This window comes from Parasteatoda tepidariorum, chromosome 1 (assembly GCF_982258835.1).
Source record: "Parasteatoda tepidariorum strain Cologne lab strain chromosome 1, Ptep-v5.0, whole genome shotgun sequence".
In the NCBI taxonomy this organism is placed as follows: domain Eukaryota; kingdom Metazoa; phylum Arthropoda; class Arachnida; order Araneae; family Theridiidae; genus Parasteatoda; species Parasteatoda tepidariorum.
In genome coordinates, this window is record NC_141755.1 from 73,614,983 (window position 1) to 73,759,161 (window position 144,179).

Genomic DNA, 144,179 nt, shown 5'->3' on the forward strand with positions numbered 1-144,179 from the left:
TACAAGTAACAAACATATTGATTATATTGTCTCGAAGGCTAGGAAGCGCCTAAATATTATTAAGTGTATCGCTGGTAGGGATTGGGGAGCAGATGCAACTACTCTTAGGACTTCCTACCAGGCTCTTGTTAGACCAATTCTTGAATATGGCTATCCTGTCTACTGCTGTGCTTCTCAATCTAACTTAAACAAATTGGAAAAGGTTCAACTGAGCGCCGCTCGCATCATCACTGGACTGAAACGTAGCTGCCCTTCAGAGATCGTTCTTTACGAAGCAGATCTGCAACCTCTAAATTTCAGAAGGCAAGCTAATTTAGTGAAATATTACAATAAACTTTCCAGTTTAGACCAAGGCAATTTAACAGCTATTTACCTAAATAATTGGACCTGCAATCAAAGGCTAAAGAAAAACAGTCCTTTTAGTCATGTTAAATCACAACTGTTAATCGCTGAAAATATTGAACCTCTTTATCTTCATAGCAATCTTAGTACTTGCTTGGATCTTTCCAATGTTAGTTTCCATGAAAGCCTCCCTACCATGCCGCATGACAAGAAAGACTGTGTGCCTGACTTCCTCAGACAGTTGTCCCTGGAAATCATCAATAAAATCCCTCCAAACGACATCAAAATATTCTCTGATGGCAGTAAAATGGATAGACAGACTGGCAGTGGGGTATTTATTGAAACACCTCGAGAGAACTACACTCTTCATCAACGAAACCCCGATTTTTGCTCCGTCTTTCGAAGCGAACTAATTGCAATCAACAGGGGACTAGAGAAAATCTTGAGTGAAGGGCACCTTGGAAATACTTGGATACTATCTGACAGCCGTAGTTCAATTCAACACCTCAAAAATTGGGCCCTCATTGGAGATAAAACCAGTTTTTCGATCCTACAAAAAGTAAAGCTCATTTCCCAACAGCATGAGGTCCACTTTCAATGGATCCCGTCCCACGTCGATATCCACGGCAACGAGTTGGCTGACACTCTTGCAAAGAAGGGACTAGACCATCCAGTTCCCTCCACCTCAGAGCTTACATACCTTGAACTTTTTGCAAGGCAAAAGGCCCAGAACAAACAAAAGTGGATGCTTCCACCTATTCACTACTGGTATAAAGCAGAAAGACCAGGACTCTCTCTATCTCTCCCTGGTGATAGGCAAACCAACACCTGCTTATCCCGACTGGCCAGTGGACACCTAAAAAGTCTCACATTTTCTGCAAATCAAAAAATCTTTCCTCTTTGCCCTAAATGCCAACAAAACCAGGCATCACCTGAGCACATCTTGAACTGTTTAGGGCTGGACTGGAATGACATTCATTCCTCTCCCATTCTGGTTTCGGATTTTCTGAATGTCAACGGATTCATTGATCTGGTCTGACCCCGTCAGACCAGATGGGAATTAGCAACAACAACAACAACAACCATTTAACAGAATAACTTCAATAAAAAAAATATTTCTATGAAAAAAAATTATTAATTTTAAGAATGAATCGGTGAAATTGATTTCTTAAGTTTATATTGCAATGCTTAGTTTTGCACAGTTTCATTATTTAAAAAGAAAATCTTATAAGTCTTATAGTCTTATAATCTAATCTTATAATCTATATTAGTCTTCGTAAACTTTAAATGTCATTTTTTCAAAAAAAAGTGTTCATTTACTAGGAAACAAAATAATTTCTTCAATTTTAAGGCTTGATATTTTAACAGCCTTTATTAACCTTCTTAAAGTAATGTATTTTCTGATAGAAAAGAATTTTATTTTCATCTTCACTTATGGTTTTCAATACATTTAAAGATAAACCCTGAAGTTTATGATATTTTTTTAATACGTTTTGCTACTATGTCAGAAAACTAAAAAAAATGCCATAGGTATGTATTTTTAAAAAAAAACAAACAGTTTAATCACTTAATTTTATCGGAGCTTAAATTTGTATAAATTCGTATGTATTAAAAGGAATTGGGATAGAGAGTAAAATAAATAACTAAGCAACAAATACGAGTATATAAATACATTTATTTCACAGGTAGAATTTAGTTTTCCAGAACTCTAGAAAATCTGAGGAAAAAAAGTCATTTACAAACTCAAAATGTGTGATAAAACATCTAAAACTCTATTTTTTATTGTGAAAATGCATTTTAAATTTCTTCTCTTTGATCTTTAAAGACCCTTTCTTGAATTATTTCAACAACTAACATCTTCCACTTCATCTAATTCAAAGGGTTCAAAACACCTAATTATTATGATGAATTAGTTATTGCGTCTGATTTTCTTTTTCACTCGATATGACGTATGTTTAGTCTAATAAGACTTACAACCGAAGTACCCGAAGTGTCACTCGACAATCACATTAATTTTTCTTAAATAAATACAAGGAAAAAGTGAAAAAAATATTTCGTATTGACATTGACCCTTACTATAGATCATTTGATTCTCAACCGGACTGGTGTTGAACCACGGATTAATATTTAGAATTTATATAAATTTTATTTATATTAAAGTAGGTTTGGGCTCAAAATACTTTTTATTATAGAGAGTAAATGAATAGCAAGAAACAAATTGGTCAAAAAAAAAAAACTTTTATTGTCACAATTTCGTATTGGTAAAAATTATGTAAATTGTCCAAATTATTTACCCGGTTCTTCGAATAAATAGGGTTAGAAACTATTCTTAAAATTATTGGCTATAGAATATATACTACAGAGTATAGGGTATAGATTTCCTTTTAACTTAACTACTTTTGCAGTAATTAGAATATTAAGTCAATGGGTATGGGCTCGAGCATCGTTTCAGACATGGGTATTTTTTTTTTCTTCGTTGGAATTTACCTTTTCTTTCGCCCGTCAGTGTGTGAGTGTGGCCTGATGTATACGACGTGATTGTTTTCGAATTTCTCAATGTAATATGCAAAGTGCTGCTCTACTGTCTTGTAGTCACGAGATGAACCCCCGACGCTGGACGTGTTTGAAGCGGTCGCTAAGGTAACAGACTGAACTGTTTATTTTTATGTAAAAATAGCGATTCGGATTTGGTGGTCGCTTCGAACTATCAATTTTCCATTTGGCAGTTGGTCTTTAGCTAATAAATCAGCAAAGTACCCAGACACTAGTTCAGCCGTCACAGGACGACTAAACTCACAAAAAAAGAGTGCACGAAATTGTTATTCTTGATGTTCGGATACAACAGATGAAACAATTAAAAATTAAAATTCCAATTTTGTCGCAAAAAAAGAATAAGAAATTAAATGCACTAAGCTTAAGTTTTCCACAAAAACGATTTAATTTTGCCTCTTGAAAACATAAAAAATCTTTTGAATCAGCTTCAAAATATTTTCGCGAACATCTCTCATTTGGCGAGATTCAATTTTTCATTTAGCGATCCTCAAATTCTTTTGACGAACAGCTTCAAATTTTTTGCCAAGAACTCGATTTTGAATAGTTGGTACTCTCGCAGACACTAACAACACTTTAAGTAATCAGTCGTTAATTAACCAGAAATCTTTTAATACGTTTGTCCTGTGTTTCTTAATTTTAGTAATTAGAAGCAATAAATGATTAAGCAAAATTGGACAGAAAGAAAAAAAACTGCACCAATGCACAGTGTTTATGAAAGAAAGTATTTACATACAAAAAATCACCTGAATATACGAGTGACACTTTGGGTAGCCATCTATTAATTATTTTTAAGGAAAAATAAATAAACAAACCATCAACAGGAATTTATAAATAAAACATTTCATATCGAACAAATTCAATTACTCTTTAAAAATCTGTTCACATTTACATATTAAAATAAGAAATAAACCGGTTTTAAAAATCTGTTCAAGTTTTCTTGAACTAGTGGATCGATCTGGCAAGTTTTCTGAAAGGCAAGAGTTCATTGTGCCTATCAATGTAGGGTTTGTTATGCCAGTTTCGGTACTTTTAAAGTACGGCGACCCATGCCTCAAAGGGACTAGAAGAATTATTTGAGTTTTTATTTTTGCACTGGTTGAAGGAAGGGGTGTTGAGCTTAGTCTTTGCCATTCTCTTCACCCATTTCTTCTTCTTCTTCCTCGTCTTCTACTTCCGGGGTGCAGGAATGAGAACAAGAAGAAGAAGATTCGGGTTGGGATGACGATCCATTAGCCTTGCCTTCCTTGTCTTTGGATTTCCGGTTGGGGCAATCGGCGATCAAATGATCGGTAGATTTGCAGTGGTGGCAACGTTTCGGCTGAGGACCCAGGCTGCATTTGGCTGCAATGTGGTTGGCGAATTCTCCGCAATTGTAACATCTGAAACAAATTTAAAATCGAAATTTAATCTTTCTACAAGTCATCGAACAATAGAAAGCACAAAATTTAATATTAACACAGTAAAACGATTGAAAATTTAATATTACCGCAGACTAACATATGAATAATTGCACATAGAGAGCACCGTGTATAACTTTTAATTTTCTGATTGAATTTTTACTTTTTCTGTCAATGGCTCGATCTGGATAATTCGAGGGCCTAACCTTAAATATGCAAATTAATTACCGCAGACGATAATTTAAAGAAATCAGAAATAAAAACGTACTTTCTTTGAAAAAACGTACCTTTTTTTCGACGTATTTGGATTTTTGACCCTCGAAATATGACTTACAAGGAAGGGGTAGCCGATATCTGAAAAATAAGGCTTTAATTGTTTTAGTAGGGGATCAACCGCAAATTTGAACCCCTTAATGTTAATTTCACTTTTTGAGTACTTCGCTATAACTTGAGTGCGTCCTAAGTCAACCGAAAAATTCTTACACAGGCTTGTAAAATTCGTTTATACTAAAATAATTCCATTAAAAAAAATTTTTAATAAATATTTATTATTATTTTATTTAATTATAGTAAAATAAAATGTGTTAGTAAGGTTTACAAATATTACAGGAAGTAATTTTATGTGACAACATGCAAAATTTGATCAACATCGATCTAATAGTTCTTGAGAAATCAAATATGATATATATATATATATATATATATATATATATATATATATATATATATATATATATATATATATATATATATATATATATATATATATATATATATATATATTAAATTGGGTAACTCAGAAACTCTTCATATAGTTAAAATAGTTATATAGTTAAAATAGACCGATATAGTTGAAATTTTGTATTTTGTTATTTAAGATTACAAAATACTTTAAAATGATGTAACCGTAAACCATTTAGATTGAGTTTTCGTACGTCAAAATCTGATCTCTTGATCAAAAGTAACTCAAGAAGTTCACTTTTTTCCCCACTGTTTGATAATTAATTCTAATGCACCTGTTGCACCCGAAACAATTGAAAATTTAATATCATCACAATTGTAACTCATGAAACGATTATAAATTGAAAATTTAATCTCAGCCCAGAATGCCTGAAACAATCGAAAATTTAATGTCATCATAGATGCAGCGCATGAAATGATTGTAAAAGGAAAATTTGCAGACCCAAATTGGAACAGCAAAGTATTGCAACAGCAAAATTTAATATAACAGCAAAGTAAATAATTGTATTGACCTCGTTACTACTAAATTTGTAAAACAATAGATATATTTGCAAATTATAGAAATTCACATTTTTGCAAAACAGACTAATTATTTAAGAATGATTTTTTTTTATTGTTTGAAATACAAATGAAGATAGTAGGAAAAAAAATTTCAGATAAAATGAAATTAAATTCAGATTAATGAATTCAAGATTAGTGATTGATTAATGAATTCAGATAAATGAATTTAAGATTAAGTTGCTGCTGCGTTTGTTTGGAATGTTTATGTATTTTTAGTAATGCATGATCTAAATCTTTCGTACAGGGTATAATCTTTCGTAATAACGTCACACATTCGTAACATTTGTAATAACGTCGCACATTCGTAACATTTGTAATAACGTCACACATTCGTAGCATTTGATAATAACGTCACACATTCGTAACATTTGTAATAACGTCACACATTCGTAGCATTTGTAATAACGTCACACATCCGTAACATTTTCAATAATGTCACACATTCGTAACATTTGTAATAACGTCACACATTCTTAACATTTTTAATAACGTCACGCATTCGTAACATTTGTAATAACGTCACATAATAGTCTTTAAAAAATAGTCCACGAAATAGTGTACCTGATTTTTCTGAATCTTTTTTTAGACATCGGCCTTCTGTGTGATCCTTTGCAGTCCTGTTTTTCAGGTCCGGTGACAATGGTGGCCTCGAGTCCTTTATCTGATACTTTGCAGTCGAATTCCACTTCTTCCTCATCACCCAGACTGCGGAAACCCGGCATCTGAATGACAGACTTCAAAGGAAAACAAAACATTACGATTAATTGAGCTTATTCAATTGCTTCCATCGATATAAATTATTAGGACTTATATAAAAAATAGACACAAATTATAGACATTGATACACACTAAGAAAAAAGTATGGTCAAAGCTATAAGAATATAGTAAAGTTTACCGTATTTTCGGCTCTATCAGAACACCAAAACGCACGGTATTTTTTTTTTTTTTTTTTTTTTTTTGCGAAAACTATAAAACAAAGTTTTACATTGTAGGATAAAATGAGGTAAGAGTTGTAATATTTGGTAAATTTTTCATATTTTAGAGCATGGCATAAAAATGATTTATTCGGTTAAATTTACTTTGCAGTTTTGTATTTTAACTAACTGTTATGTAATAAGGACGGATTTTCAGTAAACTGTTCCATAATAACGGAAAAATTACCAAACGAATGGTTTAAATACCGTATATTTTAGTTTTTATTAGCCAGAATTATGTCATGTTTTTTTTTATTTTATCAGAAATGTCATTACCATACAGTACGGTAGTGAGCGCGTATTTTAATATCAGTTAGCTTATGAGAATGTTCAGGAGTTTTGTCACTTTCTTTACTAATTTAGGAAAAAAAAGCAAATTCTTATTTACCATGCTTGGAAGCTTTTCTTTCTGACATGCATAAAGAAAATTATTTCTCGAAATGTCTTTCTGAGATGCATAAAGACATTTCGAGAAATAATTTTGAGAAAATTAAGCTCTTTATGGGTTTTGATGAGCATAAAAATTGTTTTTATTAACTTTCTGTGTATTTACTTGATTCGTAACATGTGAAACCGGAATGTATTCTCGTAATATGTAATATACATATTCAAAATTCCTCTGTACTATTTCTTCGCGTGCTTTGCAAAATTTTTTGTCGCATTTTGCCCAAGTTCAGAAGCGGAAATTAAATTTAAAAAAATTTAAATTATGTGAAAGCCATTCATGTAAAACTGAAAATATAAACTTTTTCACAGCAAGTCATTATCCTCATTTTTTTAATAATTCATATAATTCAATATTCAGATTTTTCCAATTACAAATTTTGAACCACACAAAAAATGAAAGCATGCTTTTGTTTGTTAAGATAAATAATCTTACATTCTTGTGTGCATTTTTTGTGCATTTTTTTAGACGTCAAGATAACGAGAGAAAAGCAACTTTTTCAACAAAAATGTAAGATTTTATTTATTTATTTTATCGTTGCCTTAATGTTAAGGTATATCTTCACTTTTATCTGCAATAAACAAGCAAATATAGTTTTATACGATACGCATTCAATGAATTACAAGTACGCAATGCAATATTTAAGCAAATCACAAGATTATAAATTAATATATTTTATACGGCATTTTACTTTTACAAATTGTGTCTATTATGTATTTTGGTAAATATTCTACGAATGCACCGTCAGTATTGAGAACAAGTACAATTTAACCAAATAATTTTTGGATGCTTAACTTCGTAAAAAATTATTTCATTAACACGAATCTTATTTTTAATGTGCGTAATTTGATAATTAATTTCTCATTAAAAATATTCTAAGATACTTTTTCAAGTATGTGATTCAATAATATTTTATTTTACTGAAACATATTTTGTGTACTAGAATGATATGCATATTATACTATATTTATTCATTTAAAATAACCACAAACAAACAAATTAACCACAAATAAATGAATATAAAGCTAGTAAAAAGCTGTCATTGTGGTGAAAAACAAAATTTAGTAAAATTGAAAAAAAAAATTCTAAGTATCCCGAAATGTACCTAAAGTTCCCTTTTTTTTAGGGGATAACAAAGAAGTTAATTTAAAATTTTTTTAAATAATATAAATCAAATTTTAGTTTTCGAGTTAAAGAAAATTTGCAGAATTTAGAGTACACGGGGAAAAAATTCTGTTAAAATTACTGTTCTGTATAACAATAACATTTCTGATATAAAAAAAAATTAAAAATCAAAAAATAAATAAATAAAAGATAATTCTAGTTTAAAAATGAATCGAAATATGCGGTTTTTAAAGTATTTATATTTTTCCGTTAATTACATGAAATTCTGACTTTATTTTCAATTATTTGAAATTTGATAATTAATTTCTCTTTAAAAATATTCTGAGATAGCTTTTTTAAGTATGCGATTCAATAATATTTTATTTCACTAACACATATTATTTTTTGTATTAAAATGATATATTATACGATATATGTGCATTTAAAATAACATAAATTGTCTCCAATTGTTTTATGACTTTTTTTGTTGAAACAAACAGTTATGAAGTTATCACAACGGATTCTTCTTTGCTGAAATGACAAAAGGGTGGAGTTGCATATGAGCTCCGCCCAGTTGCTATGGAAACACATCCACCCACGCGCTTGAAATAGGTAAACAATGGAGACATTGTATGTGGAATATATTATGTGATCGAGGTATAAAAAAATAAATCGCTTCCATAATACAACTGTCACGTTTGCTTTCCGTAAATTTGACATATTGGATGTGTCATTTCTGCCACAAAATGAACAATTTATTGCAGCAATTTATATATAAGTTCTCGAGAAATATAATTTATTGATTGAGTATGTAATGTATGAATTATGCTTTTCGTCTCTGAATAAATTTTAAAATGTTGAGAGACATTATTCTTTCGAAGGGAGGGATTTGTGAATTTTTAGAATTTTCATATTGCTTCACTTCCTTCGAAATTATGACCCGACTGGAGATTTCAGAAAAAATTATTTGTTATTTTCTTAAAAATTTAAAAAAGTTGAGTTTAATTTTATCACATTTATTTTCAACTAAAAAAGATAATATTGATTAGAAAATCTTAAATAATTGAAGGTTAATGAATAAGGCAATATACGAGATTAATGTTGTTAAATAAATAGAACGCGAGAATGGAAGTTAATACTGATAAAATAATATTTAGATTAAAATTTTGCATAAGAAATATTGCATAAGAACAGAATTTACACAACTTAAAAACAATTATTTTTACAATAATTAACTGCCATGTATTCTCGAGTAAATTTGAAACCGTAAAAGTACTTTTAAACAGTCTCGAGTACTTTTAAACAGTAATTTTAAAGTATTCTAATGTATTTCAGTTTAGTAAAAAATTAAAACAAAAAAATTAGGCGAACTAATTGACAAAATGCTTATATTAAAAACAATGCTTTAGTTGAATACTTTATTATGAGTAATATTTCATACATCAAAATACAATTGCTTTAAATAAATTATCTTACAGCAATAATGCATAAATTGTATAATAAATGAAATTTTGTCTTAATAACGTTCATATTTTATTTTGCTAACTCAATTCAAACTAGTTTCTTTACTTTATTAAAATTAGTTACTTTACCTTTTTCTTTGCTTTATCAAAATTAGTTGCTTTAACTTTAATTTCGTTATTTAAATAAAATTACTTTAGTTTCAATTCCTTGACGTTATTAAAATTATAGTACAGTTTCCTTACTTCAATAAAACTACTTACTTTACCTGAATTACTTTATTTTTATTGCAGTACTTAACTTTAATACTAAACTTTTAATTATAACCATAGCTAATAATGACAAAAAAAGATAACTTTGCGAAAAACTATTCTATAAATAATTTATTTCCAAACCATTTTCTAATTTTTGACTGGAAACTTTTATTTCGTTTAAAAAAATTTTTACCAAAATGTAATTTTAATAAACGAGCAATTTAACACCAATAGTGTAACTTGAAGGAAATAAGAATAGATTATTTCCGTGCTTTGACTTTCATTTTGTTTAAAATATGGCGTCCTCACTCAAATTTTTCTAATTTTAATAGTTAAGAATTGTGAGAATTTAAAGTTAAACAAATGAAATTTAGCTTAAAAGTTCTTCACTTCTACTTTTTAAGTAATTATTTTTGTACTATTTATACAGAATTTTGAAATCTACTTATATTATTTAAAAGTTGCTTTTTGTATTCTTTCTTAACAGTATTATTTGTTACGCTATTTGTAGTTGTGGATGTAACATTTGTTTTCTAATTGTAATTATAAATAATATTTCATTTTTTTCATTTAATTATGTTTGTAAAATTTAATTATAATATGACATTTTAATTGCGATGGTAAAACTAGTTACAACTATATTTTTTTGCGTAAATCAATGAACGTTTTGTTTTAAATTCTAAATTAAATTCCTTAAATTTATTTTTCTTTCTAATTGTAAACTTGTTTAAATATTACGTTTTATATACCTTAGAAATTATTAATATTATTTAGAGTAGACTTTATTATGAACTTTTTAGCATTTGATATTTCTTTTTTGAAAAAGAGTTGTTTCCATTGAAATATGAATTGTCCATTGATATATAAATTAATCGTTATCATTAATGTAATCATTAATTTTATTTAAATTCGATTTCACTTTTAAAAATATTGAAACTCCTTTTTACAAAAATAGTTTCTTCCATTTTATTTACATTATTTAAGCAAAAATAAAATTATTTTTAAAATAATAGCCTGAAAACATTTTTCAGTTTTGATGAAATTTAAATTTTTCCAAAAAATATTTTCATTTTTTGAACAGAACAGAACGGAACAAAATATTCTAATATTATGAATATTGCAATTTTTATATTCTAATATTATGATCATTATATTAGTCATATTAGAATAATTTTAATATAGCTATTATAACTATTATAATATTATGATTATTATATTAGTAATATTAGAATAATTTTAATATAATTATTATAACTATTATAATACTATGATTATTATATTAGAATAATTTTAATATAATTATTTTAACTATTATAATTGTTCTAATATTATGATTATTGTAATTATTCTAATATTAAAAGAATATTCTAATACTATGAGCCACTCAAAATGAATATTACAACATTCCAGACCAACTAAAACGTATTTTATAATATTTTGAACTTAACATAATTAAACTTTTTAAAATTATTTTCTAAAACAATCACCAACTTATATATTACGAACTTATTTTATTTTAAACTAAATTGCTCCCAAATATATGCTTTGCATAAATGCGTTAGATAATCTTTTAAAAAAGTTATTTCAGTTTGCAGAACGTAAAAAAATCTCATTCGAAATTTGAATGAAGACAGTCCTCTCACTAACAATTCATAATTTATTATCCAACCATATGTTTTCACTTAAATCCACAAACAGCAGTTTCTGGCTTATTACAGTGATTAGTATCCACTTCTACACGATGTTAAGTGATTATAAATCGTTCTTTCACACGATTCCTTATTATTTTTTACACCATCTGTGTTTTATTTCCATCTTCCCCCACCTGTAATTTTATTCGTTTCGCGTAATGATAGCTTTTTCTGTAATTGACTCCCATCATAATATATCATGTTTTCTTTTATATTTTCGAATACAATCAACGTTACTGCCTGACGTAGATCGAACTTCTGGAACGCGTATTGATAAATGGCAATATTTTTACACTGAAAAAAAAAAGTATGGTCAAAACTACCCGAATAGAGTAAAATTTAAAGTGTTTCTGGCTCTATGGGAACACTGAAACGCTTGATAAATTTTACAGAAGTGATTTGGTAATGATTTTATTTTATTTTATAACCGTCGTTGAACAGCAGACCTAATTTTTGGGTTTACTGCTACTAATGTTCAACTCCATAGCCTTGTAATTTTGAGCCCAATCCAGAAGACAAGGAAACTCCTGCATCAGGTATTGGAAGAAATTTGTCATCGTGGAGGACTTATAGATGGAAATAACTCGCGTTTTCGTTACTTGGAGAGGAAGACCACAAGAACCTTCCACAGTTAGTATTTATATCTTATGTCAGTCGCTGAACAGCCGACCCGATTTTTTTGGTTTTGCGACTGCAAATGCTCAACTTCGTGGCCTTGTAATTCTGAATCCAATCCAGAAGACAAGGTAACTCCTGGATCAAATATTGGGAGAAATTTGCCTTCGTGGACTCTTTGATGGAACAACCCCCCTCCCCATTTGCGTTATATGGAAAGAAAAACCCCAAAAGCCTCCTACGGTTAGCCAAGGGTACTCTAACCCATGATCCGTCTTTCACTGTGGATCTTTCGCGTCAGCACCGGATGCGGAATTCGTATCGACCAGCCATCACCAGGATCGAACCCGGTTCACCTCATTGGAAGGGGAACGCTCTATCCCCTGAGCCATTGAGGCTCTGGTAATAATTTTAGTAAAATTAACAATAGACTATAGCTTTATAATACGTGATAAAATTACCACAATGCTCAATTTAAATTTAAAAAGTAAATTTATGCTAAAAAGTAAATTTAACCAAATAAATTACCATTTATTTGGTTAAATTTACTTTTTTGCATTGTATTTCTTACTAAATGAGTAGTAATAAGAACTATAAATTTGAAAACCAGAATTTCACAGTTACGATATAAACAGAAAAAATAACAATTGAATGGTTTAAGTACCGTATATTTTGGTTTTTAATATCAGTGTTATGGTTTTCTTATGCCAGAAATTTCATTACTATACGAAACCAAAAGATTTTACCAAAAAATTTCTTCAGTGCGCCACTGTCATTTGTGTGGTGCGTGGCGATTTTCTGATTTTTAATTTTGTCATGTCATCTAGCTGCGAAAAATTCATATCCTTGCTGACATTTGGGTAGAATTCAGCTAAATTTTAGCAATTACGATGGCTCACTTAAGCCAATCAGGAGCCTGTATTTTTGTAAAATATCATATTTTGCGATATGTAAAAATACAGGCTTTTGATTGGCCAAATTTGTCCATCAATTGATGGCCGAATTTGATTGGACAAATTTGATCAATTTTCCATTAATTGATGGAAAATTGATGGCCATTTTTGATTGGCCAAATTTGCAAAAATTCAGCTGAATTCCGCACTAGAAAGCCATGGATTTACGAAACATAGATTTCTTGTGTTCATACGATAGATTAATGAAGAAGTTAACATAAAACAGGCGGATTTTACACTATATTGATATCTTGTTTAAAAAAAGTTCATTAAAGAAGGAAACCTAAAATAAACTTTTAATTTGATTTGGAGATTCCTTCTGATGTGGGGTCCGGGGCAACTGCCCCTGCTTTTGTCAGGCTCTGAAACGGTAATCTTTATTCCATTCTAATTGGTCTTTGATTCTAAGCAACTCACTATGCAGCTCATTTGCAAACTCAAAGTTATTGGTGCAAAGTTTGGCGAATTAATTTCATAGCTTCAGTTGAGTAGTAACACAAGCTCTAAATGCATTCTTATTGTTTAGCATGGTTTGCGGCGAGGTAGTTTGAAATCAAATTCGCATTTCATAGTAATAATATTCTGGCCATTTCATTCTGACAAAATAATTTTTTTAAATTTTTTAAATATTTTTTGGAGATTACCATGAATTTTTTAAGCAGGTAAGATGTGTAAGCAGGCAGGCATGCAAGATTCTAAAAAACGAAGAAGAAAAAATACTCTAGTAAAAGATTCTGATGTCAAAATTTGCCACGTTACTTACTACGAATTTCCTCTTTACGATTTAATATTTTCAGCCAAAACAGCTTGTTTTCAATAAAGAATCAAAATTAATAATATATGTCTTTAGTCAACGACATTTTTAATAGTAAAAATTTTAAGAATATGGAAATTGATTGTTTCTAATGTACAGAGCAAAAAATATATATAAAGAAGATTTTCACTTAATAAGTTGAAATGTAATGGTTTTAAAGTCTTACCTTCAATACATTAATTCTTTTGTGCAAACAATCGATTCAAAATTAAACACTAAAAAGTACTTTCTCTAATTTTAGTTTAACTTTTTTAAGATTACTTCATATTTTTGTCTTTTAAAATGTACAGTGATAAATATTGTCCAAATAATTCAGTTATAAGAGGGGTCGGAAGTTGGATCTATTTAAAGATAAATTTAATTTTGGTATATTTAGTTAGATATCTACAATTTACTAAATGGTATAATGGTAGCCATATTTAAGCAAATCACAGAACTTACAGTCATTTATTGAAAGATAATTTCATGTAAAATAAAACTTACGATTATTCATTATTTAATGACATTTAATTTAATATTAGTCGAAAAAATGTGAACTGTTACATTTTGAAAGCATTTTAAAGTGAGCAACTCTTAACTACAAAATCCAAATTTTGAACAGAACTGGTTTAATAGGCTATAATCCACCGATTTTATTTAAATTTTAGGTTTTGCTATTTATAACTACATTGCTTAAAATGATATAAAATTGTGTATAAGTTACAATCCATAAAAACTTTTAGCAGTTATTCAATTACTCTATCATATTTATTCCTTGTATGAAATTTTCTATGAATAATCGAGTGTTTATTACTGTGTGCTAAAGTCTTTTGATTCACTTAAGTAATGCAGGAAATATGACGGAAATGTTTGAAATTTACGTATAATACTGTGCTAACATCCGACCTTCATCTTTGTGTATAAACTATTTGGAATTTCATTAAAAACAATAATTGAAATCACAAACGGCAAAATTTTATTAAAAAGCCTGTCGGACTTCTATTTAACGAACTTTCATTTTGCGAATTTCTCTATTTTGTGAATTTTTTCGAGGAACCAAGAACATTTTGGAAATTTCTTTTTAAAATAACTTCCAAATAGTGAATTTTCTATTTAACGAACTTTTCTTTGAGATCGACTTTCCCTATTTCCCAAAATATTTCAGAACATATTAAACTTGTTAACGCATTTTATGGGGAAAATTACCTTGAATTGATTTTTGAAGACACTTAACTTTTAGAGAAAGCAGTGAAATCCCTTTCCCTTTTTGTTTGCATTTCAAACGAAAATCAAACGTTTGAATTTTCAAACTTCAGCAAAATTTACTCAAACTTCAAACAAAATTAACAGATTTTATCCGTAGCAATTAAACTTATGAACGCATGTGGTAATGTATGTTTAAAATTACTTCTTTAATAAATGCAGCTATAATTTTATCCATAAATTTAGTTTTTTTTAGTTGAAAATGTAGCTAGCATGATAGTGTAACACTGGATGATGTTTTGCTCTATTCTTGCTTTTCATGCAGATTTCTTTCATGGTTAAGATTTATAAAATAAATAGTGGATACTAGTTTACAAGATAAAGGTGTATCAATTGCTATTTTAATTATGTCTAGTGTTTATGAATTTAAAACCTGTTTAGTGTCGTTTAAGTAGTTCAAAAGATGACTTTCTATTTAATGAATTTTCCATATAACGAAGCTATTATCGGGATATAGCGACTTCGTTAAATAGAGGTCTGACTGCACTTGTATCATTGTTACGATGGTACATCTTCATTAGCAGGATAAATACTGGGAGGGTAAAAACACAGATGAATTAATTTTATATGAATATGAAGAGATGAATAGGAAAAACATCTCAGTTTTAATCATCCCTTTAACCTACTGTTGGATGTGCATGAATAAGAAGATGATTAAGTGAATATGAAGATGATTAAATGGATATGACGAGATGAATGGTAAAAACCTCTTGATATTCTATCCGACTTATGAAGGTGTATCATTGTAATTGAAATGATTATAGGTTTTTAATATCATTGTAATTGAAATGATTATAGGTTTTTAATAAAATTTTAAACGTTGTTTTTAATAATGTTTAATTTCATCACAAATAATTACTCTCCTGATTTTATATTATGGCGATATTTCTCAGACCCCAAATTTTTAAGTTTGCAAATCGGAATTCTTTGAAAAAGTAAGTATGTTTATTCAAAGAAATTACGGTATTGGTTCAATTTTGCATTTTAAAATATTATGCATAAAAATTATTTAGAATATTTAAATTAGACACTTAAACCAATAAGACTTTTTTCATATACTTCGGCATTTCATTTTAAGCAACATTAAAAATAATACACACGGAAAAAAATTTCTGGTAAAGTTACAGTACTACATGGTAATAACCTTTCTAAAAAAATTCTGTTTAACAAAACCAAAATGTAATGTATTTGAACCATTCGTTTGGTAATTTATCCGTTCATTGGTAACGGTTTACTTAAATTCTGGTTTCCAAAATTATAGTTCTTATTACCACGCATTTAGTAAAAAACACAAAACTAAATAAATGGTTTAAAATTATCCAAATAATTGGTTTTTATGCCATTCTCTAAGGTATCATGCTAAAATTACCAAATTTTGATAGTTTTGACCATATTTTTTTTCTCAGCTCAAAAATAATTTCGATATTTATTTATTTAATTATTTATTTATTATGTGTTCTAATGGAGCACACATTTAAAATGTAAAACTCAAGTTTTGACGTAATCAAAGCGTCAATATATTATCGCCAATACGGTAAAAAATACACTGTTAGAAATTTCTAGGTATGGAACCAATTGCTGCTACCTTAATATATTGCAAATTTGAACCATATTACAGTATTTTTTTATTTTTTTAAATGACACAAATATTCAATTTGGATAGATGTTTGTACCAAATTATGTTTCAGGGTACCACCATGGGGATTTAATGCTGTATTAATCTTTCTGAGAGTACACTAAAAAAAATTCCGAATAAAATTACAGTAAAAAGTACTGACACCCTGAGTATATATATCCCAAAAATCTATTTTATTGTAAAATGAACCTTAATCCATTAACCTTAAAACTTTTTACAGTAATTTTTCCAGTAATATTTATTTAACTGCAGTGATACTGAGATTTTACAGTAAATTATTATTGACACTCAAGCTGCCAGTATTTTTTACAGAAATCTTATCCGGTATTTCTTACAGTGTACATACTCATGGACTTTATATCTTCCATAAGAAACTTGCAATTTATAAATACTATATCTATTCTTGCGTAAAGATTTATTTTTTTTTGCTAGGAATTTCATTAAGCTCAATTAATAAAGTAATAAATTTGCGCAAATTGAAAGCACGTTATTAGCCCTTTTTTAACTTATAAGAAATAAACAGCTTAATTTCAAAGAATGAGAGCAAATTTCAGCACCACATAACCAAAGTATTTTTGTCATTGCTAAATTGAAGCTGAGATATTTAAAATCAGATTCTTTACATTCCGAACTCAAGTTTTGTATATTTTAAAACCATTCTGGTATATTTCTTTAAATAATTACGGAAAATGAGAGTGCTTTTTCGATAAGCTCTCTTTGCTTGTAAGGGGTAATAGATTGTATTTTATGATTTAATCGATCTTTCTCAAAACCTTTGTTTTACTTATGTCTGGCATTCTTGTACACTGCGTTTAAAAAATCTTAGGCGAAATTTGCAAAAAAGAAACTCAAACCGTGCTTCTTGTTCGAAATAAATTCATAAAAATATAAGAAAGTCATTATACACTCATTTAATTAACGTTTTATGTATTTAATAAGCTTTTGAGATTTTGAAAAATTACTGGGTAAAATTTAAATTTAGTGTTAATTGATCTCTAGCACCAGTTTTCCAAATGTTAGGAGTTATAAAAAAAAGACAAAATAACACTCATTATTTTATTCTTATAGATGCATTTATCAAGTAATGCGTCAAAAAACAGAAAAAGAAACGGAAGTTAAATAAACCTCATGCGCTAATTTAGTGCAATAATTCAGGGATTATACAATGAATATTATTGTAAAAATTAAGGTAAGCCAAACTGTTTCTTTCGTGAAATATTTTACCGTAATTTGATCCGGGATTCTTTATAGTGTATAACTCACTATCAGGTTTGAGCAGAAGTTTCTTGAATATAAGTGCATCAGAAAAAAATAAAAATAAAAATTTGAAAATAAATAAATAAATAAATGTAAAACTAGTAAAAAGCTGTCATTGTGGTGAAAAATGAAAAACAAAATTTATTAAAATTTAAAAAAAAGTTGTTAGTATCTCAAAATGTACCTAAAGTTACCTTTTTTTGTGGGGGATGACAAAGACGTTGATTTTAAATTTTTTTTCATATTATAAATGTAAAACGAATTCTGGTTTTCAAGTTAAACACAATTTGCAGAACAATTTATCATGACTTTGATAAATAAAATGAGAAAAAATAAATAAACGATAAGCTGTCTTCAAAGTTTAAGCACAAGAGCTAAAATGACAACATTTAGCAATCTTAAAATAACCTTACTTGGATATTGACCCCCCCCCCCGCCTCTTATTCTTAATAGCATCGAATCTATATTTTTTTATTGAATTAATAAGCTAATATGTTTCTCTAAAAAAGAATATCGTGCTTTCCTTATAATCTATTAAAGTTCGTCAACAATGCGAAATTGCATACCATTTCTATATACTTGTCGGACAAAAAGGCCACAAGCGTTCTCAATCGGATTTAGGTCTGGACTCAGAGTGGCCAATCTAGTACCTGAATATTTTGCTGAGAAAGCCAATTTTTTATAGAGCGTGAACAATGTCTGATTAAAATATGCAATTAGTTTCTCCCTGGAAGTCCTGAAAAGCTCGTTCCTCGCTTTAAAAGTTCCTCGCTTTAATAAAATTATTAATATGATTTATTTTCTCTTGGTGATATTTATTTTGCACTTAGTGTGGTTTATTTTGAATTTTTAAAATTTATAAACACAGAGCTTTTTTTTCTGATATCAAATAATTTCTCACCAAACCATTTAGGTTTCTTACCAGATTAAAAACTTTATTCGCTTCAAAAATATATAATTAGGAAATAATAATCGAACAGTTTCAAGCACTCCAGAAATAGGCACCCATTTTCAAGACTCGCCAGACGGGAATGAGAACAAACAAGCGTTATTTTTATGTATAAAATGTTTCATATTTCGAATCACTTTTTCTTCTCATTCACATCTGGAAAGTCTGAAAATAGGCTTCTAATTTTTTGGAGTGCTGGAAACATGTCGACTGTCATTTCCTATTTATATATTTTAATGTGAATGAAGTTTTTAATCAGGTTCAGTTTCTTTGGATGATTTATTTAATTTATAATTCCATTTTTTCTCTTGAATGAAGGAATACAGATTGAATTTTTGAGGAGACACGCTGGATTGCTTTAAACATCACTATCATAATTAAAATAGTTTCCATATTTCACGATTAGCTTATATTTCCAATCAATTGAATTAAATCTGTCGATATAAGATGCTTTTTAATTACAAATATTCCTTTTAAACTTTACGACATTCGAAAAAAAACTCTTTTTTTCCTATTACGTTATATTTTGAATTTAGTTATTCGAGCTGATAAAAATTAGAAAGTAATTCTAGTTGATACATAACTTTTTTTTCTAACACTAACTTCAGTTATTTTATTTTATTTTAAAACCGTCGTTGAACAGCCAACCCAATTTTATGGGTTTACAACTACTAATGTTCAACTCCGTTGCCTTGTAATTTTGAACCCAATCCAGAAGACAAAGGAACTCCTGAATCAAGTATTGGGATAAATTTGCCTTCGTGGAGGACTTTTTGATGGAGCTAACCCGCATTTGCGTTACATGGAGAGGAAGACCACGAGAACCTTCCACGGTTGGCCTAACGGCAAGGGAACTCTAACACATGATCCCTCTACTACTGAGGATATTTTAAGTCAGCAGTGTGGTCGGTGTAAGCCAGATGTGGAATTCATATCGACCAGCCATCACCGGGATCGAACCCCGGTTCACCTCATTGGAAGGCGAACGCTCTATCCCCTGAGCCATCGCGGCTCTGACTTCAGTTATTACTTGTATTATAAAGCTTCATTCTCCTCAAAAATATACAAATTGTAAATAACAGTCGACATGGTTTAAGCGCTCGAAAATAGGCGCCCATTTTTAGCACTTGCCAGACGTGAATGAGAAGAGGCAAAAGTAATTTAACATATGAAACGTGAAGTTGCCATCGAAAAAAATGGAAAAATAAAGTTGAGAAAGAAAAGAAGAAGAAGAAGAAGGGGAAAAAAAAGAAAAAAAACAGTAAGCGAGATAGAAAAAAGATGAAAAACAGACCAGGAAAAACCACAGTGGCTGATCGGGGCAAATCAGGACAAAATGCATTTCCACGTACTAGTGAGGAATTGATGTCTTTAACAAGGGACTCTCAGCCACTGAGGTTTTTCGTGTTCTGTTTATCATCTTCTTTCTCTCTCGGCTGCTGTGGTTTTTCTAGTTTTGTTTCTCGCCTCTATTTTTCCATTTTTAGTTGGCAACTTTACGTTTTATATTTCAAATTAATTTTGTTCCTTCTCAATCACGTCTGGCAAGTCTTTCAAATGGGCGCCTATTTTTGGGCGCTTGAAACATGTCCAATGTCGACAATGTGAAACATATCGACAGTAATTTCCAATTTGTATATTTTAGAAACAAATTCAGATTTTAATATCTTACCTCTTCAGTTTTTTAGGATTATTTATTTAATACTAACTTACACTACATATATTATATTTAGCTGCAAGCTGAAGTTAGATATATAATACTTGAAGCTATAAACATTTTTCTCATTCATAAACTCAATTTCATTGCATTTAACTAAATAGAATTTGAAATAAGTAAGCATCGTAGAAGTAGAGCTGGCAGACGACTTTCAAACTTTGCTAAAAAGAATTCCAAAGTGTTGAAAACTATTTACGCGGGCATTCGAGAATTCTTCCTGTCTTCTTTCTTTTCCCATCAGGTATTATCGAAAAATAAATCTTTTCTAGAGCGAAGTCAATACTGCAGAATGTGTAGTGGAGGATTTTAAAATTTGTTAGAACGCATTGCAGTTTGACAATTGGAAACGAAATGGAGGAAGATATGTGTGACGTTTTCTGAGACACGTGACTTGGAGAAGACCTTGTTATCGGATCGATCCGGAGCAACAAGAGCCGGAATTCCACATTTTTGAAGATAAGAGAGAGAGAACGCGTGCCTGAAAGGATGAAAGGGGAATACTGATGCAGTATTTGGAATTCTCTGACGCATATTTAATTGGAAATATTGAGCTACAAGCGTTTAATATTTAAGCTGGAAAATTTATATCGATTTTTTTCCAGTTTTCTCGCTTGATCGTTCGGAAATTAGAATTCAATTTTGATACGAGACTCAATAAAATATACTTATTATTTTTTTAAATAATAAAAAATAGTAGCTTTTATTTTATAAATTATCTGGGACATAAGCTATAAATTAAAAACAAAAAATAAAATTTGTTGATGCAAAAATTTGCATTTCATGTTACAAACTTATATTTTGCTTTAACATTATATTTAGTCCATCATTTTAAAATCTTTATTTCTGCACTATGATATATTTTGTTCATCATATTTTTTAAAAATTTGTAATACAATATTATTTCATTAAGCATAATAATACTAAGCATAGTATTAATAAAAACAAAACTGATGGTCCTCTTGTAATTCAAATTAATTTAGATTTACTAAAAATATCAGCTGACAAACAATCAACAATCTTCTCTTCAAAATCATTAATTTAAAGAAAATAATAATAGATAATGGGCTTATAGAAACTAAACTTTTATTAAAATAAAACTAAAATAAATAGAACCCTTCTGATTCAGTTAAAATTTCTGTTTTTCTTTTGAATTTATTAAATTTAAAACATCAAAATTAATAATGGGATCATTAAACAACCTAGAATAAACTAAAATTAAAGCGCATTTCCCTCTATGATTTAGAATCAGTTTCAATTTTCTCTTTCAATTCAATAATTTTTAAATATTTAAAACTAGATAAAAGACTCAGTAATAAAACTTTGTTAATAATAAAATTTGAAAAAATTGCGCACTTCTGATTAAATAGCAATTTCAAATTTCTCTTTAAATTTTAAAATATCAAAATTAAATAAGGATACTAATAAAAAATTTTGACGGAACTAATACTTAAATGAATTACACACTTCTGATTCAGTATCAGTTTCTTATTTCCCTTTCAAATTTATTAATTTTAAAATATCAAAACTAAGTTTTTCCTTTAATAACCAACATTAATTGTACTAAAACTGGAATTAATTTCAATCTTTTGGTTCAGTACCAATTTCAGTTTCATTTATTTTAAAATAAAAATTTAGATGATGGGCTCAATAACCAACTGTGAATTTAGGAATGAAATAAATTTTACTCTTCTGTTTTAGTATCTATTTCAAGTGCATTCTAATTCATTAATTTTAAAAAATAAAAATTAGATTATGGTTTCGATAGCTTAATAAAGTTAAAATTCAGCTTGATAAAGTTAAAATTATAATAATTTTTTTTTCTTTTGATTTAATATAAATTTACTTTTCTCTCAAATTCATCAATTTTAAATCAAAAGGTAATGATTTCGACCAGCCAGGATTGCTCATAACTTAGAATAAATTGCACCCTTTTGATTTAATGTCAGTAAGTTTTACAAAATAAGAAATATGAAAAATTCAAATAAATGCCAGAGTTCAAATTTTGTAAAAAAAAATTTTTTTTTCATGACTCGTAAGATATTAATGAACAATCTGAGAAAGAACTAATTTTGAAAAATCCTCAAGTATCGCTAATTTTATTCAAAAACTTAAAATACTTAAAGCAAGTGGCATTGAATAATTCATTACCATTATCTTCTACATTTTCTACCAGCTATTCTAAATCAAGGGATAAAGTCAACTCTTATTTAGCAGAGAGATACACCCCGAGAAAAACGAGCGAGACAAAAAATCGTTTAGGTCGTTCGTAAATCAAGATTAAGCGTTCGCAAATAAGGTTTATGCGTGTTATTCTGTCAAATAACCTTAATGAGGCGCTAGAAGACAAAAACAGGTGTAAACCAGGAGAAAAACTGTAACACCTTTTTAAGTTTCAGCTAGTATTTTTAGCCTGGAAGAATGTTGGTTTTTTTTTTTTTTGGATTTAAAAAGTATTAAAAAAAAACTATTTCCTTCTATTACTGTAAAATGTTTCATATTTATTTTGAAAAAAATATTATATAATAACAAACGGAAAATCATACCCGTGCATCTAAGCTATTTTTCAATGACAATTCGTTTTATAACAGTTTAAGTTTTTAAGAAATTACTATTTTTTTCACTTTAAGTGCACGGAGAAAAAAATTCTGGCAAAATTACATAGTAATGAAGTTTCAGGTAAAAATAAATAGAATAAAAAAAATGAAAAAATTCAATTATTCTGATAATAAAATCTAACACTACGGTATTTAAATCACTCATTTGGTAATTTTTTCGTTCATAAGCTAACAGTTTGCCGGAAATTCGAGTATTCAAAATTTTAGTTTTATTGCAACACATTTATTAAAAAATACAAAACCGAAAAATAAAATTTTCCCAAGTAAATGGTTTTTATACCATGCTCTAAAGTATCATGATAAAATTACCAAACTTTACCACACTTAAAAAAATTTTATCACTAAATATTGTTGATTATACCAAAATCATAAACAAAGAGCTTCGTTAAAACTACCGAGCTTTTTGGTGTTCCCATGCAGCCTGAAACATGATAAATTTTACCATATTCTGGTAATTTTGACCAGGCTTTTTTTCGTCAGTGTGCAGTCAACTTCTTTCATAAAAATTATTTTATCGCATTGAATTTCACATCACTTAGCTAATTTTTTAAACATGCTTTGTTCTTTTAAATGAAAAGTATTTAACAATTCTGAATACTGTGCAGCATGTTTCTTGCATCAGTTTTAAGTTAAAAACTAAAAACAACAACTTTTATTTTATATGCATTCATAAGAATTTTTTTTAACTATTTTTTCATATTTAATTTAAAAAGTTAAAATTTCCTTTCCCTCTTTATTTTTAATAAAAGATATATTAAGTCCAAAAGAAGGTAAAACGTGTCAAATACCTGTATATTGAATCAACTTTGTTGAAAATTATCGCACATCTATTTCATAAAAGAAAATAATAATAAAAAAATGTTGCTCTTCTTACTGTCAACAGGAATTCGTAAAAATCATTCCATCGCAAGTAATCAAAAATTTTTAATTCTGCAAAAATAATAAATTGAAAAACAAATTATGAGTCTAAAGATAAAAATGCACAAAATAAATGCTTGAAATAATTCATAGGTAGGCCCTGAGGTAAAACATTTTACTTTTAATATTTATAATTTGAGAAAAATATGGTCAAAACGACAGGAATATAGTAAAATTTAACGTGTTTCTGGCTGTAAATGAACACCAAAAAGCTCGCTAATTTTCACTAAAGTGCATTGATAATGGTTTTAGCAAAATTAAACATAAAATTTAGTATTTTAACATGTGATGAAATTTGGTAAATGTGGTAAAAATTGGTAAATTTATCATGATATCTAAGAGCACGTCATAAAAACCATTTATTCGGTTAAATTTTTCTTTTTTCATTTTATTTTTAATAATTGTGTGGCAAGTTTTTATTACAGGAATTATGTTTTTTTCTTCCTCCAAAATTTTATTACCTTATAGTACGGTAATTTTAACACAAAATTTTTTTCCGTGTATGAACGGAATTTTTAAGGCATAATGTGGGAGAGAGAGTTTCATTCTGTTTATCTTTGTCGCTCGCTACTGGGTCGGTCATGAAATTTCAGCACTAAATAAACCTTTATCTATAAGAGACCTAAAAATTTCCTTGTTTTTTAGCTAAGGATTTTTTCGAAATAGTTAAAGCTGTAGCGAAACTTAAGCTTTAAAATTTATTTTAAAATATTTTTTACTACTATAAAGTCTAAAAATATTAAAAAAATAATTGGCTAGCAAAAGCATGAATGAAAGTAAAAATATTAAAAAATAACGGGCTAGCAAAAGCATGAATAAAATAAAATAATCACATAAAAAGATAAACAATAAAATAAAAGCAGACGATAAAATTAGAAGACTTTTTTGGTAGAATAACAAAGAGTTGTTGGTTTCTTTTTAGGGATAAGTTTGTTTTGGAATTTGATTTTTCTTATAACCCGCTACTGGTTCTAGTTCGTTTTATAAGATTTAACTATCCCGTTATGGGTACTTTATATTTATTGTGGTGTGAAATAAATGTTTTTTTAATAAAACAAAGAACTGTTTCTTATAGCTTGATACGTTACATTACCGTGACATATATATAATTTATGCAACAGCCTTATATAATAAGTATGCTGTATTAAGTGCCAGTAAGACTCTAAGACCATGTTTTACTTATTATGGTTGCTTTACTGCCATTATAGGTATTCTAGAACAGTAGAACTACCAAGTTGGCAATTAAATTATAGCCTGAATAAGACCAAAAATGTATTTGTTTACTTACAAAAAGAAATATGGGAAATAACCATTTTAATTTCTGCGTTTCTGCGTTAAAAACTGCTTGGCCAGTTTTTATTCAATAAATGTGCTGCATAAATAATAAAAGCTTTCGATCTCAAAATATTTGAATCAATTAAAACTAAAATCCAAGTCATAAATTGGAAAGCAATTTTTCTAAAAAAAAAATTAAAATCTATGTCAGATACATTCTTTTAATATAAAAAAATCTAAAATGTTTACCTTAGTTCTTCTATCTGAAAGAAATTTCAAAGTTCTTATGAATTAAGCGCTTAGGTTCTTGTCTCGATTAATGCCTTATTTAATATTATATAAACTGAGGGAATATATTTAATATTGAATATTCCTCAGTTTAAGAATTACAATAATTTCTTCACAAAATAGCACCCTTGTTTATACAACTTCAATTAGTTTTTTGGTAAAATTTTTAAATTTTAAATGTTTCTGCAACATTACTATTTTTTTCTAAATTTATTTGTTAAAAACCTGTTGTTTGAAACTCTAATGTAGATTTTAAATAAACATGTTCTACAGAGGAAAAATGTTGTCACAATTTTCCCTTTTTCAATTTACGACACATTTTTCCTGTAACCTTTTCAAATACCTATTCTTTCCTTTTCTGAGATTTTTTTACTAAAGAAGCGATTTTCAGGACCATGGAACCAGGGGAAGGATTTAGCCCTATAAATTGTATTAATGAAAGGATTTGGCCCTTTATAAAATATCAATTTTTATACAATTTTTCTACATGCTTATACATTTTTTTTCTCCTTTTTTACATTCTCAAATTTGTTCCTTTATCAGTCATTTCTGATAATTTTTATCACTTTTCTTAGGTTATTAAAAGAAAAAAAATTTATACGTTTATTTTAAATAAATAATGTAAGTGATAAATTCGTCAAACTTCAAAACTTAAAACTTCCGTCCTTTAAAACATCTTTGATGAAATTTTTGGAAGAAAAAAAATTTGAATCAAACAACATTTACCTTTTGGATAATATCGCAGCTGAAATATCAAATAAGTGATAAAAACAAAAAACCATTATACTTGTATTAATGGAGAACAAAGACTCAACAGTGTAATATATACAATGTATGTTACTTCACACCAAACACGTAACATTTAATACAAGTATCGCAGGTAAATCAATCAATCATGCGCTGTACAGAATTTTCTAAAGCAGAATCCAAATAATTCCGATAACAACATCAGTCCAACTGTGACAAAAGCCATCATCATTAAAAGTGAAATATGAAAAGACACTATTTCCGAATGTTTTATCACCCAGTCTAATTCATACCATGTTGGCGTTGGAATGAAAAACAATACGGCTAAGCTTGGCGGTTCTTTTTGTGTCATTTTCCACTTGAATGGTGATGAATGTAGCCACGCCTATTTTTTTCACTCTCCAACTACAAAACGGAAATCATTTTCTATAGATTCGTCCAATAATAACGATATATGATCCATTCATCAAAACTGTCACACGATTCAGAGCACAAATGACCTCTGTTGGTCAGAAATGGTGTCGTATTGAATATAACCCCCAGACAAAAAGTAATATAAATGGACAGTTAGTACTGGACACCAGTTGTACTTATGCAACTGTGAAAGCTGTAATTAGAAAAACAAAACTATTGGAGTGCGTCTTATACTGAAAGTCTTTTTACATTGTACTAATGGTGAAATGCGTTTATTCTTATTGATTTTAGAGATTTTCAATTTTGTATTCAGTAAAAATTTGCTGTTAAAAATGTTCACATTGAAATATCACATTAAATCTCTCAAAATTTAGAAAAAAAATACTTTTTAACTGTAATAAAAATTAAAAATTACGTAATTATTTGAAATACTTCGTAAAAATACGCAATACTCCAAAACAGATAGATTAAAATTCAATTTATATTTTCGGCACGAGGCTGCAATCAATTTTTCAATGAGATAATTATCTTTCAGTTTGATAATAAATAGTTTGTTGAAATTTATGAGACCACTTTTTAGTCTTCGGATGCTCCCAACCCCCTAAAAGCCTCTAAGGGAGAGAAGCAAGCTTTGATTGAATATTTTCTGATACTCCACTAAAAAAAGAAAAAGTAACAGGTGTTTTTTTAAACGTTTATGTCAAATTTAAACAGACCTTCAATATGTAATGGATATTGTGTTAAAATATTGAAAATAAAACATCATCTGGAATCGTTGGTGGCAAAAAATAACCGGATAAAATATGCCTTTTTTGTGACTTTTAATAAATATGACTTAATGACTTAGATAAAACATGACTTTTTTTAACTGTTTAAAAACTCTGGAAAGGGATTTTTTCTCCGTCAAACATTATTCTGAAACACTTTTCATATGACGTGTAAGCATTATCCGCCCAAACATCCACACTCTGAAAAATTCTGGATCAAATTACGGTAGGTACCCGAATATCCATTTTTACCGGAACATGTTACGGAACAAAAAATCTGATATACCACATTTTTTACAGGTGTAATCACAATAATATAACGGAATATGATAGCAGTTTGAAATGAAAAAATTTGAACTTATTTACGGAAATTTAAGCTGTCTATAAATATAAATATAAACAATTAGAAATTATAATTAAAAATCTACGATTAGAAATTCAAATGTTAATGAAGATTAATTTTCTTAAAAGTGACTGTAATTGAAAATTTAAGAATTTTAATATAACAATAGAAATTTAAATACAGATGCAGCCAGAAATTTAACAGTCAATGAAAATTTAAATACGGTTCCTGTTTGAAATTTAAAGGCTTAAATCATTTAATATAATTTTAATATTCATCTAGATTTCTATAACTAATAATTTCAATACTGCGCCAGTTCAAAATTTAAAAATATAAACCAGTTTCGGAAATACAAAATAAGATCCATTAAAAATATAAATCAGTTTCAGAAATATAAATAAAGTTTTTTTTTAAAATAATACCTACAACTATGTAATAAGATAAATGCGATTATTGTTTGAAATTTAAAACTGTAAATCCATATCAAAATGTTGAATATAAATTCAATTAGAAATTTGAATAAGCTTGCACTGAAAATCTTACAATAGCTACAGTTAACAATTAATTCATTTATCCAGTAAAAATATAAATCAGTTTCAGAAATATAAATAGAGATTTCTTTTAAAAAAATACCTACAACTGTGTAATAAGATAAATGCGATTGTTGCTTGAAATTTAAAACTGTAAATCCATTGCAGAAATTTGAATATAAATTCAATCAGAAATTCGAATAATCTTACACTGAAAATCTTACAATAACTACAGTTAACAATTAATTTATTTATCCTTTTAAATAATTTAAATACATCTGTGACTGGAAATTTAAGAATGTTAATACGGTGGTAAAAACTTAAATGTAGCTACAATTAAAATATTTATATTTATGAATTTAAATGAGTTAATTCTTAAAGATACAGGGATGTAAGATGAAGAAGATTACTTGGTGCACAAAGACGTCAGGTCCCCCGTCCACAGGCGTAATGAAACCCCATCCTTTGGCCACATTGAACCACTTGCATCTACCTCTCCTACGGGATGCCAACGCCCCTTCCGAAGACACTCCTGTACAATAAACAAATACATTTAACAGGTAACTTTAGTTACTTTTTGGTAACACTGATATACAGAAATGTTTCAATCAAGCAAATAATAATGATCAATAAGTATGAATACATTGTAAAAAAGAATGTTTGTGTATCTCAACACCAAAAATAGTGGCAACTAATCTGCACGAAAGTGGAGTGGTGAAACGTCATTACTTTAAAACATTTGGTGTAAAGTAGTTGCACTATTTATTGGTGTTCGGGTAAACTTAATTTTTTTAAAGTGTATGTAGTTTCATTTTTTATTTAATTTTACACTCTTATAGTTTTTATTTATTTATATTTTGTGTTTGTTTATCTGTAACACGTATTGCATGTGGATTAAAAATTTTATTTAAAAAAACTAGCACATTATTACTCGTTACTTTTCTGTAAATGTACTTTCTCATGTAATTTTTTGTTCGTTACCTTTCTTCTTTGTAAGTTACTTTCACATGTATTTTTTTTACCAATCCTCTTTTTCTTTAATTCTGTTTTTGTGCATACATTTTATTTATTGCTTTTTCTTCTTTGTAAATATACTTTTGTATGTACCCTTTACTTGTTACTTTTAAAGTTTTTTTTCTTTTATTTAAAAAACTCTTCTTCAACTTAAATATCTCTACTTGTTACTTCTGCGCATATGGACGCACTGTGTTTTTCATTTTAAATTTCTTTCCCTATAAACAACTTTTAAAAAAAATTTTATCAATACCCAGCTAGAATTTTAATTCAAGCTGAATGTTTCAAGTCAACTTTATTTTTACAAGGAAAAAAATAATCGTATAAATCCTAGTTTCGCTTTCTTTTAACTAAAAAGTAGAGAAGCTTATCAATCTTGCATCATAGATCTTTTTGAGATAGGAAATTTTAACGGGGAAAAAATAGAAAATTTGATTCAAAGAAAAAATTTCTTCTTTAAAATCTTAAAAATATATTTCCGATTCAAAACAAGAGGGCAAACGTGGAATGAATAGTTCACTAAAAATGGAAGTTTCTTAGAAATGTTTTACTTGTCTTTTTAGGAATATAAAAATTAAAATAGTTGGAAAAGAAATGTTACATTTTTATTATAAAAATATATCAGGGCTTGAAATTTATATTACCCAACGTGTTTGTTTAAATATCAGTCGGGGATGAAATTTTTATCTTCCCACAGCCCAGTCGAGCACGAAATTTATAATCTTAAATACACTAAAATAGTTATTAAGCACATGCCTCAAGTTTTGATCATAAATAAAGAGTTTTTAAAACAAACTTAGGGTCTACTTATTTGTCCCTACACTGAGAAAAAAAGTATGGTCAAAACAACCAGGCTATGGTTAAATTAACCATGTTTTTGGCTCCATGGGAACACCTAGAAGCTCTGTAATTTGTACCGAAGCTCTGAAATTATGATTTGGATAAAATTAACAATAAAATATTGTTTCATAATACGTGATAAAATTTGGAAAACGTGGTAAAATTTGGTAATTTTATCATGATACCTTAGAGCATGGTTTATAAGCCATTTATTCGGTAAACTTTACATTTACGATTTGTATTTTTTACGAATTATGTGGTAATAGAAATTATTATTTTGAAAACCGAAATTTCCGTTAAATCATTACTATATGAAAGTAAAAATTAACAATGTGTGGTTTAAATACCGTATATTTTGGTTTTATGAACCAGAATTATGGTTATTTTTTCCAGAAGTGTCATTACCATGCAATACGGTAATTTTACCAGAATTTTTTTACGTGTATTTTGATTAATTTTATTTTAAAAAAGAATATTACTTTTATTTTAAAAAAGTCTGCTCTAATTATTTCGAATAAAAAAAATACATAAAATTTTTAATTTAAATGTAGAAGCAAAAGCAAGAGCGATATCATTTAAATAATTTAACTTCTTTAAAAAAATTGATAGTGCAAGAGCAGGTTATTTTTTTCTCATCTATAAGACTGACTCGAAATCCGGTTTTATTTGATATTCGTATTTCTACAGTTATTTTTTTTCTCTATTAGGTGAAAGGGATTACGTAGTAAAAATATTTTTTATACTGGATATTCATTCATTCTATGAAAAATGTTTTAAGACACGTTAACTTTACATTCTGGCATGTTCTTTGTAGATTAACATACCTGACCGGGCATTTAAAAATTTTGAGTCCTGCCATATATATTAAGACCTAATCTCAAGTGCTTACATAAAATAAACATGCTTCATATCTTTAGTTTTCTAACAGGCATGTATGAAATATTAAAATAATCAACAATTACCATAATTTGGAACATTCAATTTATAATTTCTTTTAAAGTGAAATTCATCTTAATAATTATTGTATTCAATATTATTGTTTTTTCCCTGAAAAGGTGAAAAGGTGATCCCTGAGAAGGTTTTAAGATTACTTAGAAGAAAAAACCTGTAATAACAGTGTTTTTTTTTCCTAAGTAATGAATTTTACTATGATAAAAATTAATAAGTTACGAATTTAAAAATTTCAGTTTCTTTATATTTACTAGACCACCCCATTCAATTTCAAAAATTAATTTTAAAAAAACTAATTCTGAAATCTTTTTAATGCATTTTCTTTTCTTTTAACAAATTTTTAAATCCTTCAGAGAATTTTCAATTTTCATAGTTATTTTTTTAATGTAAGGAATCTTGAAAGATTCTTTCAAAAAGTAAATTCGGGGGATAAATTATTTAAATTCAAGTAAAAAATTGGATAATTAAAAATTAAAAGATCATTTTTGAAATAGATTGCAAAATTTTGATAAAAATTTATAAATCCAAGGCCAACGATGATTGTTTTATCGCTGTAGAAAATTCCCGTTGATTTTCGGAATTTCTCCGTATATTCAACGGTTTAAACCCGTTTTGTTAACAAAACGGTTTTCTCCGTGTTTCAAGCTAATCACAAGCGGATTAAAAGTGTCAGCCGAAATTTTAATTTTAGTCATGCAGTTTCGCTTTTCGTATTATAATTTTTCCTTTCTTTCAATCATTTTACAATTATTTTCTATACTTGGTCTTTTTTTTTTTCGATAATTGTTTTATGTTTTTAGACATCGTATAAATGAAATTGAGATTCAACTTTATTGTCAAATTAATGCGAAACGAGATTCTCACTATCACAGTTTTTTCCTAAAAAAACAGTGCCTCAGGGGACGAAGCGTGCACCTCTCCATGAAGGGACCGAGTTCGAATCCCAGCAACGACTGGTCGATGCCAATGCTGCTGATATAAAAAATTCACATCTGGTGCGAGTACAGATTTACTTCGTAACTTTCACAGAGAAAACTTGCTCCCATATGATAATAAACTGTTGAGATGTCAAATTTATTTTTGTTTTAAAAACTTGTTTTTTCCGGTGGAAAAAAAACCAATCTGATTACTCTTTTTCTACGGAATTTTTGAGAAAAAACTTGTTCTTATATGGTACTAAAAGCATTGAGGCTACGAATTTACTTCATAAATTTCACGGTTCTGCCCAACCAACACAGCGGCTGGTTTAAAACCGTAAAGTTTACGGTTTCTTTTTACAGTGGTTACAATTTTTATTAGTTATTGTTCTTATTAAACGGAGAAAAAAAACAAGGATTAGAACAAAAAATTTAGAAGCATGCAACAATGCATACATTATTTGAATAAACTATCATCATTTGACACTTCTATACAAAAAAAGAGGAAATCTTTAACACCCGCGAATTCTTAGTTCAAGCTCACCTCGAATTGAAGGTTTTATCCTAAGTACATGGGGGGAGTATGGTTAGTTGGGGGAATAGAATAAAAGGAGGCCCTCCTTTACGGCACGAGTCTATTCTATTTCCATTTTCATTTTTTTGAATATTCATTTTCACTTTCATTTTTCAGCTGCTTTTTACTTCCTTAAAAACGTCAGAATCGACCTTTACTTTTTTATATATGTATACATAAACTTACTTTCAATGTTTTTACGAAACTTACTGATTTTATTCTGATTTATTTTAAACATAGATTAGGGATTTGAATAATTTTTCTTTGAAACTATGTGTTTGCTTCAGGGCTAAAAAAAATGGGGGTATTTATGAAAGATTAAGTTTTTCCTGTTATATTTAACGCCAAATAAATTAATTTACTTTCTTTGATACATATAAATATATATATTCATGATTTTTTTTTTTTAGTAGAACGAAATTATATCCTTCTTTCTTAATTCATTTAAAAGCATTAATTCATTAAAAGCATTAATTCATTTAATATGAAAATGGAGATTTTTTTCGCTTCTATGATAGTTTGTTTTTACGAAAACAGTTTTTAAATTTATTCAGAGGTTATTTTTTTTTTGTTTTTTTTTTTTTGTTTTTTTTTTTTTATGGAAATTATTTTTTTAAGATTGTTCAAATTATATTTTAGGAATAGATTTCACTGTCTTCGCGATTGAAGCCATTTTCACGGACGATATTCTATGCGTAGATGATTCTTTATATAGCGAGTGTATAAAGAAAAGAAATAATGGCAAAAAAGAGAAGAGAATGCAGAAATCAAAAAATTGATATATCAGTTAATCTAATCGCTATTATAAACTTATATTAAACCAATTATTAAACTTATATTACAAACCAACTATTAATTCAACTAATATGATGCGAAATTGAACCGCATATTATAGTTAAAATAATGGTTCAACTAAGCCCCATATAAATATTGCAACAAATTTGAATGATGTTGTGGCTCCCTACACGCGAAAATTTATAAGTGTGTAAACATTAAAAATCATCACTTTATGATACAGACTGAAATTATAGTCAGTGGCATATAAAATATTTTAAATCTGGTCAACATACTTGTGACATAGCCATTTTAAATCATTTTATTAAATTATTATTTACAGTATAAAGTTATTGGAAAAAAATGAACAATAGCCAATAAAATGATATTTCTTCAAAACATATTATTATTATTTTTAAAAATTTAAATTGTTTCGATATAGACGAATAATCAAAATCAGACAACGTTAAAAATATACTCGTTCTATTTCTTACAAAGTAAAGCAATTCAATATTAATTCTTCATTTAGAAATCCGTTGATTTAGTTTAGTAATTGAAATCAGCAATGTTAAAAAATGTACTCGTTCTTTTTTTTCTTTTTTTTTTTACAAAGGAAAAGAATTTAACAATTATAAATCCTTTGGTTTAGATTAAACAATCGAAATCAGTTAAAGTTAAAAATATATATTTGTTACTTTTTTTCACATTTTTAAGAAAAACAATTCCATGTTTCTTAACAATTAGAAAACCTTTGATTTAGTTTAATGATTGAAATCAGACAACGTTAAAAAATATACTCATTACTTATATACTCGTATACATTATTAATCCTATGCATTATAAATATACTCGTTATACATTTTTAAGGAAAACATTTTGATACTTTCTTAACAATTAGATAACCTTTGATTTAGTATAATATTCAAAATCAGACAACGTTAAAAAACATACTCGTTCCTTTTCTTTTACAAAGTAAAGCAATTCATTACTTCTTCTACAACTATAAATCCTTTAATTTTAGATTAACAATCGAAATCAAACAACGTTAAAAATATATATTCATTACTTTTTTAAATTTTTAAGGAAAACAATTTCGTATCCTTAACGTATTTTAACAATAACGTTTAACAATAACGTATTTTTCAGCAATTAAAAAACTTTAGATTTAGTTGAATAATCAAAATCAAACAAAGCTAAAAAATATACTTGTTATTTTTTTTAACAAAATTAAACAATTCAATATTTCTTCCACAATTAGAAATCCTTTTATTTAGATTAACAATAAAAAAATACATGCTCTTTTTTTTACGTTTTTAAGGAAAACCATTCAATTTTTTTTTCAACAATTAGAAAACTTTGATTTTTTTTTAGTGATCAACCTTTGAAAAAGTAAAAATAAACAAATTATTTTTTTCATATTTTAAAATAAAACAATTCAAAAAATTTTTACCAATCAGATATTACCCGATTTAAATAACAATCGAAATCAAAGAACTTTCAAAAAAATTCTCTCTTTCTTCTGCATTTTAAAATAAAATGTTTTAATATTTTTTTTTCTAAAATTAGAAATCATTTGATTAAAGTTAACAATCGGAATCAACGTAAAAAATATATTCGTTCTTTTTTGTGTTTTGAAATAAAACAAATTATTGTTCAGCTTAAAATGTAGAAATCATTTGATTTATTTTAATAATCGAAATCAGCCAGAGTTAAAAAAGTACTCCTTTTTTATATTTTTGGTAAAGCTATTTGAAATTTTTTCAACAATTAGAAATTATTTGATTTGAATTAATATGCCGACATTAAACATTGTAAAAAAATTTATTCACCATTTGTGTATAGTTTGAAGTAAAACAATTTATTATTTAGTTAAATTATTAATTTTCTGATTTGAATTAATAATATAAAGTAAAAGACTTCTAATTGTTAGAATAAATAACGAATTGTTTTACAAACAAATTTTTTTTAAAAAAAAAACTAGTTCGTAAATAGCTTCAAGTCAGATTTTCACCAATCTCTTCTAGGTCTTAGGTTTAAATATTATTGATCAATAACTTCATGCTGAATATTTTCAATACGTGTGTAAACTTTTTTTTAACTCTCTACTGTCTGGGGTTTTTTTTTTTTTTTAATATTTTGTGTGTTAAGGCACCCGATTGTCTTCGAAACCGAATTTTGAAAGTTTCACTTTAGAATATATGGGTTAAGTACTAAAACATACTAATACATTGAAATTTTAAAATAAATAAATAAATAAAAAATAATAAGAAAATGCATATATAAAGAGGTTGAATAGTAGTCGAAACTTATCAAGAAACTACCCTTTTCATAACTCACATAACTTAGTCATAAATCATTATTTTTTAAGTTCATTTGCTCTACAGTGTTTATAAATACTGAACTCTGGCAATAGTCGATGCCTTAGGCGTAGTATTATTTTTTTAGTAGTTTATAGAAAACATCACCAAAAATTTGGTAAAAACAAGAAAAAAACAAGTTTTTTTAAAATTTAACCATAACGTAGTAATAATTCAAAGATCAGTAATGATTAGTAATAATAGATTATACTAAGATCAGAGATTAGTAATAATTCAAAAAAATATTTTCAAAAATTTATTTATAATTTTGCATTAATTATGAATGCACGTGTTGACTGCACATAAATATAACATAACAGTAACATAAGCTTTTAATAATAATAGAACTTACTTATTAAAAAACTTACTTATAAAACTTACTTAAATAATTGCAAAACAGTTGATAAATTTAGCCTTAAATTCGAAATAAAAATCTAACTTAAATTTAAATATCTTTAAATTAGTGATACAGGGAAGCATTGCGTTTTTTTTTAAACATTTTTCTTCTTGCAATTGCAAAACACTGCTTTCGAATCTAACTTAAAAACAAAAAAAGGCTGCAACATCATATGAATTACATATGAATCATCATATGAATACCTGAGACATGCTGTTCTTTATTCAAATTTAAAATAAATGAATTACTAAAAAATAATTTATTTCTTATTTATTCCGAGAAAAAATTAAAAGCTTTTTGCAAGCGTTTCTAAAAAGAGCTTAGCAATAAAAGAGTTATGATAAATTTTCAAAACATCTTTGTAACTAATAAAATTAGTTTGAAACAAATTACCTATTTCTTTAATTCTTTTTATTAATTATTCTTTTTATTCTTTATTCATTTTATTCTTTATTCATTTTATTCTTTATTCTTTTTATTCTTTATTTTTTTATTATTTATTCTTTTTATTCTTTATTCTTCGTATTCTTTATTCTTCGCATTCTTTATTCTTTTTATTCCTGATTCTTTTTATTCCTTTTTCTTGCTAATACATATTAATTGAATTAACTCTGTTACAGTATCTAGTAAATTTAAATATACACAAACCTGATGCGTAAGATACATATTTAGTTGTACAAACATACGTCAAATAACCAATACTATTATATTTTTCTATTCTTACTTGTTTTTAAGTAAATACATAGGTTAAGTATTGTAATTAAACATATCTATATTTTATTCTGTGTAACTTTTATTAAAAAAGATACTTCGATTAACTCTTTATTATATTACAAATCTTACAATTATAAACGGTTTTAACCCTTTTTACCGCAATGGTACCGATTGGTACAGTTGCCTTCTTAATGATCACCCACTTTAATTTCATGCTGTCCAAAAAAATCCTCCCAACGGATTCAGAATTATTTTATGAAAATGTAAACCGTATCATGAAAACTTGAAGTAAAAAATTTTCTACAAGGAGAAAAACATTCTAGTAAAATTACCGTACTGTATAGTTAAGATATTTCAAGTAAAACAATAATAATAATACTAACCTATTCTGGTTATTAAAACCAAAATATACAGTATTTAAACCATTCATTTGATAATTTTTCCGTTCTTACGGTAACGGTTTATCGGAAATTTTGTTTTTCAGAATTACAGTACCTATTAGTTCCATTTAGTAACAAACACAAACTTAAAAGTATATTTAATCAAATAAATGATTTTTATGCCATGCTCTCTAAGGTATCATGATAAAATTACCAAATTTTAACAACCATAATTAAACTATATTTTTTTGTTAATTACCAAAATCCTTACCAAAGCGCTTCAGTAAAATTAACCATGATTTTTGGTGTTCTCAGAAAGCCAGAATAACGGTAAATTTTACTACATTCAGGTAGTTTTGACCATACTTTTTTTCTCAGTGTGCAGAATTAATATTAACTGCTGAAGAAAACAAGATTTTTAAAGGAGTTAAGGTGTGTAAAATATTTTCTATTTAGAATCGTTAAATAGAAAAGTTTAAATACTTCTATTTAGATGTGTATTTATTGTTTTAAAACACACACACACACACATATATATATATATATATATATATATATATATATATATATATATATATATATATATATATATATATATATATATATATATATATATATATATATATATATATATATATATATATATATATATATATATATATATATATATATATATATATATATATATATATATATATATATATATATATATATATATATATATATATATATATATATATATATATATATATATATATATATATATATATATATATATATATATATATATATATATATATATATATATATATATATATATATATATATATATATACATTTTGTCTTAAAACGACGTAGAAAAACTGGCCCATAAAATTGTGTTGGGATAATGTGCCTGAATCGGAACTTAAAATATGCAAATTTTTAAAACCTATTTTTCTCAAAAACATGATTTTAATGTAAAATTGGATTGGAAAAAAAAACATTTCTTTCATAATTTCATATGTAAACAGTCCTACATACAGAGGCAAAATTTTATAAATTCTTTGGCAACACTAGTATTAAACTAATTACTGAAACAAATACTTTTAAAAAATTGTTATTGAAAGCAAATGAAAAGATTATTATGAAGAAAAGTTCAAAAGTTCAAATTACAGATTTTTCGAAAAGTACGTCTTTTAATGGAAATAAAGCTTTGAAAAGCAGGCAACTCATGTAATGATTTGGTCACGTGTAGTTTAGAAAACGAAAAATTCAGTATTTTTTAAAGTTCAAAAACTAAATAATATTAAACAATAAAAATAATGGAAAATTGAAAAATAAGAAATCCAAAATAATATAAACCCAAACATTTGTTTTCTGCACCTGTACTGGAGTAAATTATTTAAAAAAAATATTTAGATTAAAGATTGGACACATTCCTAAATTTTTTATTAAATTCATTTCAACAGAAATTAAAATAAATAAATCCTATAAATTGAATCATTAAACTTAATTTTTCTCATTAAATAGTTTAAATAAAATCAAAGTTTGCTTAGAGCACTGAAAAATAAAGTATAATCAAAACTAACAGAATTTGGTAAAATGCACCCTGTTTCGGGGGCAATATGCACACTATAAAACTCGGTAATTCTTACCCAAAAATTTTTTGGTAATAATTTTTAAAAATTTGATAATAAAAAGAGGTTTTATACTACATGATGAACTTTAAGTCATTTTAACTTGATACCTTAGAGAATGGAATTTAAACGTATAAAAACATTTATTCGTTTAAATTTACTTTTCAGTTTTGTATTTTTTTTCTACTAAATCTGTGATAATACGAGCCAGAATTTCCGAATGCTTAGTTTTTACATTATTTAGTGGGTTCTGTGTTCTATTATAATAAATTTTTAATGTGTGTATTGTATTAATAAAAGCATAATCACGTATTGTATTAATAAAAGCATAATAAAAGAATATTCACACGATCAAATTACAATGTTAGGTGATTTCTTCTTTATTTCCTTACCTTGTAGTTCAAAAAATATTTTTTTTTAGTTTTGTCTGACAAATTTCTCATTTTGAAGTTAATTTACTTTTAAACTCCATAATAAGCATCGAATTTTTTTTCCGCAAATTTATGAAAAAAATTAAAAACTAAAAACATTTTTTTTAAAAAATTGTAACATGAAAAAAGGAAAAAATATATGTAGAACGAATGAGTAACTATTATTATTTGCAAATCCTTATTACGTATACTTTATATAATACTTTATATAAATCCATTTGATGAATTTGTATTTTCTAATTTTAGAATACTCTTGACAATTTCTGGTTTTTATTGGGGAATATCTTAATAAATGCACAATTTATGCTTTCACAAATTTGAAAAATTTTTGCAAAACAGATATTTTAGTATTTTTTTTCTTCCTTTTTCTGATTTTAATTGTATCCAAAGAGAGAGAAAAGTTTTTGGGGAACGACTGGTTAGTTTAAAAAGATAGAAAACAGAGATGGGTTGCAAAAACTCACGGTGGGGTAGGGGTCCCGAATCAAGCAGATTCCCTATTGTCACTCCCCCACAACGTCTGCCATCTTTTTGCACGTGCTCTAGAGTTGAACGACCTACCAATGGGTCCAATGAACCTACACCCCACCCCCGAAACAGCCAGAAAAAAAAATCCACTGTCCGCGTTTACACCACAAAAAATTTTACAACGCGACAAGTTCTCAGGGTTCAATACTGCACTAGCGGCTTTAAATTTCAAGTGCTAACAACTGTTCAGTGTAGAAAACACGTGTACACGTCACAAGAGGCGAGTTATAGTTAAATTTAATAAACTTAGAAGGGAAATAAAATTTAAGTTATGAATGAGATATGGTTACCGTAAGCTTTATTTTATAAGAAAAAGTTGCAAACGACGAGTTTTGTTATTAATTTATTTGCAATAATATATATTGCGAAAATATTCCTTAAATAACTTTTGATTTAATGATCGTGTCCAAGTACCAAATTTCTACCTTCATGACTTGCAAAACCCATCAAAGATATGCTAATTAATAAGTGTTCATCAGATCTGACTCAGAGGATAGAGCGCTCTTTTTTCAATGAGGTGTCCCTGGTTCGAATCCCAACGAATTCTACATCCGACTCGCACTGACCACATTGTTGAAAAATATCGTCAGTGGTATCCAGATGAGAAGTTGGAGTGCACTTGCGGTCGGAATAACCAGGAGAGTTTTTCGTGGTTTTCTTCTTCATGTTACTCAAATGCTAATTAGTTCCATCAATAAAAGCCCTGCAGTAAGGCAAATTTTTCCCAATACTTGATCCACGAGTTTTCTTGTCTTCTGAATTAGGTTCGAAATTACAGGGCTACAGAGTTGAACATTGGCAGACGTAAATTCAGATTTGGGTCGGCTATTCAACGATGGGTATAAAAAAAAATTTATAAGTGTTCTAGACTATTTAAATTCAAACATAAAAACGCTCTTTATCTGAATAAACATATTCTTCTCGTTCTTTATTTACTCTTGAAGACATAACTCCAATAGTTTAGCTAGAAAACAAGAAAAATTAATAAAGAAAGCGATTACGAATCGCACTGTGGAACTGAATCAGAGTCAAATTTATCTGGATATTTATTCAAATGAAATTAGATATTTTTTTAATTTGTTTGTAGACTAGAGAACTTTGCATTTACCGGAAAGGAATTTTTACTTTTTAATTAAATGATTAGGACTCCAAAGAATCTCTAAAAATGGTCTGATTTTAAATAATTACATTTAATTAATGTACTATAATAATTATTCGCATGTAAATAATAGTTTTTCAACTTGAGGATCTTTCTTTGATTGTGTTGAAATAAACATTTAATTTATTATACACTATTACTCGCTTACTTAAAGATATTTTGATGCAAAAAAATTATTAAATTGCTCGAATCTAAGAAATCTTTGAAAATTTAGGACTTGTTTATCCGGTTGTACCTAGCTATAAATAAATAGGCGTAGCCCTCTAAAATTGATAATAATATTACATATTAGTAATAAGATAATTATAAATTATAAATTTCCTTTATTTTAACAGCTGTACAACTACTTGTTCATAGATATCGATGAAATTTAAAAAAAGTTAAAAATACGCCAAAAGTGAATTATATTTATATTAATTGTCATATTTTAAGTAGTAACTTTTTTTAGATATTTTTTTTACTTTATTTGAAAAAAATTTATACTTAGAAATATATTTCCAAATTTTTTTACTGGTTAGATTTCAATTTTAATAATATGTATTTCAAAGTTTTATATTAGTTTTGATTTCCTATTTGTGTACTCTAAATAATTTAAATATATTTTTAAATAGATGACATTCAAAATAATTTTCAGTATTTTTCTAAATAAATAAATGTTTTAAATAGTTTTCAATATTCTTCAAAATATATATATATTCCAAATAGCTCCAGTATTTTTATAGATAAAATTGAACATATCAAAAATAATAATTTTCTATGAGAAAAAAAATCACTAAAATTAATATCTTAAGGCAGTGATAATTTATTTAAACTTTGGTATTGTAACTGGATACATCTTATTTAGTTTGTATGCCAATTTTCAAGAGGAATAAACTCATTTCACATTGGTAACTTACATTGCATGCATGTCAGTAACTTACGTTACGCATATTGAATGGGGCACAAAACAATTAATAAGTAATATTTGAAAAGAAAACTATTCCTACTTATTTAGTGTTAGCCTCTAAGGAAGAAAAAATATTATTCTTACTTTTGTATCACTTCTTCTTTTTTACACACAAAAACTTTTTCTAGTTTTTGGTAACTTACGTTACATGCATTAATGTTCAGTTGAAATTTATATAATTATGTGAATTTAACAACAAAACTTATTTTAACACTGCACAATATTTCTATTAAGTGTAATAAACAATATTTATTCTTTGGAACATTTTGAAATTAAAATAATGTTAACTTACTGATTTTCAAAAACTGACCATGTTTTTCACCCAAATCAGAACAAGTAAATGCCAATGTTCAATGGGTTACCAACACTAAAAAACTAAATTCTCAAAAAAAATAACTATAAATTATCAAACTTCAAACCTTTTTAATTCAGAAAACATCCAAAATGATAACATTATTCTTATTTGAATTTTCCAATGCTTTTCCCCTTTTTCATGGAATTGCCCATAAATATTACTAGATATTTAAAAACTACGGTACATAATATTTTTGCTTCGTAACATTTTAGAGTACAAAAGTACTATTCACCTGGGTGTTGGTACTTTTTACCGTTATTTAATCCGTAATGAAAAAGTGGTTTTATGGTGCAACGTAAGGGGTAACATAGTACAGCTGGACACCTTAATATTGTTGCCTCAAATTAAATTTGCATAAAAACATCGCTCAAAGCACGTATTTTATCACTAAACCTTGAACTAATTTTAATGAGGGAGAAATCTTCTTATATCTTTCATAGGTATATACATATATGTATATATACTATATATATATATATATATATATATATATATATATATATATATATATATAAAAGGGGATAAGTACTGTAAAGGTACTGTTTTTTTTATTTGTTTATTTATTTTTTTGAAGAGGAGAATCGAATGTAAAAACTTATTCAAATTTCAAAGTAAATTCATTATGCAATATATATTATTCGATAATAAAATAGCAAGAATATAGATTACTAATGCAGATGCATCGCTTTTCCTTTTCTAAAGTTCACTTCACGCGGACATTAAAACAATGCTTTTTTTAAAAATACGAGTTATGTTCTGACACATTTTTGTGAAATATATGAAAGATTTTCTTCATAAAATTTGTGTTTTTAACTCAAAAAAAGTTATAAGACTTACTTAAAGTGTTTTAAAAATATAAGTACAATTAAAAAATAATTTCATGCACGATTCTTTAAACTTAGTAATTAAAATTCTGAAGAGCTATCGAATTGTCTACACATCAATACAAAATAACTAATCTTCACGTTCTTATACAATTTTACCTATGAACGCCATTCAGATCATTGTATATGGATTTTGTATAGGAAGTTTAGCGCTCTGATTTTGATTTTAAAAAATACATTGTTGTATATATATAATTGTCTATAATTTGCTAATGCAAAACTAGCTAATTGTATGCATGTTGTATATACATTAATAATTGTTGTTGCATATTTCTGTTTTCTGAAATTTTTTTCCACATTAATTGCAAAACTTTAATTTTGTTTCTAATTATTGAAACTAAATTTAAGAATTAATAAAAATTTCAAATAAAATTCGAAGGCCCCACTTAAAAATTTAATGTTTAAAAAAATCAATTAAGCATGAATTACTTATTAAATAATTATCTTATCATTTACAATATTATTGTAACAGTATTATTAATACCTGTAAATAATTTCAAATGTATAAGTGTACTTTATTTTTTAAAAATAACCATAAGGAGCATTTCATAATAAGTAAGGTCATTGAGAAACAATAGAAAGCTAAATTGTGTTTCTTATTTCACTAATTTTAGTAACATGTATAGAATATTTCACACTTTTAAAATACAATCAAAAATAAGCTTTAAATAGTTTTAATTGTTTTATCTTCTTTTTGTATTATGAAATCCAAATTGTTACAATAATTAAAAAAAAAATGAAAAAAAAAAGGCTCAAAGAGCATGTACTGAATTTTATAGGTTTTATTTAAAACCCTTGAATGACAATTTTTTGTAAATATTTTTTTCATTGATTCTCATTGTTCATATTTGGTTCTAAGACATCTCTTCGTTTGGTTTATGATAACATTATTTAACATTTATTTTATCACTTCAGTTGTTTTTTTTTTCTGAATTAGTTAACGAAATTACTTATCAAATTCATTCAAGTTCATTTTAATAAAAATGTACTAATCACTGCATAAATTAAGATAATCATAAATTTTTAATAATAAATTAATAATAAATTTAATAATAAATATTTTTTATTATAAATTAATAATTTTCAGCTCTATATTGCACATTACTTCAATGATGTAAAAGAGAAACAATGAAATAATATAACACATTTTTTAATTGCAAGCAAAAACTACTTTAATTTTATTGCAAAGATCAGAACTGTTAATATCTTGTATTTTAAAATTAATCTTTTTGAAAATTAAGAAAGAACTCAAGAACTTTAATGTAGAAACTCACCATTCTCATTTATTCTTCTTATTTATAAACATGAATAAATCTGATGTTTAGTTTGTAAATTTTTTTATGTGAACAAAGTATTTAGCGAATATATACATGCTTAACAACAAGTTTGGTGTATTAAAATACTTGAAAAAAGGAATAGATGTTCTTACTTTGATTCTAACTTTAATAACTAACTATATTTTATTTAAATGGATAACTGTCATACTCTCACATACTCAGAACAAATATACTATTTAAAACTTTTGATACTAAAACTTTTACCCAACATTTATAAGTACTAAAAAAATTACATAAATGTTTAATTTTAATATATTTCTTTTACCGAGACGTTTATCTACTTCGACAAAGTTTTGATCTATCTATATGTATTTGATAAACGTTCATCTCTTATGTATGTTAATAGAATTATACATTAGATCAATGCGTCTGAAATTTTGTCACATTACATCGTAAAATTTCAATCGTAAAATTCACGTAACATCATAAAATTAAGGAAAAAAAAGAACATTTTTCAAACTATTACTGTTATGTCTTGAAAGCACGCAAAAAAATGCTTGGTTTTATCGCATATTTGAAAAATATTATATCGTATTTTTTTTAATAGATATAATTTGAAAAAGGGAAAAGGGCAATAGAAATCATGGGGTGGGGTTTTTCTTTAAAATTTCCTATTAACTTTAAATTTTTGTCTAACAAATTTAGAAATAGAAATATGGTAAAATAATCACATTGATATCAAATATGTTTTTATGTAAAAAAAATAATATGTGATAGAGAATGCGAATTGTGTTAATTGAATTAAATTGTGTCAATTTTTCATCTTGCTTAATTTTTCTTTATGTATTTTCTTCATATTATTGTGATGAAAAATTTCAAACGTTTTCATTTTTATAATAAGTTAGAATTTATTTGTTTGTGTTTTTAAAATCGGTAGTAAAATGTATGCTTTTCCAAGAATATTTTACCAATTTTTGCAATAAAATTGTTCTGAATGACTACAAGTAATTAGTTAGAAAAAAATATAACGGTACCAGAATACTTTTCCAAAAAGTAATGCAAAAGATAAATGAATTACATAATAAATCATTAAAGAATGCTTATAAATTTTTCGTAAATAATAATTTCAGAAAAGTAAATTATTTAGTAATGTGAATAAAAATGTTTAAGAATTTTTTAAAGATGAATTTTTCTGAAAAAGTAATACAGTAAAAATACGTGTTGTTTAACATCTGCGAATTTAAAATTTTTTAATACAAATATTTGTGTTATAAATATTTCTTAATTCAAAAATATTTAAAAGAATAATCAGATACTTTTGAATTTTAAGTGTTTATAAAAAATGAACAATGCTAAAATGAGAAAAAAAATTTAAGAATTTTTGAAATTAAATTAAATTAAATCACAATTTTTTGAAATATTAAAAGCTTTTCAGAAAGTTTTGAACATTTTTGTGATACAAATGGCAAGAATAAATGAATAATATACTCTTAGTGAAAAACGATTAAATATTTATGAAATTCAAATCTTAGTATAACTAAGTTCTGTTTAAATGCGTAAGTGTGATTAAAGTCATTTGAAATTCAAACTTTTATAACAAAAGAAACTAGTGGGATATTGTTCAAAATCTTTTTACACACTTTTGTGATGTAAATGTTTGAATTACATGATTAATGTGTAAATGTATTCAAAAATGATGACAAAAATGATGAATTCAAATGTTTTGGGATAAATTACAAATGTATAAGCATGCATAACACTTATTAAAACCTTTGAAATTCATATATAAAAAATTAATAGTAGGGTAGAAATGCTTGCAAAATTTTTATACTTAATGCAAATCTTTATGATGAAAAAATTAGATATAAAATGATTGTGAAGATTTTACTTAATTTAACTCAGTTTGTAAAGTTTTAAGTTACACACTCATAGAAAACAATTAATAAATATTATTTCGCAAAATATGTTGTAAAACTGAATACATTATAAAATACTTAAAGCTCTTCTAAAGTTGTTTACAATACTTTAAAGTATAAATCTGATTTAGTATTTTTGTAATGAAATAAAAATTGTATGTTACTTTTTAGTAATGTAAATTAAAAAAAATTGTTATAATATGCTTGAATAACAGTTATTCTTAATACAGAAATATACGCAAAATCAGTTACTTTTTTACCAGTTACTACTAATTATTTCACCACTAGTTAGTTTCCTCTAGTTCAAGGATTTTAGTAATAAAAATCAAAGATACAAAGCTAACTCTATGCAAAATATTTCTCATTACAGTGATTTTAATATTAAGTTACAAAAGTTAAAGTTCAAATTTTTGTTCTAAAAAGTGATATTTCAAAAAGGCTTCAGTGAAAATCTTTTAGAAAAAACGTGCACCGAGTTGATCACCTAAACGCAATAGTCAAAGTTTAAGTACATACAAAATCAAGAAAAATTTAAATTATTTCTAATAGCTAATTCTTATTTAAATAATTAAAATACTGTGCGCATAGTTCATATAAGGAAAAAAGTAGTTTTAATATAAACTGTTTAAAAAATTAGAGAAAAATACGTGTTTGTTTGAATTTTATAACAGTAAAAAAAATTTTAAGTTGTTATTAAAATTCTTCAAAATCTTATTGAAATTAAATTTTGAAATATATTTACATGGTTTGTGGTGTAAATAACTTTAAAAGTATTATTAGAATATATACAACTTTGACAGAAAACTACTTACAAACTGTAATACAAACTTATACACATTTAAAACTATTGAAATCATGGTTCTTTAGTTAATTTAGGAAAATATATATTTCATTTATAATTATAATCTAAAGTTGGCACATTTTGCTCGTATTTGTACATGTGTATAGATGTTGTTGATATACTTGTGTTGCTAAGCTGGTGCAAAAAGGAGTGATATTCTCACAACTTATAAACATATTTTGAAGACTTTCTGAAAATAAACTAAAACATTTTGAAAAAGTAATAAACATTTCTCTTGGAAAAAATTTATGTGTTTTTGTTTTTCTTTCAAACAAAAAACTTGAAATATGTACTTAATGTACTAACAAAAATAAACTTGTTTTATGGAATTACTAAATTTGTTTTAAGAAAGTATAAATCTGATTTAGTATTGTTGTAATGAAACAAAAATCATATGTTACTTTTTAGAAATGCAAATTAAAAAAAATTGTTATCATATACTTGAATAACAGTTATTCTTAGTACAGAAATATACACAAAATCAGTTACTTTCTTACCAGTTACTACTAGTTACTTTACCTCTAGTTAGTTTCCACTAGTTTTAGAACTTTTGCAAAATAGAGCAATTTTTGTGCAAAGTTTTTAGTGATAAAAAATCAACGATACAAAGCTAACTCTATGCAAAATATTTCTCATTACAGTGATTTAAATATTAAGTTACAAAAGTTAAAGTTTAATTTTTTTTAAAGTGATATTTTAAAAAGGCTTCAGTGAAAATCTTTTTAAAAAAATGTGCACCGAGTTGATCATCTAAGCGCATTAGTCAAAGTTTAAGTACATAAAAAATCAGGAAAATTTTAAATTATTTCTAATAGTTAATTCTTATTTAAATAATTAAAATACTGTGCGTATAGTTCATATAAGGAAAAAAGTAGTTTTAATATAAACTGTTTAAGAAATTAGAGAAAAATACGGGTTTGTTTGAATCTTATAAAAATAAAATAAATTTAAGTTGTTATTAAAATTTTTCAAAATCAATACTTATTGAAATTAAACTTTGAAATACATCTACATGGTTTGTGGTGTAAGTAACTTTAAAAATGTTTTTAGAATATAAACAACTTTGACAGAAAACTACTTACAAACTGTTATATAAACTTATACACATTTAACACTATTGATATCATAGTTCTTTAGTTAATTTAAGAAAATATATAATTCATTTATAATTATAATCTAAAGTTGACACATTTTGCTCGTATTTGTACATGTGTATAGATGTTGTTGATATACTTGTGTTGCTAAGTTGGTGCAAAAAGGAGTGATATTCTTACAACTTATAAACTTATTTTGAAGACTTTCTAAAAATAAACTAAAACATTTTGAAAAAGTAATAAACATTTCTCTTTGAAAAAATTTATGTGTTTTTGTTTTTCTTTTAAACAAAAAACTTGAAATATGTACTTAATGTACTAACAAAAATAAACTTGTTTTATAGAATTACTAAAACTGTTTTAAGAAAAACTGTATAAATAATACAAAACAGTATTTGGAAATAATAAGAAGATTTTCATGTTCCAAAAAAATATATATATATTTAGAATAATTAAATCACTATAATATTTTTTAATAAACTTTTCTTTGAAAATAATCGAATGAAGCTAGAGTTTCTTATGTATGCACCAACGTGTTTACAGATTATTAAATAAATAAAATTGAATTATTTTTATAAATAAACTAAGTATAATATTTAGTTAAAAAATCTAAATCTTTTTATCTTAAATTTTAAAATAATATTAGTTGAGTTGAAATGGTATTGACTATCAAATAAAGTTGAGTGTTCAAAAATTTTAATTTGAGTAAGTGTTAAATTATAATGAGTAACAGAATTAATTTTTTTTTTCTCCAGATAATATATGAAAGTTTCGCCAAAAATATCATATCCCCATTCCATAACACTTTTGTGTTTTAATTATAAATTACGCGCTTATAAATACTGACAATAACTATCTTATACATTTTTTCCTAGTTAGTGCAAACTGTTAAAATACATATTTGCGAACAACGTTAAGAAATACATTTCAGAATGTCAGGTAATTACTCTAAACAAGTTTCTAAATGAATCATTGATTGGTATAAACACATGGCACTAAGATGTAAACAAAACATCGAACCGTAACTGTAATCTTAAGCCTACCTGGTATCAAGACACCGGCTGCATGCGGAGATCTATCAGATTCTTCGAAGACGCGGTTTTCATCTGAGACTTGATCACATGTATCGAGTCCAGGCCGCTCCAGTGTGTACAACCATTCACATTAATCCTTAATTTCAATGAACATCGCGAGCATTTGATCATGATTCCTTCATCCCAAGCATCTTGATGCTCGGCAGGAAAAACAACACTCGATTGTTGGGAGCGCGTGTTACATTGCGGGTGATAGCTGACAGAACTGCACCCAACTGGCGCGCTTTGGCGGCAACGTGCAAATCGCCAAGAGGAGTGGAGGGGGAGTTAGAGGGATGCAGTGGGTGTAATGAGCCAGCTTTTTTTTTTTTTCAAATAAAAGGGGTTAAAAAAAAGGGTTTGATAAAAGGGCAATGATCTGTGATGTTAGTGTAAAATGTAATCTGTACAGTATAGGGCATTTTTCACACAAATGCAGAGTTTAGAAATAAAAAGGGGGATAAAATACCCGAGTTTGATGACCTCCGATCACAAACTAATATCCAAATCTCGTACTCTATGTGCTGTATAAAATGATATACATTACATTTTTGTGTGTCTATAGCTTTATATTATGCATTATTACATTTGGCATATAACGTATACTATTACATAGAGCATAGCCACATATTATACATTATTCAATATAGTATATTAATCGTTAAATATTTTAAAAAAATTTAATTTCTTCAATAAAATGACTGACTTAATAATAATACAATTATTAAAAAAATACATTTTTGTAATTAAAAAAGATAATACTTATTTTTCTTTTTCGAATTAAATATTTCAATATTTAAAATTAAGAGTACCATTATTTACCGTGCTTGATGCTGCCAAAATTAATTACATTTCATAATTTTCAGCTCTTAAAAGGTATGAAAAAAAAATTTTACAGAAATTATATTTATTGAAAACATGTAAAAAAAAGTACAAAATATGTGTATTAAATTTAAATATTAAAAATTAAGCACATTTATTTTACTTCTCTTGATAATTCTTTAAAATTTGGTGAATAATTAGTGACAGCACTTCTCAGTAATTCTTTGAGATGCTGGTTAGTTAATACTGATCGGTGTTTGGATTTCACGAATTTTAAAGAGGAATAAAATGATTCACATAAGAACGTTGTTCCGAATATTGAAATAATTCGACAAGCAGCCTTTTTTAATTCAGGATACTTCAACTCTGGTACAAATTCCCAAAATTCAGTAATCGACGTCGACTTATATTTTAATTGTGGAGCTTGATTTTCCTGCATCTCAATTAATTCTAATTCTCCAGATACTTTTTGGGTCATAATTATATTGGAAATGGAAAACACTCACATTGAACTATGTTTATTTCAAATGGATTCAGAAAAAAAATCAAGAGATGATTTAAAATATTTCAAGTCTTGAGATCTATTTTAGAATTGCATCAATATTCCTTCTAGTTTTTTTATGTACTCGTTGAGTTTCTCTTGTTTAATATTGGAATAAATTTTTTTAATTCGAGGAAAATGACAAAATGTTTTATTTTTAATGTCCTTTTGAAAAAGTTGTAATTCAGTTTGAAAACTAAATATACACTGTGAGAGGTCAAATATTATTTTATCTTTCCCATGCAATTGCAAATTCAGTGTTTGCAAATGTTCCATGACATCAGTTAAAAACATCAAGTCTTGTAACCACTCGTCATCGTCGAATTCTGAATAGGTTATTTCCTTTTCTTTTAGAAATGCAGTTATCGAATCAAACAAATCGACAAAGCAATTTAATACGTTGTAGCTAAATAACCATCTAACAATGCAAAAGAAATTAATGTCATTTGGAAATTCCTCGTCCTTTAATTCTTTAAGGAAATTTTTGAACTGTCGATAATTTTTTGCATTGGTGCAAATGTAATTCACAAAGGCGTAACACAGTTCTCATAACATCAGGATATTTTTTATATTTTGTAACGATTGTTCTCGGGGAATTATGCAGTGAATCGGTACGAATTGTGAAATTTGAGAATCATCTCTTAAAATCCTAATAAGACCAATTCTTTTTTACCCAGCATTGCCGGAGCTCCATCAGTTGCAATGCTTACAAGTTTATTAAGAAGCACATCAAAAGTTTTCATTATGGAATGTAATGGATTTTTAATATCGACACTGCGGTTGACTCTTGAAGTGCTACTAAATCTAATAATTCTTCTTTAACAACGAAGTCGGGTAAAACAAAACGAATGAAAATTGCCAACTGCGGAAGATCTATGACATCTGTAGATTCGTTAAGGAACGATTATAATTTGTTTCAAACATAATAGCACAAAAATTAAAAGGGAACTCGGATACATTTATAGAGAGCCACAAATAATCTTTCAAAGAGCCGCATGTGGTTCGTGAGCCGCAGGTTGGCCACCCCTGCTATATTAGAATAAATGGCTTTAAAATATCAAGTTTTTGTGTCTTTTAAAAGACTTTGTTGGAAAATTGTAAAGAATAAAATATGGCCAATGACGATAAAAAATATGTTTTGTGAACATAAAAAAATGAGTGAAATTAAAAGATATGATAAAGATGAATAAAATAAAAGCTCTTCAATTTTTGAAGAAAAGTACACTGTAAAAAATTCCGGTAAAAATTAAGTAAAAAGTCCTGACACTCTGGGTACCGGTACTTTTAACCACAAAATCCATTTTCATCCAAACGTGTTATTGAACAAATTATCTAATAAACCGTAATTTTATAGTTATAATTACCGTAAAATCACCGAATCACTTTAATTAAATGAATATTGCTGCACAATTTATGGTATAATATTTTACAGTAAAAGTGGATTTTACGGTAAAATGGATTTTAAGGATAATGCACCCAAAAGTCCGGTACTTTATACCGTAATTTGATCCGGAATTTTTTACAGTGAAGTATCTTAACATATATGTATAAAATATGTATTTAAAATGTATTAAAATTTATAGAACTTAGTAAAAATAGTACAGGAATACATTTTAAATTTAAAATATATATATATATATATAAATTGCTCAAAAGATTTGACTGGCGAGAAAAATATTATTATTTAATAGGACCTCTTTCAAATTTGTGTATGTATAACCTTTTCGAAAGACATTTGAAAAATAAACACGTTTCTAGTGCCAAAAGTAAGTAAAAATGAAATATTTTAAAGCCGAGCACCAGTGCCAATTACTGTAAAAAGCCGATACCAATCTCTCTCAGGATTTCGCCAAGTGTGAAGCGATTGTTAAGCCCAATCAAGTTTGCAATACATTACATTTTTAACGAGCATTCAAGTTGTGAGAGAAAAACCTTGAATTCCCTCTTGTCAGCCAAGTCACGGTTTTAACGTGATTTTTTTTTTCATAAAAAATGCATTAGATGTTTTATAAATTAGGTAAACTGAAATAACAGAGGAATTATTTGCGCGTAATTCTAAATATTTTTGTCGTTTCCTAGAAAGAAGATGATAACGAGCATGAATATTTATGAATTGTGGCAAAAGTTTAATATTTAATGAGTCGGGAAGCGATATTTAAACACCGAATACACAGATTTATCTTTAAAAATAAAACTATTTAAAAAAGCATAAAAAAAATTTTGGAAGGGAAGGGAATTGAATTGAATTATATAGTTGAATTATACTTTATTTTTTATATTATCTAAACTAATTGGTAAATTATTTAATAGTTTCTGCACAGTAAAAAAATTCCGTATCAAATTACGATATGGAGTACCGGAACTTTCAGTCCATCATCCGTAAAATCCATTTCATCTAAAATCCATTTTTTTGCAATAAAAGTGGATTTTAGAATCCATTTTAATTGCAAAATATTATACCGCAATTTTTACAGTAATATTTATTTAATTAGAGAGATTCAGTGATTTTACGGTAGTTACGGTCTATCAGATTTTTTTTTATTCCGTAACTTGTTTGTTCCGTAACTTGTGTTTCGTAATACTAGCACTTTGAGGTGCGAGTACTATTAAAATTGTAATTTGGTTCAGAATTTTTTATTGCAAATTGTTCACTTCATATAAATTTGCGAGTTAGACTTATATTTCTTTATATAACTTCAAATTTATTGCACTAAAATCCCAATGGTTATATATATATGAATGGTATTATATCCCAATGGTATTATATATATATATATATATATATATATATATATATATATATATATATATATATATATATATATATATATATATATATATATATATATATATATATATATATATATATATATATATATATATATATATATATATATATATATATATATATATATATATATATATATATATATATATATATATATATATATATATATATATATATATATATGTATATATTTACAAATATTTATTATTTAGTAGTGAGAGGAATTCAAAATTATGGGATTCAAAAATCTCCTAAAACTTTTATTACAAAAAATGGATAAGACTTTTGCTGTGATAAAGCAAAATGTTTCTTCAAATAAAAAAATTTTAAAATTTGTTTTCTCAAAAAAAATAATATTTTTATTTAATATAATTTAATATCAAATCAAAAATATGCTTTATTTTTTAGTAATTTTTTATACAAATATGAAATTTCTTAAAAACCATTTAAGTTTATAGTTACATTATTAGTAAATATCATTGAATTACCATTTAATTATTTTCACGAGCAATATTTTAATATATAATAAATTTGATTAAAAAACACCAAAGTTAAATTTGTCATCTAAAATATAAAACAATCACTAAAATTTATTTATGTTTCTAAGCTCTACTGTTAACAAAAAAAAATTTGACAATAGAGAAGCTTTTTATTTATTTTTAAGCATCATTTAATAAATAAAATTTTGATGCATATTGGGTAAGTTAATCGGAAAATTTGCATGATATATAAAATATACAAGTCAGTCATTTAAATTAAAATAATTTATCTTTATTACTAATTAAAATAATTTAACTGATAATAAGATTGCTTAAAAATATGTAATAAACTAATTTAAAATAGATTCATCAATATGCATTTGATTTATGCAAAAGATAATAACTTTATATTTAAATGAAAGCCAAAGTCAAAAGAGAGAAAACTATTATAAATCACATAAGAAAGTCATGAATTAGTATAAATACGTGAATTTATGAAAGTTAAAAATCATTAAGAGAAAGAAAGAAGGAAGAAATGAATGGAATATATTCATATTGAAATAGTGTAAAAAATATATACTGATATGCTTAATCATTTATTTGTTTTTAAATATGTAGTTATTATATTTTGCTTTATCTTTCACTTAAATTATAACTTTGTATCAGTTTCCCAGAAATAATTCTGCTTTTAGCCCTACTGATGATAAGCAAAAATAATGACATACTTTCTTTATAAGGCTTATCTTTTAAAAAAAAAATTTTTAATTAAAAACCTTTCCAGTTTCTATTAATTAAAATAAATGTCCTAAAACATAGTAAAAAAAAATTCCATACATTTTTTTAAAAAAATTAATATCCTAAATTACATCTTATATTCTAACCGAAGTTTTATGGAAGAGTTTGAAAAGTTTAAATAAAATTTTATTTTAAAAAAAAATTAATGATCCCTGAAAAATCACCTCAAAGTTCGATGACCTCCTACGTGTGACGTAACAAATGATATCATCGTGTCGCGTGCTATGGGGGGTATTGCACTAGGTCTAATCCTAGTGGGGGTGTATGGAACTTTAGTCAAGTAGGGGTCCCACAGATACTTACAGGGACTTGCCTCGCGTGTGGTGCAACTTAGGGGTGCAAGGGGAAACGCGAATCCTAAAAACTACTTTCCCTGAATTTCCCTCCCCAGAAAAAAAACCATTTTTTTTTCACTTTCAATTCGAATCGAGTCTTTTATTCTATTTTCCCCCATTTGATACAATTTGTCGCAAAAATAGTGCCCTGTTCGAAAACTGATTTATTGGGCTGTAGAGAGGGTATATAAGAGTATTGCACTGCAAAGTGGATTTTTTTTTCCATCTCTCTCTCACATTCACATATGCCACTTGTTCGGTATAGGCTATATATTTTTATATTTTTTGTCCTTTACTTTTTTTTTTTAAATTATAAAAAGAGTGAGAAAAAATCTAACAATGATTTCTCAGTGGTATATATAAACAATCAATAATACCATTAATTATTAAATTTATTAAATATATATATATATATATATATATATATATATATATATATATATATATATATATATATATATATATATATATATATATATATATATATATATATATATATATATATATATATATATATATATATATATATATATATATATATATATATATATATATATATATATATATATATATATATATATATATATATATATATATAAAATAATAAAATATGAAATTATTGAAATTATTTTTAAAATATGTTTTCAATTTAAATTGCTTAGTTAAATAATATGAAGTCTCTAACTGAAAAACTCGCTAACGCTTTTAATTATTTATCAAAGAGCATCTGACGTAAGACTGTGTCAGATACCTTTGTTTTCACTTTTAATATAGTTTCATGTATTTTAGGTCTTATATATATTATGATTATAGTTTTATGTTTGCCCTTTTAATATATTTTTTGCATTTTTTAAAGACATTTAAAAATTAAGGATTGAATTTCTTAATAAGACTTTCAATAATGAAGTATATGAGCATTATAGCAACATATAAAAAACAGACCATTTTTAGTTTGTTATTCAATAACTACTGTATTTTATCTAATTAACTCCCTGAATTATAGAGTGACAGAAATAAGAAATATTTCAGTTTCTTAAAATACTAAACAACGTTGTTCTTCTTCTTCTAAAAATTTTGCTTCGTTAATTAAGAAAACTGAAAAGATGGTCATTGGATTCATATTTACTCAACGAAATCGATATAATATATAGATATCCTCTAAATTACTTTCAACAAGTTAGATGGTCAATACAATGTACATTCCAGAGGGAGTTTTTAACTTGTTATACGAGGAATAAAGTATATACTAACAAGATCTTTAAACTAGCTGTATTATTAATATACAAAATATTCTTCATCTATACCAACGGTAACTTTTAAATACTTTCAATATCAATCAAGTATTATACAACATATGCTTTTAACCAGGGCAGTATCGTCCCTTCCAAGAGATTGTTCTTGTTTTCCAGTGGCGCCATCTATGGTCGAGAATTTTACTTCTGCCACACCCATACGTCACACCCGTTTATAGGGCAGACCCATTCATACATCCATTCATCCACAGATTGTAATTTTGACCTGAATCAGGGAGATACCCCTAGAGTCCTACCGACCAAGTCATCCTGGCCCTCCTAGTGAGTGGGGAATGCTTTTAAATGGTGATTGCGTAAATTTTAAGCTAAGGATTCATTTTAAGCTAAGGATTCATTTTAAGCTAAGGATTTTCATATAGCTGTTAAAATAATTTAGGAAATGAACACTGAGTACTCATTAAAATTCCTAAATTTTTAAGTATTCACGGAGAAAAAGTTTCTGGTAAAGTTACCGATACTATATGGTAAGGACATTTTAGTTTAAAAGAAAAAAGAAAAGAAAAAAGAAAAAAAATACCTAATTCCAATTAATAAAGCCAAAATATATAGTATTAAAACCATTATTTTGGTAAATTTTTTGGTTCATGTGGAAACGGGTTTTGGGAAATTCTGGTTTTCAGAATTATGGTTCTTATTACAGCACTTTTAATAAAAAATGTAAAACTGAAAAGGGAATTTAACCAAATAAGTAGCTTTTATGCCATGCTCTAAGCTAAGGTACCATGCCCGCAATAACCAAATTTTATCGCATACTATAAAACCATATTTTATTTTTATTTTACCAAAATTATTATCAAAGCGCTTCGATAAAAGGTATTTATTTACTTTTATTATTATTTATTTCATTTTGTTATTTATTTACTTTTTTTGTGAAGCACCTTTGGAAATGTTTTATTTTATAATGTGGGAGGTGATTCAAAAATGGTTGGGAGCTTATGTACAGTGCGCAAAAAAATACAAGGACTACCCTGAATACCTTTTGATGTAATGATCAGATCTTCACGTTCTAGGACTCAATCCTAAAGGTTCGAGAAGGTGAGCTAAAATATGATAATTAATAAGTGCATGTGATATTTCAAATGACGAAATCAAACACAAAAACTCACTTTCTCTGAATAAATATATCTTTTTTTCAACGGATTCAGATTTCTGTTCTCCAAAATATAGGGAGTAGCCGCATTCTGGAAAATATTGCCAAAAATTTGATCAGGAGAGAGGTTCAAAGTTTAGACCCCAATGTTAATTTTACTTCTTGCGTATTTCCATGCAAAAAGCAAATTTTAGTGAGTATTTATTATTTTCTACAATGTTTTATTATTTTATTTAACATTATTTGAAAAAATTTCAATTACAAGTTTTTTGCATTATTTTAAAGAAGATGCTTTTAAAAAAAATACAAAAAAATACGAAATTTGAGCAAAAATGATCAAATAAATCCTGAGATATAGAATTTTAAAAATACGACTTTTTCAAAAATTCGATTTCCCGAGAAACTGTTCAACAGATTTCGTCAAATTTTGTATTTTGCCAGTTAAAATTAATGAAGTAAAAAAGTCTTAGAACTTACAATTCAAGAGTTTTTTTTACTGTTATTAAATATATATAATAATATAATTTTTCAGATTGCTAATGATTTAAAGCGATTTTTTAAAATTATTGTAATATTTCAAAGCAATCATCATGACAATTTAGAAGGACAATAATAGCGATAAAATTACCCAAACGTTTTAAAGAATGATGAAGAATCAATAATCCATAAATTATTATTAACATTAGTCGCAGTAATATTAGTATAAAACTAATGCAGTAATTCCCTTTCAAATTATGAGAAAATTATGTTTTACTGAAATCAGATTGAGATATATTAAATTCTGATTTCTTTTCTCTGCATTGAATTACAAATAATACTCAAGTCTTAAATATTTTTTTCTATCGTGAGCTTTTTCTTCTTCTTCAGATTTAAAACAATATATCTTCTTAATCAAAACAAAAAAAAATTGCAAAATTTGAAATATTTTATACATATTTTTTCAATTTGTCAATGAAAAGTTTAAAAAAGTAAACGAATTTATTGCATTAATATGTTAAAAATTATTAAAAATGTAAAATAAGGAATTTTAACTTAAGAATTTTTATAATTCCATTAAAAATAGTAATAATTTAGTTACAATAATTGTATTTAAACAATTTAAAATATTTGCATTAAAATTCTGTTTTATTTTATACATTAATTTTGAAATAAAAATTAAACATACACGTTACATGTTATATTTCAAGCTAAGTAAATCTAGCACACTTTCTAACACACTAAGTAGATCTAACACACTTAACTAACTTTTCCGACCATTTGCAACTGGCATGGTTTCAAAACCGTAAAAAGAAAATTTAGCTAGACATAAGAGTTAGTTTAGCAGCTTTATGGTGCTGCCATCTATGTGTGAATGAAGGTATCGTATTCCAATAGCCCAGGGTCACAAATTAGGGAGTGCAGGGCACTGAAATCTCTTCATGTGCTGAAGGGAATGGATGAAATATTGTAGTGTCAACGTCGGAACTCGAACCCCTGTACTGTCGGTCATGAGATTGACAGACTTGCCCTCTCTGCTATAATCTGTTGCTTCTGCAAAAAACTAAGCGTCATCATTAGGTGTGTCTAATTGATGCAATAAAATTCCGGCTGTTTAACTGTATTGGGGGAAAGCAGTTATTAAGTGGTTTTTCTTACAGTTAACAGTTTGAATAGCATTTTATTTCTGATTATTCCACTGTTTTACTTGAATATGATAAAATAAAAATGAAATAAATTGTAATTTAAAAAAATTTTTCCGAGAAATTTTTAACAGCGTAATATTTATTTAATTAGAGTAATTCAGTGTTTCTACGGTAATTATTACTGTAAAAATTGCGGTATATTATATTAATTTTCCGTAACATGTTCAGGTAAAAAAGGATTTTGTGGTAAAAAGCGCCGGCGCCCTTAGTACCGGTACTTTTTACCATTATTTGATCCGAAATTTTTTACACTGTAAACTTTACCTGTCGGACTGAACATGTAAATATTTGATTAGAGATACCCTAATATACCAATTAAAAGCTCCGTAATTTTGATTGTAAAATGAAATTTATAAAAGAAAATTATCTTTTTATTCCTTATGTCGTGTTTGTTTTATTTTTAAAAAAATCCAACCTGATTGCTGTGCTTAAAAAAAAAAATATATAAAACTTGAAGTTTGAAAACAATCTGCAATCTTTGAAAACTATCTTTCTTTTTTGAAAAACAATCTGATGTAAATCTTTGAAGAGGATTACAGCAGATTAGATTTTTTTAATAAGTAAAGTATGCTTAAAATTTTTTTTTTTAAGATACATTTTTCTCTTTGAGTTTCGTTTTGCCTTTTTGGTAAGTCTTTGCGAGGTTAGCTTTCTTTAAATGAGTATTTACGTTCATATAGGTACATTCCATCTATTTTTATCAATATACATTCGTAAAAAAAATTTTCATCATGCAAAAATATAATTCGGACACGTAATTTGCTGACTAACACGTTTTCACCATGCAGGTAAAGTTTTAAAGAATTTTCAAGTTATGTACTAAGTGATGCTCCCAATTTATTATAATTTGCATTTTTACGAATTATTTTTGTCGTTATTACAATTTTAGGTTTTTGTAAGACCCTATTGGTTAAAACTTTAAAAGAAATCCTCATTATTTATTATATTTATTATATTTTGAAGAACTTTTAAATTAGTTAAAGTTTTCATTTTCCAACATAAGTAATCTGAAAAAGTAATCGTTTTAATATTTAATTCCAAACAACTGTACCATTTAGAGGAAATAGTTGTTTTGGATAACTTACTCAAATATTACACCTGATGTAATAGTTCATAACCTTACTGCAAACGTAACGCCATGAAAATCAAACAACATACTTTTTTTTTATAAAACACTAAATAACAAATAATAATTTACAATTTAATTTTAGAAATCATAAATTTAAATACAAAGCCTATATTTACATTTAAATAAATTGCTTTAAGATAAACTTAAAAAAGCAGACTCATTACGTCTGGATTTTATACAATTAACGTTTAAAGACGTTAAAAATTGTTAAAGGTTTGAAAAGAATGTATAATTCTCAAACATTGAAAAGTATTGAAAATTTCACGCTGCATATAAGTAATGAAAGATTTTCTTGAATATTTAAGTTATAAGTTTTTGTAATTTATAAAAATACTATAGTTTTATTCATTTCTATATAAAAATATAGTAATATTTTTTAAATTTTAATTACATTTTTTTACAAAAAGAGAAAATTTCTAACTTTTCCTTCGATTTTTAAATTAAAAATTAAGATATGGCATAAAATTTTTTTTTTAAATTTCCCAATATCTTTTTTTTTTCATTGAGGAATCATCAAACTTGCACCGAATTTAAGAATTTATGAAAGCACCCAGTTGTAAAAAAATGATAAATAGTTCCTATTGTGTTTTCGATTTTTTTTTCTTTTTTTTTTTTACAATGAAAACTACGTAATGTAATATTGAACTGCTATATTTTAAAGTGAATCGTTTGAAATTTACTGACAATCATTTTATAGATACTAAATGATTAATTGAATTATGCTTAAAATTAGACTATATGTCATTAATATAATTCGTTCTTTTCTTCATTTCGTTTTATTCATTTACGTATCCATTTATTTATTTGCTTTTTTTTTTTCAGTGATGACTTAATGATGCCTATTTACTTGTTTACCGAAGATCGAAAACTATATCACCTGACATGCCTAAGACAAACATAAATTCTTTGCATTTTAACGAGATTCGTCAAGATGACAATACCAAAGAAGGAGGGGAAAAAAATCACAAAAGATAACAATACTTCCTTGTTAAAAATAATGCTGTGTATCATTAATGCATTTCTTCCATCAATGCTTAGCCGTGCTTAATACTTCTATGTAATAATACACTTATACTTGAGGTAATTTTGTCGTTTCTTGACGGATTAATAATAGTGTAATACATATTAATAATACATGTTTTCATTAATTTGCATTTTAAAATTATTTTTTGACGATTAAAAGTTTTAATCAAAGGTATTAAAACGTTTTAAATTTCAAAATAAATAAGTTTGAGATTTAACGTATTAAAATAAAATCAATTTTGGTTATAAGGCTGAATAAAATTGATATTTTTCCACTAACAAATTTAAGTTCTCAAATGTCTTAGAAAAAAAATTAAAATAAAAAAATATTAAAAATTACATGAAGTGGTTTTCATAAATTATAATATATTTATTCCCAAATTAATAATACAGCTAATAATTAATTTCAAATGTAAAAGGAAATTTTAAATTTAAAAAAAAAAAATTCTTTTAGGTAACTAATAAATGAAAAAGGATTCGAAGCGATGGTAAAAAACAAAACAAATTTATTGTATAAATAATTTATATTAGTTCGCTTCAAGTGTTGAAAGCTAAATTACGAAAACTTTAAAATAAAGAAATAAGTTTCAGATTTTGAATGATTTAAGTTTCCAGTATAAGTAATAATGTCAAATTAACAAAAAAGAATTATAAAACACTTGACTTTTCCATTTTTCAGGACAATAAGAACAATCTTTCCAAATACATAACTTTGTAGAATTAGATTATATACACCTAACAATTAGATTATATACACCATCAAAAAAACATATTCAATTGAATAGGAAGTTATTAGTGCTATGGTATTATCATTATTATTTTTGGAAATTCAAAATAATCTTTGCAAATTTTAAAAGTTATTTTCGTGTACAGATGGCGCTACCACCGATTAGATAAATTGCTGAAAACTTTATCAGTAGTTCATTTAATATTTTTAGTTTACTAATTTTTTTTATTAATTATTGTTTTTCTTCCAAATTTTTTAAACAAATTAATTAGCATTTATTTAAAAGAGGTTGAAATGTGTGCAAAACATTTTCCAGTACTTTTTTCATTTTTATGTAAAATCTAAGAAAAAAATAACAATAATATAATTCATAAATATATTGCAATTTAGGTTAACTAACTTAAATATTTTAACATTTAAGGTTTGCTATACTCGATATTAAAAAAACACATTGTATTTTCGGAGGAATATATTTCAATTTTACATTAAAATCTAGTGTTTCTGTACGAATTTGCGCAAATTATCATGGTTGTAGCCACAAAAATTGAATGATTGTTTTAAAAATAATAATACTGCATTTTTATGTTGCTTATAATTAATCAAACTAATACAAAATTTAATTTCCCAAAATCATTTAAATTAATATTTGTTTATATTAGAAAATCGTAAATTAACAATTTGTTAAATTTTATGAAAGTTAAATTTCAAAAATATAACAATAACACTATGCAATTGTGATTTTTTTTAATCGTAAATTATTAATAAAATTATCGTTTCACATAATAAATTATGTGAGCAAAATATAAATGAAGGTATTAACATATGTTTCATACCAAAATATTAAGATCTTTAAAAATAATTTTACCCGAAAATGACTTTATTTGATTTTTTATGCATTACACATCATGTAAAACTTATTGTTATTATTTTTCAAAATTTAGATAATCAAGCAAAATTTTTGATATTTAAGAAAATCTCACTTCTCTAAAATTATTATATGAGTAACAAAAATGTTTTTTTGCAAATAAATAATCAGAAACTTTCTAACAATATGAAATAATCGTTTAGTTGAATTCAATTGTATGATTTAAAATAAAATAAATACTATATATAGTTTTATATTTATCTGGTATTGTTCTATTAAACTGGAAGCAATTTTTAAAAATATTTAAGTCACAAATTATATGAAATTGTAATTTTTCGGTAAAAAATAATCTTTTAATAAATTTAATGTTTTTTTACGTTTCATCAATTTATAAATAGAGGGCAGCACTGAATTTTTAAAATATTTTTTCTAAAATATTTTCATATAAACTATAATATGATTTTGAATTTAACATTTTCATATTTTAAAAGTTTGTCTAATTTAATAAAAAAAATAATTAAATTTAAAAAAAGAAAACTTTTCTGACAGATTTGGAATATTTCATTCAAGATTTTTACTTTGAAGTTCAAATAAAATTTAATAAATCAAAAACTATCCAATCATTAAATTACAGTAATATTTAATGATTATTTAATTATCATTAAATAATCATTTAAAGCTATTGATAGTACAGTTGACAAATGTAAACATGAGATATGAATGTAAGATGGTTCAACGTATCAGTTTAAGATATTACTGCGTATCAATGTGTCATATTGTTGCACACATCATCATTAGATTCTATCAAGAGGGGAAAGTGCACATGCTCTTACACTTAATGAGTTACTAAACTCACAAATAAGTTTTTTGAATTATTCCACTTACTTTATTTTATCACAATTATGCTGCTAATTACGCTAATGATTCTAAGTACCAGAACAGATCACAAGATGAACATTTAATGTTTGTGACCTCTGATCTAAAATTAAATTTGTCCAACAGTTATTTATTTTAACTTACTTAGCTTTTTAACATATTTCAGGTTTCTTATGAAATTTACTTTCCAATTTCATAACCATAAATGGCATGTAATTTATAATTAAAGTAAATAATAAAATTGTGAAAACAATAAATTAACATATTTTTATTTATTTGTTTAATTTTTTAATTCTAATCACAACATAATTATAAATATTTCAATTAAATGTAAGCATATCAGTTTATTTAAACAATCATAACTATTTCAATTAATGGAAGCTTTTTAATCGACAATCATTTGAATTTTTTATTATTATATTATTTTTTATTATAATGTTTATTTAGTAACTTCAAACAAAATACTAATATTATTTTAGGAACATTATATATTTTTTACATTTTTTTACAAATAGGATTTTATTTTATTTCATAACCGTCGTTGAACAGCCGACCCAATTTTATGGGTTTACGGCTACTAATGCTCAACTCCGTAGCCTTGTAATTTTGAACCCAATCCAGAAGACAAGGGAACTCCTAGAACGAGCATTAGGAGAAATTTGTCTTCGTGGAGGACTTTTTGATGGAGCTAACCCGCATTGGCGTTACATGGAGAGGAATACCACGAGAACCTCCCGCGGTAAGCCTGACGGCAAGGGGACTCTAACCCATAATCCGTCTACCACTGAGGATATTTCACGCTAGCACTGTGGTCGGTGCAAGCCGGATGCGGAATTCGAATCGATTGGGATTCGAACCCGGTTCGCCTCATTGGAAGGCGAATGCTCTTAATTATTTCGTGATTTTTCCATGATAACACCGTCCCCTTGAGAATATTTTAAAGTGTATGCTTAAATCAGTGATCACTGAGATCAAGAATTTCAAATTCTGGTATCTCATCATAAGATATTGTGAACTGAACAACTCAGTCGTTGATGTTTAAATTTCTTAATTTAACATCACTGATTTAAATTTAGTATAAATTAACGAATATATAAAACACCACTAACAATAATCCTCCGTGAATATTACCCCACAAGAGAACTAAAACATCCCGAAGAGGGGATATAAAACTTTGCACTTTGATTTATTCAATGCAATAGGAATTATCGATGAAGCTTGCAGAATTTAGATGATAGGTCACGCATTCTCCAAATCGGCGGTATATTAAGTTCCAACTTTCCAAACTGTACTACTTCTAAATCATACATTAATCAAACAAAAACGCATTGTTATAAAATTTAGTCGTATTGAACGCTCAGCAAGAGGTTTATTTAGCATGAGATTTTCAAGTGTGAAATAAACTTAATAACTTTTGGAGACCTGAAAAAAATTTTACCATCTAAATTGCAATTATAACTGATAACTGTAACAAAAATAATTTTTTCTGCGTCTTAATTTAGTTGAAATGGTAAAAAATATAGATAAACAAGAATTATTAATCATGTTTAAAAAAAACTATAACTAACTAGATACAGAAATTAGAAAGCTAATTTCATTTTCTTGTAACCAAGATTCTACGAAAATTCAAAATTTCTAGGGACCAGGACTAATTTTCAAGAACCAGAATGTTATGAGGTGGAAAGAAACGTTACAACTTTTTGCTTTTATGTTATATTATATTAAAATATTGGACGCCAATTACAATTTTTAGACACATTGGTGATAACATTTGTAGACTTCTATTAGCCAAGTTTCTAGTTCTAGTTTTATACTAGTAAGAGTTAGTAAAACAATACTTTTTTATAGTGGTGTTAACGATACTCCGTTGCCCATAATGAATGACACAAGATTAACAAATGCGCTCTAAAGAAAATATTACAAAATGCTCTTTTAAAATATTTTCTTAAAACAACACATTTTGTATAAACTGTATGCCATTAGCTACTCAATATTATCTAACGATTTCGATTTCATGTTAGAGTTCTATTTCAACAACTTAATTGTTATCTTTAAAAAGGAAATTCTTTAAAATGAAGAGTTATGCAGAACCATTGAACTATATTACTCAAAAAACAAAAGTTTAATTAGAGCTTCAAAAATGAATCTTTAATTGTGTCGTAATTAATAATAGAGGAGTAAGCCCATTTGGAAAGTGGCATAAGTTTGAAGTTTTTAAGGGTTAGTGTTTGAAGGAACTTAAATTATTGGCAAATGTTTGGAGATTAGAAAAATTCATTTTGGTAGATGTTTCTAACGCTATAATTTGATGAAAAATCAGAATGCTGCAATGATTATTATATCCGTAAAAATAAAAAAATACTTATTTCAAAGAAAATACTTAAAAAAAATACTCCTAATGGGTTAGAAATAAAGACGCAATGTAGTTTCTATAATTTATAAGTTAAAAATTACTCCAAATTATACAAAATAACTTTTATTGATTATTTCCTAACCTAAAGAATGGAAGGGGAAAGAAAAGTTAACCCGATTAGCGAGAGATAATTTGAGATCCTTTCTTTTTTATACCATCTCCAACAAAATAAATCCAAATACCATAACGAAGAAATCAGTTTTTATAAAGAGAACTTACGAAACAAATTTTGCGAAATACAACTATATGATTATGTAAGAAAAGTAACATTACATAAATAATTTTAGCTTGAGTAATTCTTTTGTAAGAAAGACAATAAATTAAAATAATTTCTAACGAAAATAGAACGTGTTTTAGAAGTACTAAGAAACGTATTTGCTTGACATTTTCCGAGAAAAATAAATAATAAAAGTAATTTATTGAGTCAAGTTCCGCAGGGTACGTCAGAGTAAAAGTACAACTCACACCTCTTTAATATAAACCTGTTTAATAGCCTGCTCTAGCAACTTTTAAATTGCTATTCTCGGAAGAAAAAAAGAAGAGAAAAAAGAACTTTAGTGGTTTCTTCACTTTCGAAGAATCATCGGAATTTTTTCTTTTTTATTATCAGCCTGTCTCTATCAAATTTAGTAACTTTCTCGTAAATTTAGTAACTTTCTTCGACTCGTAACTCATAAATGTTTCTCGATTTAAAAAAAAAAATGATTTTTCTATCCAAGAAGAAAGCAAAACCATTTCTACTTTTCTTAAAATATTTAGTTCACGGAGAAAAATATCCTTATAAAATTACCGAACTATACGGTTAAAAGATTTTTAAAAAATTAATGCATGGAAATAGAAAAAAATAAAATAAAAAATAAATAAAAAACATAATGCTGGTTAATAATATGAAGAAAAAAATGCGGTATCAATAAATGCAAAAACATAGATCTGGTTAAATGTGCGGTATTTAAAACCATTCATTTGGTAATTCTAAGGAAACTTGGAATACAATCGACAACAAGAAACAAAAATCTTCATTTTTTCCTTATATTTTGATCTTATTAAATAAAAAAGAAATTACTTAGATTTGGAGAATTTTAAAAAGCCATCAAGTATTAACATGAAATAATTGTAAGCCATATTATGGAAGAAAAAAAAAGTGTTATTAGCGAAGTTCTTTTATTTGAATGACATACGGAGAAAAAATCCCTTGCAAAATTACCGTATTCTACAGTAATGACATTTCTGGTAGAAAAAAAGCATAATCCTGGTTAATAAAAGAAAATATACGGTATTTAAAGCATTTTTCTTTTCATATTATAACGATTTACCAAAAATTCTGGTTTTGAAATTTATATTTCTTATTTCACATAAACACAAAACTCACATTAACACATTTATTTAACACTAAGTAAAAATTACAAGTACTAAAAAGTAAATTCAAAAGAATAAGACGCTTTTATGCCAGGATAAAATTATCACATTTTATAACATTTACCAAATTTAATAGCATATGAAACCCTATTTTCTTGTTAATTTTACTAAGATCATTACCACAGCATTTCGGTAAAAATTACCGAACTTTTTATATTCCTATAAAGCCAGTGACATGTTAAATTTTACCCTATTATGAAGCATTTGACCATACATTTTTCGAATGAATATATATATTTTATAACATTCTAAATTAATAGTTTAAAATTCAGGACACACATCTAAATGCATGTTCAAGTCTACATACGTGTAGTTTTCTAGAAGTTTAAATTTAAAAATACAATTAGTTTCAAATTTTATTATTCAAGAAATATTCACTGTGTATTGTTTAAAATTATGCAAAAATTGGCATGTTTTATAATTCAAAAAAATTTTATTCATTGTTAAGCAAAATTAAAAATGTTATTAAAAAAAGCGTTTTTGCATGGAATGATCTTAGGATAAGAGATTTTTAATTTAAAATTTAAAAAAAAATCTTGATTTGCTTAGACAGTTTTAGAGATATGACGGAATGCGCAAAAAGTAAAATTATTTTATAACGAAATCCAACTTTTGAACGTTCTCTTATTGGAACTATATTTTTCATATTTCGGCTATCTTAATATTGTTAAAAATCCAAAAGTACGAAGAAAAGGTATGTTTATTTCGTGGAACGTTTTCGTGTCTGTTTCCGTAATTTGAAGTACAGTATGATCAAATTAATTTGCATATTTTAACTCCTTTATTACCAGTATAATCTTAGTACATGCAAATCAGACCATTCGACCATTTTTTTTCACCGAAAAATAGTTTTTTGAAAACAATAAAAAAATTATAACGTCATAATCACCGTGCTCCATAATGCTCAATTAACAATTAAAGACCGGTTGATTCTATCGCTAATCTATTAAAAACTAAAATTTATTATTATAATCTTTAAATCTAGATTGTTAATTCAATCAGACCACGAAAGACTGTCGTAAGCGTAATATTTCATAAAATTTACTGAGATCCTTAAGGAGTTAATAAATATATTTAGAATGTTTGCAAAAAATGAACTCGAAAAAATTATATTTATAAGGGAGGGGGTCAAAAATATGATATCTATGCTTTAAACTTTCGATTCGCTATTTCTAAGATTGGGAAAAGCAAAGGAGCGATCAAAAGCATCAAAAATATATTTATTTTTCAAGTGCAACTGCAATGAGAAAAAAAGTACCAGAATACGTTGAAATTTAACGTGTTTCTGGGTTTATGAAAACACCAAAAAGCTCGGTAGCTCTTATTGAAACTCTTTGGTAGCTGATTTTGTTAAAATTAACAATAAAATAAGATTTTATAGAATGTAATAAAATTTGGTAAATGAGACAAAATTTAGTCATTTTATCATATTTATCTTAGAGCATGGCATAAAAACCATTCATTCTATTGAATTTACTTTTCAGTTATCCGGAATTTCCGGTAAAAGGTTATCTTCTGAAGGGAAAATGGTTTAAATTCCATATATATCGATTTTATTAATCAAAATTACGGTTATTAATTACGAGAGCTTCAATATGTTTTTTTTTTTCACTGAACCATTTATTTAGGGCTATTCATAAGCACAATTCCTTAGGTTTACTTTTTACAGGAACTTAAGGAATATATGCAGTACACGCCTTCGAGTTAAGTCTTAAAATCATTTCTTTGCGTTCTCACATTAAAGAAAGAAAATGAAGTTCACAGTGCATTCCCGAATGAACTTAGTAAGAAAAATCAATTCAAAATTACAGCATGAATGTAATAATAGTGATTCATGTTTTATTTATTTACGCATTAATGCAATTAATACAGATCTACTGTGTTTTCATAAACATTTTACTGAAGCCTTGATGGCTCAGGAGATAGAGCGTTCGCCTTCCAATGAGGTGAGCCGGGTTTGAATCCCAGAGATGGCTGGTCGAAGCGAATTCCGCACCCGACTTGCACTGACCACAGTGCTGATGTAAAATATCCTAAGTGATAGACTGATCGTGGGTTAGAGTACCCTTAGCTAACCGTAGGAGGTTTTCGTGGTTTTTCTTTCCATATAACGCAAAGGGGGGGGGGTAGTTCCATCAAAGAGTCATCGAAGGCAAATTTCTCCCAATATTTGATCCAGGCGTTACCTTGTCTTCTGGATTGGGTTCAAAATTACAAGGCTATGAAGTTGAACATTTGTAGTTGTAAACCCAAAAAATCGGATCGGCTGTTCAACGATGGATATAAGATATAAAAAAAAGCGTTGAAAATCTTTTTCATCAAGCGATTTCACAACGAAATTAAAAATTGGTCAGTAAGGAAACTAATATAACAAAAATATCTTAAAAGGAAAGCAATAAGGCGTGCAAGCGCAATTAACACGGTTTTACACTTACAATATTTAAATAGTTTCTAACTGAAGATTTTTAGTGGAAGTCATGAAGTTGATTCAAAACATTATTAAAAGCATTTTTTTAAAAAAACCTTTAAATCAAAAATTTTTTTAAAACAGAAAATTAACAGATTATATAATATTTTGAACAATATTATAATATAAATATCATAATGAATGTAACAATATATATATTTCATTTTATGATATAATTCATAATATTTCATAATGATTACATTGATGACATATTTCATACTATGAACTTGTACTATAAATTATATTTCATACTATAAGGAAATATACTTGTATATAACTAATAAATTATTGAAAAATAACATACACCCACATCAAAAATTTCTTTAAAGCACAAAATTAACAAATCATCTGATCAGTAATATAATATAAATGTCACATTAAATTTTTTGGCATATTTCATTGAAATTATTGGCTGATGAAAATAAAATCTATATCCAGAGCCCTAATTTATACTATTTGAAATTTATACCATTTTAAGTGTCAACTTCATTGAATTTACTAAAAAATAAAAATTAACTTCATTGACTCACTAATGTATTAGTACAAAATAATAAATTAAAATTATTCTAAACAGCCAAAGTACAACGAATAAAATATTGAAATATTTTCTTTAAATAATTGAGATTTCAATAAAATCAATTCTATGTAAATATATTTATCGGGATACCTTAGAGCATGCTTAAAAACCTTTTTTTCGATTATATTTACTTTTCAGTTTTGTATTTTCACTAACTGTGTGGTAATAAGAGCAATAATTTTGAAAAACAGGATTTTTGATAAACCGTTACCATATGGATGGAAAAAGGACACAATGAATGGTTTAAATACCGTAAATTTTGGTCACATTGCCAGAATTATTAGTATTTTTTACCAAAAATGTCTTCACCATATAGTACGGCAATCCCAATCATATCCAACAGTTCAAATTTAAACATATTCTGGCAATTTTTACCATACTTTTTTTTTCAGTAAATAAAATACAAATGTCAGCGGAATCCAAATTTAAGAAATATTGCGTGTGGTATTTATTTATTTATTTATTGAAAAAATTATACTTGTTATACATTATACCTGTACGAAAAAGTATACCTGTTATAAATTATGCATTCTACAATCATAAACTTCTGTAAAGTAGTTTAGTATTAAACACTGAACGGATTTTACATTTTGTTTTTGAGTAACTTACGTTCAGGCAAGTTTTCTGTTCATCCAATTTGGTTTCATCAACTTAAAAAATAATAAAAGTAAATTATAAAAGATACAGAAACAGAAAATTGCGCAGAATTAAAAGACTTACATAAAATTATTAAGCCTAAATAATTTTACTAGCTAACATTTTTGAGGAAAATTTCGCAGAATTTCTAACAAATTTCATTTCTATTAATCTAAGAAAATGAAGCTTTTATTTCCCACTTTATTTGAAAGGTATCATGATGACAAACATAAGTAATCAAAAGTTTTTTTTAAGGTCAAAAATCGGCAAGAAAATCAAAATCAAAATTTTAACCTAAAATGCAAAATATCTGCAGAGGAAAATTCCTAAAAATTTATAATAATTCAATGAGAATTAAAGCACTTTACAATATATAATAATTTTTTTCCTCCAAAATCTGGGTTCAATCTGCTTTGAATTTTTTAAAAAAAAGATGGGACAAATAATTTTTTTTTCATTTACAAATATGCAAAAAATCTGAATAAAACTGATTCTATAAATATTCTTTCATATTCTATAAAAAGCACTTTTTTCTACAATCAAAGCAATCTGTATTTAGTTTGTTTTGATATTTATAAATATCCTGCAAGCAATCAATAAGTTTATAATCGTTATTTTTTTTTTTTTTTTTGCTTTAAAAAATTTAAATTATGCTGATATTTATCAAACATTTTAGTTCACGATATTATAGAAACGTACTTCGTTTTTTAAAAAACATACCTTAGTTTAATTATTCTGAATAACTATATTTTCGTTGGCGAAAGATATTTGTTCAGCATTGTCTTTTAAAAACGGAAATTCATAAAAGAATATTTCTATAATTTGATGAGTATAAAGAAGCAAATTACCTAACTCACCTCAAAATGAACTGATAGTTGGTATTGAAAGAGTAAGAGGTTATTATTTCGTCACGGTGAAATGAGGAGAAATTACCATCTGCAACAAAAGTACCTAATATCTGTAATTATCCTGTACCTACTGACATAATTCAAAGTAATGGTACCTTTATTTTGAATTGTCTGTTTTGTTGCGTGTTTCTTTTTTGTTGTTATTTTTTATTGTTTAATTCATAGCTATGATGTCTTTTAATAATATTATGTTTTTTTTATAATTTATTGTTTGATGTAATATAACAATTAATAGCATAACTAGTGCAATTCCAGCTGCAATAGGATTCACTCCAACATTCCCTTTCATTTATATTTAAAATTGATAACATAAAAAATTTATTCGTTTCAAAAAATTGTCAAAAATTTTAAATTCGATATGTTTTGAACGCTCCAAAATAGACACCTATGTTCAAGACTTGCTAGATGCGAATGAGGAAAATTAACGAGATTCGGCATTGAAATAGTAAAGCTGCCAACGAAAAAAATAATGGAGAGAAATTGGAGGGAAAAAATCAAACTAGAAAAACCGCAGTGGCCGAAAGAAGCGAATTAAGGTAGAATACATTTCCACTTGCTGTGAAAAATTGGAGAGCAACGATTGTGAAGATTGAGAATAATAGCAATTATAAATTAATTTGTGAGGTTTCTAAAGTCATAAACTAAATATAGACATGTTTAAATTAGTGTTATGATGTATTTTTTACTTTTTTATCTAAAAAATAATGCCATTTTTCGCCTATGACTGTTAATTTGTTTCAATGAAATGTCCCAGAAACATATTCTATACAACCAGATCTTTTTAACGATGGATTACTCATAGTAATTGCAAATATATTTTAAACTACCTGGTTGATTTTTAAAGCATTAATTCGTTATTTTCAAATCTGTAATAACAATGATTATCAACAATAAATGTTCTTAGATTTTTATTTAAAATTTCTAGTACGATGTACTTCCTTAAAAAAACAAATGCATCTCTAACTGTGGCATTACTCTATGAATACGTTCCCTGTTATTCTTATTTAACAATCAGAACATACTTTTGAAACAAATGACAGTTTTCTTATTCTGTAATAATATATTGCATAATTATGAATAAAAATGTGACATTTAGTATCACAAATGGTTTTATTAAACAATATTAGAATAACGATTCCATATTAATAATTTTCCTTTGTATTTTTTCAGCTCCAAAATCAACACCATGCTTAGCACCAAAAGGGCTTGAATTTATATACAAATAAACACTAAACATTGCTCACAGCTTTAGTTGAAATATTCAAAATAATAAACTTTGTATTTTTATTTCTATTTATAACTGTTAAGTTATAACTTTGTTCTATTAGACATTGTGTAGAAGCGAATTTTTGGTTCTTTTAGTTTAAATAAATTTCATCTCTTTAATTACTAATCTTTACTTGTTAAAAATTAAGTTTTTGTAAGTTGATTAAACTCAATTAAATTAATAGGTTTTTATCAATCAAAAATATTAAGCAGTGTAGGTATTTTATAGCGCATTTAATAAAACTGGATTTATCATTTTTAGTGGGTAAAACATTAAATTGCATTTTAACACATTAATTGCACATTAATTGCAACCGAGTAAATTATAAAATATTGAATAAAAAAATATTGAGAAATTGAATAACTATTGATATAATTGAATAAAGAAATTGAATAACTATTCATAAGTTTCATAAGTTACGTAGAAAAACTACGTCAGTCGATCTCGTTTGTCCTCTTCACAACAATATAATTTTTTTCTGAAATTGAAGAAATGTTATTCCAAAAGTTTTCCAGCGCACCGCATGGAAAAAAATTCTGGCAAAATTACAGTACTGTTCGGTAATGACACTTCAGGTAAAAAAAAATATTAATTCCGGTTTTAAAAACCAAAATATGCATTATTTGAACCATTCATTTAGTAATTTTTCCGATCAAAGGAAAGAAGGATCGAAAGATTAAGGATCGAAGTCGTCAAAGGAAAACCATATTTATAATTAAATTCATTTAACAAGTGTTATAAGAACGTGATTCAGAAAATTTCTCTACATCAGTACTTTTCAAGGAAAAACGCATTTACTATTCTCTTTTATAAACATTTAATTTGAGAAACAATAGGATGAAAAAATATTATACGCATGAATTTAGAATAGGCAAAGTAATTACTCTGAGAAAAACTGCTTCAAATGTTACACTTCACATGCGAACTCTTTGAGGAAAAAAAATTGCCCTTAACTTCTTAGAAACTAATTTAAGTAATGTTACTCAAAAAATTTCTCTGTTCCTATAACTAATGAAAAAACATATTTACAAATCACTTTTATGAAAAAAATCTTAATTAATAATTCAATTATACTTAAAATTCTGTATTAATTTTTATAAAATTACTTTTATAGAAGTTCTAGTTCATTTACGTCGCACTAGAGCTGCATAATGGGCTATTGGCGACGGTCTTTCATAAAAGAAAAGTGTACATTTATAAAACGCTTATTTTGAAAAATTTATTCCGACAACTTCCCTGAGCATTTAACCAATGAATTATTAAAATAAAAAAGAAATCAATAAGAAAAGAAACCAGTTTTATACCCACTTTTTTATAAACCACATTTTTATACTGAAATTGCATTAGTAAATTCCAAAAATTTCCCTACGAATGCATTTCTGCAAAAAAGAAAGGAGAAGAAGAAAAGAAAAGAAAAAAAAATTGCAAAAGCACCTATGCGTTATAATTTTTCTGAAAGTAATAGTCTTTGCAACTGCAAATTAAATGCAAGGTTTAAAGATATGGATCACATTAGAGGAAGAAAAAAGCAACGATACGAGGAGAAAAAGAAAAAAGAAAGGGAAAGAGAAAAAAAAGCATTTTTTTTTTTTTAATTTTGTTAATTTTTAGTACATTGAACTATTCAAGGCGAAAACTACAAAACTACGAGACACACACTTTCGGAATTACGTTTTTGGCATGCAAATTAATTTTACCAGTTTCCTTGAACATCGAGATTATCGTAAGGAAACCTTTTCACCCAAAGGTTTCTTCTATTTTTGCAAACCCTAAAAAACTTTCTCTGCGGATTGAGTGTATCAAAGGAAAAACAACATTTACAGTAATTTTAACGAACGAGTTATTAAATTTTTTTATTATTTACCGAACTGAACTCACTATACCCTAGACTCTAGGGCCTAGAGCATGGCATAAAAACCATTTATTCGGTTAAATTCACTTTTCAGTTTTGTATTTTTTACTAAATGCGTGGTGATAAGAACTATAATTTTGAAAACCAGAATTTCCGGTAACTTGTTACCATATGGAGGAAAAAAATTACCAAATGAATGGTTTATTTTATATATATTGTGGCTTTTATAACCAGAAGAATAGTTTCTTTCACCAGAAGTGTCATTACCGTAAAATACGGTTATTTTACCAGAATTTTTACTCGGTAAAGAGGAACCGTGGCAAGATGGCAAGTTCTGTTTCACTTCCGATGGTATTTAGAATGTTAAGTTTAGAGAAAAGTAGTAAATCTGTCGTAAATCATAAAGTTTTTCAGATATTGAAATAAAGTAACTAAAAAATGAAAAATTTGATACTCATGAACTAAATTAACTACTGATTAAAGTTCGCTAGCAAGATATATTTTACATTGAAAATTTCTCTAATTTATTGCAGTTCTGATTGTCGGAGTGAAAAAATATTGCAGCAGAAAATTGCTTTATGAAAATAATTTTGCAACAGAAAAATTTTTTCTGATAATATGTTCTTTATATTAAAGTCTTTTAAATTTAATGATATCAAAGATAAAAATAACATATTTTTAATACTCTCCCTCCTCGTTACACAATCATGGTTGTGGTTGGTGTCTCATGGACGGGCAGTCTTTTAAAATAGTTTTTAAAATTGAAACTTTTTTGGTGTGATTTTGGCTAACTATTTAGTATGAATTAATTTTTTATTCCAGTAGTGTTTTTGATTTTATTATTTCATTCTTCGTATACTATTATAAGTTCCAATCTTGATTATAAGAACATTCTCGTAATCTCATAATAATCTACGATTTTCATAACCTATTATTGGTTATGATTAAGAGAATGTTCATGACCATTTATATTTATGATTATAAGAATGTTCATGACCATTGTTGTTTATCGTTCTGAGAATGTTCATGACTGTTATTAATTACATAATCATGAGAATATTCCCAATTATTTTTTGATATGATTATGTGAATGTTCATTACTATTATTATTATTATTATTAAATATAAACATATTTATTTATGTTATGATAATGATCACGGACCATTGTTGGATAAACAATATTGATATGACCACAGAGATTCTTAAGACAGCTTCTTTTTTTTAAATGTATCAGCTTATTATGATGGATTAAGTGACATTTTAATGGAAAAAAAAACCTTTTAATTGTATATAAATACCAGCAAAATATTGACAATACAAGTTTCTCATTAAAGAGTCTTCTCATTAAAGAGTCTTCTAACTAAAAGACTAACGAAATAAAATAATTCTTTATGCTAAACGCCAATAAAAACATGTTTTCAAAAACAAAAGTTGAGTACTTTCAAAATTGCATTTGTTCACCAAGTTCTTCTATTGTCATATTAACAAAAATATTAAAGTAATAATGTACTTGAAAGCATGATATCGTTTTTCGGAAAAGGAACAAAAATAAAATTCGATTTAAAATTCGTAACTGTAACTTACCATTTGTGGTGGGTAATACAGCTTCATGCACGGCATCACTGCCATTCATCTGCGTAGGACTCGCTGAGCTAATGCGAGTCATTAGTGTTCAAAATTAGTGATATAATCCAAAATTGAAAACAATGATTCCTCCCCCGCAATATGAAGTCACTTATCACAACAATCAATACCAGTTCAGTATCAACATTTCATATTATGACAATTTATTATGTCCGTTTCAAAGCATTTTTAAAATTCAAAAATTAATTATTAATTTTTTTTTTAAAAAAAATACACCTGGTGAGTCATTACAAATAAATCGTGGCTAAAATGAGCTGAAATTTTTTGAAGTGATGTGTCCCCCGTACTGAAATATCTTCGTCAACTAACAGATAGGAACATACGGGTAGGGGGGATATTTACCGTCATCTCATTGGACGAGAGATGGTGATGATATTTTCCTATAGGTCATTGGGCGAAGGTCTTGTGACTGGTTGATGTGCCGCTCGCTTGTGATTGGTTGTAGTATCCGGGCGGGTTGAAATAGGGAAAGTGGAAAATTCCACTTGCTAGGGTATTTTTCTTTTCTTTAAGACCCGTTATTTTTCCCTCTTTCGTTTAGTTATTTATTTATTTTATTTCAGGGAAAGTCTTTTTTTTTTTCTGCTTTTTTCATCGGTCCCGCTTTTATTCTCTCTTTCTTTCTTTTTTTCTCCTTCGTCGAATTTTCGGTAACAGGTTGAGCAAGAAGAAATGAGAAATGTTACTACTGTTTCTTAACATTTCTGTCAGCTCTGTTTTCTTCTCTTTCTTTTCTTTTTTTTCCGAACTTGGAAAGAAATTGGATCTTCGTAAATAATGAGTTCGTGGATGGTGCAATTTAAAGTAAATATACCTCGATTATTACGGATTATCAATTTAGTCGTAGAATGAAAAACTTTTATGATATGATATTATATTTGAGCTAATTATTTAGTAATTGGAGAGAAATTGGATTTTCTTGAATAATGAGTTCATAGATGGTGCAATTTAAGGTAAATATACCTCGATTATTACGGATTGAATTAAACGTAATCAATTTAGTCGTAAAATGGAAAGCTTTTATGATATGTTTTAACTAATTATTTAGTGATTGGAAGGAAATTGGATTTTCTTGAATAATGAGTTCATAGATTTTGCAATTTAAAATAAATATACCTCGATTATTACGGATACAATTACGCGTAATCAATTTAGTCGTAAAATGGAAAAACTTTCATGATATGATATTATATTTTAACTAATTATTTAGTAATTGGAAAGAAATTGGATCATCGTAAATAATGAGATCATAGATGGCGCAATTTAAAGTAAGTATACCTCAATTATTTCGGATAAAATTAAACGCAATAAATTTAGACATGAAATTTAAAACTTTTATGATATGATACTACAGCTAATTATTTAGTAATTGGCAAGAAATTGGATCTTCGTAAATAATGAGTTTGTGAATATAGCAATTTAAAGTGAGTAAATCTCGATTATTTCGGATAAAATTAAACGTAATCAATATAGACGTGAAATTGAAACTTTTATGATATGATACTATATTTTGGCTAACTATTTACTACGAGAGTTTTTCTCTATATACTATTTTAAGTTGGTATTCTGATTAAAATCCGATTTGATTATTAAATCATTCTCATGATCTCATAATAATCTACAATGGTCATAAACTATTGTTGATTATGATTATGAGAACGTTCATGACAATTGTTGATTATGATTTTGAGAATGTACCTGACCATTGTTGGTCATGATAATGACAATGTTCATAACGGTTTTTAATTATTCTAAAGTAGGAAAGAAAGTGGATCTTCGTAAAAAAAATTATACCTCCATTATTTCAGACAAAATTAAACATAATCAATTCAGACGTAAAATGTGTAAAATACTGTTCCTCCTACTTATCAAATGAAGAGTTTCATGTTTAAAGGGTAAAATTTTTTCGATATAATATGAAAATTTTTAACGATACATTTTATTAAAATCTTAAATTTAACATTACTTTATATTCTGTATTAGTTCTATTAATAATTCAATAGTTTTTTTTTTTATGTTTGTAAAAGTATTGTTGTAAAGTATTGTTTATAAATGTTTAAGAGTATTGTTGTCTTTCATCAGATAAATTCAATGGGTAAAATTAATTTAAACTATATAAGTTGTATTTCCATTCCATAAACTTAGCATAGCAATTTTTGAAATAATATTTCTTATGAAATCACACCGAAGCAAATAATGTTATTTTGCCAACTAAAATGTTATTATGAGCCGCGTTAGCTCACTGGTTAAGACACTGAACTGTCAATGTGAAGAACTGGGGTTCGATCCTCAATGGCGGTTTGGAGCCCACCCAGTTTCAGATTGATGGGTACCAGCTTGTCTTGGAAGTAAAATGCGGCCACTTTGTCACAATCATGCCGTTGATTACGAAATTGTGGAGCATTTTCAATAATTTCTAAGATTTTTTTAAGTAATGTGTATAAAATCTGTTATTGTAAATATTGAAAAAAAATTTCGAAAGCAAATTAGTTTACTGTTATCATTTCAAAACATTACGTTATTATTTATAAATTTATATTAATTAAATACAATGTAAAATTATATTTACTGTATTTTAAATTGTAACTAAATGAATTTAAATTGTAACTAAATTAGTTTAAATTGTAATTAAATTAAACCATAAACTGGGTTTTTTAGAAAAATTAGTAATATAAGTGCAATTATAAAATTATAATGTACACAAATTTTTAATTTTCATACATTGAGAAAAAAATATATGGTCAAAAGTACCAGAATATGGTAACATTTACCATGTTTCTGTCTCTATGGGCTCATTGTTATTAAAGCGCTTTGGTAATGATTTTGGTAAAATTAACAATAAAATTTTCTTTTGGCACATAAGACAAAATTTGGCAATTTTTTCATGAAACCTTAGAGCATGGCATAAAAACTATTTATTCAGCTAAATTTAATTTTTACGTTCGAATTTTTTACGAAGTGTGTAGCAATAAGTATTATAGCTTTAAGAACCAGAATTTACAAAGAACCGTTACCGAAGGAACTGAAAAATTGCCAAATTAATGGTTTAAACGCTATATATTTTGGGTTTATTTACCAAAATTATGATGTTGTTTTTTTTAAATCAGAATTGTCTCTACTATGCAGTACAATAATTTTAACAGAATTGTTTTTCTTTTTCTCTGCTTTGCACAGTATAAAGAATGACTTCTCTTTACAATTAAGCAATTAATATTGCTCACTACTAGTAAGATTTCTAAATAACGCATTTTTGTATTTGATTTTATAAAAATGTTTTTAATCGTCTATAGTCTTTTAAATATATATTGCCAAAATATGTATATGTTGCCGTAAAAGTGTATAATTCAGTTATTTAATAACAATAGCTAGGTATTTCATAAAAATAACTAGACCAGTCAGTTAAAGTTTATAATAGATGAAAAATTTCATACTTCACCTAATTATTCTAATGATAGACCCTTAAAGTGGAAAATAAACAATTTCAAAATTATTGTATAAATTAATTGACAGCTAAAATTTCTCGAGAAATACATTTTATCCCAATTGTGGATGATTAAATGATAGATAATTATAAAATAAGAAGATGATACAATTTATTACTACTCATACTAATAACTACGTCTAAAATCAACGGTATGAAGCGTACACACACGTCTTAGCAAAGCAGATATAAGCGGTTCAGAACTAACTAAAAGCACCTTGAACCGATTCAAAGAACTTTCGAGTGCCGTATTTCATACTTTACCGATTAAGTAATCGTTATTCTATAGAATACCTAGTTAAATCTTGGAATTCAATAATTTTATGTACTTGTTATTTTAATTTTTGTAGTTGTTATTTCAATACTGTTATTTCAATAACCGTTACTCAATACTGTTATTTTAATAAATTTGTCCTAGTTATTTCAATAGTTTTAAGTACATAGAATAATTAGGTATTTCATAAAATAACTGACTTGTTTAGTTATTTCATGAAATACCCAAGTATTCTGTGAAATAACGGATTTCACATTTCAACGATAACATATATATTCATTACCAGCTTACTTGTGAAAATCGAACTGAAAATTGAAAAAATTATTCAAAATTTTTCTTCTCCATTCACATTCCTGTGACAGATGAAGAGGTAACATGCCTCTTTGGATTAGTATGTGAGCTAAATTATTTTAAATGAACAGTTTTTCTGCTTCTTATAGTTGAAAAACAGAAATTCTGTATAGAAAATATGAATTCAAAAATTCGCCTTTTAGGAAAAAACAACCATAAGGGAATTCAAGCCTTTCTCGTATTCAGACAAACAGAATTTGAATATAGCCATCAGAGGTCATTGACTCTGTCCAAAAGTGTGGTGTCCGTGCGTGTGAGGCGGGGAAAGTGTGTGAAGGTCACTCAGCTGTCCATACCCCAGGGAATTTCCGTATTTTGTGTTTAGGAGAGGAAAAGAGGATATATAGAATAGAGGATATTGTTCGTTTTCTGATGGTCAGGAGGGGAAGTCTAAAAATAGGCTGACCCGTGTCCTTTCTCTCCCTACACCCTCTTGCTGCGTTGGGGGAGATAAAATGACCAGATTCGTGATTCAGTCAGACAGAATCTGTCAACCCCCTGTCCTCGTCAACCAACAAACTAATTACAGATATAAGTAGAAAAGTAGCCCTTAATTGCAATCACGTGAAATTATCTCTGCCGGAAGTTTAGTTCTTTTTTTATACTGTCAAAATTTCAAAAATTTTTACTTTTAATACTCAAGTTTAATGTTCCCATTTCAAATTTACTAATTTTTATGTCAAATTCAATATAACATTTTTCTTTTACAAGCCAAATTTTATTTATTTCTGTTTTTTTTTCTGTTTTTTTCCCAAATGCACAAATCAATTTATCCGTTTCTCGCTAATAAAATTCTAGCTCTCGAGTTTCAAAATTCAAATTTTTTCGTTTGTTTCCATTTTTAATTTACAGTTCAGTAAAAATCAGTAAATTTACCTTTCATATTTTTTTAAAAAAATTTTTAACTTAATATTTTTTTTAAATTTTAATTTCCTTTATCTTTTTGAATCTAGTATTTTAAAATTTAATTTATTCCTCAGCCAAACTTATTTAATTTCTTTTAATTAATTTCCTTTAGAATTACAAATTAAATTTAGCTTTTTTCACTTGAAGTTCTTGCTTTCGCTTATGAAATTAGTCATTTATAATAATCTGTCAAATTTAAAATGAAAGTTTTTTTTTTTTCATTTTGCAATTTTGAATTTGCATATTAACTTTACGATTGTATTCCTTTTTTAACGATTCAAAATTTATTCCTTTTCCATTAAAAATTGCTTTCAATTTGTATCAAATAAAATTAAGTCTTGAAACTTATTTACTTGCAAAGAAAGTTCAGTATTTTGTTTTTCAAACTTATCCATTTTTTAAATTAATGTTTTTTCATTTCTATTTTTTAAAAAAAAACATGGCGAACTTTTGCGCTCAATAAACTTTTTTATTTAATTCAATTTGTCTACAACTTCACCACATTTTATAACTTGTTTTAGAAATCCCTTCGCAAAAGCCATTGGAAAAATATTTTAAAATGAGATCAGATGACTAAATCTTAACATATCTGGAAGTACACTATATTTAAGTTCAAAATATTCAGTTTCAAGAGAATTTTTTTTTTCAAATTTTTAAAAAATATATGACGTCAGGTCTAAAATATAGTAGGTATAAGTAACAAATCTTTTTAAAATATTTTTAAAAAATTAACAGAATTTAGTTCATATAAATATTTTGTAAAAAATGCGCATGAAATTTTGTTTTAAAAAAAAATAATGTAACCAGCCTAATAATGTAGCGTTTATAAAGTTACGACGTAATTAAAGAACTGATGAAATACGGTTTAAAAAAATTGTTGAAAGTGAAATGTAGTTTTAACATGACTGACTGAAACGATAATCTGTTCAGAAATGGTTACCTTTTCACATTATTTATTTCTTTTCGCAAAGTGTACATTTTAGAGTTATAATTCCTTTAGCTTCAAAGTGCTTTGAATTTTATAAGTACTTTAACTTTTTTAACTATTTTAAAAGCTTAAAAAAAGGTATGAAAGATTATAATTTTGTGTAGTTTAATCTTGTGCGCATTCTTTTATTCTACCACTAAACCCACCGGCTTCGCAACAATCAATACATTATTATTAAAATTGTAGAAAATTTTCAGTATTTTTTCATTATTTTATAAAAGTTTTTTTAAAAATTTCGTCAGTTTAACAAACTTCGATGTTTTGCCTAGGCCATAACCCTCCTCATTACCGAATCAAAAGATAACATTTTTTAATGAATTAATTACAGAAAAATCGATAGCTGAAAAATAGTTGTCCCTGATACTTTTCTTCGCAACAACCACACACACCAGCTTCAAACATCACACCGGCTTCGCAACAATAAATACATTCTTATAGAAATTCAGGCAAATTTTCAGTATTTTTTCACTATTTTAAAAAAGTTTTTTTAAAGAAATTCGTCAGCTTAACAAGCTTTGGTGTTTTGCCTAGGTCATAACCCTCCTCATTATCGAATCAAAAGATAACATTTTTTAATTGATTTTTTACAGAAAAATTGATAGCTGAAAAATAGTTGTCCCTGATACTTTTCTGCACCTACTATTACCCATAAATAACACACACGAATGATCCGAACTGCATCAGACGGCGACACGAGATGGAAATGTAATATTAGAAACTGAACAGAAGCCGCCTATTTGAAAGCGATAATAGACATTCATGGATCATGCTCTCATATGATTGACTTATTTTGCAAGCTCCAGTACACACCAGGACAGGAACATCCTGTAAACAGTTGTGTTCCAAAGTGTACTGGACCTTTGCTGGGGTTCCAATTTTTTGTAAACAACTACTTATTATTGACGCATTTATTTTTTTTCCCCTTCATTCTCCGCTTTCTCTTTTATTTTTAGAGTGGTGTAACGGAAGTAGTGGCTAATTGAAAATAATTCCACTCTGTTTGATGCATGGCTTCTTCCTTATTTCCTTTTTCTTAAAAAGCACTTTTGAAACATTATCTTTTTAGTATTTATCATTCACATCTGTACGTTTTGTGCACTGTTCACTGACTCGTATTCAGATGACGTAGACATATGGCACAGTAACTTAAATGACTTAAGCAGAGTAACTTACATTTTTACGATTACATCCCATATACATATACTCTGTTTAAAGAAAAAACTCCAGTGTCCTTATACCGACTTTCTCTGTATATTTGATGATTTAAAGTTGCTTTTTGTTAACAAAACGGTTTTTCTCTGCTTTTCATCCTAATCATAAACATATTAAAGCTATCAACTTGTCCTTGTCATACAGTTACGCTTAGTGTACGATAGCTTTATATTATTTCTAATCATTTTACGATTATTTTCTATGCTTGCTGTTACTCTTCAGAAATTATTTCATGATTTGGAGCAATTCACTACTATTTTCTATGCTTACTCTTACTTTTCAGAAATTATTTCCTGGTTTGGAACATTTTACTATTATTTTCTATGCTTGCTGTTACTTTTCAGAAATTATTTCCTAGTTTGGAACAATTTACTATTATCTTCTATGTTTGTCCTTACTTTTCAGAAATTTTTTCATGGTTTGGAACAATTTACTATAATTTTCTATGCTTGCTGTTACTTTTCAGAAATTATTTCCCGGTTTGGAACATTTTACTATTATTTTCTATGCTTACTCTTACTTTTCAGAAATTATTTCCTGATTTGGAACAATTTACTACTATTTTCTATATTCACTCTTACTTTTCAGAAATTATTTCCTAGTTTGGAACAATTTACTATCATTTTCTATATCTGCTCTTACTTTTCAGAAATTATTTCCTGGTTTGCAACAATTTACTATTATTTTCTTTGCGTGCTCCTACTTTTCAGAAATTATTTCCTGGTTTGGAACAATTTACTACTATTTTCTATGTTCACTCTTACTTTTCAGAAATTATTTCCTAGTTTGGAACAATTTACTATTATTTTATAAGCTTGCTCTTACTTTTCAGAAATTATTTCATGGTTTGGAATAGTTTATAAATAAAATTGAGATTAGGTTTTATCATCAAATTGATACTCTATCTGAAAATTATATTTCTTCAGACAGTAAGTTTTTTTTAAGTTAATTTGTAAGTAAGTTGTAAGTTAAGGTGCCAGAGTAAGTTAAGTTGCTAAATATTTTATGCCAGAGGTTAGTAGAATAGGTACAATAGTTAGTGTGGTTACAATAGTTTTAAACGCTTTTACACTTAAATATTATTTCTATAAGCTAGACTTTTAAGATAAAGATTGATTCGAATTTTTCTTCTTAGCGAGACACAAAAGCTGGGGTGGCTCAGATGGCTTAGCGCTTGCCTACTAATAAAATGACACAGGTTAGAATGACAGTTTCGAGTTATTTTCACTTAGCATTTGCCTATAGTTATATGTTAAAAACAATAAATACTAGCTTGCATTCTTTTTTTACTAATTAGATAAACAGAGTATACAACATTTAAAATTTTCATTCGTTTAATATTTGAAACACATTATAATGTGTGATAACTGATAATACTATGTCAAATATCATAATGATGTTAATATTTACAAAATCGAATTTTTTTTATCTTGATTAAAAGTAAAATTGAAAATCGTAACTCAGCGTTTTAAATTAGTAGTCTTCTGATTTCAAATTTTAGTCTTGTATTTATCTTTTAAGTACACTGCAAGCAACTGCGAATCAAATTACGGAAAAAAGTACTGGCATCCTGAGTGCAGCATCCGTAAAATTCCTTTTACCGTAAAATCCATTTTTACTGCAGAATTTTATACCGTAAATGTTACAGTAATATTTATTTAATGATGATTTATTCGGTGATTTTATAGTAAATATTACTGTATATGAAAATTATGGTACATTAGATTTTAATTCCGTAAAGTTTTTATGGTAAAAATGGATTTTAAAAAGTACTGGTACCCTGAGTTCTGATGAAGTGTACCGTAATTTGATTCATAATTTATTACAGTGAATTACTAGTTTTTTTAAGTTTACTAGTTTTCTTAAGATGAACAATTATTTGTATTTTAACATAATTTTTGATTATTTTCTTCCATTTATTATCAAAGTGAATCATTCAAAACCGGAAAAAGATTCCAATAATCATACTGTGCAGGTATAAATATAAATATAAGAAATGCACGCATTTATTCTTGTGCTTAATTTATAAAATATTGCGGGACAATGAATCTAAATTTCAAAAATGAAATATAGTTGACTAATATACTACATATTTCATGTCATATACAGTTTTTATATAAAAAAAATATTAAAATATAACGTTTTGCCCATAAACTCTAAAGGAGCTGTCAGAGCAAATTAGAAAATTGCAGGTGTAGAAACATGTCAATTGTATTCTCCTTTACAGTGAGTATCCGAAAATAACGGTAATCTGATTTGCTTTATAAAAGATCTATCGAATGGCTGCAATGCCTTATGATAAGTCTAACTTTGAAAATAGTTACTATAATTCAAGAAAAAGAAAATAATCCACCTACTTTTGGCCTACCTTTTATAAACATTTAAAAAAAATCTTTTCACATTGGTGTCTTCGGTTTCGATTGCTTTTGCATTAAAAAATTATATTTATCAAAACCTAACGGAAAACTTAATTTTAAAAAAGCTGCCAGTACAACACCAATATTTTTTAAAGCTACAATGATTCATACCTTAAGTATAGTATCAGTATCTCGTTTTCTTTATTCGTAAAAGAAGCTAAAAATTTGAAACAAGGAAAACGATTCAGATCCTGTACAATAGCTAAAATCGTTTTCTACAATAATTCTGACTCCGATAATGTGAAATGTTTTAAATAATTGCAAGCAATTCCTGCTCATTTCTTCACTTTTAAATACTTACTTTAATTCAATTTTTTAGATGTTCTGCCAGAAAAAGATTCCAAGTATGTACAATCATTTGGATGTTTCTCATATCATTATGGAGACAAGTAATTTTACATCTCCAGTCTACAAGTTTAAATTCAAGAAATATTGTTACACAATTATCTAGAAGTTTTAATAGTATGATTTACTTGAATTCGAACAATAGGAGAAAGTGATCACTAAATTTTAAAAATGAGAATAAATTAACTACAACTTTCCTTTCCTGCAGAATAACTTTTATTAAACAAATTAATGAAAGAATATAGTTTGAGGGTAAAACCTTTCGGTATAGTAAAAAAAAACATGTCAGATACACTCTACCTTACGATGCGAATCAAACGATATCCGATAAGATGATAAGCTTACGATGGAATTATGAACATAGGATATAGAAAAAATCTCTTAAGCTGTGATAAAAGGTTTATAGTAAATCCAATTTGAAAATAGTTATTTAAGCAATTAAATCAAATATCATATTTCAACAAGTCTTACGATGATTTTAAAGACAAAAATTAAAAATCAATATTACTTGTTGGTAACTGTTTTATTTCGTTTAAATAATATAATTGAAGAACGTGTTGTAGAGGTATTTAATGTTAAGTGTAGTGTTTTTCCAATCAATTTTCAATTTTTAGGATTGCTTTGTGGTAAGTTTTAAGCATACAAAAGATGATATTTTAATGTAAAAAAGATACTAGGTAGATAAAAGATACTAAAAGATACTAGGTTCTTGGTGTTTATGCAGTATTGAATTGATTTTGTCAAGCTGAAAATGAAATGAGAAAAGCAGTATTTTCAAAACTATCAGAATATAATAAAATTTTACCGTGCTTCTGGCTCTATGACAGCACCAGAAAGCCAGTAATTTTAATTAAGCGCTTTGGTAATAATTTTTTGATATAATTAGAAATAAAAAATGATTTTATATTAGAATTTGGTAATTTTTGCATGATATCTTAGAGCATGGAATAAAAATCATTTTTTCAATTGAATTTACTTTTCAATTTTGTACTTTTCATAAACGTGAGTTATAAGAACTATAATTTTGAAAACCAGAGTTTTCGGTAAACTATTACAATACAAAAAAGGAAAAGAATTACCAAATGAATGGTTTAAATATCGTATATTTTGGAATTATTTCTAGAATTTGATTTATTTATTTTTATCAAAAATGTTATTACCATACAGTACGGTAATTTTACCAGAAATTTTTTCTCCGTGTGTCATACAACATGTATTTCTACAGAGTTCTGAAATATGCTAATGAATTGGTGCTACCCACTAATTACACATAGAGTAACTTTCTCTAAATAAACATACCCTTTCATTATTAGTCAAAATATATTTATTCAAAACCAGAAAAAGTGATCATTAAGAAAAATACCACTAAACAACTAAACCATGAAATGTTTAAGATTATATCTAAAAAAAATTTTAATCATGCTGCATTAAAATTTAGTTTAAAAAACTCTTTTGAAATGTAAAACTTTAAATATTGAGCCAGTAGACATTTTTTTTTCAACTGAATGTTAACTGAATGCTTTAATTTGAATTTTTTAAAAAAATTTAATGAATTATTTTAATCATGCTGCATTAAAATTTAGTTTAAAAAACTCTTTTAAAATGTAAAACTTTAAATATTGAGCCAGTCGACATTTTTTTTTCAACTGAATGTTAACTGAATGCTTTAATTTGAATTTTTTTTAAAAATTAATGAATTATTTTAATCATGCTGCATTAAAATTTAGTTTAAAAAACTCCTTTGAAATGTAAAACTTTAAATATTGAGCCAGTAGACCTTTTTTTTTTAACTGAATAAATTAAACTTTAATTTGAATTTTTTTTAAAAATTAAAGAATTTTCGATCATTTAATTTAATTTTGTAATTAAACAGATTAAGTACAGCACCTTTTAAACATAAAGTAATTGTAAATTATCTTTTTCATTGAAGTAATTGTATAATTTATCGCTGCGTATTATAATTTCTTAACAAGACTATTTTCTTGAGAACTGATTTCATTGGCAGAGATATTGATATTTTGAAGTAAATAAGTAGAATATCGTTATAGAGCTAACATTAAGTAATATATTGTTTTAGAATTGATTAAATATAAAATCATTGTTATAAGATTATAACAGTATTGAGAACAGAATAACCATTGCGATAAGAAAAAAAAAGAATTACCAAATGAATGGTTTAAATATCGTACATTTTGAAATAATTTTTAGATTTTTCTTTTTTTTTTTTTTTTTTTACCAGAAATGTTATTACCATTAAATTTCTTGACAAGACTATTTTCTCATTGATTTTGAGAACTGATTTCACTGGCAGAGATATTTTGAAGTAAATAAGTAGAATATCGTTATAGAATGAACATTAAGTAATATATTTGTTTTAGAATCAATTAAATATAAAATCATTGTTATAAGATTATAACAGTATTGAGAATAGAATAATTTTGCTGAATATACTGCTGCAATTATTAGTTTTATTGAAGTAATTGAGTAGAATATAGTTTAAGGTTGAATATTAAGCAAAGAATTTTTTTAAATTGATTTTAAGTAGAATATTTTTGTTGAATAAAAGCTTTTTTATGAAATTGAATAATAAGAGCATTATTTAATTATACTATTTACTATTGTAGATTAAAAATAGTTTAGTAATACTTTACTCCTTTAATCTGTTAAATAAAATATATTAAAAAAACATCGAACTTCGTTAAATCTTAGGTAATGATTCAATTTTTCTTTAAAATGTTTAGTTCTTGTTGCTACAGTGTAGCACACCAATTCTATTAAAAGTCTAAAGCTTTATAGTGGAGCAGGGATATAAAAAATTCTAAATGTGAAAGGAAGAAATAACCATTTTGGATACGATCCCTTGACAGTTATTTGATTGTGAAGAGAGGTCAGTGGAAATTGGAGAAAACATTCCGCACACATCACGAAGAAGCATGCAATTGGACTTTGGGGAAACGATATTCAGTGACACTAGCCTTAATTAGAAACATTCGAAGAAGAATTTACGGTATGAAAGCGAATTCTTCAGAGCATTTTATTCAACGGAAAGGAATGTTTGATTTCATTTCAGTTCTTCTGAATTATGGGCTACGTGAGCATAAGTAAACTAAAAATAAAGATTTCAAGCGTCCAAAAAAAGCACTTGTAAAAGGTTATTCCTTACACTGTAAAAAGTATGGTGTACTGTATCTCTGAATTTGATGTTGATCAACCCAAACAATTGTGTGAAGAAAACAGTTTGTTTTTTCAAGTTAACATCCAATCGAGCTTAGATAATAAGTAGTATATTTGGTGTAAATAAATCTAAAATTCTTATGATGGGAAAAGTTTAAACCAATCTCACTCACTTTCACGCCATACGTTAAATACTTACGCTTCTGAAAATACCAATGTTGGCGTGGTTTAGGTATCGTCTTTTGATCGTTCACATTTGAATAGAAGTTGGCGAGAGTTTGGTGATATCTTCAATGCTGCTTTTACTGAAGCAGAAGTTCGTCGTTAAATGTATGCATGTTTTTAGTTATGTAACAAGTATATTTTTGTTTCACTTTTTAAGCCTTTGCAAACTGCTTCGGTTCTGTTGAACCTAGTTTGAATTCGTCTAAATATTCTCTTTGAACTAAGCGCGTGTTCCATTAAAAAGCTAAATTTATTTCAAGAATTAGTAAAGAAATCCATCCTAAAGTAATGGTTTTTACTTTATATTGCAACGTAAAAATAACTTTACTGAATCTTATATGGTTTCTTTTCTTACTGAGATTTATTTTATTTTATTATATATTTTATAAAAGACGTTGAACAACCGACTTAAGTCTGAATTTACGACTTTTAATGTTCAACTCCGTAGCCCTGCAATTTTGAAGCTATCCCAAAAGACAAGGGAACTCCTATATCAAGCAATGGGACAAACTATTCTTCTTGGATGACTTTTGTATATAACTAACCCATATTTGCGTTACACGGAGAGAAAAATCACGAAAACTTCCCCTGGTTATTACGACGACAAAGGAATTCTAACCCATGATCCGTCTACCACAGAAGATATTTTATGTCAGCACTGTAGTCGATGTGAGCCGAGAGCAGAATTAGTACTAACCAGCCACATCTGAGATTCGAACCTGTGTAACCTCATTGGAAGGTAAACGTTTTATCCCCTGGGCCACTATGGCTCATGTTACTGTGATTTTATTTAATTTTATAACCAGCGTTGAAACATCCGACCTAATTCTGAGTCTACGACTATCAATGTTTAACTGCATAGCATTGTAATTTTGAATATAACCCAGAAAACAAGGGAACTTCTGGATCAAGCATTGGTACAAACTAGCTTTCGTGGAGGACTTCTTGATGGAATTAACCCGAATTTTCGTTTCATGGAGTAGAAAACCATGAAATCTCCCATACGACAAGGGGATTCTAACCCATGATCTGTAACCACTGAGGAGGTTCTTCATCAGCACTGTGGTCGATGCGAACCGAGGACGAAATTCGTGTCAATCAGCCATCGCTGGGATTCGAACCCAGAAATAGTTGTGTAACTAATACCAAAAGTGGTGGCAACTACTTTATACCGAGTAGTGCAGAAACATTCTTGGTGTTTCATATCGGCAGGAACTGTCCTTGGAATTTTATACTTTCTTATGATCTAAATGTTCTTTAGATTTTTTTATTTTAAACGGAATACAAACTAAACTGCTTAGTATTAAACGTAAATTACATTTGTTAAGAACTATTTTAATTAATAAAATGAATTAAAAACACAGAAAGTAATTTAAGGAATTAATAAAATACAGTGTATTGTAAAGGCCCATTTCTTTAATGTATTTATTGTGGATACATGAAGTTAAAGTCAACAGCTAACTTATATAACGATCAGTCTCAGTAAATTAAGTTGTTAAAAGTTTAAAGTACACCATCATTTGCCCAACTGATCTTACTAAATGTCACCAGTTTCCAATCCATCAATATAAAACTGCTTAGTATTAAACATGAATTACATTTGTTAAAGCAATAAAATAATTTAAAAAAACATAGAAAGAGTTTTACGGAATACGTAAAATCCATTGTATTGTAAAGGCCCATTTCTTCAATATACTTATTGTCGATGTCTGTACATGAAGATAAAATCAACAAAAAACTTGTATAACGATCAGTCTCAGTAGATTAAGTCGTTTAAAGTACACCATCATTTGCTTAATTGATCTTACTAAATGTCACCAGTTTCTAATCCATCAATATAAAACTGCTTAGTATTAAACGTGAATTACATTTGTTTAATTAATAAAATTATTATGAAAAAACATGGAAAATGTTTTACGGATTATATAAAATACATTGTATTGTAAAGGCCCATATCTTCAATATACTTATTGTCAATATCTGTACATGAAGTTAAAATCAACAACAAACTTGTATAACGCTCAGTCTCAGTAGATTAAGTCGTTCAAAGTTTAAAGCACACCATCATTTGCCTAATTGATCTTAGTAAATGTCACCAGTTGCCAATCCATCAAAATAATTTTCATAGAAGAAAAAATAAAGAATTACCATATTTCCCGTAACACCCACGCATCGGATATTCGGAATAATAAGGGAAAATGAAAAGAAAGACAAAAAAACTAAAAAAAATCAACAGCAGAAAAATAACACCTATCCTCTGATATTGTACAAGTTGTGTACGGGGGTGGGCGTTATACCGTTACTGACAAAGAAACAAACTTGGAGGAAAATAAACATAAAAAAAAGTCTGGGTCACCGATAAAGCTTCTTAAATAAACAAGTATAACAAAAGAATAGCAGACGCTTCGATTTTAAAAGGCCTAAACAGCCTGTAACACACTGAGCCTAACGCCTACAATTTCAATGGAATAGGTGCGAATAAGCTCACAATGTAATACGCCCTACTTTTTTTTATCACTTCTTTTCGTTTTTTCTTTTTTTTTTTTTTACTCTATTTCTTATAACTTAGAGGAGATCTGTTTGGATAAAGAAGATTTTTTTTTTATTTCCATACTTATTAGAATAACTTTATTTGGCTGCTTTCAGAAGTTGTTAACATTTGACGATGAAACTAACTTGACGATATTAGGTATAACTACAATATTTAAGAATATTGCTTTCATTTTCGTTTTAAAATATGCAGTTTTCGTATTATAAATCATAATTATCTTAAACTCAGTAATATTTTTTTAAATAATTTTATGATTACAATTCATTATTGTAAGTTTCTTTTTACGATTCATGAAACTTAGAGTGTTTCAGAATATTGTTTATTTATTTATTTTTTCTTTAGAAACGTACAATATTTGTTTTGACTCATATGATCATATGTTTCATTAAAATTTTTGGTTTTATACACTGGGTTTTTTTTTCGCATTTACAATTTTCTTAAAGTACGGTATTTGTATAGATGCAACAAATTTTTGGGCATTTATACAAATACTTGATTTTGCCTAATTCGAGTATGGGAATTTCAAAGTTGAAATTAGTTTTGCGCTTAAAGCTAAATTTTTTTTTTAAACGACGTTTTGTTGTCTATTTCGATGTTTAAAAACATCCTATATAGTCAAAAGTTTTATAAATGTTACGACAAACTTCTCGGGGAGCATCATCAGGAATAAAATTGCATAGGAACCAATGCCCCGAAATGTCATCGTACGCGGCTGTGGGCGCTTCCCTATTATAGCCTGTTCAGAAGCACATGAAGAAACAGTTCACAATAGTGAAGTGATCTTAGCAGCGTATAACATTTCCGATCATGGGTTTCTATGCAATTTTAAACCTGATGATGGACTCCAACTCACTAGAAGTTCGTTTGTTTGACCTGTTGCTACAACGTTTTTTAGCTTTAGTATTTCGACAAAAAATATACTAAAAAATGTCATTTAAAAAAAACTGTAGTTTGGAGTGAGAAACTGATTGCAGATCTGAAATCAGCGATACGAAAGTATCTAAGATCTGTTCAAAGCTCTCAGACAACAGAAAAAAATTGCTTTCAGAGTTATTCCATTAACTTTTCTTAAAGTTTTATATTTCCTTGACCGGATAGCAAGGCAGAATTCAACTTACATTTTCCATACCTAAATTTTGTTTAATATCTGAATAATGGTTGTATAATATCTGTATTCTATAATAAATTTTATAATGATTTGTATAACTTATGTGTACAGGATATAATGTAATTATTCATTAAGCTTTAATTCAATGAAGTTTTATTTTTATGAAACTTAATACTAATTTTATTGTTATACAAATAAAAATTTTATGATAGTTTATGATCACAATACTTTTAATATTATCAGTTCAGTATTACATAAAACTTATTGTATTATCAGTATCGGTTAGTACATATTGCATTATGAACTTCATAATAATGAACTATGAATAACTATGCATTAAATTACGAATTATGGTAACCATTCATTGAATTATGAATTATAGTAACTATTCATTAAACTTATAGCATTATAGAATATTGATTTCATTTTAATTAATTTAATAATACATATTGTTTTGACTCGTATAATCTGGGTTTTCCTTAAATTTTAGGGTACAACTATAGTTAAGTTTTATAATTCATCAAATCAGTATTAGTGAAAAGTGTAACTTTCATAGTCCTGCTGAAACTTAAAAGTCGAAATATATGTTTTACCTTTCCTGATCATATGTTTTAGGATTCATAAATCCCAATTCACTTTTATGAACCAATTGAACTTTAATTGAATTTTATGATCTCATCCTTTTAGAATGAAAACTATAATTGAGATAAGATATCATTTTTTTCAACTCATAAGTGTAGATCATTTCTTATCTCTTTCAAACTTTGAAAGATATTTTGAAGTCTGTGGTACGTTCTTAAAGTTTTATTTTTTAGTGTTTTGCCATTTTACTTTTAATAAAAATAATTTTTTTTTATTTAAAAAGCAGAAGTAACTACAACAATTTTCTCTGACTAAACCTTGAATATAAAGAAAAAAGTTAAAACTCAAATCGTTTGTTACAGTGCTTTTCCAAGTAAATGTATGTATTTTATAGCAAATAAAATTATATTTATTTGTTTATGCGTTCTTTTTTATGTTTAGTATTGAATGGAAATTGATAATGTAATGAATTATGTCAACTTTATATGCATATGTTCGAAACTAAAGGACTTTCCTTGGGCACGCTTGAAAATTAATAACAATCTTACTCCTTCAGGTTTAATCACTTGTATTAGGGGGACCGGAAAGCAATGTTGCTTGGGCGCATTAAATATTTGTTAATCTTAAAAACCAATTCATTTTTTCTTATCCAATTTTTTATTCATTTTCAATCCGGCCTTGAAAGGTTGTTGCTAACAAGGGTAAATACAATACTGATTAAAAATAAACTCTTGATAACAAATATCAAATGCACTGAAACTACATTATTTTCCTGTCCCCTTAATATATCATTAATAAAATATTTGTTGCATGAAAGTTTCTTTTTTTATAAAATTTTTAACAAAAACACATATTGAGCAAAAATGCTCTAAATGCTTATTTAATTAATGCAAGTAGTACATATTTAAAATTTGATACTTACCAAAGAATTTTTTACTAAAGATTTTCACAAATCAATTGAGGAAACAAAATACCCAACTTTAACTAATAATATAGTTATAGAACATGTTGTGAAAAATATAGAAACATATAGTTATAAATAACGAATTATAACAGTGTACCAGCTCAATATTCTTACATACAAATGATAGTGTTATCGTGTTTTACTACGTGCAAACTACGCTCCAACGAAATAATGCGTTATTTTTTATGATTTTTTCCCAAAAAAAAAAACTACTAGAGATTTGTTTACTTCGAATATGACAGTCTAACCAGTAAAAAAAAATCCCCCTATTGAGTAGTCCACCCCCGCGAAAGCTTCTCGTGAAACACCTGAAGTCGCGTGCCCTCTTTTCCTTTAGAGGGGGCGCGTGCCACGTTCTGTTTGGTAAACAACTACTGAGTCAGCCTCGTTCTACTCCCCTTTTAAAACATTTTTTTTTTCTGTATTTTGTTTTACTCATGCTTCTCTCATCCTATGCAGTTTTCTTTTTTATGAGTAAAACATTAAAAAGATACTGATGAAATTGTGTGTTTGGCTGAAACTGAAATTGTTTCTTTCTCTCTATAACTGCCTACATGACGAACCATTAAATTTAAAAAAACTGCTGTCTAATTTTAAACCCAGTCACCCCGACGTCATGGTTGCACTTGAATGTATGTTATACATTCAAAAAATGTACGCGCCGTACAAATAATAAAGTATTTATTTAACCTGCGTGCTCAAAATCTCTCATATATCGCCAGGGACTATCACAAAGTAAGGATTTTTACAATACATTAATTTTAGAATGATTTAAATGATAAGAAGATCATAATAAGAATTGTTACAAAATAAAGTAATTCATAGTTAAAGATATCGAGAAAATGGTTTTATGTCCTTAAAGGTTTGAATGTGAACGTTTTTTTACTTCATTTCTTTGTAGATAAAATTCTGCAAATGCTTTTTTATGTATTTGACATTAGTAGTTAAGTTTACAAACATGGATTTTTATAAGTTTTATAGTGCCGCTACTTTTGAAAGTGGAATAAGTCCATCTTTTATTTCTTCTATTTTGTGGAATTTAAAATATTGGTGTTTGAATAAACCTAATAATATTGGCAAAGCTTAATCAATATGGATGATGTTTTTAAAACAATGATTTGATCAAACATCAAAATGCAAGAACGATTATTATGAAGAATTATGTTTATAAACAACTTTTTAACTACAAATAAACTAGTTCCACTTCCGAAAACAACGGCTTAGTTGTATAAATTTTCATATATATAAGACAACATACATAGACGAGAAGATATATCTCCTTTCAGACAAGATTATATCTTTTCCTTAATTTGCTTTCCTGCTTTTTTTTAATTTTTACTTAAATTGTCTTACATTTTTAAATATTTTGTATTATTAATAGTTTTTTAAATATTTTTAATTATATTTTCGAAAAATCTTTATGTTTTTCTCATATTTTCTCTATGTTTTTATTTATTTTATAAGTTCGATGTATTTGTAACTCATGTGCAGTAAATATAACTCATTATTATTTTTCTTAATTTTTTCGTTAATCTCTCTTTTGTATCCCTTTTTTATCCTTTTTATCTTTATATATATTCTTTATCTATTTTTATCTTTGTATATTTTTATCTTTATATTATCCTTTTTATCTTTATATATATCTTTCCTATGTTTTACAAATGTATTTAAGCTTGCAAACATGCATTTTTTTACATGCTTTGCAATCATATTTAAATTTGTTTATGTACTTTTTTTATATATTTTCACAATGCATGGCTAATTTTATTTTTCTAAACCTATTGGAAACTTTTTTAAGTTACTAAGAAAGTTTCCACTTAATGAATTTTTAGCTGCTTAATAGCTCAGATAAAAATCAGAGTCAGCTGAAAATATAACTTAATAGATACGAATGAAAAAATCAGTGAGAGAAATTAAAAGATTAAAATGAGTGTAAAAAGGGTTTCGAAAATTTAATAATTTTAGATATTTATGTTCAATATAAAGAGTGCTTTGCAATAAGCGCTTTCAATATATATTTTACAAATCCTCATAAAAAATTAAACTAATTAACTATACGCATTAGAGATTATAAACTAAGCAATATTGGAGATTTCCAATTGTTGACCAATTATTATTTAGGTTACAAAGAACAAAAGAGGGATTAAAATCATGAAAAACTTTTTAGCTGAATGAGACTGATGAATTGACTTTTATGAACACTCTATTTTCGTTCCTGACTGGTTTAACCGAGTGTATGGAGTTACCAAATGGTTTCTCTCCTAGAGTTTTACTCCTATTAGCTTATGACTTTAAGAAAATATGCTTTCGTACAATTAAATTTAAAAAAATGTCGCACTAAACATTTCAGATCCTAGATAAAAAAAATATTGAAAAGGAAGGATTTTTTTTAAAAATTTGATGGCAACAATGTCTCAACTTTTTCTAAATAGATTATCTCTTTACAAACGATCTATTTCAATGAAAAGCGTTTTTTATAAGTTAATTAAAACCAGTGCTAATATTACGAGATTTAATTTCATATTTTGATTTAATTCTGAATTCATGCTAAAAGACCTTGAGTGGAATTCTAATTTTTTTCAACCAATGTTTATTTGAAGCTAAAATGGTAACTATAAAAATTAAACACTTGATTGAAAATTCTTTTAATCCAGTTTTTAGATTGAGCAATTGCGGAATTCTATAACGATATCACATCGAACCATTTAATGGAATAAAACTCTCCCTTTATTATTTAATTTACATAAATAATAAATCCAATACTAAATATCACACACGTAAATTATCTATCTTGAATAGCAAAGTACTGACTAAAAAAATGATATATTATCAGCATAAATAATACATTCTAAATAATTTAACACTTTTATGCAATTTTAGTTTTTCTATAAGATATTAAAATTGATCTAACAAGTCGTTATTTTAATGCCTGTATTGTAAATGTATAATATTCTAATACGTATCAACTTCAACATATATTTCTGATATTCCCTGTAAAATATGTTTAACTCATTAATTTATATATCTTTAACATAATATGAAAAATAATCTACCATTGAAATTGAATGGAATGTCTACTCGCTTAGTCAGTACACATATTAAGTTATACACCATTCTTTTAATTAGATGCATTTATAAGAAATCAGTATTCTAGTATCCACATACATAATGTGTATAATTCAATGGACTTATTTAAAGTAAAAAAATTTACTCATAATACAAGAATTCTTTGAAATTGTTTGTAAAAGAGGTAAAGAAAAATTTCAAATAGATTTTCCTCAAAATATAAAAATAATGGCTTATCCTCTAAAAAATGTTCAAGCATATTTAAAATCAGTATCCTAATAAACATTCTAACCTAGCCTGATTCTTGATATAAGTACTGTAATCGACACTGCAAAAAAATTCTGTATAAATTTCAGTATAAAGTACTGGCACTTCATATGTAACATCCGTAAAATCCATTTTACAGTAAAATATTATACTGTATTTTTTAAAGTAATATCATTTAATTAGAGTGATTTAGGAATTTTACGGTAATTATTACTGTAAAAATTATGGTATATCAAAATTTTTGTTACGTAGCATATTCTGGTAAAAATCGATTTCACGATAAAAAAAAAATGCATGCACCTTGAGTGCCAGTACTATTTACCATAATTTGGCTCAAAATTTTTTGCTGTGTATATTTGATGCTTCGAATCTTTTAGAAATAATAACATCCACTTAATCAGTCATATTTAATTCACATATTAAAAATCAATAATTCAACATACACTATAACGTATCCTGATATGTAATACTTGTATATATAATTCTACTATTATATATATAAATCTAATAAAATATTCTAAATACATTTTACACATCTTTTACTGAATTCTCCGTTTAAAATAATTCCAACTTTTTTTTAAAGAAAATTTCCAAAAATAAATCTCAAAACTAAGTAGGAAATCTCACAAGAAAAACGTATATAAATTTTTCCTAGACATATTCATTCTCCTCATAATAAAATTAAGCATTCAGTTTCACGCTGAAAACAACTTTAGTGAACAATTGCCACCACTTTTGGTGGTGGGATAAAGGAAAATTTTTTACAAAGCATATAGTTCGGTTATAATTTCATTTATTTGCTTATTCATTTTCGCTTGTTTGTTTACTGACAACACATATTTTTATTCGCATTCAAATAAATTTAATGCCTTCATTGCAAACACATTTCATTAAAAAAAGAAGCTCATTTTATATCAAATGTTCGCCTTAGCTAAATATCAACTCAATTAAATATTAACGTAAAATGTATATTACTATCTAGTAGTTATATTATACACATTTATAATACAGTGTATTCCGTATTGCAACCGTATGCAGTTGTAATTACGGAATCTCTCAATGCAGGTAGAAGGTGTTTCGTAATGACCTCCCTCAAGGTATACATTCACAATTCTTCATAAGCATATGAAAAGAACATGCACGTTAGTAGTGACAATTAAACACTTTTTAATACTTTCAAGCAATTGTTATTTTATCAACTTTATATCTTTTTCCGCAGGATAGTTCAGTACTTTAATATGTATTTAGTTTACCACAGCACCAAAAATAGTGGCAACTATACAGCATTTTTTTTTTTTTTTTTTTTTTTTTTTTTTTTTTTTTTTTTTTGCAGTGCAGTAGAATTTTATTTTTCTTAAAAGATGCAGTCTCCGGGAAAACAATCTAAAGCCCGGGCGAGGCGGTGAAGTTTTAAAGGGAGGAGAGAGAGGGGGAGATGATGATGGAGTAGGTGGAGACCGAGGAGTCATCCCTGTAATCGAAAGAGGGGGTGGAGACTATCGATTTGCAAGATGGCGGATGACTTGGTGACGGCAACACGAGCCCCAGGATAAATCTTCTCCTACCTTTTAAGGGAGAAATCCGTCTCCGGATGTCCTCTTCACATCCAAAAGACATCTCCTTTCGATGTCGAGAGGAGTGTGCAAATTTATGTCCTACCATCTTTCTTCTCTATTGTGAAGAATGCTCACCACAGCATCTTCCTTTTCCACTAACTGAAAATGATGACATTTTTCGAACAAAACAAATAAAGAATCCGTACTTCAAATGCTGAAGAGAATGTTTTTAAAAATTGAAAAAATTAATTTGAAAATTCAACAATAATATACAAAAATATTACATATTGTGCTATCTTGGTGCAAAGTCGACTTTTTAAACCTGGAAAGTTTACGGAAAAACAGGGGGTCGGTTTATACCCCGGTAATAAAAGTCGTTGATTGTGAAATATTGATGCAGTTTAAACTGAGAGATAGATATGAATAACTTTGTATGAATTTATCTTTACAAATTGCCCTTTCAAAAAGTATTTTTAATATGTAATATGCAATTAATTTTACATTTTCTCTCTTCGTAGTTTCTTTACACAATTTTTCTTAGGACAACACTTTAAAATACATTCAAGAGAAGTTAGGAATAATAAAAGTTAAGACAATTTAATATGTAATATGCAATTAACTAAGCACTTTCTCTCATTCGTAGTTTCTTTACAAAAAACATTTTTTAGGACAACAATTTAAAATACGTTCAAGAAAAGTTAGGAATAAGAAAAGTTAAGACAATTTAATATGTAATATGTAATTAATTTAACACTTTCTCTCATAGTAGTTTCTTTGCAAATAAATTTTTTTAAGAAAACATTTTGAATTACGTTCAAGAAAAATTAGGAATAATAAAAGTTAGGACAATTTAATATGTAATATGCAATTAATTTAACACTTTCCTTCATCGTAGTTTCTTTACAAATGAAGTTTTTTAGGACAATACTTTAAATTACGTTCAAGAAAAATTAGGAATAATAAAAGTTAAGACAATTTAGTATGTAATATGCAATTAATTTAACACTTTCTCTCATCATAGCTTCTTTATAAATAAATTTTTATAGGACAACACTCTAAATTACGTTCAAGAAAAATTAGGAATAATAAAAGTTAAGACAATTTAGTATGTAATATGCAATTAATTTAACACTTTCTCTCATCATAGCTTCTTTATAAATAAATTTTTATAGGACAACACTCTAAATTACGTTCAAGAAAAATTAGGAATAATAAAAGTTAAGACAATTTAGTATGTAATATGCAATTAATTTAACACTTTCTCTCATCATAGCTTCTTTATAAATAAATTTTTATAGGACAACACTCTAAATTACGTTCAAGAAAAATTAGGAATAATAAAAGTTAAGACAATTTAGTATGTAATATGCAATTAATTTAACACTTTCTCTCATCATAGCTTCTTTATAAATAAATTTTTATAGGACAACACTCTAAATTACGTTCAAGAAAAATTAGGAATAATAAAAGTTAAGACAATTTACTCCAGAGGATTTCTAAAAATATAACGCAGGAAAAACTTTTAAAACATATCATACAGCCACAAATCTAAAGATTCTAGAACATCATTTGTGTCGTTTTATTAACGTTAGTAGTGTTGTCGTACAGATCCTACTCTGAAATTAATTTTATTTCACTCTATTCTACTGCCTCCCACAAAAAATCATCTTCAATCCCAGCCAAAGAATTCGAAATTCTGTTTATTTTAAAATATTTTAGAACAGCATTTGAAGCCACAATTTGCCACACATCTGAACACTCGCCTCCCAATGAAGTAACCCGAGTTCTAATCCCATCGATAGCTGGTCAATACGAATTCTGCAACCAGCTCGTACGGACCACAGTGCTGACGAAAAATAACCTCAATGGTAGACGGGTCATAGGTTAGAGTCCCCTTGCCATCAGGCTAATCATGGGAGGTTTTCGTGGCTTTCCTCTCCGTGTAACGCAAATGTGGGTTAGTTCTATCAAAAAGTCCTCCACGAAGGTAAATTTCTCCCAGTACTCGATCCACGAGTTTACTTGCCTTCTGAATTGGGTTCAAAATTACAAGGCTACGGAATTGAACATTGTTATAAAACTATTCTGTTATATATTCAATGACTGTTATAAAATCAAATAAAATTAGGAAATTTCATAGAAATTTTTTTGGACATAAATTACTTTCAAAAAGGAGAGATCAGAGTTGGTTCTTCATTTTAATATTATTTTTCTTATATTTTTTTTATATCATATGTGACAAATATTGTATTTCGTTAAAGAGCTTTACTACAAACAAATAGGGGGGAAAATACAGAATTTAGTGCTGAATTTATTATTTTTTTTAAATAAACTATTATAATTATGTCATCTATGGCAATGATGACACTAGATTTTAATAGATAATGACGCACTAGATTTAATCAAATCAATGGAATAAGAACAAGTTAGTGGCTCTGTTTTACTAAAACTTTCATATTAAATTAATATTCGTAATCATTTTTATTTGAGCACAGGAACAAAAATTTAATGAAATCTCAACAAAATAATTTCAATCATCTATTTGCAAAAAATAAGTTGTTAATTATTGTCTGAAAGAAAATTGCTAACTAAAAAGCTTGGTGAGGCTTGATTCTGTGCTATACCAGCTTTCCCCTCGGCTAGAATGCAAATTTGCTCCAACACGACTGTTTGCAACTAAATGACAGCCTCACCATTCCACAAAAAATCTCAGTACATAATCTTTATCACGCATTCTATCTATCCTAACTATAGAAAATAGGATAGATCTTTTGATGCTAGGTATGGCTATTGATTTTCTGGACTGATCTAATAACTCCAATATTATATTAATTACATTTAATAAAATTCAGAGTAACCCTCATCTGCCGTAATACAGTCTTGTACTTAGTAGTAAATATTTCAAAAATATTTTAATTTCTGATGTTGTTGTTGTTCATTTACGTCGCACTAGAGCTGCTCTATGGGCTATTGGTGATGGTCTGGGAAACATCCCTGAGGATGATCCGAAGACATGCCATCACAATTTTGATCCTCTGCAGAGGGGATAGCACCCCCGCTTCGGTAGCCCGACGACCTGCACGCGAAGTCAAGCACTTTACGGTAGAACAGTTTAACGAGGACCAATACCCCACACCCTCGGTCCCTACGCAGACTGATCCAAGTGGTCACCCACCCGCACACTGATCGCATCCAGTGATGCTTGACTTCGGTGATCTTCTGGGAACCGTGTCTTAACGATCAGTCCACTGCGGGACTAATTTCTGATGTTCTTAATGTTTTTAACATCCTTAAACCTTGTTACTTAAAATTTTTCTGTTTCGGAAGAATAGATTTGTCCGAAGGTTATGGTAAGAGAGTCAAATCCATCACAGCTGAAATTTTAAAAAAAAACTGATGAAAGAAAAAAATCATTTAGAAACCCCAGTCAGAATTGAAAAACATTCCGAGCGAGGACTTTAAAAGTTGTTTTTTAAACTTTTACATCTTATGGTAGGGAAAAAAGCACTGAAAGAAGCACGGAAAAAAGCCTCTCAACAGTAATTTTATTAGAAATAAATTAGATATTTTTCAAAAAAAATTATTAATATATGAGAATTAATTTAAAGCTTATAAACTTTCCCCACTTCATACTATTTAATTAAATGATTACGACCCTTATGCATTTCTAAAAAGTGTTCTAATTTTCAGTAACTGCAATTATTGCATTTAAACTAACATACAAAATGTACTTTATTATAAATAGCATATATTACATATAATTACGTTAAAGGTAGATTAAGTATTAAAAGTTCCTTGTTATAAACTACAATTATATTTTACACACTGAGAAAAAAGTGGTTAAAACTGCGAGAATATGGCAAAATTTACCTTATTCCTGGCTCTATGAAAACAAAAGAAGCTCTAATTTTAATTGAAATACTTTTACAATGACTTTTTGAAATTGAAAACAAAATATGGTTTTATACTATGCGATAAAATTTGCTAGATGTGGTAAAATTTGATATTTTTATCATACTTTAAAGCATGGAATAAAAACCATTTATTCTGTTAAGTTTAATTTTCACTTCAGCATTTGTTACTTAATGTATGGTAAAAAGATAAAATTTTCAAAACTAGAATTTTCAGTAAAGAGGTTTTAAAAAAAATTTCGAATTCTACAGTATTTGGTGCAAACTTCCAAAAATTAAGAAAAAAATGAGCATTTTTGCTTTTAAAATTTATTGTATCCTTAAAAGTGTACCGAAACAAGTTTCGATAAATAATGCTTTATAAAAGAAAATAGCTATCCAATTTCTAAGTGTATAATTTCAGTAAACTGAAAATACCTTATTTCAGTATGTAATCGCTTCCATGTCATTCTAGCGGTAAAGTTCGATATATCGCCTGAAGGTACGTCGATACTTCACTTCCCAATGTCTGTTCAGATGCACAGCTGCTTTCTTTGGCTCTCGGAATTGTATCGTGTAAAAGGTCAACAAAAAAGAGGGGGATGGGAATAATATTGGGGGTGGGTCAGACTACCATCACATCCTTTTAGCCTGCTCTTCCTGAAGAGGGGTCTGTTTTTCCAGGGGGTGTAACGGGTGAACGTCTGGCCATCTGTCAACAACAAGCCTCCCTTTGACAACCCCTTTTCTCATTTTAGAACGTGATTTAATGCATTTTGGGTAAGAAATTCTATTTTAGGTGAAGTTTACTTTAGGTCCATGTTGTGTTATCAGCTGCATATTGATTATTAATAAGACTTTGATCTAATCAAAATTTTGTATTACAAGATTCTTTTTGCTAAAATTTTAAATTTCTGTACATGTAATTTTTTTTTCTTTTTTACCGAGAAAAATATTTTTTTAAGGCGAGTTTTAATAAGAAAAGAGCACAGTATGTCATCATTGACTTTATATATATATATATATATATATATATATATATATATATATATTATATATATATATATATATATATATATATATATATATATATATATATATATATATATATATATATATATATATATATATATATATATATATATATATATATATATATATATATATATATATATATATATATATATATATATATATATATATATATATATATATATATATATATATATATATATATATATATATATATATATATATATATATATATATAATAAAAAAATATGTAAAAAAAATATTTGAAGAACTTTTGCAAACTAAAATAAAAAAGTAACGAAATAAAAGTAAATGTGATTAAAAAAAAGTAAACACCTTTAACAATTTTTATTCGATGGTCAGATTTCAACATGCTAAGTTAGCAAGAGCTTATAAACCTAATAACACGAGAGCCTAATCTAAAATTTGTAAATTACTAGGACAGGTGGTATTTTTAGTTCTAAAATCAGACACAAAAGCACACGTTCTCTGAATAAACATACTTTTCTTCGACTGATGAGCTCTTGACCCTTAAAAATAGAGAAAAAAGAGGAGACCCAAAATTGATTTGTCAGGATAGCGGTCGAAAGTTTAAAACTCTTAATATTAATCGCTTTTAGGGAACCGAAACTGATTTTGCTCACAATTGTAAGACTTGTTTATCAAAGCCCAAGCATGTCTTTTGTTCTACTAACTACTTTCTTTAAGATTCTTATTTTGCATGCAAATATAAAAACGGGTGCTCAATATTTCATTTGCTTAAAGTAAAACAGATTGCCTTGACAACAAATTAAAAAAATGGATTATCCGCATTTGTATCGCATAAAATAAAACACACTGTCCACGTTACACTTAAATAAGCAAAGCAGATTGTCTATATATTATAAGCATAAAGTAAAACAGTTTATCCACGCTACATTTCCAAAATTAAACCATATTATTTAAGTTATACTTGCAAAGAATAAAGCAGCTGGTCAGAATTTCTCTGCCATAAAATAAAACAGACTGCACAGTTTCACCTACATAAAATAAAACATGTCGACTACATTGCCTTAAAAACAGATATCATATAATCTTAATATTGATTTCAATTTCATTTTACACAGAGGAATTAATTAAACGGATTAGTCTCCTGAAAAAAAGGGATAAAACAGGATTAGTTGGTTAAGATAAATTATGTTTCTTTTTATCTGTAGGCAATATCGATCGATCAAGTGACAATTGTAGTTGTAGAGCGCCTTTTCAATTTCACGGTTCCATTACGAAAGGCTAAATCCTTTTATAAGAAGAAGAAAGAAAATATCCTCTTAGACTCAGTTACTCCAAGCGTAGAGTCTAATTAGTGCTGTTCTCTATCCTCACTTTCCAATGAATGCTTTAACGGTAGGGTTGCTTTCAATGTCGACACCATACTCCCTTTGGCGATTTACCCATCTCCTTCCTTTTCCCTTTTTTTTTCTTTTATTATTTTTAACTTTTTGCTGACTAGTTTTGTTAACTAAGTGAACAGCAATGTCTGAAACAATCCCTAATTTAAAGAGAAACACCATTACCTAATTTTGATAAAAATTGACTAGCTTTCTTTTTTGCGATTTACTTTATTTTATCTTCCTTTTCTTTCTCTTAATCTTTTTTTATCTCTTGTTAACTTGTTTATATGGCTAAAGGAACAACAATATCTGAAACAATCTCTAATTTAAGGGTAAACGCCAGCACCAAATTTTGTCAAAATTCAACACACTTGATTTTCGCAATTTGCCCACTTTCTTCATTTTTTTTCCTTTTTTCTTCTTTTCATTCGACTTTTTGCAAACTATTTTATACGGCTAAATGAACAACGATACATGAAACTATCCCCAGTCTAAGGTTAAACACCATCACTCAATTTTGACGACAATTGACACACTTTTCGTTTCGTAATTTACACACTTTCCTCCCTTTTTTTTATCTTCATCTTCTTTTATCTCCGTCCTCTTTTTCTCTTCTTTTTTTTATGACTTTTAGCTAACTATAGTTTATATGCTTGAAAAATAACGAAGTCTGATTTAAGGGTAAACACCGTCATCAAATTTTGACAAGAATTGATATACTTTTCGTTTTGTGTCTCAGCATCTTTCTTCGCCATCTTTCTTTTCTTCATGTTTACATCCTTCTTTCTTTACTTTTTTAATCTTTTCGCTAATTATTTAATATGAATAAATAAAACATAACAGCTGAAACTATTTCTCAGTTAAAAAAATTTTACAAAAGTTTACCAAATCGACCAACCCTTACCAAATTTTGAAATAAATATTTATTTTCACTTTTCCTTTCCTGATTTAATTCTCTTCGTCATTTTCTTCACCTTTATTTCCTTCCTTTCTTTTTTTCAACTTTTTTCTAACTATTTTATGTGTCTTAACAACTTTTATACGGCTTTTCTAAGTAGTTTATATAGGTAAACAACAATAACTGAAACTATTCCTAATTTGAGGAAAAAACCTTTTCCAATTTTTGATAAAAATTAACTCAATTTTCCTTTCGTGATCTACCCACCTTTTTTTTTTCTTCATCTTCTTTTTCTTCATTTCTTTTCTTTTTCTTAGTTTTTTGCTAACTAATTTATATGATTAAATGAGCAACAATAACAGAAGATATTCCTAATTCAAAGGGAAACGCCATTACCACATATTATTTCATGGTTTATACCCATCTTCTTCACTTTTTTTCCGTTTCATCTCCCTCTTTTCTTTTCTTATTTTTTACTTTTTGAAAACTAGTTTATATAGCTAAATAAAAAGCAATTACTGAAACTCTCCTTATTTTTAAAGGTAACATCATTTCAAAATTATGATAAAATCGACTTTTTTTTTAATACGTACATAAGAAATGCGGAAGTAAATCGGGCAATTTTCAAAATAATGTTTGAAGGGAAAAAATTGCATTAATTTCTTAAAATTTACGTCTAAAAAAGTGTCTTTTTTCTTCAAAACAACGTCTTCTGGATGACATCTATCCCTCTGTACGCATTTGACAAGTTTTTTAACATCACTTTTTAATAGAAATAATGAAACATCACTATTAACTGCGTAAAAAACATAACTTTTGTATGTTCACCTGTTATTAAAACAAAATTTTCCCCCAGAGCTTTTTTAGGTTACTAATTAAGAAACTGTAAGGCTGAATAATTTAAAAAATTTCCTTTAAGTCCAAAATTGGAAAGTACAAAGTACTAAAAATTAGATAAGCCAAACCAAAAACAATGTGAAATTATAAAAATAATGAAGATTCACCACTCATTCGCGAATGTACGCATAAAATAAGACATACAGTTTTTTTAACTTTAAACTTTTTCTTGCCCAAGCACTGTCTGCAATATTCACTGCAAAGAATTATCACTGCATCAATGATTCAAACATTTTTCTGCATTCATAAACTATAAATGCATCAAATTAATAATAAATAATTAATTCGAAATTAAGAAATCATTATTTTAAGCTCCTCTGAAGATTTTAAACGTCATCAAGACATTGACTTTGAAAATCATTTTTACAGCGAACTGTTCCCCCCTCCACAAAATTTGGTTGAAATCGTTATAAGTTTAACTGCTTTTAAAGAAAGGCTAAAACGATTTTGAAGACCTTCTTACACTAGCCATCACTGTGTCAAATAAAGTTTATTTCATTAATTAAACCAAAGCGTTATTATAGGCTTCACTACAAATAATGATGAAAGTATTTATAATTTAACTGGGAGGATCTTTCATAAATCATTCGTACATGAAGCCATGTTTCACTACTCCTGCAAAAATTTTCTTTTGTTTACTTTTTTTTAAAAATTACTTTAATTATTTATTATGAGTTTCACTGTTGTTAGATAAAGCGAAAGGGGAAACCACATTATAAAACAACTTTCATGAATTTTCACTGCGTCGAAAAAAGGTTTAGAATTATATTTAAATCTTAAAGAAAATCTTTACTAAATCTTTAAGAAATCATTGTTATCAGTTTTTTGTCCCTAACACAAAAATTTATTTTTAGTTTAAATTATTATAGGCATTCTCTGCACTTAAGGATGGTTTGCATAGAAAAAAAACAAGACTGACTTCATAAACTGTCACTGCATCAAATTAAGTAACTTTTTACAATTAAACCACGCATTGGATTTCCACAATAAAATAGTTCAATCAAATCACAATCATTATTGTAATATTTTTAACATTTTTTATACTTTAACAAAAATTTGCTTTCAGTAGAAATTGTTATTTTATGTTTCACTGCATTGAAAGAAGCCTTGAAAGAAAAAAATTTATAAAGTGATTAGCATGAAAATATCACTGCGTCAAATTAAGATTAGTTCCTCAATTAAATCAATCATTGAATTTTTACACTTAAATAAATCGACAAAGTCAAAGAAATCTATCTTATGAACTTTTTTACCCCTCTTCAAAAAATTTACTTTTAGTAGAATCGTTATTTTACGTTTCACTGCATTGAAGGAAGGCTTGAGGAGAAACAAATTTACAGAGCGACTTCAAGAAATATCAATACAAGCATCTTATTGATTTATTTTTCACAATTAAATAAATCCACTGAATAAATTAAATAAATCGATTGATTTATTTCCACTCTTAAATAACTCAATGAAATCAGAGAAATCACTATTATAAGTTTTTTCCCCTCCAAAATAATTATTTTTAATAGAAATCGTGATTGTAATTTTTACTGCATTTAAAGAAGATTTGAGGAGAAACAAATTTACAGAGCGACTTAAAGAAATATCATTACAAGCACTTTATTGATTTATTTCCACAATTAAATAAATCCACTGAATAAATTAAATAAATCGATTGATTTATTTCCACTCTTAAATAACTCAATAAAATCAGAAAAATCACTGTTATAAGTTTTTCCCCTCCAAAATAATTATTTTTAGTAGAAATCGTGATTATAATTTTCACTGCATTTAAAGAAGATTTGAGGAAAAACAAATTTACAGAGCGACTTCAAGAAATATCATTAAAAGCATTTTATTGATTTATTTCCAAAATTAAATAAATCCACTGAATAAATAAAATGAATCGATTGATTAATTTCCACTCTTAAATAACTCAATGAAATCAGAGAAATCACTGTTATTAATTTTTCCCCCTCCAAAATAATTATTTTTAATAGAAATCGTGATTGCAATTTTTACTACATTTAAAGAAGATTTGAGGAGAAACAATTCAGCAGAGCGACTGTTATGATATATTACTTCTTCACATTCAGTTCATTCCAGTAATTAAATCAAATCATTATTGTGCTCTACACTGCATGAAATGAAAGTAAAATGAAAAGCTTTTGACTGTGACTTACGACATCAAACTATATTTTTTATTTCTACAAAAATTAACTTTTGGTAAAAATCCTGATTATGCTCTTCACTGCATTTAAAGGAGGTTTGAGGAGAAGCAAATTTACAGAGCGACTTCAAGAAATATAGCTGTATCAAATTAAATTAATTTATATAATATAAATAACAATAATTAAATCAACTTTAAAAATCATAATTATAAGTTTTTCTAACTTACACAAAAATTTACTTTTTGCAGGAATCGTTGTCATACGTTTCACTTTAAAGTTTAGCTTGAGGAGAAGCAGCTTTACAGAGCGATTTTCATTAACTTTCACAGTTATAAATTAAGTTAATTCAAGCAATTAAATCAAATCATTATAATAAGCTACTCTACGCAAAATGAAGGTAGAACTTTAAATGGTGAGTTTCATAAGTCATTATGTAATATCTTTAAACAAAAATTTTCTTTACGAATCGTTATTACATGTTTCACTGCAATTGAAGAATGTTAGAGGAGAAACAACTTTACAGAGCTATTTTCAAGAAGTTTCTCTGGTTGAAATTCAGTTCATTCAAGTAATTAAATCAAATTGTTATAATAAGTTATACTTCGTGAAATGACGGTAGAATACATAACTTTAAATGGTGAGTTTCATAAGACATAACAGCATTGAAATGCTTTTTATCCTTTTGCAAAAATTTATTTTTTGTGCAATATACGTTACACTGCAACAAAAAACATTTGAGGATAAACAAATTTGCATGCAGACTTTCATGAATTATTACAGTCTCAAATAGTTCTCTCAATTTTCCTCCCCAAATTTAGTAAAATAATTACTTCTTTTCGAATAATGAAAAAAAAATTAAATAAAAGGTTATTTTTTATCCCGGCATTTTAGTTTGTTTTTAACAAACCTTGTTTAAATTTTAAATTTATTTCAAGAAAAAAATATCTCGTTTTAATAATTTTTAAATAAGTTTGATTACACGAAAATGAAAGTTGTACAAATAATTTAAGATTATGAATTTCATAAGCCCATACGGCACCAAACAATGCCTTATTTTCCCAAAAATTACTTGTAACAAACGTTAGTTACTGTATCTAAAGTAAAATTATCTAAACAACAACAAACAAATACAGAGAAGCTTTTAAAGTTGCACTGTAAAATTTTTCCTATGTTTGGGGAAATAACAGTACATATAATACTTTTGAATTTTAAGAAAATCAATGCAAGAATTGTAAATAAAAAAAATTATTTTTTGTGACATTATTTTAAGTTTTAGTACATACTACAAATAAAAGCAAAATATTGATATCTTCAAATTCTAATAAATTCTTTTCAGTTAATTTTTGTCTCATTTTTAAATCCCTAAGTTTTAAATCAGATGTCAATGTGCATATACGAAAACTCTATTTCATAAATTAACTATCTAGGAAATATTTATCAGTATATTTATTGAAATATAATATTAGTGCAAACACCTTAACGAAATTCAAATATAAAAATTTTGAAATATTAAGTAATTTAAACTCGCACTGACTCCCAGACTTTATATTGACCCCAAATGACCAAAAGGAGAATTTTCTCCGAAACAACTTATTCGAAATCGTGCAAAACTGAGCAATCCAAGTCTGGTACGTATTTTTTCATATCTCAATAAAGAATCTAGAAGAATTTCACAGGTTGTTTTTATGTTTACTTTTTTTTTTTACTAATCTTGATTTCGACTTGATTTGAATTGAGTGATTTATACTCAGGTGCGTTTTTCTTTTCCCTGAATTCCTCGTTATATGTGAGTCTTACTGCACTGTAAAAAATTCTGGAACAAATAACGGTTTAAAGTACCGGCACTTTAGGTAGATTATTCGTAAAATCCATTTTTACAGTAAAATATTATACCATAGCTTTTATAGTAATTTTAACTTAATTAGAATGATCCTGTGATTTCGCCGTAATTATTACTGTAAAAGTTGCAGTATATCAGTAACATGATCCGGTTGAAATGGATTTTACAGTAAAAAGGACAGGTATTCTAAATACCGGTATTTTTTTACCGAAAATTGATCCAGACTCTCTTTTTGTTCCATACGTTTTTCAGTTCGCTGCTGTTCGATTGTACATGAAATAACATAATTTTCCCACTTACTAATCTATAACCCTCATATTTTAAAAAACGACAACAAAGTCTGTTCTATTGCTGCAAGCATGATCAATAATCGTTGAAATAACTTCATTTACAAGTATCATGCGTTATTGCTATTTTAATAAATGCTTTAATCACAAATATGATAATGTATTTCTTAAGAAACTCATTACTTGTTTAAACGTAATGATTTTCTAAGAAAATACATTATTTCTTGCGTTATTGTATTATTTTTCCAAAGAAAAAGAACGGAGAATCTGAAACCAAAAAAATTATTTTCTATGAAAGCGAAAACTAATCACTCTCCCCCCTTTTTCTCTTTGACGCACCGAAATTCCACACCCCCACCCTATTCCGTAGAAATCCTTTCAATATCCCCCCCCCCTTACAAACATGGTTGAGGTATCGTGATTGGACTAAAACTCTGTCGACTGCCGATGGTGTCATATCGATTGGCCCACCCCTCCTTTGCACGAAAGAATGAAGAGGGGGGATTGATTCATCCACATCTTTCCCTCCCTTTTTATCTTGAGCTTCCCCCATTGGACACATTCTGTCTCGCTTTAATTTCGATTTCGTTCTCTCTCTCTCTTTCCCTTCCTCCCTTCCTGTCGCATTTTCCTCATCCTCTTCTACCACCCCCACACTTGTCATCCTTTCTCTTTCGGAAGAGGAGAATTTTTTTCTCGTGATGTAGCCATTTTGAATCCTTTAAAAGGACAAATCTTACAACTGAACTTAATTTTTATTTAAAACATGGGTAAATAATTTTGAATCAATCTATCACACAGACTTGTACTAATCTTCCAGATCTGAATCTAATTATTTTAAAATTATGCATTATTATTTGTTTATTATCAATTGTTATTTTTTAAACTTAACTTAAACTGGATTATTTTCTTTTCATTTTTGAAACGTAATTTGAGGAGGTTACATTTAAATTATAGTATGGTTACACGGTTACTAATCGACAGTTGTGGTTTAAGAAAAATTCATATAACGCTTAAACATTTTTTCTCTCGATGCAGCTTTTTCGAATCCTTTAAAAAGACAAATCTTACAGCTGAAGTTAATTTTCATTTAAAACATGGGTAAGCAATTTTGAATCAATCTATCACATAGACTTGTACTAATCTTTCAGCTCTGAATCTAATTATTTTAAAATTATTTGAGGAGGTAACATTTAAATTATAGTATGGTTACATGATTACTAATCGGCAGTTGTGGTTTAAGGAAAATTCATATAACGCTTAAACATTTTCATTTTTTTTTCATTTCGAATTCAACTCCTGCAATTGAACTTAATTTTCATTTTAAACATGGGTAAATAATTTTGAATCAATCTATCACATTGACTTGCACTAATCTTTCAGCTCTGAATCTAATTGTTTTAAAATTATTTGAGGAGGTAACATCTAAATTACAGTATAGTTACATGGTTACTAATCGGCAGTTGTGGTTTAAGGAAAATTCATATAATGCTTAAACATTTTCTCTCTCGGTGTAGCCATTTCGAATCCTTTAAAAAAACAACTCTTACAACTGAACTTAATTTTCATTTAAAACATGGGTAAACAATTTTGAATCATTCTATCACATGGACTTGTACTAATCTTCCAGCTCTGAATCCAATTATTTTAAAATTATTTATTATTAAATAGATTATTATTAACAATTATTTTTTGAACATAACTTAAACTGGATTTTCTTTTCATTTTTAAAACTTAATTTGAGGAGGTAAAATTTAAATTATAGTATGATTACACTGTTACTAATCGACAGTTGTGGTTTAAGGAAAATTGATATAATGTTTAAACATAGCTAGCACTTTCAACAAGTTTATATTTGTTTAAATCCGGCGTAAATTATTTTGAGCTAATCTACTACTTAAACTTATACAATTCAACCAAATGTGGTAAATTGCAACATAAAGTAAGCAAATTGAGTAAGAACTTTTATTCTCTTTCACATCTCAGTTTGAGAGAGAAAAAAAACTTTAAATTATTTTAAGGTTATACAGAACTAGTCAACAACTATGTTTTAAAAGAATCAATCTAGCACATAAGCAATTATAAATGTGTCGAAGTTAACTTTCACTTAATTTCTAAGTAAAATATTTTGAATCGGTGTAACAGATCATAAAAACTGTAGTATACTATCTCTACAAATTTGATGATGAACAACCCAAACAATTTTATGTAGGAACACTATTTTTCATACGATGAATTTTGACACTATGAATGAAATTGACATGAACACTATTTTTCATAAATGAAACTTTTGCATACGATTTATAGGATGTAAATAAATCTAAAACTCTTATAATAGAAAAGTTTACACTTAGCTCAAGAGCTTTCACATTACACTTCAAATATTTTCACTTAACAGACAATATTTCAGAAAACACCGATGTTAGCACATTCTAGATATTGTTAGCAGGTTGTTTATATTTGAATACAAGTTGGCAAAAGTTTGTTGTTTTCTTTAATACTGCTGTACATTAATTTAAACGCAAATTCACCGCTAAAATATTATAAATAAGGATATTCATATTTTAATTTTTAATAGGGATATTTATGTTTTAGGATATTCCTATTTTCATTTTTAAGTCTCAGTAAAGTGTATTAAATAATTTAATAATATATAATTTCTATCCGCTTCGGTTCTGTTAAGCCTGGTATCGATATCTTGAACTTATAGAGAGCAAATGTGAAAAACTTGAAAATGTTGATAAATTGAACCATGTTTCTGTTCAATCTGTACAATAGTATCGTGTTCTCGAGTGATATCATCACGCTGCAGCGTGCGGTATAGCTATTATTATTCAGCTTAATTGGTTCAACTTTTGAATGTTATTTAGAACGGCGCGCAGTTATCATACAGAGAAGTTCTAGAAAATAACGTTTAGTTTTAAGCCTATAAATCATTTTTTTAAGCCTATGAACTACTAATATAAAATATTCGCTGGGCTTATGTTCAAGAGTTTGTGGGTTCGATCCCCGCCGGCAGAAGACTCCCAGTGAAGTAAATGGTGACTAATGCCCGCTAAATCTGTCGAGTTGCAAAGACCTCCATGTTCCCATAACAAATCAATACCTGTGGGGGTACTGATACAGGAGTTTCCTTGTCTTCTGGATTGGTTCAAAATTACAAGGCGACGTAGTTGAACATTAGTAGTCGTAAATCCAAAAAAATTTGGGTCGGCTGTTCAATGACGGATATGAAATATAAAACATTAGAAAATATTTCTGTAGTAAATTTTAGTGATTTTTAATTTACTTTTCTTTGATTATCAAGATGTTATTCAAAATATTTTTAACTAACAATAAAGAATGGAAGATACAAAGAAATTTCGATTTTTTTTATATAGGATATTATTAGAATAATAGCATTCTATATAATAATGTAATAACTTAGAATATTACTACATAATTAATCAAATTCACTCTCAAAATATTTGTTCAATTTTAACAAATTTATTAAAACAAATATTTTAAATCATAGTATTGTGCAAATTTGTTGTAACATTAATAACTTTTCATTCAATTTAAACCATAGCATTTAGTTCTCTAGCATATTTGAAAATAGTCTATATTTCAAATGCAAATGCAATTGTTCATCTTCACGGACACAAAAACGAGTTAGTACACTGTCTAAAAAGTATGGTCAAGAACTATCAGAATATGATAAAATTTACTGTGTTTCTGGCTCAATGAGAACACCAAAAAGCTCGATAATTTTTACCGAAGTGCTTTGGTAATAGTTTTTGCAAAATTATCATATGACTTTAATATTAGGTGATAAAATATAGCCTTATAATAGGTGATAAAATTTGGCAAATGTGGTAAAATTTGGCAATTTTATAATGATATTTTAGAGCAAGGCATAAAAACCATTTATTCGGTTAAATTTACTTTTCAGTTTTGTGTTTGTTGCCAAATGTGTAGTAATGAGAGCTAGAATTTTGAAAACCAGAATTTCCGATAAACTACTATATGAAGGAAAAATTAACAAATGAATGGTTTAAATACCGTATATTTTGGATTTATTACCATAATTTTGATTTTTTTTACCAGAAATTTCATTACCATGCAGTACGGTAATATAATGAGATTTTTTGTTCACTATGTAGAGATCAATCTAGCACCATTTTAAGTTCGCAGCAAATTTAAATGATTCAACACTCTTCAAAACTAAAGAACACTGCACATCTAAACATAAAAGTTGATTAAATGCATATATATCGGCATAAAATTAAATGAATTACAAAAATAATTGAATAGACTTTCAACCCTTTCTTGACTTGTCCGCAATGGTTTCAAAGTGGACAGGAGAGTTGTAAAAGGTCGATGAATGTCCCTGGAACTAGGCCAATTTTCTTTAATGATTGGAGTCCGTAAAACCTAAGTGTCCTATCCCTCCCTTCTTAAGTAATGGGGAAGCCAGGACCACCTAAGAGAAGCTTTAAGTCGCGTAATTGATGGTAAGGACAAAAGATGGCGGAAGTCAGCCTGACACTTTATTGGCTGTCTGCACCACCTCTGCCATTAACCGTTGCCCTGGAGATGACTTGAAGAGCTGAATCGGGAAACACACAATTTTTAAAGTACCTCTAACATTGTTAATGAATTAAAACTGACTTAACGATGCATTTTAACTAATGAGTTAGCTCGTCTTGAGAGTAATAAAAATTACCTTTGTAAAAGAAAAGAGTGATTCTAAGTAAAAATTGTTTTATTAAATTTAAAGAAATAAACAAAATAAATTAAGTTGGTGAAATGACATGAAGATTACTGATGTCTAATTTAAAGGTGCACTAGGTAAATTAAAACTGACTTAACGATGCATTTTAACTTATGAGTTAGCTCGTCTTAAGAGTAATAAAAATTACCTTTGTAAAAGAGAAGAGTGATTCTAAGTAAAAATGATTTGATTAAATTTAAAGAAATAAACGAAATAAATTAAATTAGTGAAATGACATGAAGATTATTGATGTCTAATTTAAAGGTGCACTGGGTAAATTAAAACTGACTTAAGGAATTAAAACTGACTTAACGATGCATTTTAACTAATGAGTTAGCTCGTCTTGAGAGTAATAAAAATTATCTTTGTAAAAGAAAAGAGTGATTCTAAGTAAAAATGGTTTTATTAAATTTAAAGAAATAAACGAAATAAATTAAGTTGATGAAGTGACATGAAGATTATTGATGTCTAATTTAAAGGTGCACTGGGTAAATTAAGACTGACTTAAAGAATTAAAACTGACTTAACGATGCATTTTAACTTATGAGATAGCTCGTCTTGAGAGCAATGAAAATTATCTTTGTAAAAGAAAAGAGTGATTCTAAGTAAAAAGGATTGTATTAAATTTGAAGAAATAAACAAAATAAATTAAGTTGGTGAAATGACATGAAGATTATTGATGTCTAATTTAAAGATGCACTGGGTAAATTAAAATTAACTTAAAGAATTAAAACTGATTTAACGATGCATTTTAACTAATGAGTTAGCTCGTCTTGAGAGTAATAAAAATTATCTTTGTAAAAGAAAAAAGTGATTCTAAGTAAAAATGGTTCTATTAAATTTAAAGAAATAAACAAAATAAATTAAGTTGGTGAAATAACATGAAGATAACTGATGTCTAATTTAAAGGTGCACTGAGTAAATTAAAACTGACTTAAAGAATTAAAACTGACTTAACAATGCGTTTTAACTAATGAGTCAGCTCGTCTTGAGAGTAATAAAAATTTTCTTTGTAAAAGAAAAGAGTTATTCTAAGTAAGAAGGGTTTTATTAAATTTAAAGAAATAAATTAGGTTGGTGAAATGACATGAAGACAACTGTTGTCTAACTTAAAAGTGCGTTGGGTAAATGCATTTAATTTATTTTATATTTAATAACCTACGCTTAACATCAGACCTAATTCTGAGTTTAAAACTATAAATATTCAACTTCGTAGCCTTCTAATTTTGAACCCAACTCAGAAGACAAGAGAGCTCCTGAATCAAGTATTGCTACTAGTTTTCGGGGAGGACTTTTTGATGGAATTAACCCACATGAGGATTTGCAATGAGAAAATCGTTTAAAACTTATTTTATATTAAAAAGTGAGAATCAATTTGACAGAAAATACAAAGCTATGCCAAGAAATATATTCATAAAATTTTTAAAAAAAGTTTGTTTAGTCCGGAGCAAGCTGCACTGGAAGCATATCTATCGCTAATATAGAGGCGGACAGTTTCCCGAATTTTTATAATTTTTTGCAATCGTTTGAAAATTGTTTTATATTAAAATAGAGCGTCAATTCGTAGGAAAAGGCAATTGTTTTACATTAAAATAGAGCGTCAATTCGTAGAAAAAAGCAAAGATATTTTCTTTGAAGAAGCATAAATAGAATTTTTTTTTAAAAAATGTTTATTTATTTCGAAACAAGTTACACTGAAAGCATATATATCGCTAACATGCAAGCTGGCACTTACCGAAACTTTCATACATTTTTTGCAATGAGGAAATCTTCTGAAGCCTGTTTTATATTAAAAAGTGAGCGACAATTTGAAAGAAAATACAAAGATATGCCAAGAAATATGAGTGAAAAATTTTTAAGAAAGGTTTGTTTAATCCGAAACTAGGTACGCTGAAAGCATATATATCGCTAACATAGAGGCTGACAATTAGCAAAATGTTCATTTTTTTTTTTTTTTTTTACTATGAGGAAATTATACGAAACTTCTCTAAGACACCCATATAAGCCAATAAATATTTATAGATAACTTGAGAAATCAATTTGTTTTGCCCAAATGACGCCATTTTCAGAATATGTCTATCCCTAATATAAGATTGAAATTGTGCGAATTTTTTTAGAAGCTGGTTTCACTTAAAACTAGTTTTATATTAAAAAGTGAGCGCTAATTTGTTTGAAAATACCCACTTATAACTACAAATATCTGTAGACAATTTATAAAAAGGATTGCTTAGTCCAAACAGGTAAAGTTCTTATCATGTATATATCGTGAATATAAGGATGAATACTTTGTGTCTTTGCGAATTTTTTATAAATCTTTTAAGTACGCATTTCATTTGAAATACGTCTTATATTAAAAAGTGAACCTAAGTTTGTTCGTAATCATTCATATATGCCAAGAAATAGTTATCCTTAATTTAGAAAAAGAACTTATTTAGTTCAAAACATACCATGTTCAGTGCATGTGTGTCGTTATTATAAGGGCAGACGTTTTGCAATGCGAAATTTATTTGAAAATAGTTTCATATTGAGACGTGAATATCAATTTGTTTGACAACACTTACATATTTTACAATAAATGTTGTTAATATATAAAATTAATTCGTATTGTGAAACATTCATTTTTTAACACTTCTTATTGTGTGTGTGTTGTGGTTTTGTGTTTTGTTTTCCTGAGTTTTAAGTTTTTTTTCGAGTACAATTGATTATTTTTCAAATGAGTTGGTTTTGTTACTTTTAAAATATTAACAACATATTTTTACATTGAAATCATGACAGGCTATCTCTTAAAAAATTATATCGACTTTTGAGAAGAAAAAAAATTAATGTGGAAAACACCAATTTTGGCTCACTTTGAATATTGTCAGTGCTTGCAATTAAGTGCGAGATCGTGTTTGCACGCTGTTTCAAATATACAGAAACAAAATTTTCCTTTACAAAAAGCATGTATGTTTTTAAGTGTATATAGGATAATTATATAAAAAAATTTGATATTTGTTAATTGTTTTAAGTAGTTTTATTACATTTAATTTCTTTCCGCTTCCATTCTTTTAAGCCTAATTTGATTTTTTTTATACTCTCTTTGTACTTTGCGTAAGTTTGATTTATAAAATAATTTTATTTTAAGAATTAGTTTATTTATGAATCCTAAACAAACTGTTTCTTACTTTAAATGGTATCGTATTTTATATCTTACTGTTGCAAATTTTATTATTATTGAGGACCAAAATTGGTGATAATTACTTTTTCCCAAAAAATAGTTTAGGAGAACATTCTTGGTGTTTTACTGCAATTTTTATGTAAAGTAATTACCACCATTTTTCGGTTCAAAATTTTTTGCAGTGTAATATTTTCAATGGTCCATATTTGTGACTAATATATCTAATTTTTCATTCAATTTATCAAACATCTTGAATTTGTGTTGGCTTTCAAAGTAACTTCTTCAATTTTACAGAAAGTGTATGATCAAAAAAAAATAATAATAAATATGTTTTTGCGTATTGAATGTGACAACTCCAGAAAATAACTCTAACGAGTCTTCCCTTTTAATAAATCAAATTTATACAAAGCAATCCGTGTCCTCCCCTCGTATTTGTGTTTATTTACGGAAAAAAAGCGAAAGTTGCCCTTGGCACCATCTGTTATGTCGAACACTTTTAAAAAATAACCGAGTTCGGTGAAAGTAAAGTTCCAGTACATGAAGACGGCACTTCATTTTCGTCAAATATGACTACGTTTACCCCCCCCCCCCTTGTTTTTTATTGACACACAGTATGGAGTGCAGCTTTTAGAAGGAAAAAAACACAAATATATAGGCAGAGGCTTCTATTTTGGCGACGTTTGTTTTTTACCTGGCGATATTCTTTTTTCCCTTAATTCTGTGAAAAATATGAGAACATTTTTTTTTAATTGCTCACTGAATGTAAGAGGATTTTATATTTCAACAAATGTTTTAGGATACCGGCTTTAAAATGTTCAATATTTAAAAAAAAACTTTATGTAGATTTATTTAACTTCTAAAAATGAATTTTTGAGCTTTATTGTCATTAGTGTAATGGGAAAATTATAGTAACAGTTATAAGTGCGTTTTTCAACATAGTAAAAGTATTTATTTTTTTCAAAAACGATACATTTTATGAATAAATGTGCTTTTTAACAACTGCGAATGTGCTTTTTAACAACTGTATTCACAGTTCATTAATAATTTTTTTTTCAAATGGAAAAATGGTTTAAGAAATTATTAGTGTTGTTAAAATATTTTACTTAATAGTATATTTATAATTTAACAGTTGAAATGGAATTCTTTTTAATTTTTTTTTTACATTTTAAGCTTAATTACTATGCAAAACATTTGAAAAATTTTATCATCCTTGATAAGCTAGAAGAATCCTTTTGAAATTATGCTTTTTTACAAAATGTTATGCCTGACATTATACCTTTTCAAATTTTTGATGAAATGGAATTCGTTTTTTTTTTCTTTTTTTTTTTCTTGAAATTGTTATATTTTATCGCTTTACTATGCAAAACACTTGAAAAATTGTATCATTCTTGATAAGTTAGAGGAATTTTTTTGAAATTTTGTTTCTTACAAAATGTTACGCGTATATACATTGTGCCTTTTCAAATATATCAAAAAGATGGACGAAACTGTAAAATACTTGATTGTCTTTCGTTACAATTCGGGAAAAAGACTAAATATTTATCACTTGATTATTAGACCAAAATCGGTGATCTTTATCACTTAATATTTTAAAATGACTTTGAATTATTTCTATTTTAGCTCTGAAAACAGTTTTCTAATTTCGATTTTCTGTTCTATTCGAGATTATTCATTTCACAAATTTTCTTCCTTCTACTTCTTCTTTATCACCATCTTTTCTACTTCTCTTTCTTCTTCATCATCTTTTCTACTTCTCTTTCTTCCTTATCATCATTTTTACTTGTTAGCTTTCTTCTTCATCATCATCTTTTCCACTTCTCTTTCTTCTTCATCAACATCTTTTCCACTTCTCTTTCTTCTTCATCAACATCTTTTCTACTTCGCTTTCTTCTTTATCATCATCTTTTCCACTTCTCTTTCTTCCTCATCATCATCTTTTCTACTTCTCTTTTTTCTTTATCATCATTTTTCTACTTCTCTTTCTTCTTCATCATCATCTTTTCCACTTCTCTTTCTTCCTTATCACCATCTTTTCCACCTCTCTTTCTTCTTCATCACCATCTTTTCCCCTTCGCTTTCTTCTTTACCAATATCTTTTCTACTTCTCTTTTTTCTTCATCATCATCTTTTATACTTCTTCTTCATCATATTTTTCTTCGTTATTTTTCTGCTGCTTCCTTTTTTCCCCACTTACCCTTCTTCTATTTATTCTTCGACTTCGCTTTTAACTTCTATTTCATTTTCAATTTCTACTTCGCCTTAAACTTTCACTTTTTCTTCGACTTCTTCTTTGGCACTACAGCCCAGAGCAGACCAGGGCCATCCCAACAAGTTTTTTTCATCGGAGTCTATCATCTTCCTTCTTATAATAAGCAGTTAGAGTTTTTCTTTGTGTAAAGCTTTCTTCTCCACTTCTTGTCGCATTTTTTCCCACCACACCTTCTTCACTTATCTGCAGCTGCTAATGTTTTAATTTTGTTTATATGTAGTTCGTCATCTTTGAAAAAAATATTGTTATTCGTGAGCGATATATAAAACACTATAACAATAGCTCAATTGTGCAGACATATGAATTAACATTTTTCTTAAATCACTTTTTTTTCGTCTAAAAAATGCACGATATTAAATTCCACGAAAATTGCAATTTTATCATGAGTGTTATCCATAGCTAAGTACCAGTCCTGACATTCACTACTTCTTCAATAGCAATAATAAATATGGAAATGAACTATTAAGCTTATTTATACCATCCCCTGTTCGCTATTGTTTCGCTTATAGGAAAAACCTTTGTTAGCTTAATAAAAATTATATGAACCTTATAATACAAATCCATTAGAAAGGGCAACAAATAATAAAAAAAAGTTTTGTAGTGAGGGCCAATTCAGCAAAATAACTTGTAGCAGCGCTAAAAGTAATTTTGAGTTGTGTGATACTAGTTCGTCATAGAATGTTTTTAAAAATATTAAAGCCCTTAGTAATTATTTGTGATAATTACATATTATATTAATGTTATACAATGATGGCTCAGGAGATGGAGCGCTTGCCTCCCGAGGTAGTTATCCCGGGTTGTAATCCCAGCGATGGCTGCTTAATACGAATTTCAGCCCCCACTCGCACAGTGCTGACGTAAAATATCCTCAGTGGTAAATGGATTACGGGTTAAATTCCCCTTCATATCAGGCTTTCATGATTTTCCTCTTCCTGTAGCGCAAATACGGGATATTTCCATCAAAATGTCCTCCACAAAGGCAAATTTCTCCTGATACTTGATCCAGAAGTTCCCTATTCTTCTGGATTGGGTTCAAAACTACATGGCTACGGAGTTGATCATTGGTTGTCGTAAACTCAAAATTGGGTCCTCTGTTCATCGATGGTTATAGAATAAAAGAAAAAAATTACAATTATGACTTCACCAGGGGATAGAGCGTTCCCCTTCCAATGAGGTGAACCGGGGTTCGATCCCGACGATGGCTGGTAGATACGAATTCCGCATCCGGTTTCTACCGACCACAGTGCGTGAAATATCCTCAGTGGTAGACGGATCATGGGTTTGAGTCCCCTTGCCGTCAGACTAACCGTGGGAGGTTATTGTGGTCTTCCTCTCCATGTAACGCAAATGCGGGTTAGCTCCATCAAAAAGTCCTCTACGAAGGCAAATTTCTCCCAATACTTGATCCAGGAGTTCCCTTGTCTTCTGGATTGGGTTCAAACTTACAAGGCTACGGAGTTGAACATTAGTAGTCGTAAACCCAAAAATTGGGTCTGCTGTTCAACGACGGTTATAAAATAAAATAAAATTATCATTTCATTAATTCACATTAATAGACAGATTCACGCTAGTAATCAAAAAATACATATCACCTTCAACAACTTTCGCTCTTATGGCTGAATTGAGACTTACTAAGCGCCAATTTCATTGGTTCAAAGTACCGATGCTAATTAATAAGTGCCAACTATTAATTATAGTTATGAAATCTTTTGTAATAGTATAGTATTGCATAACACTAATATCGTATGCTACATGAAACAACCCTTTGCAGAATAAAAATAACTGTATTTTGTGAATTGGCGAGGAGAATTGATTGCAGTAACCTTTTACGGCCGTATAGAAAGTGAATGTATAAGGACTGATATAATAAACAACAAAGGAGATAGGGGTCTTGTGCGTTAGAAAGGGATATATATGTCCCTTTGAGTCCCGTTGGAAATACGTAAATACGTGTTATCCTTTTTTTTTTTTGCGTCGCATTTTGTGAGCAACGCCAGCTGCAGACAAACCCTTCGACTTTATGGTTTTAGTCACCCGTTTTCGAACAATTCACAAAATAAAAGAGTTTTGGAGAGCATGTATTGACGTTCAGCGGTGTGTGGAAACGGGACTACTATATGCAACTTTATATAAATACTCTTAAAAATCCACAAAAATAAAGAAATAATTTTGGTTTATGGTGGCAGGACGGAACAGAGGAGATAAAGGTAAATTCAGAAATAAAAAAAATGTGACGTTGTTCATTTTATAACTTTATTTTTCAAAAAATCCAAAACCAATTTTATGCAAAAGATAATTTTAAGATGTACAGTACGCAAATTAAAAAATGGACCACCCTGAATAACTTTTGATCCAATCATAGGGACATAGTTTTAATAGCTCGGGGTGAGGGGTTACCTCTAGTATGATACTTAATACTTATCGAATTTTGAAAAAGTTGTATTTTCAAAAATCAATTTCTCAGCAACTATTTGTAAGTAAATTTTGTAAATTCGTAACTAAATTTTGTATGTTGCCACGTGAAATCTTTAAAAAAAATGCGAAAAATTTTATACCTTACATTTTAAAGTTTTTTTTGACAATTATTAAATAGAGTAATAAGAAATAATCGATATTTTTTTTAAAAAAATTAAAGTTGTTTTTGCATAAAATTATTTTTTGAAAAACGAAATTTATAATTGTGGGAAAAAAATATTTAAGAAGTTCTCGAGACATGGTGAAATAAGCAAAAAAGTAAATTCAACTTAAAGGGGTCCAAACTTTAATCGACTCTCCTGACCAAACTAGTGTGACCAAATATACCAGATTGCGGCGACACCCTTTATTTTGGGGCCAGAAATCGGAATCAGAACTTTTGAAATGTAATGTAAGCAAGAAACGCGTAGATTAAATATCGATTTCTTACGCAATAATAATAGGACTAAATAGAATTGCATAGCTGTATAAATTTTAGTTTTAAGCATAAAAGCAATAAATAACGATATAGAAAATAATAATTTAATGATTTGTAGAAATATTAATAAGAACATGAAATGAAAATAATAATAAAATAATCAATTTCAATGAAAAATATCAATTTGCGTTCAATTTCACTTAATTATAAAGCTGATAATGAATGGCGTCACCGAATTCATATTTTTGTAAGGTATGTAAAACCACGTGTTTCTTAAATTGTTACTTAATTGATGCTTTTAAAGGGTGTTTCTATAAACTTAATTAGTGGAAATTCAACATTGACTAATGGCACAAAATTTAAGTTATTTTTAAGCCTTAGAAAAATTATGGTAAATTCTAACTTTCTAAATGATAATATATGTATAGACAATCTTTCTTTTAAACAGTTGAACTCCTAACTCAGATTATGAGAAATCTAAAACCTAGTGGTATAAAGACGCATCGGAATGTACAACAAATAATAAATAAAAAAATAAAGTTTATATCGATATTTTAGGTGCCATAAACGCATATGGTGGTGATATTAGGGAATTTATAAGTTTTGGAGGGAGGCAAACAATCTATTACCACTATACCTATATTATGCTCCTTCATATAATAGGTTTAAACAGTACTTTTTACGGCAATACCAGAAATATATAATACCACACTTAATGAAACATTACTGGCTCCAATAATAGTTAAGCGAAAAAGATTATAAAAATATTTATGTCATTGATGCTTGTTTTAAAGAATTAAAATTAATTAATTTTGCTCATAGGTTCAAATTTTATTTTATTTTATAACTGTCGTTGAACAGCCGACCGAAATTTGAATATACGGCTAGCAATGTTGAACTCCGTAGCCTTGTAATTTTGAATCCAGATGACAAGGGAACTCCTGGATAAGTACCCCCAGAGGTATTGATTTGTTATGGGAGTTTGGGGGACTTCATGACCCCGACAGATTTAACGATCATTTAATGCACGGAAATTCTTTGACCGGCTGGATTCGAACTCCTGTTCTCACGAAAACGAGTCCAACGTCCTACCAACCAATCTATCTCCACCCGATAGGTACAAATTGAAATTTAAAAAATGCTAAATTAATGGAGAAAGAATACTTATTCGTGTATATAAATTGTGAAATATTAATTAATTAAATAGATTCTTAATTAATTTTGGTAATAGGTGCAAATTGAAATGAAAAAAAAAGTTTTGTAGTGAAAAGCTACATTAATGGAGAAAATGTACTTCTTCATCTGTAAAAACCATAAAAAATCGTTTATGATGCTTAATAAATTTTGGCAAAAGATGCAAGTTGAAATGAAAGAATAAGTTTTAACCTGAAAAGCTATATTAATGGAGAAAATGTACTTCTACATTTGTAAAAACCATAAAATATCCCCAATGATGCTTAATAAATTTTGGCAATAGGTGCAAATTGAAATGAAAACAATAAGTTTTGTGCTGAAAAGCTACTTTAATGGAGAAAATGTACTTCTTTATCTATAAAAACCATAAAAAATCGTCAATGATACTTAATTAATTTTGGCAATAGATTTTGGCAAATTTGTACTATGAACTGTTAAGTTATTGATGTTTTTTACTAAATATACTGATATTGGTACCAAAATACCTCTGTGGATATAGGTTTTGACGGTGTACAAAGGAGAAAATTTATGATTATGGTAATTTTTGATAATCAGTAGCGGACCTCGAACAATAGCATTATGCCAAATGATACAGAATATAATGTAACTTCATTTTGAAAGGATAAACTTCTATTAACACCTGATAATGCAATATGACCAAAAAGCATCAAACATAATTAAAAAATAAACAAATTTAACATGTTTTAGTTTAATTAATTGTGTCAATATTTATGTTTTTTAGTTTTGTGCATGATTTCGTAGTGTTGATTAACACTAATATACTGATCGTTTATTTTTTTCCTCCCCGTGCATATACCAAGCATGGATTCAGCTAGTAAAAAATATGTATCCGCTTTAAAACTAATAATTTATAGGTCAATTCTGCTGTAATTACGCATAAAATCTGGAAAGACCCTATATTCTCAAGAGTTACTCCTAACAAATACCAAATAGATCAATAACATTTTCAGTGCAACATTTTCATTGTTATTCATTGATGCGGAGATCTAAATAACTCATTTATTCAGAGCACCGTAATAGCGGCAAAATACACATAATAGAGGTTTTTTCCCTGGCAAAAAGCACAATAAAGATCCCGACTCTTTAACGGTAAACAGTGTTCACCCACTTCAGTAATTACGGGTGCTACCCAAGAATTGGTGACCTCGTTTAATTCCATACTGTTGTGACAGTTGCCCGTCCCGTTTGACTAATTCCTCTCTCAACATTCATTGTTCATTAAAGGAGGGCAGATTGGGATTTATAGAAATTTGTTTACGCTATCGTCAAGGTTGCAATAGAACTTCTGTTAGATAATAACATTCAGTATTTACGTTTTTCATTACATTGAGAATGTGTTTTTCCTTTTAAATACTTTGAAAACTTTCTCTCGTCATTTTGGACTTAAGATTAGCTCTTTATTAGTATATTATATTATATATTTATATTTTCTCTTTGTTAGTATATTATATTCTATATGTATATTAGTTCTTTATTAGCATATTATATTGCATATTTATAATAGTTTTTTATTCGTATATTATATATCTAAAGTACTTTATTTTAGATTAGTATTCTTAATTTCTCACACAATATCAGCTAGATTAAGTTCTTTGTTTTCATTTTGATGAGTTTCTTTTTTAAATGATAAATAAACAAACTTTTGATAGTACAGTATCATTCTGAAGCAATAATTTTCACACAAAAAAAAGACACAGCTCCATTTTTTAGCACTTGATAACTAAACTTTATTAGTGTATTATATTATATATTTACAATAGTTCTTCATTAGTATATTATATATTAGGAGTATTTTATTTTAGATTAGGATTCTTAATTTCTCACATAATATCATTAGATTAAGTTCTTTACCTTTATTTTGGTGATTTTTTTAAATGATAAATATACAAACTTTTGATAAGGGAACATCATTCTGAAATAACAATTTAAAAAAAAAAGGGGGGGGGGTAATAAAGACACCGCTTTATTTTTTAGCACTTGATAACTAAACTTCATTAGTATATTATATTATATATTTATAATAGCTCTTCATTATTATATATTAGGAGTACTTTATTTTAGATTAGGATTCTTAATTTCTCACACAATATTAACTAGATTAAGTTCTTTGTTTTTATTTTGGAGATTTTTTTTAAATGATAAATATACAAACTTTTGATAAGGGAACATCATTCTGAAATAACAATTTTCGAAAAAAAAGGGGGGAATAAAGACACCGCTTTATTTTTTAGCACTTGATAACTAAACTTTATTAGTATATTATATTATATATTTATAATAGTTCTTCATTATTATATATTAGGAGTACTTTGTTTTAGATTAGGATTCTTAATTTCTCACATAATATCATTAGATTAAGTTCTTTACTTTTATTTTGGTGATTTTTTTAAATGATAAATATACAAACTTTTGATAAGGGAATATCATTCTGAAATAACAATTTTCAAAAAAAAAGGGGGGGGGGAATAAAGATACCGCTTTATTTTTTAGCATTTGATAACTGAACTTTTGAGAAAAAAACGTTTTAAATTTTTCTTCTCGAAACTTTACATTTATAATATTATTCAGTTAAAAGATGTATTACGTATATTTTCCTGTTTTTAAATTTTTAAAATTAACTTCTCTCTATTATTTTTTTAGAATATGAAATCCGAAAACTGATTTTAATAATGCTGAAAATTTCTTCATCATCACGCAGAATTCTGTTTATGCAACTATATCGAGGTTGTAACATAACTTTTATTCGGTAATAGCATTCAATATTTACGTTTTTCACTACATTGAGAAAAATTTGTTTCTTTGCTACAAACTAAAAAACCCCTCACACTTTTTCAAATTTCAGATTGAGTTCTTGATTATCTTTTTCTCGGTGTTCGTTTTTTAAATAATAAATAAATAAATAAAATTTTGATGGGTAAGTATCATTCTAAAATGCGATATTTTTTTATAAAAAAAAGTTTCCGCTTCATGTCATTTAACACTAAATAACATATAGACCTTTTTCATTCGTTTCTTTCCATAACTTTAAATTAACAAAATTCGCTGGTTAGTAGATTTTCACAGTGCGTTTTCTGCTTTTAAATTTTTTATATTTACTTATTTCTATTATTTTTAAAACAAATATGAAAACTGATTTTAACGAGACAGTTCACAGAGACTTAAGTAATAAAATTTAATTGTTTTTATTGCACAACTAAAATCATGCATACCTATTTTAAAGGCAAACAACAAATCATTGACTCAAATCACAACTATTCACATGACCAGGAAAGTTAGGTTGGTAGGGCATTGGGCTCATGTTCAAGGGGTCGTAAGTTCGATCCCCGCCGGGCAAAGACTCCATTCCCCATGTTCAAAATGGGGACCGATGCACGCTAAATCTGTCGTGATCACAAAGTCCTCCAATTTCCTATAACAAATGAATACCTCTGGGAGTACCAGATCGGGGATGGATTGTCCTCTGGTTCAGGTCAAAATTGCTATCTGTGGCGGGATGAATGGTGTGCAAATGTGGTCTTCCTGTAAAACGGGTTGTGACGTATTTGTGTGGCAGAAGTCGAATTCTTGGCTATAGATGGCGCCACTGAAAAACACGAAGAAGCGCACCTCTCTTGCCTTAATGTCATACGGCAACAACAGCACAGCTATTCAAAAACAACAACTAATTCTCGATTTTAAACGCAACTTCTGACGATAAAAAAAGCACGCCAAGAAATGGGGTTTTCGGAAGGAAAAAATAATTCTTGTTTTGTTTGAATGAGGGAAAATTTATTGTAAATTTATTCTATTATAGGTGTTAAGATACCTTTTAAATAGTTCATAAACGCTCGATTTAGAGTTAATCCGTAATAAAGTGTTCCAATGCTCAATTTTTTGAGTTATTCAACATCATATTCGGAGAAATATTACAACACAGTTTTTATAGTGTAGTGTTAAATGGCGTTTCAAATGCTGATAAAATGTTTTTATAATATTAAAATACCACTAAATTATATCAGGAATACTTCTCTATTACCTAATTCTGAATAATTCTGCCATAAATTGCCAAAACATAAAATTTTTTCAGCATTGGTAACTTTATAATTTACCTTCATTCACTTTTTATACTTTAAATTTTAAATTACTTAGGTAAAATAGAATTCGCCATGAATGATTTCTCCCACGTTATAGTATCCTCTTAAAGAACAGAATCAAATACTACGTCCACTAGCTTCAGTAATTTGTCCATTTTCTCAAGCACGCATTTTAATCTACGTCCACTTTCTTAAACATGAATTTGGAGTTACGCTTGAAACAAAAGACTAGCCGACGTTTGCCCTAATTAATTAAAACTAAAGGACTTTAATTAAAACTAAGGAACGAGTGTTTAAAATAAGTATCATTAAAATGATTTTATTTCATTCTAGGTTCATTTTCGGCTCTCGAGTTTGGAATGAGACATTTTTCTCCATTTCATCGATTCCTCCTCCTTTTATCAAAGGGGAAAAGAGGAGCCTCTCCGGTTCCTATGACAACCGTGAACATGTTCTCTCCTCCCCCTATCCCTGAAAGAATGCTCTTCTAGAAAAGTTAATGTGCCTTCCTTTTTCTTCCCCTTCAAAGGGAACGAAAGCTACACCGATTATTGAAAATATTGATCACACCTGTGGATCGATGCTCTTCCTCTTTCTGGAACATTCTTTTCAACAATCTTCCATATTGGATGAAAAATATTTATTATAACTTCCTCTGAGGATGCTGTTTTCTAGCAGTTTTTTTTTTTTTTAATTTTATATCTGTTGTTGAGTAGCTGACCAGATTTAGGTTTTTAATCTTCAACTTCATAGCTTTGTTATTTTGAGCCCAACCCAGAAGACAAGGGACCTCCAAGGTCAAGATCAAGCATTAAAACAAACTCACATTTGTTAAAGACTTTTTATGGAATTTACCTAGTTTTGCGTTGCCTAAAAGAGATTAAAATCACGAAAGCATCTCACGGTTAACCCAACACTTACAGAAAATATTAATCACGCCTGCAGATCGATTTTTTTTTTTCTGGAACATTTTTTTCTCTTTCAATAATCTTTATTATTGAATGCCGAATATTTATTATAGTTTCTCCTAAGAATGCCGTCTCCTATTTTTTTTCTTAAAAAATGCTTAGAATAATTTAGATAACCTTTGCTCACTTGTGTTTGAAATTAAAGGTTTGTTTTTGAGCAAAACACTCTATAACAAGATATTCTTCAGGTTACAGATTCAATAGCAGAAAAAGCATTTTCCAATCACTTTTATAAACAGAAATTAAAAGATAATATTTAAATTTTGCCAGGGCACGAAAAAACTCAGAAATTTTACCCGTCTCCGAGGACGGCTTGTCCAACAATGCACCCGTCATCCGTTGAAACCAACCCGTCGCTTTTAAATAAATAAAAATATAATTTTCTCCTATTTATTACAAACATTTATATAAATTGCACAATGAATTAGTCGTTACTAGGATTTCATTATACAGTAATAAAAGAAATACTAGGTTATGAAATAATTTAAATGACAAGGGTCAACTTATCTGGAATGTCAAGTTATCCGAGGGTACTGCGTTTTTTAAATGAATCAAATATGACGTTTGCCAGTTCCACAATCAAGCCAATGATTTACAGAGGTTTCTGAACAGAAATCTGAAAGGGGTTTTCCATTTAGGTAGATATTCATAATTGCTCTTAAAGCTTCTTGTTTAAGACCAGTACGTATTGTGTTTTTTTGTAAGTTTATTGCTGCAAAGCCCCTTTCAACCGCTGCAGTACTCCCAGACAGAGAAAACATCAATATATGCGCAGTATGTTGCTGTATTGTGGGTCATTTTGCTACCTTGTAACTTACAGACTCTTGTAAGATGACAAAAATTGAAAATGTATCACGAACATTAACGGGAAAATGGCCGTCCGCGCGGACGCCGGATTCGAGAAATTCGTTGTCCGCGGAGAATTTTTGACCGTCGAGGACGGGCGGACGGGCTGTTTTTCGAGCCCTGCATTTTGCTTAACTTTATTAGTGAGCTCAATATATTATTTTTGCCTTTAATCAATGTGTATAAATCACATTCACTTACAGATACTTGTTTTCTCACTAGCAGGTCTGTTCAAAGGCCAGGAGCATGATGTTTGAATAGATGCTTGAATAGATGTAAAATAGAATTAGCTCAATAATGAGAGAAAGGACTGAAAGTGGGCAACGTGAAAAAGACAACAAGGGAATAAAAATTTATATATTATGGAGAAATTTCTACACTTAAAATGGGAGGGTCATAAAGTTCGATAAACAGAAAATCACTAAATCTTGGAAAAATTTAAGTAAAATAATCTAAAAATCTTGGAAAGGTATCCTCTGGAATATCTTGGAATTCCGGAGGTAGTGGTATATCCCTATCTAGAAATGGTATAATATTAACCAAGAAAACAACCATAAACAAGGTTCAAACGCTGCATTTTCATTTTTATTTGGTTGGCTTAGAAACATTGACTATTTAATCTTATTTTAAGAGCGAGGCTTGTTTCCTTAAAAACTGAATAAAGGCAATCAAAAACCTTAACAAAAAAATCTAATTTCTTAGCTTTTATTTATAGGTACTATAAACCTTGTATAACCTTGTATAAAATAACGTTTTTCTTGTTTTTTCCACTTAAATATTAATTTGCAACCCCAGGCTTCCATAGTTATTTTTGTCTTATTTTGTATAAGGATTCTATAAGAGCAGTCATTAATAGTTATTACTTCGATCTAAACTTCATGGCACAGTTTCTGAAAAAAGGGGGTAAATATGCACACATTGAAATGGATTACAGACATGGTTGCCATCTATCAAGAAAGTGCAACAAATCTGACTCTAAACATCGATTCTAAGATAAATAAATAGTTTAGTTTTGGAAAAATTTAAAAATTTCATCTAATTTTTCAGTCACTATTTTTTTAAATTACATTTTTAAAATTCTGATTTTTCCATTCGACTTAGGAAAGCTTTTTAAGCAAAACCTGCTTAGACATCTTTCACTTCTATTTCCAGAATATAATCTCACTCTAAACTTTTAAAACGTAAATAACAGCTAAATACTTAATAACTTTTCTCTCATATAACTTGCATTGACAACTTAAAAATGTCTTTTGAATTTAAACACCATTACTCATTTACCGATAATCATTACGACAACAATGTTATTTAAAAACTATATCTGTGCTGCACGTATTAACACTAGAAAGACTGAAATACCTATATTGCCCAAAAGCAGTCAAAGTGACTGTATTGTGAAAGAATAACTAATGTATAAAGAAATTTGTTTAAAATTAATTTTTAATATTTTTTATATTATTTTCAGTTGTATAACAAGTTATTAGTAAATATAAACAATAAAAAAATTATATGTTGCACAAAAAGTCACAAAATTCTAAGAAATTGTGCCATCATTGTTTTTCTAATTGAAATTAAAAAGCAGTCAAAATGACTTCTCTAGGCAATCTAGTGTTAACCAAATAAAAATGCAATTAATATCAGATACATGAACCATATCACAGTTTTTTTCTTCTGTAAAAAATAAGGGAGAGGGGAGTAAAAGGAGGACAAACTTACTTTCGAATTCGATCTCAAACTAGAAGATAAAAAAAAAATCTTTTCTATAATGAATGAATCATAGGTAGAGATAAATCAAACGGTTATCAAAACGATTCTCATTTTTTAACCTCAAAACGCAAGAATGAAGGGGCAGATGGCTGTATGGGGGTGGAGAAGGAGTGAGAGACCCATAAACACAAACAAATAAATGTAAACAGGGCAACCTGCTTACGATCTACGACTAGACAAAGAAAAGGCAGGAGGGAGAGATAAAAAACATGATCGCCAAGATCTAATATGCGGCCAAATCGGAGAGAAGATCTGCTGATGCAATGAATCATTCAGATTCTCTTCTGTAAATAGAAGGCAGAATATTCTTCTGGCGTAAAAAAAAAAAAAAAAGCCTTTTCGAAATACACAAAGGAATCTAATAAAAACATTTGGTGTTTTGGTCAGCAATTTACAAGACAAAAGTGTTTCGTAATTAATTCTAAATTTTATTTAGTTACTATTTTGTAGTAAAAGACAGACAGCTGTCGTCCAGTGGCCCTAAATTTACATAGCTCTGTAATTAGTTATAAATATCATTTAGTTACTATTTCGTTAAAGACGGGTATTGTTCAGTGACTCTGAATTTACATGACAAAAGAGCTCTGCAATTAGTTCTAAATATCATTTAGTTACTATTCTGTTAAAGACAGATATCGTCCAATGGCCCTGAATTTACATGACAAAAGAGCTCTGTAATTAGTTATAAATATCATTTAGTTACTATTTCGTTAAAGACAGGTATTGTCCAATGGCTCCGAATTTACATGACAATAGAACTCTGTAATTACTTATAAATACCATTCAGTTATTATTTTGTTAAAAGATAAAAAGATATTGTTCAATGGTCAATCAAATCCGGTCAATCAAATAATAAGTCCGTCAAAAATGATCCGTCTATAAAAAGGTAAATTTATGTAGCGAAAGCACTTTCTGATTTCTTAATTTAAAATACTGTCAATGCTTTTAATTTAACATATAAGGTCTATGAATCGGACAGTTAGGATTACATATAGTATATGAAAATTTAATCTATTAAAAAAAATTATTTTGGTTGAGCTAAATGCTTTCCTTTTGCTCACCACGCTACACATTGTTATAGTATAAGGCTTTTATAGTATAAGGCTTTTCATTAAGTTTTTAATGAAAAGCCTTTAAGAAAAAGGTTTTAAGAAAAAAATGTTTCTAAGAAAAAAAGTTTTAAAAAGTGGGAAAGTATTTAATTATGCAAAGTTCATTTATTATGAAAATTCTTTTAATTCCAAAGATCTTAGTGAATTAAGGACCTAAGAAACAGCCTCTGAGTGTTTTTGGAACGATAGAATAATCCAAGTGTATTTGGCAATAAAGTGACGTTAGAAAACATATCTTTTCCAAATTAAAATCCCAAGAATGAGAATACTATGAAGCAAACAGCTTAAATTAGGGTTAGGGATTTATAGATTTCACCAATTGAGGACAGAAAACAAAAACAATGCATAGTCTTCCTTTCCTACTTCTAGCGTATAAACTTCATACCTCATTTACTCGAATTCCCTAAAATGTTATATTTTATTCTTACTTCTCTTCAGTTGAAAACTTTCACTGAGTAAATTTTTAATCATTTAAACAAACTTTATCTTATATTTTTCGAAACCTGAAAGTAAAGAGAAGAAAATACTATACTACAAATATCCTACTATAAATAATAAAAATATACTACACAACAAAAAACGGAGCACATGATTCACATGTTTCCATTCACGTTCCGCGTGTGGATTTATGATGCTTTTTCTTTTACTAATTTTTTTTGAAAATTGACAAACAGTACGAATTTTTTAAAAAAAAGAAAGTTTTCAAAAATTAAATATGATAATAATTAGATATTTCAAAAAAATTATCATATTAATTTTAAAAGGAAGAAAATCGAGCTGTTTTTAAAACAAACGATACGATTCATACAAGTGTTATATTTCCATAAATATTACCCATCACGCAATATCTAACAACAATAATCTGTGACCTCTATCCCAGTCTGGGGTACCCCCTCTCCCCCCCCCCAACCCGCATAGAAAATGGAAAGTGCATCTTATCTTGTTTACAGATACGGGCAGAAGTAATGCGTCGCGTGCCAACTGCCATTTAAAATGATCCACGACACAAACAAAACTCTCGAGTTGCCTCTCACGATTTGCATCTACTCACCTACTCCCCATCCTTTCTGATCTCAACCCCTCCCCCCCCCCTCCAAACACTTCCATGAAGAAAAAAAATCGAACACTTCAGGTTACTTTTCTTTTCAGCAAAGAAGTGTCAGTTATGAGATGGTTGACCCGATATTATGACAGATTATCCTATTCAGTGCTGATCTCTCCTACTGATTCAAAGTATTCAGTGAAATATGTTATCACGTCTGTTATGCAAATTGAATGAATTGCGAACGGTTCACTCAGTAAATATGATTCGAGCAGTTATCGAGTCTGAAACTCGTAATCACTTAACTAATGAGGTTGTTAATCTCATAATTGAGGAGGTTTAGGAGGAGGTAAAAATAATCAAATACTTCAGGTTATTTTTCTTTTCAGCAAGAAGTGTTAATTATTAGGTGGCTGACCTAATATTATGAGAAATTATCTTATTCAGGGCTGATCTATCTTTTAATCGAAGAGGTTTACGTTTACGAGATAAGGTGGAGGTTTTGGAGGAAGTTTAGGCGGAGGTTTAGGAGAAGGTTAAAAATCGAATACTTCGGGTTAAGTTTCTTTTCAGCAAGAAGTGTCAGTTATGAGATGGTTGACCCGATATTATGACAGATTATCCTATTCAGTGCTGATCTCTTCTCTTGATTCAAAGTATTCTGTAAAATATGTCATCGAGCCTGTTATGCAAATTGAATAAATAGCAAACGGTTCACTCAGTAAATATGATTCGTGCAGTTATCGAGTCTGAAACACATAATAACTGAACTAATGAGGCTGTTAATCTTATGATTGAGGTTTATGAGAAAAAGTGGTGGTTTAATATGAGGTTTACGTGAAAGTTTAGAATGATGTAAAATATCGAATACTTCGGATTGCTTTTCTTTAAAAAAAAGTGTTAGTTATGTGATGGTTGATCCGATATTATGAGAGATTATCTTATTCAGCACTGATCTCTCCTCCTGATTCTAAGTATTCAGTGAAATATGCTATCACGACTATTATGCAAATTGAATGAATTGCGAACGGTTCACCCAGAAAAAAAATATTAATAATCAATAGAAAACATTAAGTTCACAATGATAAAATTTTGATGCAAACTGTGAAGCCTAAACATACTTTTATCTAAATTATAACAAAAAACTAAGATTATAGGATAATGCATCGTAAATAAAACTATAAATCACACAATTTCCTTATAATCTGCGAAATATTTAGATATTAGAATGCTTTGAGTTTCGAACTCGGTGAACAAAGCCAATATTAACTGCTGGATAAACTTATAATGTCTTCAGATTCAGTAATATGTAAAGGAAAAACGATGCTATTTTTGGATTCAAACGAAAATGAGATTTTGAGCTTTGTTAATGTCATTCTGTAAATGCAATATTTATCAAGGAAAATATAACTTCAAAAGTTTATCTACTTTTTAGAATTATACTAATGCAACTCAAAACCACAATATTAAGCTTTTGAGTAATGTTAGTGTAGTTCAATGAATTAATTTTTTAAAAAAATTCTACTTTAGAATTACACTAATGCAACTCAACTCTACAATTATAAGATTTTGGGTATTTATGTCATTCTCTGAGTACTATACTTCTTGACATTAAATGAACACTATTTTCTTTCTATACTTTAACAGTAGGTCACAAGTACCATAAATCCAAATATCTTGGCTGAACCATTTTAATTAGTTGGAAGTGTTGCTGTAAAGGATTCTTAATGTTTTTAATTAGTTGGAAGTGTTGCTGTAAAGGATTCTTAATGTTTTTAATTAGTTGGAAGTGTTGCTGTAAAGGATTCTAAATGTGATGGCCACTTTAAGACCATCTGCTTCATGACCAAATGAGAGCTGGCGTTTACGATCGCACTAATCCAAGAAAAGTGAAGCCGGCTGTTTTCTAGTGACCGGTGGTGTACAGAAAAACACCCTTTCTACTAAAAACAGCTGCTCCCCCTCCCCCTTTCTTCCCAGGGGTTACCCTCCCACGCGCCAGAAAACCGTTACCTGTTTTGCCTTTTGTTCACCCCTGCTAAAAGCCATGCGCCCACTTTAAAACTGACAGTTACTTTTCAAAAGTGGCTGAGCATTAAAAAAAAATCTCAGAGATATGACTCTAGCTTTATAGGTAGTATTTGTTTAAAATATAAATTGCTTCCTGAGAGGCGATTATTTCTAATTTAGCTATAAAAGTTCATATCGAACGCATATTTTTTTCTATTTCTTGATCTAGTAGAATGGACAATAGCATGGTATCAGTTTTGAAAAGTATGGTGGGCATACTATTATTATTTTTTTCGACTTGTTTTCAAGCACCCCAAGTACTCTCTTTAACAAATCAGGAGAGATCCGAATTCAAAAACTTACTGAATTTGTATAGTGTAAATACGGTAATTCAAATGGCATTTTCCATATGGATTAAACTTTAAAGGGAAATTGAAATAACACGTGCTCCAATACTTTTCTTAGTTCTTCTTTTTTTACTAAAAAATGTCAGCATATGTGGAAGTGCCCAAACGCCTTTAATAATATTCATTGATCACCGATTTTTACATATTGTTAAGCAACGTAAAAAATCTACATAAGACTCTATAAGGTTCGATCCCCGCCAGCCGAAGACTCCCCGTGTAGTAAATGGTGACTGATGCACGTTAAATCTGTCGAGTCGTAAAGTCCTCCATATTCCCATAACAAATCAATACCCCTGGGGGTTCTGATCCAGGAGTTTCCTTGTCTTCTGGGTTGGTTCAAAATTACAAGGCTACGGAGTTGAACATTAGTAGTCGTAAACCCAAAATTGGGTCGGCTGTCCAATGACGGATGTAAAATAAAATAAAACAAGACTCTATAAAGTTACGCAGAAAAATCGAAATTTTGAACTAAATCGTCTTGAATAGTTCCCGCAAAAATAACTGAGTTTTTATTATTATTATTATTATTACACTGACAGAAAATTTTTAAGTGAGTTGAATCATAATATAGCGCAGAACATGACATTTCAGTTCTAAAAGTGTGCTGGATTTTTTCTCGCTACTCTATACTTCCAAGAAACGTTAACAATTTTTAAAATTTAAACAGATGTACTTTTTGATGGTCAGAACCATAAGAAAATGTAGAAACTGTAAACTATAAAATAGGGCAAATTTTAATAACCTGGGTTAAATTTCAGAAACTCACTATTAAAATTCTGCAACATCTGAGTCAATGCTACGGAAGCGAACCGTTACTTGAATTCTGCCCACTCTACGAACAGAACATCCAGTTGTTAATTAAAGAGATTCGGATATTAATTACATGAGGACTTCCTTTATACCCTCTATCCCAAATTTAAGAATTTTTTCTTCGGGAGACTAACCCAAAGTGTCAAAATCATACAGAGATGTTAACACTGCTGATAACAAAGATGTGATGCATATCTGTGTGCATATTTAATTAATCTTTCTCTTGAAGGTCTAAAACTACTGTTTCCCATTTTTAATATTTGTCTACTGAAAACTATGGGGGAAATATGGTTGTTCGATTTCAAACACAATATTTTACATAACGAAACTTTCCATCTAGCACTAAGTATTTGGTCGCCAATGGCAAGCTGGCGAGTGGAAATTTCGCTCCCTGATATAGCTACAACATTAATAAAGAGCCAAGTTGGATCATGTTATACTACTTCTTAAACTTGATTACTCGATACTCTAATTCAATTTGAACTAAAACATGGTTCAATTTATTACAGTTGCATCAAATTCGTATCTTAATATGCTGTTCCAAAATATCTATGCTATGGTACAACATTGAAACGTTAAACTGGTCCTTCCGTGAATGATTATTTGAGTACTGAGAGAGGCGCTAATTTTGTTAAAAGGTTAAATGTAACAGTTCCTCGTGTTGTTGCTTGTTTTTCTTTATGCTAAAATTTAATACGTTCACAGAAACTGCTTATCGGGTTTAGATTTTTTCAACATTTATCAAAAATAAGAAACTTGTAATTAATGTTTGACTTTTTTTTTCTTTCTGGAACAAACAATCCAATTTTTTTGCCAAATGAAGGCTGAGAACTTATTGGATTGAATCTTGCAAAATTTTATAGCTCTGGGATCTAATATGTCCCTAAAAATACATTTTTCCAGATTCGCATTTGGTTTTTTTTTCTCTGAAAATAAACACAAAAACTGAATCGATAAACACAAAAACTGATTCCACCAGATATTTTTACATCGTTAAGTCCCCACAAGAAAGTTTCCAAATATGCTTGCTTACTAATACTGGCACTAGAAAAAGGATATTTTTCAAGCAATATACAGTAGAGAATAGTTAAAGATGACATTTTGATATTTGTACCAATGTAAGTGACTTAAATAAAATTAATGTTTTTACAATAGCAAGAAGTTTTTAAATTTCGCACTGCTTGAAAAACCACGTCCGTTGCAATACAATTACTTTAAATAGTTGAAATCACAAGAAAATGTTCCGTAACATGTAGCTATTCAAATTAATTTAACAAACGAAAAATTAATTTTCGTCGATCTGTGTTATTATCAAACCTCTTCTTTCTTTCAATATAACACCAGAACAATGAGTATGCATTTAATGAGTTTTGATAATCATTAAGTTGAGAATTTCTTTGTTGTTTTGTTTGTTCATCAGTAACTAATTTTTGTCGGTCGGTGTTATTATCAAATCTCTGGTTGCTCTCGATATTATTACAGGACAATGTATGTATATGCATTTAATGAGTTTCGATAATGCCTGAAGTTGTGAATTTCTTTGTTGTTTTACATATTTACCTATATATATATATATATATATATATATATATATATATATATATATATATATATATATATATATATATATATATATATATATATATATATATATATATATATATATATATATATATATATATATATATATATATATATATATATATATATTGTCCTTTATCGCTCTGCTGTCCATTATGGGTCTTGGCTTGCTGAACGATTTCGTTCTAAACTTCCCTATTCTTGGCCTTGGACTTTCAGTTGGTCAGTTCATCATGATTAGATATTTTATTACATTATCTGACCATCTCTTTCTGGGTCTTCCTCTGATTCCTAAGTTTAAGGTTTTTTTAAGGTCTAAGTTAAGTTAAGTTTAAGGTATAAGTTAAGTTAAGTTTAAGGTTTAAGTTAAATTAAGTTAAGTTAAGTTAAGGTCATTTCTAATTTAAAGTTTTTCTATTTTCATTCATTCTTTCTGCATATCTTATCCATGCCAAGTTTCTTGATTGTTTTTTTTTTAATTAAATTGTCAAATACTCTGGGAATTATTTATTTGAATCGTTCCAAAAATTTTCTTCAATTTCATGCTTCATAAATAGAAAAACGACATAATTATGATAGAAAACCAGAAAAGAATGATCTGAAGTAAAAAAAATAGAACAAACTAACATCAGTCATATGTCGTGAACTTCCATCCGTCACGGAAGAAAAAAGGTCTCTTGTAAGAATTTCTCGGGAGGCATCCCCTTCTCTGATCCATCACCATGGAGGGTGGACGTCACGTATAGAGGTAAGGGTGGTTCTATAGACATCCACTTGTTCTTGATCAATCTTCCACCCAGATGGACTCTTTTATTCACTCTACACTTCAGAAGGATGCAAACGGAAATACGTTCGGGAATAAATGGACTCCGGGATTCGTTCGGATTTCGGAATAAGCTGTACTGTTTCCATTTAACGCCTGTTTTTCAAAAAGGTCTCTTCAGTCTTATGAAAGTACGCTTTTAGCAGATATTGTAACATTTTTATAGCTACTGTGAATTACTAACAGTTATTCGAAAACAGTGGTGGCGCAGGGATAGAACGTTCGCCACCGAATGAGGTGACCCAGGCTCGAGTCAAAGTGGTGACTAGCTGATACGAATTCTGCTCCCTGATTTAAAGATATATATTATAAGCAGTAACTACAGAACACCCTGTATACTTTGAGACTGTCTGAAAAGGAAGTCCTAAATCTATATTAAAAAAAATACAATGCTTATGTGTGTGTGTATGCACCGTATATAAATCCACAATTCTAAACCGATCCGCACCAAATTTCATGTATATACGTTCAAAAATACCGCGGATCTAACTGTCCATTTTAAAACTCCCTCCGATCACCAGTTCGCATGCTATAGTCCAAGAAAAGAAATTTCTATTGGATTTGATAAATATTTGATAAATATTTGGTATGACACTGGACCCATGTCCAAGAGATCGCGGGTTCGATACACCGAAGACTCCTCGTGCAGTAAATGGTGACAGATGCACGTTAAATCTCTCGAGTTGCAAAGTCCTCCATGTTCCCAAAACAAATCAATACCTCTGGGGATACTGATGCTGGTGTTTCCTTGTCGTCTGGATTGGTTCAAAATTACAAGGCTACGGAGTTGAACATTAGTAGTAGCAAGACCAAAATTGGGTCGGCTGTTCAACGACGGATATAAAAAATATATAAAATATTTGGTAGAGAGCCGCGATGGCTAAGGAGATAGAGCATTCGCCTTCCAATGAGGAGAACCAGGTTCGAATCCCAGTCGATACGAATTCCGCATCCGGGTTGCACCGACTACAGTGCTGACGCGAAATATCCTCAGTGGTAGACAGATCATGGATTAGAATCCTCTTGCTGTCAAACTAACCATGTGGTTAGTCTGACGGCAAGGTTCGTGGTTTTTCTCACCATGTAACGCAAACCAGCTTGTCACCATGACAAGCTGGTAACTATCGATCTGAAATTGAATGGAATTAAGGCCATCATCGGGAAAAGAACCAAAATTTTTTACATTGAGTTCTGTTTTTTATAGTGTTTTTTCTTATTAGATATAAACTTTTTAATTTATGAAAAATCAATCCTCGACTTTTTAGGCTATTTTCTGATCTATATACCTCTCCTTAATGTTACATTAAAAAATTTTAAGTACGAAAG

General features: G+C 27.7%; 1 protein-coding gene across 1 annotated transcript; it reads right to left on the reverse strand.

The window, feature by feature from the left end:
* Window positions 1–1,997: 1,997 nt before the first annotated feature.
* LOC107447255 (protein lin-28 homolog) lies at window positions 1,998–77,644 on the reverse strand. Its single transcript, XM_016062129.4, has 4 exons — window positions 77,231–77,644; window positions 29,014–29,135; window positions 6,156–6,328; window positions 1,998–4,274 (listed from the first exon to the last, which is right to left on the reverse strand). Exons 1-4 carry the CDS (start codon window positions 77,310–77,312, stop codon window positions 4,013–4,015), a joined length of 639 nt encoding a protein of 212 aa, XP_015917615.1. The 5' UTR covers window positions 77,313–77,644; the 3' UTR covers window positions 1,998–4,012.
* Between the last annotated feature and the right edge of the window lie 66,535 nt (window positions 77,645–144,179).

Excerpts from the sequence above, each read along its gene's own strand:
- LOC107447255 (XM_016062129.4), bottom strand. The coding sequence starts at position 77,312 with ATGACTCGCATTAGCTCAGCGAGTCCTACGCAGATGAATGGCAGTGAT. Across the intron at positions 29,136-77,230 it reads TGTATTACCCACCACAAATG|GAGTGTCTTCGGAAGGGGCG; the intron begins GTAAGTTACAGT and ends TTTATTGTACAG. Across the intron at positions 4,275-6,155 it reads AAAAGATTCAGAAAAATCAG|ATGTTACAATTGCGGAGAAT; the intron begins GTACACTATTTC and ends AATTTGTTTCAG.